This window comes from Lepidochelys kempii, chromosome 23 (genome assembly GCF_965140265.1).
Source record: "Lepidochelys kempii isolate rLepKem1 chromosome 23, rLepKem1.hap2, whole genome shotgun sequence".
Lineage (NCBI taxonomy): Eukaryota > Metazoa > Chordata > Testudines > Cheloniidae > Lepidochelys > Lepidochelys kempii.
Window position 1 is genome coordinate 745641 of NC_133278.1, and position 138391 is coordinate 884031.

General features: G+C 61.7%; 7 protein-coding genes across 8 annotated transcripts in view; 1 reads left to right on the forward strand and 6 right to left on the reverse strand.

Annotated features, from left to right (window-relative positions):
• Nucleotides 1-38539: 38539 nt before the first annotated feature.
• DHX34 (DExH-box helicase 34) lies at nucleotides 38540-71093 on the reverse strand. The gene is given in 18 exon segments (XM_073321891.1): nucleotides 38540-42839; nucleotides 43106-43235; nucleotides 43534-43710; nucleotides 45118-45375; nucleotides 45603-45709; nucleotides 46064-46178; nucleotides 46454-46621; nucleotides 47220-47444; nucleotides 47547-47648; nucleotides 48160-48353; nucleotides 48525-48699; nucleotides 49772-49989; nucleotides 50186-50276; nucleotides 50278-50289; nucleotides 50615-50878; nucleotides 51323-51634; nucleotides 52169-53127; nucleotides 70828-71093. Coding segments are annotated over 17 exon segments (3417 nt in total). The 5' UTR covers nucleotides 52904-53127; nucleotides 70828-71093; the 3' UTR covers nucleotides 38540-42705.
• On the reverse strand, nucleotides 63577-72179 carry LOC140902361 (C5a anaphylatoxin chemotactic receptor 1-like). Its single transcript, XM_073322378.1, is given in 6 exon segments — nucleotides 63577-63885; nucleotides 63887-64173; nucleotides 64176-64886; nucleotides 66969-67149; nucleotides 67242-67483; nucleotides 72041-72179. Coding segments are annotated over 6 exon segments (1683 nt in total). The 3' UTR covers nucleotides 63577-63762.
• C5AR1 (complement C5a receptor 1) lies at nucleotides 68450-76641 on the reverse strand. Its single transcript, XM_073321893.1, is given in 3 exon segments — nucleotides 68450-73796; nucleotides 75902-75977; nucleotides 75979-76641. Coding segments are annotated over 3 exon segments (1197 nt in total). The 5' UTR covers nucleotides 76003-76641; the 3' UTR covers nucleotides 68450-72699.
• Nucleotides 76642-82616: 5975 nt separating this feature from the next.
• On the reverse strand, nucleotides 82617-83709 carry INAFM1 (InaF motif containing 1). The gene has a single exon (XM_073321367.1). It carries the CDS (start codon nucleotides 83567-83569, stop codon nucleotides 83165-83167), a length of 405 nt encoding a protein of 134 aa, XP_073177468.1. The 5' UTR covers nucleotides 83570-83709; the 3' UTR covers nucleotides 82617-83164.
• Nucleotides 83710-87937: 4228 nt separating this feature from the next.
• Nucleotides 87938-96793, reverse strand: CCDC9 (coiled-coil domain containing 9). The gene is given in 16 exon segments (XM_073321585.1): nucleotides 87938-88731; nucleotides 89308-89387; nucleotides 89673-89861; nucleotides 90101-90506; nucleotides 90762-90840; nucleotides 91291-91402; nucleotides 91865-91917; nucleotides 92094-92281; nucleotides 92523-92585; nucleotides 92587-92700; nucleotides 92920-93003; nucleotides 94018-94284; nucleotides 94667-94813; nucleotides 95432-95536; nucleotides 95951-95981; nucleotides 96758-96793. Coding segments are annotated over 15 exon segments (1908 nt in total). The 5' UTR covers nucleotides 95954-95981; nucleotides 96758-96793; the 3' UTR covers nucleotides 87938-88713.
• A 19766-nt stretch (nucleotides 96794-116559) lies between these two features.
• BBC3 (BCL2 binding component 3) lies at nucleotides 116560-122113 on the forward strand. Of its 2 annotated transcripts, none has more exons than XM_073321895.1 (4): nucleotides 116560-117275; nucleotides 117872-118175; nucleotides 120031-120209; nucleotides 121065-122113. In XM_073321895.1, exons 2-4 carry the CDS (start codon nucleotides 117887-117889, stop codon nucleotides 121182-121184), a joined length of 588 nt encoding a protein of 195 aa, XP_073177996.1. In that variant the 5' UTR covers nucleotides 116560-117275; nucleotides 117872-117886; the 3' UTR covers nucleotides 121185-122113. The 2 variants fall into 2 exon arrangements, with proteins under 2 accessions (XP_073177996.1, XP_073177995.1); XM_073321894.1 differs by lacking the exon at nucleotides 116560-117275 and adding an exon at nucleotides 117529-117710.
• Nucleotides 122114-123052: 939 nt separating this feature from the next.
• Nucleotides 123053-138391, reverse strand: part of SAE1 (SUMO1 activating enzyme subunit 1) — a 26753-nt gene continuing 11414 nt past the window's right edge. The window contains exons 3-9 of the mRNA XM_073321817.1: nucleotides 135971-136144; nucleotides 134469-134611; nucleotides 133720-133819; nucleotides 130176-130281; nucleotides 126925-127069; nucleotides 124724-124793; nucleotides 123053-123404 (exon numbers count right to left, since the gene is read on the reverse strand). Coding sequence (XP_073177918.1) covers nucleotides 123312-123404; nucleotides 124724-124793; nucleotides 126925-127069; nucleotides 130176-130281; nucleotides 133720-133819; nucleotides 134469-134611; nucleotides 135971-136144 — 831 coding nt within the window. The 3' untranslated portion in view covers nucleotides 123053-123311. The remainder of the gene's footprint in view (nucleotides 123405-124723; nucleotides 124794-126924; nucleotides 127070-130175; nucleotides 130282-133719; nucleotides 133820-134468; nucleotides 134612-135970; nucleotides 136145-138391) is intronic.

Here is a 138391-nt window from a genome sequence, read left to right on the forward strand (position 1 = left end):
TATCTATCCTGTTCCACCAGGGCTGAGCTGGTGAGAAGGGAGTGGGATCTCAGCCCTGGCCATCCCAACCAATCCCATCCTACTATCCAACCTGTTCATTTCCGTTCACGGTTTGGCCTGTTCCCCACTTGGCTGCCAAATTGCACCACGTCGGGTGACGAGCCCGGGCCCATCGGCAGCTTTGCAGGCCAGTGCCAAGCTAGTTCATCACCGCAGTTCCCAACCCAAGGGGGCAGACGATGTGGGGGAGCCTCTGCCAAGCCCACGGCTGATGGAGTCTGTAGAGCACCCCTGGGCCGCCCCTCCGTCCCTTCCAGCGCTGGGGTTCCTCTGAGTTCACTCGGGGACGGGGACGGCACAACCTCGGCCAGGTGCTGGGGATGAAAGTGTGTCTGCAGCAGGGGCTGGTGTGTAGCGCAGCACCGTACGTGCCGTGCCCTGTGTACGTCACTGGCCGGGTTAGGCATTGGCTAGAATTGTGTCCTGCATTTTGTGATGCTGCATGCAGCATTGTGTCACACGGCTGCCTTCATCTCCCTGTAAGCCCCCAACCCCGAGGTAAGCCCCCAACCCCGAGCACCAACCCTCAGCCCTGAGCCCCTCCAAACCCGGAGCCCCCTCCTGCCCCCCAAACCCCTCATCCCCAGAGCCCGCACCCCCAGCCCAGAGCCTGTACCCCCTCCTGCACCCCAACCCCATCCTGAGCCCCCCAAACCCAGAGTTCCCTCCTGCACCCCAGAGCCTGAACCCCCAGCCCAGAGCCCCCTCCCACACTCTGAACCCCTCATCCCCAGCCCCACCCCAGAGCCCTCACCCCTTCTGCACCCCAACCCCCGACTCAACCCACAGCCCCTTCCCACAACCCAAACCCCTCATCTCCAGCCCCACCCCAGAGCCAGCACCCCCAACCAGAGCCCTCACCCCCTCCCACACCCCAGCTCCCTGCCCCAGCCTGGAGCCCCCTCCCACACCCTGAACCCCTCATTTCTGGCCCCACCCCAGAGCCCACACCCCCATATAGAGCCCTCACTCCCTCCCACATCCCAACTCCCTGCCCCAGTGAAAGTGAGTGAGGATGGGAAAGACGAGCCACAGAGGGAGGGGGAATGTAGTGAGTGGGGAGCGGGACCTTGGGGAAGGGGAGGGGAAGGGGTCGTGGCTTCAGGGATGGGGCAGGGCTAGGGTGTTCAGTTTTGTGCAGTTGGAAAGTTGGCAGCCCTACGCTAGTACCCAAGCTAGCTAGATGCAGGCAGCTGTAGTCCCGGGATTGCAGTACAGACCTACCCTTAGTATGCTGCTCCCCATCTGGGGACAGAGCGAAGACAGACAGAAGGCCTGGCTCCCCCTTGCACTGCCCTGTGTATGGCCACTTACACCAGTGGAAAGGGCTCAGTGACTTGCCAAAGACCTGTGGCAGAGCAGGGAATTGAACCCGTGTCCTACACACCGGATCATCCTTCCCCTCCTGTGAATAAAACATGCTACGTAACTGACGTGGTTCTGCAATACGGACAGGGCCCGTTTTGTTCTTGTGTAGCCAGATCTTCCCGCCCACTGCTAAGGAACCACTTCTCCCTGAGCAAACAGCCGCCGAGTGGGGATGGAGGCCTGGCAGCAGCAGGAATTAGCTGAATGTTTGAATTTAAAATCCATCACCAGCTGCTGAAGGATTTGCAATTTGCTTCATGCAAACCCCGACTGCTTCTCGCCATCGTCTCATCTCCTGCCAGCTCAGCTAATTTGGGGCTGTTGAAATATAGAGGCAGACGCCTGCCTAAATAATTCTCAGCAGCCCCAACTCCGAGCACTGCTCTCTTCTTTATGTTCCACTCCCATCTGAGACCGCGGTACCCAGCCTGACAGGGGCGGTGGCACCTGGCTGCGGTACCTGGTGGCACTCAGAGCAAACAAACCGAATTCTGCCCAGTTAGCGAATGGAAATTGTGGACGGTTTAACGAGAGCAATGATAGCAATACGAAGGCCCCAGTGAGTCACAAGGGAGCAGGGTCGGGGGCCACGAGGCGGCACTCTCCCTTTATATAATTCTGACTATTCCTGCTATCCACAGAAACATCCAGTCCCTCTGAATCTTGCTAAGTTTTTGGCCTCAGCAAGATCCTGTGGCAATGAGTTCCACAGTCCTTTCCTTCCCACGTTGCACAGAGGAAAAAGGAAAGAGACCAAGAGGCAGGGAAGCGACTTGCAGAAATACAAACGTTTCTCCTTCCGGTGTGACCTTAGCAGGTTGATTGAGATGTCAGGCAAAGTCTTGAGGGCATACGGGATTTTTGCACCAATTTGGCTACACCAATGCAATTGCCGTGCTGCTGGACCCTAGTGCGTGGACATGCTCCACCAGTGTGAAAAGTGAACTTGGACCTGCACAGCTCACCCTTTCCAACCAGGGAACGCTGCAGTGGAGCGAGACCCCTTTGGCACCCGTGAACCACAGTTACACTAGAGCTTTTGCACCAATATTGGGGGGGAACCCCCCATACCTTCCTAAAGCTTCAGTTACTGGAGAGAGACATCTCATGGGGAGCTGCCTTGCTGCAATCCAAACATTTCTGCCTCGTGGGGTGACCTGAGCACACTGATTGAGGAGGCTGGCCTCCTGCTGTGGGTGAGCGAGGGGGGCCAAGGGGCTGTCACAGCCTCTCATTCAAATGGCAGGCACCAGGCGGGTGCTGCGGCAGCCCCCTCATTAGGGAGCTGAGTTTTGCCCAGGCAGGATGAGATTCAGGCCACGTCGGAGCAGGCTGTGATGAATTCTCCTCTGTGATACATGAATATTTCTCCAAGTTTAATTACTTATAGATTCATAGATTCATAGATATTTAGGTCAGAAGGGACGATTATGATCATCTAGTCTGACCTCCTGCACAACACAGGCCACAGAATTTCACCCACCACGCCTGCAAAAAACCTCACTCCTATATCTGTGCTATGGAAGTACTCAAATCGTAGTTTAAAGACTTCAAGGAGCAGAGAATCCTCCAGCAAGTGACCCATGCCCCATGCTACAGAGGAAGGCGAAAAACCTCCAGGGCCTTCCAATCTGCCCTGGAGGAAAATTCCTTCCCAACCCCAAATATGGCGATCAGCTAAACCCTGGGCATATGGGAAAGATTCATCAGCCAGATACTACAGAAAATTCTTTCCTGGGTAACTCGGATCCCACCCCATCTAATATCCCATCACAGGCCATTGGGCCTATTTACCATGAATATTTAATTACCAAAACCATGTTATCCCATCATACCATCTACTTTACCAAAGAAGTTCACGAACCATCTCGCAGATGCCTGATGAAACCCGGTGGCCGGCTTCGCCGGCTGGCACCGAGCAAGAGCAGCGGGAGGCCGGCAACACTGCTTGCAGCAGCGGGCAACGCGTGGAGCCCGGCGGCGCAAGGAGGAGACGGGCACATGCCCGTCCCTCCCATTAACGAGCCACAGGCTGGCGCCTCGCTGCCCGGAGAGGCCGTGACAGGCTGGGGCCTCATGGCTGGGGGTGGAGGTGTGGGGGCAGGCATGCATCCTGACCCACCTGAGCGTGTGAAATGGGGCTGGTGGGGCCGAGCATGTCTAGAGCGGCCTGAGAGGGGGCGGCAGGCGCAATGTTTCAGACTTGGTGCAATGACGCTGAAAGAGCCCCGTGGCCCCCGTGGTCCGCAGGAGCCTTCCTGGCGGTTCTCTGGCCATTTCTCCTGTGGTTTCCCATGGGTGGCAGGAGCTGCTGACAGGTCAGATTAATTGGCCAGACACAGCTGTGCCCCGCAGGAGGTCTGTGAATCCCTCCAACTCCCCTTGCTCAAGGAGAGCCCACCCCAGGCATGCACAGCTGATGAGGAAGGACCAAGCGGTGCCGCTGATTTATCTTCTCCCGCCCGTTCTGTATCAGCGTGTCGCTCTGATTCATCTTCTCTCTCCGCGAGAGCACCGGGGCTGTGACACGGTCTGCCTGGCCTCCCCGGCTAGCAGCAGAGCGCCCCGGTTCTGCGGCCAGCCCATTGGGGGGCAGGGTGTCGCGGTGTCAGCACGATGGGGTGGCTGGCAGGGCCTCTGATCTGCAGCCAGGCCCCCCTCCCCGCCGCCCCGTGGGGACAGCCCCTCCTGCGATGGATCCAGGGGGCTCAATCATGGGCTGCGCGGCTTTAGAGCTCATTTCAGGCTCGGTTTTAGACATTACATCCCGGCCTGGAAGCTTGCGCCAGCCTCGGGCTCCACCCAGCTCCTGTCGTCACGTCTCTGCCTCTCCGCAAGGTCTGTAGAGTGGCAAGGGCATCGGGTTGGGCGTGATTTCTGAGCCCCTTCCAGCGGCTGCCGCCGGGGAGGGTGAGTTCCTCGTGCCCACGCTTTGCAGGGAAGGAGCTGAGGCCATCCTGTGCTGAGGCTAAGGAGCCATTGGCCGGTTGCAAATTACATTAACCTACTGGTCTGTGTCTCTCCCCGTCAAGAGCTATAAATCCCGGTCCTGCGGGGCCTCCTGCGACCTTGCGGCAGGCCTCCAGCTTGCGTGTGTGTGCGTGTGCCCATGCACGGCCGGGGAGGGGGTGGGGACACAGCTGTGGGATACAGTAAATAAAGAAAGAGCTGGAGCAGGTGTGCAAGCTTCCAGAGCGCCACTGACCTGACAGCAGCCACAGGCACCATGCAGAACCGGAGTCAAAGCAAATGCGGTGGAATGAAGGAACAGGAGAGAGACTGGGCACCTGGCTGAGGTCTGGACAGCCCTCCCCCCCACCAGCCTCTTGAGAGATTCATTGGCCCCGAGCCCCAGGGCTTTGCCCCCCGTGCTGTCATTTACACGAGTGCAAGGTGAAGAGCAGAATGGCAGTGTGTCACACTCACTTTTGCACTTGTGTAAACGACAGCAAAGGCGCAGAGAATTGGGCCCACAGGCCTTTCCTGCAAAAACCATGCCTTGAGGGAAAGCCGGGCTTGGCTACACTTCACAGGAGAGGCAGATCCAGGGGCGAGCCCCCCCGAGCTGTGCGGGGAAGAGACCCGCCTAAATATTTGCTGGGCTCACGCCCGTTCCCAGGCAACAGCGAAACTGACTCGAATCGGGATTTGGAGTGTGGCTGGGGAAGGGCATGTCCAGATGCCGGGGATCTGCACAACGCACGTTCCCCCCAGTCTCAGACCCGTGCAGTGGACCAGCACCAGGGATCTGTACCTGTAACTACATGAGTGCACAGAGACGCCCGTACAGACCATGCTATGCCAGGCAATGGGGTGGGGGGTAGCCAGGGTCCCCACTCCTGGCCCCAGCTCCAGCCAGGGAATGATTCTCATGCACAACCTAGCCCCTCGTGCCTGTGTGGCATTTCCCCGAGGACATGGAGCTCAGTGCCAGCTGCCCTGTGAGCCGCGCCAAAGCCTCCCTGTGCAGCCCCCTGAGAGGAGGAGAAGGGAAGAGGATGGAGAAGCAAAAGAAAACGTCAAGCCCAGACTGCGGTGGCACTGGGGGTTGCTCGTCTGTGGCTGTCATGGTGACAGAGCTGAGACGTGCTGAGTGCAATAGAGGGGGAGCACGGGTGAGGGATTAGCTGCTTTGCATCTGTGCAGGGCTCCCATGGAGCCGAGCAGCAGCTCAGCATGGAAGAGGCAGGGCTCCACCCACAGTCCCGTCTGCATCAGATACACACTCAGGACCGAGACCCCTTTGGTGGCTTTTGCTCACTGACACTGGCTGAGGGCCTGATCCTGGGCTACGCTCAGGCCCCGCTCTGTGCTGCTCCGGCAGCGTAAAGGGGGGTACACCTCCTCGAGAATCACCTGCACTCCTCTCTTGCACAAGGGCCTCCCTGCCCACTGGGGAGCCCTGCAGGTAGGCGGTGTGGTGCATTGCACTGTGGCTATTCTCCACTCCCAAGGGGCCACAGTGTGAGTTAGAGCAGCCCTGAGGCTGCTGTAACTGACCCCGGGGCTAGTTAAAGCCCTGCACAGAATGCAAAGGGCTGGGTTCTGTGCTGTCCTGGACCCGCTGCAGCCATTCACCCCAATGAAAAGTGCGTGCAAAGCACAACTAGGCTGACCTGGCAGCAGTTTGCACCCACTCTGCCCTCCCTGGTGTAAACAGTGAGCCAGGACTCCCAGGTTCTAGCCACAGCTCTCGGACCTGAGTGGGGTCAAGTCTCCTGGGTTCGAGTCCCTGCTCTGGGAGGTGAGTGGGGCCTAGGGCAGGGGTGAATTAGGAGTGAGAACGCTTGGGTTCCTGTTCCCAGCTCTACCACGTCCCACTGTGGCCTTGACCAAGTCACTTCCCCTCTCTGTGCCTCAGTTTCCCCATCTGCAAAGCAGGAGCAGTGATATTTCCATCCCAGGGCTGCTGTGAGGCTAAAGTGTGACGTCTCAGACAAGGGCGGCAGGGGCTTGTACATAACCTGCCATGGGGACGTTCTCCAGCTCTGCTCTGCAGAACCCCACCCCACCCCCCAGTATGACTCTGCCCCACCGTGCACCAACACACCGGCTTTGCTGCTCCTGCCAGCTCCTGTCTGTGTGGCTAGTCGACGTCCCACCCCGTGTCTGCGAGAGGGGGTAACATGACAATGATAATTAGAGACTTTTATAAACTCCCATTGCGGCACAGAAGCCATCAAGCCTGGCTGCGCTTTTTATGGAGCCTCGAACCTTGTATCTTTTATCCTCAGCTTCCTGGCAGCTAGCAGAGGCGGGGGAGACACCCCCACATTTTAACGGGACACATCTGGGATGGTTACAGAAAACTTTGAGCACTCTAATCAGCTGCCCCTGCACCTCCTAATCCCCGGGGTCAGGAGAAGTCAGCACCAAGGTGATCTCTCCTGTCATCATCCATGGTACTTGGATGGGACCCTGTAATCATAGAATATCAGGGCTGGAAGGGACCTCAGGAGATCATCTAGTCCAACCCCCTGCTCAAAGCAGGGCCTAATCCCCCATTAAACCATCCCAGCAAATGACCTAGTGAAGAATCGGGCTGACTGCTCAGTATGTGCAGATCAAAGCGGGACCTTGGGCTGTGTCCCGGGTGCACAAGTAACTTGGCCTGGGAGTCCCCCTGCCAGAAGCCATGTTTTGTCCGGTGTGACAGTGTTTCAGGAGGGAACTGTGCCCCTCTCCCACCCCTAAGAAGCCAGCTCCCCCAGGACCCTTTAATAGGAACGCTGGAATGGCCAGACTGGCAGAGGGGTTTAATCCAGCCCACTGGACCGACACCAATGCTTCGGAGGAAGCCACATGAAACTTTGAGGAGATGGGATACGCCACCCCCAGGAAAAGTCCCCTCCTGCCTCCAAAATAGCTAGGGATGGACTCATGCTCTGAAGTGGGGGGGGGCCCCACGGGGGAAGACTCTTTCTCGTGATAACCCTGGATGCTCCGCCTCAGCGTATCAATGCTCAGGCCTTTTCTGAACCCCTGCTAAGCCCAGGGCCTCTGTGAGAGCCTGCCATGGATTTCCACCAGCCAGCTGTGCTCTGGGTGGGAAAAAAACTTATTCCCCTGCATCAGTTTTGAATGTGCTGCCTTCCACTTCCACTGCTCTGGTCCCTGGGCTTGTGAGAGAAGGCGGAGGGAAGTGCCCCGACCTCCCTCCGCTCGCCTGTCCCGCCCATCCCCCTTCTGCTTTAAAACCCCATTAACGCTCAGCACAGACAGTGGGCGCGGGGTCTGAAACGAAACTGTTCTCTACATCAGCAGCTACAGGAGCCAGGGCGGGCGCCAAAAACCAGGACGCAGCTGCAATCGCCCACCATGTGAGCACTCCATTATTGATGAATTAAAGGCCACTACTGCAGCTAACAGAGCCCACTCCTTCTGATGCCAACACGCCTCCGCGAGCAGCCTGCTCCTTGGGTGCGATGGATTTCATACAGAGCGTTCCCCTGGGAGCGGCACGTAGAGCCGCCAGGCCCATGGAGGGCGTGGCGGAGGGGCCCTGCTCACTGCGCGGCATCAGAGACGTTTTGCTCCGACCCTCTTCCTAAGGAGACATCTGCTGGAATAGCTGAGTCAGGTGTCTCTCTAGTGAATGTATCCGTCATCCTACTCATCCCTCTAGCCATCTACCCGACCCATAATCCATCCATAGCCATATCCTTCTACCCGTCATACGCATCCCTCTATCTATCCATAAATCCCTCCCCATACCCACCTGTCTATCTATCCATCCATCCCCATACACACCCCCTCTATCCATCCATCCCTGTATCCACCCCTCTAGCCATCCATCCCCATACACATACACCCCCTATCCATCCATCCATCCCCATACCCACCTATCTATTCATCCATCCCTATATCCACCCATCTATCATAGAATCATAGAATCATAGAATATCAGGGTTGGAAGGGACCCCAGAAGGTCATCTAGTCCAACCCCCTGCTCGAAGCAGGACCAATTCCCAGTTAAATCATCCCAGCCAGGGCTTTGTCAAGCCTGACCTTAAAAACCTCTAAGGAAGGAGATTCTACCACCTCCCTAGGTAACGCATTCCAGTGTTTCACCACCCTCATAGTGAAAAAGTTTTTCCTAATATCCAATCTAAACCTCCCCCACTGCAACTTGAGACCATTACTCCTCGTTCTGTCATCTGCTACCACTAAGAATAGTCTAGAATCATCCACTTTGGAACCACCTCTCAGGTAGTTGAAAGCAGCTATCAAATCCCCCCTCATTCTTCTCTTCTGCAGACTAAACAATCCCAGCTCCCTCAGCCTCTCCTCATAAGTCATGTGTTCTAGACCCCTAATCATTTTTGTTGCCCTTCGCTGGACTCTCTCCAATTTATCCACATCCTTCTTGTAGTGTGGGGCCCAAAACTGGACACAGTACTCCAGATGAGGCCTCACCAATGTCTAATAGAGGGGAACGATCACGTCCCTCGATCTGCTCGCTATGCCCCTTCTTATACATCCCAAAATGCCATTGGCCTTCTTGGCAACAAGGGCACACTGCTGACTCATATCCAGCTTCTCGTCCACTGTCACCCCTAGGTCCTTTTCCGCAGAACTGCTGCCGAGTCATTCAGTCCCGAGTCTGTAGCGGTGCATTGGATTCTTCCATCCTAAGTGCAGGACCCTGCACTTATCCTTATTGAACCTCATCAGATTTCTTTTGGCCCAATCCTCCAATTTGTCTAGGTCCCTCTGTATCCTATCCCTCCTCTCCAGCGTATCTACCACTCCTCCTAGTTTAGTATCATCCGCAAATTTGCTGAGAGTGCAATCCACACCATCCTCCAGATCATTTATGAAGATATTGAACAAAACCGGCCCCTGGGGCACTCCACTTGACACCGGCTGCCAACTAGACATGGAGCCATTGATCACTACCCGTTGAGCCCGACAATCTAGCCAGCTTTCTACCCACCTTATAGTGCATTCATCCAGCCCATACTTCTTTAACTTGCTGACAAGAATACTGTGGGAGACCGTGTCAAAAGCTTTGCTAAAGTCAAGAAACAATACATCCACTGCTTTCCCTTCATCCACAGAACCAGTAATCTCGTCATAGAAGGCGATTAGATTAGTCAGGCATGACCTTCCCTTGGTGAATCCATGCTGGCTGTTCCTGATCACTTTCCTCTCCTCTAAGTGCTTCAGGACTGATTCTTTGAGGACCTGCTCCATGATTTTTCCTGGGACTGAGGTGAGGCTGACTGGCCTGTAGTTCCCAGGATCCTCCTTCTTCCCTTTTTTAAAGATGGGCCCTACATTACCCAGGTTCCAGATGGCCTCGTACAACCTGCACTGGCTCAGACGCTGGTCTGGCCTCACCACTCTGGTATCTGAGCGAGCTAGATTGAAGCAGTGCTTAATTTCTGCCAGGGCTGAGCCCCGGCACCTCCAGGCCTGGCAGGTCAGAGCCCCGGCTCCTCCGGGCCTGGCAGGTCAGAGCCCCGGCGCCTCCGGGCCTGGCAGGTCAGAGCCCCGGCGCCTCCGGGCCTGGCAGGTCAGAGCCCCGGCGCCTCCGGGCCTGGCAGGTCAGAGCCCCGGCTCCCCTGGGCCTGGCAGGTCAGAGCCCCGGCGCCCCTGGGCCTGGCAGTTCAGAGCTCCGGCGCCCCTGGGCCTGGCAGGTCAGAGCCCCGGCGCCCCCGGGCCTGGCAGGTCAGAGCCCCGGCGCCCCTGGGCCTGGCAGGTCAGAGCCCCGGCGCCTCCGGGCCTGGCAGGTCAGAGCCCCGGCGCCCCCGGGCCTAGCAGGTCAGAGCCCCGGCGCCCCCGGGCCTGGCAGGTCAGAGCCCCGGCGCCTCTGGGCCTGGCAGGTCAGAGCCCTGGCGCCCCTGGGCCTGGCAGGTCAGAGCCCCGGCTCCTCTGGGCCTGGCAGGTCAGAGCCCCGGCGCCCCGGGCCTGGCAGGTCAGAGCCCCGGCGCCTCCGGGCCTGGCAGGTCAGAGCCCCGGCGCCTCCGGGCCTGGCAGGTCAGAGCCCCGGCGCCCCTGGGCCTGGCAGGTCAGAGCCCCGGCGCCCCTGGGCCTGGCAGGTCAGAACCCCGGCGCCTCTGGGCCTGGCAGGTCAGAGCCCCGGCGCCCCCGGGCCTGGCAGGTCAGAGCCCCGGCGCCCCTGGGCCTGGCAGGTCAGAGCCCCGGCGCCTCTGGGCTTGCTGCATCCATTGTGAATGTAAAAACATTGCTTGAGCTGCGGCACCTCTTTGATTACAAATTAAGCACTGGATTGAAGCCAGCTCCGGTACAGCTCTACCAGCGGCTCTCACACCCCCGACTGCACGGGGGACGTGCCACAGGAAACTTAGCGTATTTCCCAGCCCTAAGGGAACACCAGACCCTGCCACCTGCCAGGCTAATACTGGTCCTCAGCTGGCTGGCTTTGGCCTAGGCTTTGCCGGGCACGGCCATTGCCTTGCTGACGTGTCCTTACGTAGATTCGCTTGGTGATGCTTCCAGCCGCTGTGCAGGGCAAAGGTGATGTTTGGCCCACAGAGGATGTTCCCGAGAGACGTGGAGGCTGTCGGTACAACAGTCATATGCCAAAAGGCGACTCAGGAAAACCAGGAAAGTCCCTACAGTGCCTAAGAGGTAGATCACGCTCAGTGGAAATGAACCAATCAGCAAAGCGACAGACTAAGATGGAAGGAGAGTCGACAGGAACAGTTGTGTAAACTGAGTCATGCACAGACCCACCGTGTGAGCGATATAGGATACATGATGCTTGTTGCCAACTGGAGGCACGTTATGATTATATCATTTGGATGGGTCGGTGCTAGGCATTGTGCTAGACTGTAAGGGGGCAGCTGGAGCATTGTAGGAGGAATTCATTGTGATCTGTTCATGTAACACTGACAGACCCTGGTTGTCCTCGAACCTGGGACCTCTGGAGCTTAGTGCATGAGCCTCCACTGCACGAGCTAAAAGCCACATGGCCCTTAGCTAAGGCTGTGGAGCAGAGACATTAATCTGTCTCTCTAAGTCAGGGGTTCTCAAACGGGGGGTCAGGACCCCCCAGGGGGTTGTGAGGTTATTACCTGGGGGGTCGTGAGCTGTCAGCCTCCACCCCAAGCCCCGCTTTGCCTCCAGCATTTATAATGATGTTAAATACATTAAAAAGTGTTTTTCATTCATAAGGGGGGGTGCACTCAGAGGCTTGCCATGTGAAAGGGGTCACCAGTACAAAAGTTAGAGAACCACTGCTCTAAGCGGTCTCGGTGCCACTCAGTGGGACAGAACACCACACCCAGGAGGTGTGAGGGTTACACTCATGCCCCAGGAGACGGTAACCGGCCATCGTTTTTTTCTGCCTACCTGTCATTTGTTGCTTGTACAGTAGTCGTAGCTGCAAGCTATGCTTTTGGCTCAAATAAAGGGTTGAATTAATAACTCTAAGTGTCTTGACCAGAGCCCGTCAGCTGCAGGAGAGCTGCAGTGCAGCCGGTCCTGGCTATAGGCAAACTAGGCAGCTGTCCAGGGTGGCAGATCCCTGGGCAGATACCTAGGGCAGCATATTTGGCCCTGATGCCCCTTCGTCATGACAGAGAGGCAGCCAGGCCAAGTTTGAGAGGCCCTGAAGCCCTGTGCACCAGGTCACTATGCCACTCAGACTTGGTCCAAGCCCGCAGCTGGGCTAAATCTGCTTCCCTAAACCTGGGGGGGGGGCAGCGCACTGCAGCTTTCTTAGGGCAGCAGCTTGTCTTGAGCTCGCTTTCCTCTGAGCTCACACAGCTGGAGTGTGTGCAAATGCGGCATGGTACAAAACTGAAGCAAAGGGATCTGGGTGGATTTGTGTCTTGGGAGTTGCTTCAACTGAAGTGGCGAGGGGTGCACCTGAGGCTTGGCTTCTGCTTCTCTGTGGGAGGCGGGGACGTGGGGTGCATGTGGGCAACTAGTGAACATCTGTGTGTGTGTGTGTGTGAACATCTGTGTGTGTGTGTGTGTGTGTGAACATCTGTGCATGCTTGTGCGCAGATACCATTTTGTGTGTGTGCATCTCTGTGCTCATCCACTGGTGTGTGGGTGCGCGTGCACACACACTCGTGCATGCTCCTCGTGTGGGCAGCCATGTATGCACACCCATGTTCATTCAGTGTGCACGCATTCGCACCGGCAGGTGTAGCTGGAATTGTGCATGTTTCGGCAGAGCCCTCGTGGTGTTGCTACCTATCGGCATATCACAGCACCAGCCAGCAGGCTGTGTGGGGGAAGGGGTGTGTGTGTGTGTGTGGGTGTTTGTGGGTGTGCGCGTGCGTTCACACACGCTTGCACATGTCCCAGCACATATTTAATCATTCCATTGATTGCTCAGGCCTGGCCAGTCTCTGCTCTGCAATCAATGCAAGCCATTCTTTGGAAATAAAACACTCTCGAATGGAGCAATTCCATGCCACCTCTGGGGGTGGGGCAGAGGTTGCTAATCAGCGCCAACAAGGGGTGACCAGGCCTTTCATCTCCTCTGTACCTGGCCTCCCACCTACTGCCAATCCCAAATGAATCCACTTCATAATAAAAAGAACAGGAGGACTTGTGGCACCTTAGAGACTAACAAATTTATTTGACATAAGCTTTCATGAGCTACAGCTCACTTCATCGGATGCATTCAGTGGAAAATACAGTGGGGAGATTTATATACACAGAGAACATGAAACAATGGATGTTACCATACACACTGTAATGAGAGTGATCAGGTAAGGTGAGCTATTACCAGCAGGAGAGAAAAAAAAAAACTTTTGTAGTGATAATCAAGGTGGGCAATTTCCAGCAGTTGACAAGAACGTGTGAGGAACAGTAGCGGGGGAAAATAAACATGGGGAAATAGTTTTACTTTGTGTAATGACCCATCCACTCCCAGTCTTTATTCAAGCCTAATTTAATGGTGTCCAGTTTGTAAATGAATTTTTTCTGTTTTTGAAGATTTTTTGTTGAAGAATTGCAACTTTTAGGTCTGTAACTGAGTGACCAGAGATTGAAGTGTTCTCCGACTGGTTTATGAATGTTATAATTCCTGACGTTTGATTTGTGTCCATTTATTCTTTTACGTAGAGACTGTACAGTTTGGCCAATGTACATGGCAGAGGGGCATTGCTGGCACATGATGGCATATATCACATTGGTAGATGCGCAGGTGAAAGAGCCTCTGATAGCGTGGCTGATGTGATCAGGCCCTGTGATGGTGTCCCCTGAATAGATATGTGGACACAGCTGGCAACGGGCTTTGTTGCAAGGATAGTTTCCTGGGTTAGTGTTTTTGTTGTGTGGTGTGTGGTTGCTGGTGAGTATTTGCTTCGGGTTGGGGGGCTGTCTGTAAGCAAGGACTGGCCTGTCTCCCAAGCTCTGTGAGAGTGATGGGTCGTCCTTCAGGATAGGTTGTAGATCCTTGACGATGCGTTGGAGGGGTTTTAGTTGGGGGCTGAAGGTGACGGCTAGTGGTGTTCTGTTATTATCTTTGTTGGGCCTGTCCTGGAGTAGGTGACTTCTGGGTACTCTTCTGGTTCTGTCAATCTGTTTCTTCACTTCAGCAGGTGGGTATTGTAGTTGTAAGAATGCTTGATAGAGATCTTGTAGGTGTTTGTCTCTGTCTGAGGGGTTGGAGCAAATGCGGTTGTATCGTAGAGCTTGGCTGTAGACAATGGATCGTGTGGGGTGTGGTCTGGATGAAAACTGGAGGACTCACACCTGCAATGGGGACATAAGAATGTCCATACTGGGCCAGAGCAAAGGTCCATCTAGGCCAGTATCCTGTCTTTCGACAGTGGCCAATTCCCAGCTTCTGGCAAAAATGAAATAAAAAAACAGACGGAGTTTGCATTGTGTGGCTAAGCACAGAATTCAGCCCCGTATGTCAGTGAATTCCACAAGCACATGCCAAATCCCCATCTGGTGTAAATCCAAATCAGCAGTAGCTCCATTGAAGTCAATGGGTCCAGATCCCCATCTGGTGTAAATTGACACCGCTCCATCAACATTAACAGGGCCCTGTCAATTTATACCAGCGAGAGATCTGGTTCTTTAAAGTAGTAGTCTAATCCAGGCTCACTTGCCAAAGAGCATTAGTTTAAATGAACAGGCCTAGATCGTTATTAATTCCTTATGTTGCCCTTAGTTTCTTAAAGCTGCCACGGACAGATGTTGATATTAGTTTAAAAGCAAGTTAAATCCCCAGCCCTGACTTTCAGCCGCTCTCATTAGAGGAACAGGCCTGCAGAAAAACACACCACAGGGATCAGAGAGGACTGCTTGAGAAAAGAAACTGCATTTTTTCACTGGCCCATTGCTAGTTCTATTCCTCAGAAGGATAAATCCAAAGTGCCGGAGCCAGACGAGCTGAAAACAGCACCAGATTGAAATTCATGGGATTCAAGCTCATAAAAATTTGATTACTTCAAATTCCCTGCTCGTGGCTGATTTTAATGTTCTCTTACTGATCCATATTTAAGAAACGGTTTATTTTACCTAACCCTCTTCAGACTCAGCCCTTCTCCAGCCCCTCTTCTCTCTCTCAGTCCCTCTTGTATAAAGCGAGAAGATAATTGCAAAGAAATAAATTATGTGGCCGAATCACTGTGCCAAGTATGAATGGCTGCCAGGCTCTGCGGATTCATCCCAGAGCAGCAACAAGGGCTTTTTGTGCATTTCCTTAGGCCTGGGTGCTCAACTGCAGTCTGGAACCGTATGTCCCTTCTCCATCTCCTGCATACAATACCTGGGGTTTCCAAAGCGGGTCCTAGGTAAAGCCTCCTCAAAGCTCACCTCCTGCTTTGGGTGATCCAGTCATTGCTGTAGGAGATGCAGAATGGAGAGCGCCTTTTGCACAGCGGCACCGCTGAGTCTAAGCCCCCTGTGTGTCTCTAGACCTCAGGGTAAAATTGTCAAAAGCTCCTAAGGCCACAAAGGCCACTTTTGAAAATGGGATCTTGGCTCCTAAGTCACGTAGGCGCTTTGGAAAAGGTTGGCCTTTGTGTCTCTCTTTGCCTCAGTTCCCCCTCTGGGCTCTGGAACTATTCGCATGGCCCTGACTTTGATGGGTGCCATGAGGCTCAATAAATTAACAGAGTGTAAGACTCTTAGGTAATGAGAGCTGGAAGCTAGCGAGGCCATTCTGTGCAATGAACAAGGCTATTTCTTATTCCTGAGCGCCTCTCTCTCCCGGGTGAGCGCACGGCAGAGCCCTCACCGCCAGTAGCAGAATTCTCCCGCTGCGTGGAACAATGCAGGCAGGATGTTTATGGCCAAATATGCAAATCAAGGCTACTCCCAAGTTATTTAAAAATAATAATAATGCAGCTAAACTGCTGTGTCTTGTTTTCAGCACCACAATAGACTGTATTTAATTGATATAATTAAATTCTACTCTGTTCCTCTCATTTACGACTTATTTGTAGCGTAGAATAATTATTTAAAGTGCTGGCCCGCGGGAACAAGCTGGGGCACTATCCGAGATATTGAAGAAGTCAGTCACCAGTTGGTCTGCTTTGCTACAAAAATAACCTCGGCATGTCCCCCGGCACCCTCCAGCCCATCCCCACCCCCAGACTTGCCACCCCTTCATTCATCAGCAGCCACTAGCATTAATGGCAATTGTAGTGGAGCAAAACCCAATTCCTCTGACGTGTGCTGAAGGCTGCCCTGGAATGCGAGAAACCCCATGGAGCAGGAGGCAGGACACCTGGGGGCTGTTCCCAGCTCTGACTCTGCACCCTCGGGACCCAATGCTGGGCGCTGCCCAGACCCTGACCTAGATCAGGGCCCCGTCGCGCCAGGCGCTGCCCAGACCCCAACCAAGACCAGAGCCCCATCGTGCCAGGCGCTGCCCAGACCCCGACCGAGATCAGGGCCCCATTGTGCCGAGTTAGTGTTGCCAGGCGTCTGGTTTTCAGCCAGAATGCCTGGTCAAAAAGGGACTCTGGCGGCTCCAATCAGCACCGCTGACTGAGCCATTAAAAGTCCGGTCAGCGGCATGACAGGGCTAAGGCAGGCTCTCATCCCTACCCGGCTCCGTATGGCTCCCAAAGTGGTGACATGTCCCTGTGGCTGGGGGGTGGCCACGGGTTTCCGCATGCTGCTCCCACTCCAAGTGCCAGCTCTGCAGCTCCCATTGGCCGGGAACCATGGCCAATGGGAGCTGCGGGGGCGGCACCTGCGGACGGGGGCAGCATGCAGAGGACCCTGTGGCCGCGCTTCTGCCTAGGAGCCAGCCAGAGGGATATGCTGGCTGCTTCCGGGAGCCGCCTGAGGTAAGTGCTGCCTGGAGCCCACACCCCGAAACCCCTCCCGTGCGAGGCAAGGGTGTTCAGTTTTCGACAATCAGAAAGTTGCCAACCCTATGCCGGGTGCTGCACACATCCTGATCCAGATCAGGGTCCCCTCATGCCGTCTGCTGCATGGACACAGAGCAAGAGCCAGTCTCTGCCCAAAAGGATCATTCTCCCCAAGTTACAGGTGGGAACTGGGACCCAAAGAACTCCAGGGACTTGCCCAAGGTCACACAAGGAGTTTGTGGCCAAGCAGAGCAGTGAACCCACAGCTTTCGGGACACAATCCCAGGAGCTTATTCCTTAGGCCCTTTGGTGCCGGGGTTCTTATAGCTTCACTTTACAAAATCTTCCTTTCCACTTGTTTGTGAAGTATCTCATTTTGTGCCCTAGGACTGTGGGTTCTGGCAGAAGTTGCAGGGTTCAGTTTGGGGTCTTTGGTAGGAGAAGATAAACACACGTTAGTTTGCACCAAAACTCTGCCTGACACCCCCCCTGCACCCTCCCTCTGCTCCGTTTTGGAAGTGGGGTGTCCTGATTTACCCAAGAGCAGGTTTTCACACATTTTAAAAAAATATATCCATTGGAGACCTTCACAATCCAGAATTTAAAGTGACTTGCCATAAGGCTCACAGCCAAAGGCATTTGGGGAATATTTTACTCTAAGGGAACATGCATGCATATTTAATTAGTGCTCAGTAAATAATTCACCAGAATTGATTTTTTATTAATAAACTAATGTGAGATAGATTATCATGCCAGGATTCGGAGACAGGTACACGAGCGTGTGAGCTTTATAAATGGGGCTGTGCAACTGGATTATTTTAAAAGCTCTCATTTCCCAGCTCTACCTTGTGTTGTAACAGGCTGCACCGTTTCTTTTTAAAAAACAATTTCCACAAATCACTTAGCACCTGTTATTCATAGCATTTCTAAGCATTACGTGGAGTTCTGTCGTGTCACTGAGGTTTTCACAGAAACGGTCTAGGAATTCTCACAGACCAGAGAAACCCCATTAGCCACAGCAATCCTCAACCAACCCCACTGTCTGCATTTCCTCTGGGACACAGCAAGAAAATGGGATTTTAAGAGCTGAAAAAACTCTTGACTAAACAGCACTTAAAGTCCAGGTTTTCAGTCCCACCGCTGGATGCAGCCATGAACAATGAAGCCCAGTCACCTCAAAGTATTAAAGAATTTATTTCTTCAGGTACCACGGAAAAAAAAAGAAGTTAACAGCCCTGAAAAATATTCTGCTAAATTTCCACCCCAGCAGGAGCCACTTTGTCTGGGGGCCATTCAAAGGGTGGGAAAGTGACAGGCACAGGCAGGCACATAAGTAACAATTATTATGAGTGGCAAATCGTTACGACCAGCTATGATCTGCATTACCCAGAGTACGGCTCCTAAAGGGCTCTGCTTGGTTGCAATTGGGATAACGAATACACCACTGGGTTCCTGGTGGCATGGATGACTGGGCTCGGGATGGTTGGTGCTCAGCGCTGATGCTGAAGGTGGTGGGGGTGTGGATGAAAGGGGTGTAAATTTTGCATTTATTTAGCACCCTTCAGCCAAGGTCTCAAACCACTTTACAAAAGGGGCATTCGATGCTGCCAAATGCTATCCAGGAACCAAGAATGTCAGCCATACGAGATGAAGGATGAAGACTCTATCCAGGAAAGTCATGATCCTGTAAAGGATTTAGGGGCCATGGGTGGAAAGCAGCCGAACATGAGCTTCCCGTACACTGTAGCTAAGAGAGTGAACTCAGTGTATAAACAGGCCATATGGAGCAGGAGCAGAGAGATAGCTTTACCTCTAATGGAAAAGGTTCAGGAAGGCTACAAGGATAATTCGTGATCTGGAAAATCTACCTTGTGGTGAGAGACTGAAAAAGCTCAATCTATTTAGTTTATCAGGGAGGGTTAAGAAGCAACTTGAGCATGGTCTGTAAGTATCTACATGGTGAGAAGACAGGAGATGGCTCTTTAGTTTTCCAGACAAAGAGAGAACAAGATGCAATGGGTGGACGCTGAAGCCAGACCTGCTCAGACTGGCAATAAGGGGCAGCTTTTTAACGGTGAGGGGAAGTAACCATTGGAACACGTTACCAAGGGTCACAGCGGATTCTCCATCGCCAGAAGTTCTGAAATTGAAGCATCTTTGTAAAAGCTCCTCATTCGCTCAATCCATAATTACAGGATCAACGTGGGAATCGCGGAATGGAATTATCTGGCCCGTGTCAGGCAGGAGGTCAGACCAGATGGTCAGAATTGTCCCTTCTGACCTTAACATTGAAAGGTGGATCAGTTCCACTATCTTCATCTCACAGGCAAGGTTCAGACAGGAAAGGTGACTTAACCATGTTCACACACAGCAAATCAGCAGCAGTTCTGTGACTAGAACCCAGGAGTCCTGATTTTCAGCCCCAGGTTCTAACAACTAGACCTCACCCTAAGAGGTAACATTCTTCAGAGGAACTGTTAAACTGAGGTCAAGGCATCTCAATAAAAGCTATCCATCTTATTCCAGAATGCGGGGGGGGGAGGGTTGTTTTTTAATTTTACAGAGGGCTTCAGAATGAAACTTATAATGAAGATGCAACATCAGTGCCAGAGATTTTACTGTCAAGCTGTCAAAATAATATCCTTAATTCAGTTCCCACTGTCATCAAGAATGTCTGCGTATAACTGACAAGCGTTAACCTCTGCATCGTCAAGGCGGGATAATTCACAGCACAGGGAAACATGCAGTTTATGTCTAACACGTTCGTTCACGGTTTCTGAATTAAATCAGAGAAGTGCAATGCTAATGAGTTTATCAGGTCTGAATGCTCCTGGAAGAGTTGACGGGATGAAAAATACTATACATGATAAAACATCAGCATCTCTTCTAAGGTTTTCTTTTCTAAGGTAAAGAAATTACCTGAAATGCAAAACCTCCTGACGCTACGCAGACCTTATCTAATGACAGACTCCTAAATATTTAAAGGAAGAGCACAACTCCATTAAGTAACTCAACAATCAAAACCAATTACAACCAATTTCACCTCAACAAACATTTTCTTCTCCTTTACCGTTTTCACTACAAAATTAGCAAAGCACCCAGGGGGCCAATGAACCTTCCCTAACTCATTTTGTTCTAACACACCTCACTGCAACATGGAGTCCTGTTATTATTTCTGGTCTGCCTGACGGAGAGACGCCCCAGCAACAGACAGTCAATTTAACTTGCCTGAGACGTGCAGCCGGGAAGTGAGGTTAGCAGCGAGGGGTTTGGTTCGTTTGCATCCCCATCGTGATCTGTGACCTTAAAAGAATCGTCTGCTCATGAGAACTATCCATCTCTCTTGGCAGCAGGGTGCAAAGATTTCCCTAGAAGTCACAAGCCATGGCCCCACTCTGTGATCACAGCATTTCCCTAGCGGCACCCGTCGAGCCTGCAGTAAGTTGTGCCAGGTGCTGTACAGACAATCCTTACCCTGAACGCTCACAATTTAGACACAGGAAGAATCAATTCCCCATTTCACAGATGGGAACTATGGTCTGGAGAGTGTCTCTGGGAGAGCTGGGAACTGATCCAGCTCTTCAAAGTCCCACGACAGCCCATTCCGCTTCCTCTGTCCATAACACCCACCAGGGCCCTGATCCTGACGGGGGGCAAGGAACCTTCTGTAAGGCCAATGGCATAACACATGGGCTTGCCTTTCAGTCACTAGCGAGCGGGGACTCGGTTTGAACCAGGCCCCCAGCACTCTGGCGCATAGTGACAGCCAGTTCTGACAACAGGCAGATTTCTGGAGAACTGGCTGCTCCCAGGGTTACTCACCTGCCAGCAGAGCGCATGGAAATCTTGCCATGTGCAATGGCGGGGAAGCAAAACACTCTGCCTGCAAAAAAACCAAAAACTCGTTATGCACATCAGCCTAAGACTCCCATGATACAGTGCGGCGGCTCTCCAAGAGGTGCATCGTGGTGCATCCTGGGAGATCTAGGCCAACCACTTCAGCTGCCATTTTTCACCGGTGCACCTTTCTCATGTAGAAAAGCTCTTTGGAACAGGTTTAAACTAAAAATGAAATAAACCACCCTTAATCTGAAATCAGACCATTCACACAGGGGCTTGCCTAGGCTTAACTAAGCCAGTTTGAGTGGAGTGCACTCTAAACTCCTGAAGTGGAGTGGCTGGTGTTACATTTGTTTCCCTTTGGTATGGGTTGAAAGTTGGTCACTGCCTCATTTTGCAATCCCCACCCCTCTCTATGCCTCCTTGCTGCATCTATGGGGCAGGACGTGTGGAATTCAAGCACCGTAAACGGGACTGACGTGACACGGGGGAGGCGTATCACATCATCACTATTGGCTGAGCTTAACAGGCTAATGATTTCGGTTTATGACACGCAGCTGCCATAGCTTTTCCAATTACAAAGAAAGAGCCATTCACAGGGAAAGGTGCCTCCATTTATTTCCCTGACAATCGCATTTTCCTCTAATTGCTTTTCTTCAGTTAGCTGATTAGGGAAATGGGAAGCGGCAGAGAGCGAGAGACGGGGGTTTTATCCTGGGACAGCTCCCGCTGGGGTCCTTGCTATAGCGCACAGGGTTGTAAATTCCTCGGTGGCGTTGCTCTGAGAGGCGAGGCGTCAGGTGAGAGGCACTGGAGTGGCATCATGGATAGGGCAGAGGTGGGCAAACTGCGGCCCGCGGGACCGTCTGGCCCGGCCCCTGAGCTCCTGGCCGGGGAGGCGAGCCCCCAGCCCCTCCCCCTCTGTCCCCCTCCCCCACAGCCATGCCGCATGGCATGAGCGGCATGGTAAGGGGGTGGCAGCGGCATGGTTAGGGGGTGGCAGCAGCACGTGCGCAGTGGTGAGGGATTGGGTGGGGGGTCCCGGGGGGCAGTCAGGGGATAGGGAACAGTTGGATGGGGCAGAGGTTCTGGGGCAGTTGGGGACAGGGAACGGGGGAGTTGGATGGGAGTCCAGTGGGCCTGTCAGAGGGTGGGGGGGATAGGGGCCGGGGGACAGTCAGGGGGCAGGGAGCAGGGGGGGTTGGATAGGGGATGGGATCCCGGGGGGGGCGGTTAGGGGCGGGGGGTCCCGGGAGGGGGCGGTCAGGGAACAAGGAGCAGGGGGGGTTGGATGGGTCGGGGGCTCTGAGGGGGGCAGTCAGGGGGCCAGGATGTTTGGGGGGCACAGCCTTCCCTACCCTGCCCTCCATATTGTTTCGCACCCAGATGTGGCCCTCGGGCCAAAAAGTTTGCCCACCCCTGGGATGGAGCGTTGGCCTGGGAGTCAGGCGAGCTGAGGTCTATTTCTGGCTCTGCTGCAGACCTGCTGAGGGACCTGAGGCAAGTTCCAACTTCCGTCTCCTCCCACCCTGCGTCTGTTTCAGTCTGTGAGCTCTCTGGGGCAGGGCCCAGCCTAGGGACTGGAATAATCAGTTGCATAAATACAATCTGGGAAATGACGGCCAAGGAAGGAGCACTGCAGTAACGGGTCTGGGGGTCAGAGTGGATCACAAACTAAATGAGTTAACAAGGTAACACTGTTGCAAAAAAAAAAAAAAAGTGAACATCATTCTGGGGTGTATTAGCCTGAGTGTTGTAAGCAAGAGATGAGAAGTAATTCTTCTTTACTCAGCGCTGATAAGGCCTCAGCTGGAGTACTGTGTCCAGTTCTGGGCAACACCCTTTGGGAAGGATGTGGACAAACTGGAGAAAGTCCAGAGAAGAGCAACACAAATGACTGGCGGTCGAGAAAACTTGCCCTACGAGGGAAGATTGAAAAAATTGGGTTTGTTTAGCCTGGAGACGAGAAGACTGTGGGGGGATGAGGACATGATAACAGTCTTCGAGTACGTAAAAGGACGCCATGAAGAGGAGGATGATAAATGGTTCTCATTATCCACTGCGGACAAGCCATGAAGCAATGGACTTAATTTGCAGCAAGGGAAGTTTAGGTTGGGCATTAGGAAAAATGTCCTAACTCTCCGGGTAGCTAAACACTGGAACAAATTCCCCAGGGAGGCTGTAGACCGCTGGCACCACAGGGTTTTAAGAACAGGTTAGACACACACCTCTCAGGGGTGGGCTAGCTAATATGTCACCCTGCCTCGGGACAGGAAACTAGCAAGGTCCATTCCAGTCCTACATGTTGATGATTCTGTAATGGGGGGTCCCTGATTTCAGAGGGCCCCTTAACGTGCTACCATAATGCAAATAATAAATACTCCGCCCGTGCAAACAGCTCCTTTGCCTTGTCAGCACTGGGGTTTGCATTGGTGCACTACCCCGGGTGCTGGGCTGTAGCCAAGGTCCCCCTAGTCGGACAGACAATGGTGCGTGAACGCTCTTAAAACCCCCTCTTGGGGCTGACAGTTGCCAAAGGGGTTTTCTGAAGGCTGTGTCATCCTCCAAGGCTATTTAAGGAGTTTGCAGGCAAAGGGGGCTCTGTGTCTAGGGGAGGGGGGTAATTGGGGTCTGTGGCTTTAAGGGCTGAGCGTCTGTGACGCTCTTGTTACACACAGCCGACCCAGAGCAAACCGCACTGTACAAGCCCCTTGAACTCCGAAGCCCAGCCCCACAAGCCCAGCCCCACAAGCCCAGCCCCACGCAGTCGGCGACATGTGCTGCAGTCACACCTAGCTCCGACGGCAGCGTGGACGTACCCCTCGTCTGACGTCTCCGCGCTTTTCTACTTCCCAAAGCGTTGCCCTTGACGCACCCCCAGGAACGTAAATCCCACCCCAGGGCGCCACGGCACATGGACAGATTTTCCCCTTCTGGTGGGATGGCTGGCTGCAGCCTGGGGCCAGCCCTGGAGGCAGGAGGAATCCCTGGTTAACTCAGGAACATGAAGCCTTCAAACCAGGGCTTTAGAAGAGAACCCCACGCTGCTCTGAGAGCTCAGCTCCAGGCCTGGTCAGATCTAATACCGAGAGGGGAACCGCGGTGTTAGAGCTGCAGGTCTCCCGCTGCAGGAGCAAGGCAGCTGTAGCGTCCCTCAAATCTGGCTAGCCGTGCCCCATTGTTTTGGAGCCTGGTGGGGCCTTTAAGCAGAGACAAGAAGCTCGAGCTGAGTGCACGATTCACACTAGAGCCCATTTTTGCGGCCCAGAGCTGCCTGCAGACCCGCCACGAGCAGATCCCAACTTCCGACCTTATTCCAGTTGGAGAAAATCTTCTCCAACTTTTTACGCTCCAGCCTGAGCACTAAGGTGGGTGATTGGACTGTTAAGTCACATGGTATTAGTTCTGTTTCCTGATTGGATGAAGTTGCAAGCACTTCCAGCACAAATGCTTGCAGGTGTGAATTTAAATTCCTGCCTGGGGCTGTCAAATCCTCTTCTGCAGGTAAAACACGCTGCTGGCTGATGAGGGGCGTGATAATCGCTCTGCATGTTCATTTCGTTCAAATGAATATTTGCAGGGACTGGTTGCATTATTTGCCCAGGTCTTAAACAGCTGCACAGAGTATAAAGCCAGACAGGGCTGTTATGATCTCATCTGCCTTCCTGTATAACACGGGCCATAGGACTTCCCTGCATTAATTCCTGGGTGAAGTAGAGCACAGCTTTAGAAAAACATTCAAGCTTGATTTTAAAGTTGCCAACGATGGAGAGAAATGAACTGCACAAGGCGCCCACCTGCAGTTGTGAATGGTGCTAAGTTCACACGACACTGCGTGCACTGTGTTTGCATGCTCTCAATTCCACCGGACTAAATCCAGAGTAATTCTCAAATCCGTGGAGTAACCCTGGATTTACACCAGAGCAAATGAGCAGAATTTGTTCCCTTGTGTTTACAGCTCAGCTAGGGTCTAGGTTGTCTGCATTGTGTAAGCAGTGTGGAGGCTTGATTTTTACAGTGTGCAGTTTTGTGTATAAATTACAGACACCCCTATGCATAGAGTTTAAGGCCAGATGATCATCCGCTCTGCTCTCCTGCGTAACCCAGGCCAGAGAATTTCATCCAGTATAGGAGTAAAGGGCTTGATTCCCTGCTGCCCTGGGCAGACATTTCCACTAGTGCAAAGTGGGTGCTAGCCACAAGAGATCCTAGTGGAAGCCTTGTGCACTTAGGGGCCCTGGGTGCTTTGTGATCAGCGCAGTAGGACGGAGCAGCACACTGGAATTGGCACCTGTCACTCAAGGTGCGGTGTTGGAACAACCTGGGCCCCCTGCGTGACCTTTGGTTTATCTGCAGACTGACACTTATTTTATTTGTGATTTGATTTCAACGCAGCAGTTGCATATCTCCTGAGCAGGCCATTATGGCATGTTTCTACAGAGCAAACAGGTAATTAAACCCAGAGAGTTTGCTAACAGCTGCTGCGTAATCAGGAGCTCTTTGCTAATAAGCGGTCCCTTTTCTTTTTATCCAAACACCACGGACGTTTCCTCCAGGCGCTGGGCTGTGTGTAATGGACACGTCCCCACACTCTGGGCTGCAGCTTCAAAAATTAATTATTCCACTTGAACTAAACAACTATTTTGATCGTCAATTGCTCCCAGCTGCTACTGTGTCCTAGGAACAGCACTGCCCGGATCCATCGTGTGGCCAGATACAGAGATGTGACCATGGGGCTGCTCAAAGACCTTTCAAAACCCAGCGCTGCAGGTCAGGTGGTGCTCATGTGCAAGCTGATACCCAGAATACTCAACTAGTTCATGGAGCTGCTGGGTGGGTCTGAGGCACGGGAACATACTAAGAAACCTGGATCTTCTTTCAGGAGACACTGGGTACAATTTTGCATTGCCCTCCACCTTGTGAAGTCATTTATACCAGTGCACAATGCTCCCATTCTGCTTTGGTAAAATCAGGATCGGGGCCGCATCACACTGGGCGCTGCACAGACCTTGACCGAGATCAGGCCCCGTTGTGTCAGGCGCTGCACAGACCCTGTCCCAAACAGCATTTAGACAAGCCAAACAAAAGGTCAGGGACAGAGCCAGGGACAGAACCCAGGTATCCTGAGTCCAGAGCCTTCGCCACTGGCCCTTGCTGCCGCTCTGTAACAGCGTGGTGCAGGGGACCATGGGCCATGGGAGGGAGAGAGGTTTCTGAAATCAGGAGAGAGGGAGATGCCTTCTCTCTCCCTGCCGTGCTCCCTGACGTCTGTTCAGAGGGTGCAGCAGGAGCTCTCTGCCCAGCACCCCAAGGGGCCAGCAATGCTGCCAGCATGAGAGCGCTGGCCAAGACGGCATCTAGGGATAAAACCAGGGCCTGCCAGAGCTCAGAGGACGAGTCGCTCCAGCCTGAGCTCGAGAGCCAGGCTCCCTTGCTGGAGCTGTAACAGACTCACCTCCTCTGTGGATTGCACCGTGCACTGAGCTGCATGGTCCCTCCAGCTCGGACGGAGCCACAGGGTGCTGTCCTGGGAGGGGGCTTTAAGGCCTGCGGGGGAGAGCAGTCCCGCCCGGGAACCTTCAGCTCCTGTTTGCCTCTCGTACATGTGCTTTGCTGCTGTTGTCGTGCACGGGCGAGCCCTCTGGGAGGCCCTGTTTGCACAGAGGGGGGCACAGATCATGCATTGAGCGCGGCTCGGGGGTGGCTTTTTGCCCCCATTGTGGCCGAGCTGCAGCGCCTCGGGCTCCCTGCAGCCACTGAAGTGCCATTTCCAGGCCGGTGTCTCTGCACCAGGGAGCCAGCCCTTGTAACGTCCATCGAGAACCCACCACGCTTCGCACCAGCCTCTCTCCCGCAGGAATCAAGCCAGCACTGGGCCCATAACAAGCCGAGTGGCTCCGTCAGCCGAGCCTATTTCTCCCACCTCCGGGGCTAAGTGCTTCCTACTGCCCGGGCTCAGCCCCAGAGAGCTGATAAATAGCAACCACGGATGAGATGGAGCAAAAGGGAAATTTTCATGCACAGGAGGCTGGGGGGTGGGGAGAGAAGTGAAATGGGTGAGGGAGCCGGCTGGCTGTGATTCACTAGATGTCATGATGTTTACTGCAGGTTGTCAGCAAGGCTCCAAGTGATGAAATGTGGATAATATTCCAATTTGGTGCCACTTACCCTCGTGGTCCGTCTCTCCCTGGGCCCTGGCTCGCTCTGTCTGAATCCGCTGCGGCTTCACAGGCTGTGGCTGAACATAATTACGGGCGTTTTACTAGATTAAATGGGGTAATGTTCGCAAAGGGCTTTGAAGATGAAAAGTTCTGCACAAGTGCTAATTGGGGGAAGAATTTATTAATTAGCACTTCTCGCGGCATCTTTCCTACCAGAATCTCACCGCATGTTAACTAAGGTATCCTCAAGGATTTTCAGGACACCTGGGTTCTATTCCCAGCTCTGCCACTGACCTCCTGTGACCTTGGGCAAATCACTTCCCCACTCCGTGCCTCAGTTTCCCTTCCCAGCCTGTGGCTGTTTGGCCTATGAACTCTTTGGGGCAAGGAGTGTCTCTCGCTCTGTGTCTGCAGGACCCAGCATGGCAGGGCCCTGAGGTTTACCTATCACCTTACATAGCATCTGTCTCTTATTACTCATTATTTACAGTAATACCTGGAAGCCCTGGCAGACCCCATTGTGCCAGGTGCTGTACAGACTCAGAACAAAAAGTTTATCTCTTGCCCCTATACAGCCATTTGTGACTTGCTCCATATTTATTTCTCTTTCTCTCTCAGGCCCTTATCTACTGCATTTGGCCAGTTCATATCATTTCCTGAACCTCACAATATTTTGTATACATGCAACAGGATGGGGTCGAAACTAGCTGTGATCACTCTAGACAGAGATCTGGGAGTCACTGTGGATAGTTCTCTGAAAACATTCACTCAGCGTGCAGCCACAGTCAAAAAAGCTAAAAGACTGTTAGGAACCATTAGGAAAGGGATATAAAAAGACAGAAAATATCATAATGCCATAGTATAATTCCATGGTATGCCCACACCTTGAATACTGCATGTAATTTGGGTGCCCCATCTCAAAAAAGATACATTAGAATTGGAAAAGGTGCTGAGAAGGGCAGCAAAAACGATTAGGGGGATGGAACAGCTTCCATATGAGGAGAGATTAAAAAGACCGGGACTGATCATTTTAGTCATCTCTTTTCTAAGAGGGGAGAGGATGGAGTCTATAAAACCAGGAATGGTGTGGAGAAAAAGTGTTATTTACCCCTTCACATAACACAAGAACCAGAGATCACTCAACGAAATTAACAGGCAGCAGGTTTAAAACGAACATAAGGAAGTAATTCTTCACCCAACGCACAGACAACCTGTGGAACTCATTGCCAGGGGATGCTGTGAAGGCCAAAAGTATAACTGGCTTAAAAAAAGAATTAGGTGAGATCATGGAGGATAGGTCCATCAATGGCTCTTAGCCAAGGTGGTCAGGGATGAACCCCATGCACTGGGTGTCCTTAAATCTCTGGCTGCCAGAAGCTGGGACTGGACAACAGGGGATGGATCACGATTCCCCGTTGCCCTCAGCCTTCTGCAGTCATTCACAGCAGCGCCAAGTGGGCATGAAACGCAGCCATCAGCGCTCGCCAAAAAAAAGGGGGGAGTTAGACAAAAACAAAAGTTCTTGCTGAACACTTCCTGACAATGTTTTTCTTGTGGTTTTTCATCAAAAAGTTAGGAAAGGAAAACTTTCGGGTAAAACTTTCATCAATACTTGGGGGTTATTTGTAAACTGGCAACAGGTTTCGGAATCTGATCCTTTTCCAGCTGTCAAGCCGGGGCTCTGGAGAGTTGCCCCCACCTTGCACTGGGGCAGACAGCTGCAGAGGATGCTGCTAAAGCAACGTGCCCGTGGCACCTCAGGCCAACAGCCCCTGGAAAGGAAAGGGGGGGTTGTGGAACACCAGGAAGCCGAGACTCCTGCCCTCTCCAGCTCGAAATATACGAGCGGCCGTAAAACTGCTCCAGAGTCTCATATGAGTTGACAAACCTTGGCCATGGAAAATCATCCATCAACTATGTTTACATGTGAAACTTTAACAGAGGCACGGCAGCTCCCCGCACTCCGGGCTGCCTGGGGGTTATTTATTCCCGGCTCCCCGTCGGCTGAAGTCACAGCTGCCTTTGAAGGAGCAGAGGTAACTTCCCTGGCATCAGTGAGGTGCCCGGGGATCTGGTGAGGCAGGAAGTGACATCGATCTAACGCTCTCAGGGGCTGGGAGCAGCCAAGATGGTCGAATGCCTGGAGCCCCGGGCTGGCCAATGTATTTGGTGTCAAAGGTGACGGCCCTGGAATTAGCAAAGCTGGAACTGTCTGTGAAATAGCAGCACCAGGAGATGGGAAAGAATCTTGGCCTACTGGGTACAGCAGAGGGTCAAAGAAAGAGAATGCCTCTCCCAGCTGTGAGAGAGGTGTGGGGTCCAGTGGTTAGAGCAAAGTGGGGCTTGCAGCCAGGACGCCTGGGTTCTCTGCCAGCTCTGGGAGGGGCGTGGGGAAAAAGGTGCAAACGGCTCCCTGGAGACTGCCAGCTTGGTTAAAATGTCCGTGCGGCCTCTGCAAGAGACTCCTACCTTAAACCCAGGAGGGCTGCGCTGGGGACTGCTTTGGGAGCTGAGACTAGCGGCAGAGCGAGACCGGGACCACATGTCTCTCCTTGCATTTAAATGAACAGCGAGGGGGTAATTCCTCCCCGTTTAATTAAGTGATTGCAGGCAGGAGAGGAGATTCCCATGCTGGCTGCCCGTAATGTCAAATAAATTAATTGTTAAAATGATCCTGGGAAATTTCAGGATTTACTTTCGCAAGTGTCATAATCTAGGAGATTTAAATGCAAACTCAGCACCTTCCGTGCTCCGGAGCAGAACAGGGTGGGGGAAAATGGCTCTGCGGCTGCTGGGAATAAAACCACCTCAGCGGGGATCTGGGACAAGGAGAGCCAGCTGCATGGTCAGAGAGGGCAGCAGCTGCTCCCGAGAGGCCGTATGGGCTAGTGGGTAAGGCCCTGGACTTCGGAGTCAGGACACCTGGGTGCTAGCCTCTGACATGCAAGAGTTAGCAAGTCACTGCCCCTCTCTGTGTGTCTAGCTCCTCTCCCACACCTCTATTTACAGTGTGAGTCCTTTGGGGAGGGGCTGTCTCTAACTGTGTGTCCCCCTGCAGCACCCAGCACGGTGGGGGGCCCCAATCTCAGCGGGGGCCTCCAGGTGCTATTGGAATAATAACAGTTATGTTCTGGGTCACGGCTGAAGCATCCATGCTACCGCTGTTGTTAGCGTTACCAACTGATTTCTTCATTTATTTTCCTCCTCAAAATTGTCTTGACCGAGCCACACAGGAAAACAGGGAAAGCAATTCACATTGAAACAATGCCAAGGGCCTTAAGCCAGCGGCCTCGGGGCCAGGAGAAAAACTGGACTGCAAACGGTTCTCCAGTCCAGGGAACATTTTCAGGATACTGAATTTTTCCTGCCCCAAATTGAGACAAAAAGTCAAAATCTTAAATTTTCACAAACCAAAAAAATCTGGAAAAAATGCCAGTTCGGGTTAATCAGAACATTTGGTTTTGTTTCAATTTTAAATGTTTTTTAATGTTTCTTTGCTGGGAATAGTAGGAATTTCCAAGTGAGAAGTCCCAGGGAACCGGAACACAGAATTTGTCATTTAGAAAAGTTGCAATGTCAGGGGGAATCAAAAATTTTCGGAGTTTAAAAATTCTTTTTCTGCAGTTTCAGTTTCAACCAATTGGCGTTTTCTGACACATACACACACACACACACACACACACACGCCCCCGAAGATTCCTCTCCCGCTGGCGTTGGGGCCTACGCTGGGCCGGTTTGCTGCCCAAGACCCCGCTCCCAGGTTCTGTGCATGGCAACACCTTAGCGCTGCAGCACACGCCCCGCTCCCAGTGCATCCCTTACTGGGCTGAGACCCAGTCTGGAGGGTGGGGGCTCATTCTGTTCCCTGTATTCTTTGTGGAAAGCCATCGACGCCTGGTCTCTTGTGGAGCAGAGAAGACAGGGACGAGGGCTCGGGTTCCCTCCAGGGCGTGTACTTCAGAGGCAGGGGGTGGAAGTCAGAACACAATTGTGAATACACATTCTGCCAGCTCAGGAGCCCCAGACAGGTCAATCAGTCAGTCCACATGTCCACGTGCCCCTCGCTCCAGAGCGGACAGTGCTGGGCACCCTAGAATGTTTGGTATCTGCCTATTTCCAGGTTTCAGAGTAACAGCCGTGTTAGTCTGTATTCGCAAAGAGAAAAGGAGGACTTGTGGCACCTTAGAGACTAACCAATTTATTTGAGCATAAGCTTTCGTGAGCTACAGCCCCCTTCATCGGATGCATACCGTGGAAACTGCAGCAGACTTTATATACACACAGAGAATATGAAACAATACCTCCTCCCACCCCACTGTCCTGCTGGTAATAGCTTATCTAAAGTGATCATCAAGTTGGGCCATTTCCAGCACAAATTATTACCAGCAGGAGAGTGAGTTTGTGTGTGTATGGGGGTGGGGGGGGGGGTGAGAAAACCTGGATTTGTGCTGGAAATGGCCCACCTTGATTATCATGCACATTGTAGGGAGGGTGGTCACTTTGGATAAGCTATTACCAGCAGGAGAGTGAGTTTGTGTGTGTGGTTTTTGGAGGGGGGTGAGGGAGTGAGAGAACCTGGATTTGTGCAGGAAATGGCCCACCTTGATTATCATACACACTGATGAAGTGAGCTGTAGCTCACGAAAGCTCATGCTCAAATAAATTGGTTAGTCTCTAAGGTGCCACAAGTACTCCTTTTCTTTTTACTGTGAAGAGAGTTATCACTTTGGATGGGCTATTACCAGCAGGAGAGTGAGTTGGGGGGGGGGGGCGGAGGGTGAGAAAACCTGGATTTGTGCTGGAAATGGCCCAACTTGATGATCACTTTAGACAAGCTATTACCAGCAGGAGAGTGGGGTGGGAGGGGGTATTGTTTCATGGTCTCTGTGTGTATATAATGTCTTCTGCAGTTTCCACGGTATGCATCCGATGAAGTGAGCTGTAGCTCACGAAAGCTTATGCTCAAATAAATTGGTTAGTCTCTAAGGTGCCACAAGTACTCCTTTTCTTTTTGCTTATTTCCAGTTTGCCTGCCTGTGCTGGGAACTGAACCCAGGAGTCCCGACTCCCAGCCACCAGGACCACCCCTGCTGTAACCACTAGACCTCACTCCCCTCCCAGAGCTGGGGGGATAGAACCCAGGAGTCCTGGCTCCCAGCCCCCTGCTCTAACCACTAGACCCACTCCCCTCCCAGAGCCAGAGATAGAACCCAGGAGTTCTGACTCCCAGCATCCCCTTGCTTTAATCCATTAGGCCCCCTCCCCTCCCCTCCCCTGCCAGTGGGAGAGTTTAGCTGCGTGCTCCGTTTCCAACTTGCTGATGAGCAGAGAGCCTGAAATAATGGCTCGGAGAGCAGTGAACTCCCCGCACATTCAGCTTACCGGGGGTTCACTCTGAAACATAACAATGGCGGTTTAAAACTGCATTCCCAAACTTTTGCCCAGCCTCTCAGGAAAATGAAACCACTCATGGCCCTCCTCCTCCCCCCCCCCATGGGTTATTAAAGGTGACAACTACATTTTCCATGCTCCCTCTCCCCACACCAGCCAGCCCTACATGCCCTGCCCTGGGGAGCTCACTCCCTAGTTTGGGCAAGGCTGCTTTAAATGCGAGCCTTGGCTGTTTCACTGCTGACCCTCCTAGCAAACAGCATGGGAAAGGGGGAGCCGCTCAGGGTGACCAGACAGCAAGTGTGAAAAATCAGAACAGGGGGTGGGGGGTAATAGGGGCTTACATAAGACAAAGCCCCAAATATTGGGACTGTCCCTATAAAATCGGGACATCTGGTCACCCTAGAGCTGCTGCGAGGCAGGAAAATACAGAGGAGGGAAAAAACGGGGAGACAGAGAGGAGCAAAACAGAGATAGGAAGGTGGGAGACAGAAACAAAGGCCAGCAACGGCGGGTGGGGGTCGGGGGGGGTTAAAGGCAGCAGATTCCACACACACACACCCCAAGTGACCCGCCTGCAGAAAAAAGGGCGCTGAACCAACAGCAGCTAGCTCCGTGTTCAGATACTTCCCTGCACCCCCATCCAGGCCTCCCCACATCCGTGGGTCTCCGTGACAGCCTGAGGGGAGATCGGCCTCCTACCTTCCTGCCCTGCTCCACGGCCTACGGTTACGACTGGAACTCAGCGCTCAGCCGCCGGCTCTGGTACAGCACCCGGCACGGCGGGAGCCATGGCGCGAGCCCCTCTGCCTCTGACGATGGCAGCCGCTCAGGCCGGTGACGATGGACCCGTCGGGCCTTGGAAACCCCGGATGTGCCCTGCACAGAACACGTCCGCTGGACGTGGCCGGAGCAGCTATCTGCTGAGGCAGCCCCGTAGCTTCCTCGTGTTGGGGCACAAAGCGTCTCCGGAACGCGGGAACGATCGTCCCCCCTGTTCAAAACCCGGTGGCTTGCCGACGTGACTTGCCCAGAGCGCGACTGGGATGCGGGGCGTCTCTGAGCGACAAGACAGGAACCTTCAGGGAGGGGTTCCCAACAGGCCAAGACCTGCCGCTGCTCCCATCAAGGCGGGGACTCCTAGCCCATTTGAGAATCCGGCCTTTAAAGCCTGAACAATGTGGGAGAGAGATTTCCCAGCTGGCTCAGAGCTCAGTAGTCCTGATGGCAGCGAGCCCGTGCCCGACCTTGCCTCACCCCACGGGCTCCCCAGAGCAGGCGCTTCTGGCCACACGCAGCCACAGAGAGACGGCGGCAGCAGGAAACGCCTCGCGCTCCCAGGCAGGGCTGGTCGGAATGTTTTTCATCTGAACTTTTTAATGAAACGTTTATGGTTTTTTTCTTTGTTGGTTTGATCAAAACAACGATTTTCATGAAAAATTTCCACTTGGGGTGAAATTTTCTTTTTTTTTCCCCCTTTTTGGATGCAAACATGGAACCTTCCCCCGTTTTGAGGTGTTTGAAAACAACAGTTTGAGGGGGCATCGATGAAAAAAAAACCCAAAACTTTCTGTGGGCAATTAAAAGAAAAAAAGGGAGGTGGGGGGAATTTCCAACCAAGTCCAATTGCCATTTTTCACCCTCCCTGGCTGCTGTGCATTAGCTTGGGAGCCCATCGGCTGGAGAGCCCAGGCTGCGTTCTCAGATTGGTGTGGTGCCAACAGCCGACTCTCTCTGCCGCTTCTTTCTATAAACTTGCTAAGGAGAAGTTTACTTGCTTCCCTGACTTCTCATCCACGGACTGAGCTGAAAAATAGCAGGCCGAACCCAGGTGTCCTTCTTCGGGTCGCTGATTGATTGATTTCTCTCTTGGCATTTCAATGTTCTCTCACCAAGCTTTATCCTGGCGCATATTTAAATCCATCAGCTACAATCTATAAGGAGGTTGAGTTATGTCAATGCCCTTAATATCTGCTGCCATCCGTTATCTTTTATCCTCACATATTTTAACTTTTATCCTCACATATTACTCAGGGCGGTCTCTATCCATTACCAGACCCTGGAGGGCTCCCTCCCTCTGCCCGCATCCTAGACCATTCGCCAGGATTCCTGTAGAGGAGTTTGGAAGACAGCAGCAGGGAGACCAGCAGGGGAGCTGCTCGGAGCTCCTGGTCATGGCATCGCCTTGGAGATTCGTGCCCAAACAGCCTGTTGGATCGGTAATCAAGAGAGGCCCCCGCAATGGGAGGCCAGACCAGGGCTCTGCCCTGCCTGTGTTTGCCCCGACCCCCTGGGAGAACAGCAGCAAAGCCCGTACACGAAGGAATATTCCCAGGCATGAACGTGCTCCCCGGTAGGCCGGGTCATCCTCTAACACACCCTCCAGGTCAGCATCCCGTGGCGCCGTCTCAGCTGGCGGGATCATGCAGCCCATGGGTCACCGTCTGGGTCAGTAGGAGGCGAGTCTGTTATCGCCCCAGGCAGGAGCTCTAGAAAAAGTCAGGGCCCTGCTGCGGCTGGTTCCGTGGGGAGGATTTCAGCCGCGGACACAGAGGCCAGCAGACTCAAGCTGCGAACTCCAGCCGAGTCCACCCAACTGCTCCCAAGTCGCTGCTCTCGGGCTGGAAGCTGGGTGCCCCTGCTGCTCTGCAGCACCCACTGCCAGGACCGTGGCTGAAACGGCAGCAAGGCTCTGTCCCCCCGACCCCGTCGGCTCCTCGCTCTCACCCGCAGCGAGCCCCTCAGTCACCCACGGGGCTCACGCAAGGAACGGGCAAAGTCCTGCTTCTCCAAACGCAGGAGGAACCAAGGCCAAAGGGGGCAGGTTTTTAGCCGGCACTAGCGTGTTCCAGGGTCCCCCTGTGCTCACTGGCTACCCCCTGGATTTCTTGCTTTTCTTCTCTGCCCTCTGTCTGTCTGTTCTCCCCCCTCACACCGACACAAACACCATACCCAGCAAAAGCCCCTCCATCCACCCAGTCTGAAACTCCTGAGCGGGCTCCCGTAACCCTTCTCCCTTTGGTCGGGGCTTGTGATGAATGCACCCGTACGGCTGTGTTAATGGAACGTGAGTTCACACCCATCACGAGGGTTGCCAACTTTCTACGGCCGAACACACTTGCCGCGCCCCCTGCCCTGCCCCTCCTCCGAGGCCCCACCCCTTGCTCACTCCACCCCCCCCATCGCTCGCTCTCCCCACCCTCACTCACACACTCATTTTCATCAGGCTGGCTCAGGGCTTGGGGTGCCAGAGCGGGTGAGGGCTCCAACTGGAGGTGCAGACTCCGGGGTGGAGCCAGGGATGAGGGGTTTAGGGTGCAGGAGGCTGCTCTGGGCCGGGGGGTGGAGCCAAGGGGTTCAGAGTATGGAAGGGAGCTCCGGTCTGAGGCAGGGGGTTGGGGTATGGGAGAGGATATGAGCTCTGGGCTGGGGGGTGCGAGTTCCAGGGTGGGGCCAGAAATGAGGGGTTCAGGGTGCAGGAGAGGGCTCCAGACTGGGGCAGGGGGTTGGGGTGCCAGAGGGGGTGAGGGCTTCGGCTGGGGGTGCAGAGTCTGGGGTGGAGCTAGGGATGAGTGGTTTGGGGTGTAGGAGGGGGCTCTGGGCTGGGACCGAGAGGTTCAGAGGGTGGGAAGGAGATCAGGACTGGGGCAGGGGATTGGGGCACGGATGGGTGAGGGCTCCTGCTGGGGATGCGGACTCTGCGGTGGGTCTGGGGATGATGGATTTGGGGTGCAGGAGGCTGCTCTGGGCTGGGATCGAGGGGTTTGGAGAGGGGGATGAGGTCTGGGGCAGGGGCACTGGGAGGACGCGGGGCAGGCTCCGGGCAGCACTTACCTGAGGCAGCTCCCAAAAGCAGTGGCATGTGCCCCCTCTGGCTCCCACGCAGAGGCATGGCCAGGCGCCTCTGCGTGCTGCCCCATCCGCAGCTGCCGCCCCCACAGCTTCCATTGGCCACGGTTCCTGGCCCATGGAAGCTGTGGAGCTGGCACTGGGGGCAGGGTCAGTGCGTGGAGCCCCCTGGCTGCCCCTACGCCTAGCAGCCAGAGTGCGGGCATGCTGATGCTTCCGGGAGCCGTGCGGAGCCAAGGCAGGCAGGGAGCCTGCCTTTGCCCCACTGCGCCGCCGACCAGAGCCGCCAGGGTCCCTTTTCGACTGGGCGTTCTGGTCGAAAACCGGATACCAGGCAACCATACCCACCATACCCACCATGCTCAGCAAGGCTTTAATTCTGCCCGGGACAAGGTTCCGCCCGGCTCACAACAGCACAGGGAGGGGCTTTCTCCACCCCACGCACGTTAATAGGAGTAGCGTGCAGGCCGAGAGCCACAGGGGCTCTCCTGGTTTGCATGCCCACAGCCCGCCAACCCGAAGAACTCACGAATCCCGCGTCAGCCCCTCCCCCCAAACATCGTGCGCTTGGCCCAAAGTCTCATGAGAGTTTTTTATATATATATCGAGTATGTTGCGCTTTTTGGTCCATCTTTTGGCGGCTGACCTGCCCCTCCCGCGCATGCAGGTGACAATTAGGATGACCCACTCACCCACGTTCGTTGGGAAGGTGAGTCTGGCCCCTGCTCCAGGAGCTCTCACCCCTCATCTGCCCTGCCCAGCCCAGCAATTAATCCCCACCCCACCCCCATCAGTTCAGTCCCCTCCGGCTCACCTCTGCTTCTCCTGGGGTTCTTCACCCCCACCCAGAGGGGAAGTGGGGCTGCAGCAGGGTCCCCAGGCTGGGAGGGGAAGCTCCAGGGGCTGCTCCCCACCCAGGCCTGTCCCTTCCCAGACAGCTGCTGCCGGGAGGGTGGCAGGAGAACACAAGAGTTGCCCTGCTTTGGTTGCTGGGGGGTGCCAGGGAGAGAATTGCCTCCACCCTGCAGCGGTCCCTGGAGACAGGCAGCCAGTCCAAGGGCTCAAATTCACGAGAGGGCTGGAGCCTCCCACATCCTCGGCAGCCTGGCTGCACCCGCCAACGAAAATCACACGTCCCCGGTGAAAAGAACTGCAGGAGCTGGCAACAGGGTGCATCTGTTGTGCCCGGGCCTACAGCCTGGGCCAGATATTGCCCAGAGCCCAGCTCCTGTTTGGCACCGAAAGACGTGGCTGCATTTCCAGCACCTGGGGGAAACCTGGCCCTGATTTTGTGCATGCGTTCTACATGTATGCCCCCGACATTCACAGGACCATGTGCCCCCCACCCCCCTCTCCACCAGGCCTAAGCCCCACTCAGACCCCACATACACCAAGGTCTAGACCCCCTGAGACCCCCCCCACGCACCGGGCCTAAGCCCCGCTCAGACCCCCACCCCACCCCATGCACTGGGCCTAGGCCTCACTCACCCCCACCCCCCCCCCACGCACCGGGCCTAGGCCCCACTTACACCCCCACACACACACACGCCCTGGGCCTAGGCCCCACTGAAGTCTCCCATCCGGCCTCCGGGCTGCACCCTGCCTTTGATGAAGCCTGTGCGCGTGTGCAAGGATCGGGCCCAGCTCAGCAGCCTCGCGAAGCGTCGTCTCCGGGTCACACATGGGGAAAACAAGGCAGAGGGAGGGCAAGGGACTTGCTCACGGCGTGTGGTTGGCAAAGCCAGGAGGAGGAGAAGCCCGTCTCCCGCCTCGCCCCCGCCTCCCCAAGCTGTAGATAGAACCCAGGAGTCCTGACACCCAGACACGCCCCCCCACACACACACACACCCCTCAGCTCAAACCACTAGACACTGCTGCCCTCCAAAGCCTGGCTTACCGGAGAGGGGCCGCCCGGGGCAGGGCATTCACACGGAGGGGCAGCCCGGTCAGATATCCCCCCCCAACACACACACACACACTCGCCACCATGCCGGGCTCTTTGCAGCTTAGCGCCCTGCTCTGGGAGAGAATTCAGCAGCCCTTCCCTCTCTCCATGCACCGCCGTGCAGGAGCGATTCATTCCCCTGCCCAGCCCTGCCAGCGGCTTTGCATTCCCCGCACGTCCCTCACCCGGTGTGACAAAGAGCGGCCATAACTCTCTGCCTACAATAACAGCATCTGTGCTCGGCCTCCGGCGCGTGGCGGGCTCCGAGGCGTAACGTAAATGTGTCCCCTGTGGTCCTTGGCGCGGCTGAGCTGCGGGCGAGGGGGCTCTGCTGCGGTGAGTGGAGGGACGGGGCCTTGAGCGGAGTGGCAGGGACGTGACGATACAGGGCCTCTGCCCGGCTGCTTTAAACTCGGGAACAGGGGCCAAATTCACCCCATTCAGAGGGGCCAGCACGAGGCCTAGGTACAAGGCCTAGCATCTCCCTACCGCCCAGACTCAGAGGCGGACGGATTTCTCCCCCCGCCAGCCCAGTGATCCCCATTCTCGGCCCCGTGCCCGCACGCTGGACGAGTCACGCATCGGGCGGAGAACACCACTCGCAGACGCAGCTTCCCTAAGCTGTAATTCTGATCGATCTCCCTCCATCGCCCCGATGATGAACGACAATATCCTTTTATTATCTCAAGCCTCAGTTCATGAAGCTGGTGACATTTCTGCTTATGAGTTATAAATACAATTTATACCCTAATTACCAGCTGGGAACAGAGCTTCCATCATTTAAACACTTAGCGCAAGAGGGTTTGTAAATCTCATGCTACGGCACCCCCGTCCCCCCCATCCCGTCTTGGGGACTTTTACTGTCACATCATCATTAAAAATCCCTCGTTAAAGAGCAGTTCCAAATGCGCTCTCAGCTCTCCCCATCCCAGCCCAAGCTGCCTGGTTCCCAAACGCTCGCCCCTTGTAAATCGCAGCAGAGTTTGGCCGTGAGGCTGCGCGCAGCACATTAAGCAGCAGGGGCTGGCTGGTTTTACAACGGCGAAGGATTTATCGCAGCTCAGCCACAGCGTGGATGTCCCCTCTGGCTGTGAGACAACCAACCCACCCCTGCATGGCTGCCTGTCCTGCCCCCTCCCAGGCCGGCCGTCTGCACGGAACCCCTCGCTTCCCCCCGGGGACAGAACGATTGCAGCGGGGTAGGGCAGCTGTCGGGGGGGGGGGGGGTGCTCCTGTCCATATGGCCATGGCGTGCCCCCCGGCTTCAGCAGCCTCACGCCGGATTTACACCCGTCCGAGAGCAGCCTGGGAGGCCTGCGTCTGGCTCCAGCCTCAATTTGTAGATACCCAGTTATGTAGATACCCAGTTATGAGGAGCCCAGCCCCGCTTTACAGCCCTCCAATGCTACCTGCCCCGCCTGGCGCAGAGGAGCTGCTGGCTTTGCAAACCAGGAGCTGCCATCCCAGAGGGAGTGAGCCATGTCGGATCTGACATCCTGTCTCCGCAGACAGGCAGCTGGCTGCCCAAGCTGTCGCTGTATTTATAACGCACCCAGAGGCAGGATGGGGGGGTGGCTGGGCACACAACACTGGATGGCATCTCAGGAGACCCAGCTTCAAATCCCTGCTTGGCAACTACCCTGCTGTGTGACCCAGGGCAGCCACTTTGGGGCAGCTGGTCAGAAGAGCCCCTCTCCCCTTCAGGTACTGAACCATGGGCCCGTTTCCCCCAAAAGCAGCAGCATGCTGAGACCTCTGGACAACATGGGCACTTGAAAGGGCACTGCACTCATTGGAAAATGCTGCACCAGTCTCTCGGGCCTCGGCTGTGGAAGAGACACGGGTTCTGTCTTGTGGTTTTGGTGGGGCGCTCTCCGGGGCAGAGACTGTCTGTCTGTGCACCACACTTTGAAACGCCTGTAGATGCCACTTATGCACTCGGGGGCACCGACGCCAGCCAGTATTTGCTCCTCCAATTCCTCCTCCATGTCATTGTGGCATTGACGCCACCCGGACTGGCCTGTGCTCAGTTTATCTTTAATCGTCTCGAAATCAATAAGCGTTTACCAGGCAGCTCTGGCAGCCCTGCGCTAAGGAATTAACTGACATTCCATTAACCTCGACAGTCCAATTAATTCCCCAGCACAGGCCAGGATGTGACACAATTACAGATCGATCACCGGATTCATTTGATCTCTGTTCTTATGCGGCAGCTTCACTCACAAGAAGAGAGACACGCCCCCAGTAAGTTTGGGACCCGGCTCTGACCAGGGGAATCCTCTGCATTTAAAGAGGGCCATTTTTCTTGAAGTGGGGTGTGCTTGTTACATGGGTTGCCTTGTTTACGTGATTGTTTATGGTAGGGTCTCTTGCTGCCCATGGGGGGATAGGCTGTTTCAAACAGCTTCAGCAATTCAATAACACTTGAATGCCTAAAAGTTTGGCTGAATTTGGCACTGGGGAGAGGAAGCAAGATGGAGGGTGTGAGAGATCATCTCCCCATTGTGACCCTGAGGCATTGGGGCCGGCTGCCCCCTAACACACACCTCCCCTGGCAGGCATCTCCCCGGAGACCTGTGAGGCACAGGGACATCCAGCAGCCCCAACCACAGGAGCTGAAGGACTAGCCCCAGTCTCCCCAGCCAGCAGAGGGATATAAACCTCCAGTGTGAACCCGCCATGACACAGGGCTGCAGACCAACACCTGCTAGGGCGGGTTACAGAAAGGGGCACATTAATTCCGATTAGCTTTGGGAGCAAGGTCTAGCCCCTGTTCTAACCACTACACCCCATGCCCTGCCCAGAGCTGGGGACAGAACCCAGGAGTCCTGGCTCCCACCCCCCCTGCTCTAATCCAAAGACCCCACTCCCCTCCCAGGGCCAGGGATAGAATCCAGGAGTCCTGGCTCCCAGCCCCGCCCCGCAAACCACTAGGTACCACTCCCCTCCCAGAGTAGGGACAGAACCCAGGAATCCTGGCTCCCAGCCCCCCTGACCCAATAGACCCTGCTTGTGTTCTCTGCCCAAGGGTACCAGTGTGAAATGTGGCCCTAGATCTGAGGTGTCCTTTATGACACCCTTTTGCCCTGCCCACCTTGGGGCGCTCTGTGCTCTCTGCCCCAGTGCTATACAATGCAACACTCTCAACCCGCAATGGACAGGGCAAGCGAGACAGGGCTGAGGGGAGAGCAGGGAAAGGGGGGGGGGCTGCTTAGACTCAAGGCCATCCCAGCAATTGGTGGGGTTGTTTTCATGGCTGGAGGTGCGGGAGGGGATCTGCCTCTCAGACCCCAATTCCTAGGAACCACAGCCTCCCTGGCGAGCCGGCCAGCCCGAGAAGCTCCTGAGCAGCCGGCTTGGGAGTGATGTAGAGGAGAGCAGGGTAGCCCCAAGCCCCGGAGCCCAGGCCTCCAGAGCCAACAGGACAGGATTCGCCGGGCGCCATGTGTCCTCCGGGCTGGTGCATTCTGCAGGGCTGTTGGGACTGTGGGCTCTTCAGGGGAGGGGCTGTCTCTTGCTCTACGTCTGCGCGGCCCTGATCGCGGTCAGGGTCTGGGAGGCACCCGGCACGATGGGGCCTCTATGTAATAAATAACAGGTGACCCATTGCTAATGAGGAGCCTGACAAACACAGGAGGTCCCCGTCTCTCCACCCTGCGTGGACAGCTCAGAGCAGGAGCTGGGAGCACGCCAGCAAATCCTGCAAACACAGAGCGAGGCTGCCACCCCATGGCCACGCAAAGTCCAGGCAGCATCTCTAGCAGAGCTGAGCCCAGAGAAGCCAGCCCTCCCAGCCCGCGACTCGCTGGGCTGCACCTCCGTCTCCTGGCACGTCCACACTCCAATCTCAGATGGACAGTGTGCACGCACGCTGCCCATGTGGACACGCCTATCCCACGGAGATACCCGCATGCACACGCCCTCACTCTCATTGCTCAGCCTGTCACCGGGGCACCATCTCGGCCTCTCCCAGCGCCCAACCCCCAAGCTCCGGCTAAGCCTTGCTGACTTCCTGCCACGCATCCCATCGCACCACCCGGCCCCAGCTCACGCCCAGGCCCTCGCCCGCTGCCACTCCCGCTCCCAGCCGGGCAGACGCAGGCTTGCCCTGCGTGGATCTATTCCAATGCTGCTTCAGAGACCAGGCGCAGAACGGGGGTGTCCCGGGGGGCTGCAGGGCGCTGAGCTGCACTGAGCCACCAGGGCTCAGGTATGGGCTGCCCCATCGCCCACGCGAGGGTGCCAGCCCCCGCCGCACAGGGCAAAGCAGCTGTTAGCACTGGTGAGTTTCCCCATCCGGGGCCATCAGACCCAGAGATGCTGGGAGCCATTGTGCCACCCCTCCAGCCCACTGTGTACCAGAGAGCCTCCCCTGGACAGCCTGGGCCCCCCATTCGCGGGCTGCGCTCCTCAACCAAGGGACATTTATTCACATGTACAAACACCCGACACGTGTCCCCGCCAGGGGGAGCAGTGCCTCTGGCCCCACCAGACCGGCCCAGTCCGACCGGCACCGGAGCAATGCCCTGACAGACCCACAGGCAGGGGGTCTCTGCCTGCCCCGTAACGAACCCGCCAACCCGACTCGTAACGAACTAACCTGGGAGTCAGCGAGGGAGCGACCGCTGCAGGACTCAGCTCCCACCCCGACCCCGCACCGCGAGTCCGGCCAGCACGGCCAGGATGCGCTGCCATGCGCTTTGTAGGAGCAGGACCATGTGCCCTCCCAGAGCTGGGGAGAGAACCCAGGAGTCCTGACACCCAGCTCCCTGCTCTGACCACTAGGCCCCCGTCAGGGCTAGGCCCAGACACACAACCCTGGCCGTCACTGGTGTTGCTTTCTGTGCCGCAGGATCTCCGTGGACGTGAACAAGAAGTCCCGCTCGCAGGCATCGCAGTGATAAGGTCTCTGCAGAGCAGTTGCTTTGGCTGAACTCTCAGCGGCCTCTTCCAGGGGAGCTGCAAGAGCAGACAAAACGGCGTCACCTGATGGGTCGAGCAGCCGGCCTGGCAGCTAGGACCCCCCTGGGTGGCTTGGCTGGGACGCCCCGTCCCCGTGGAGGGACATGGCTGGTGGCCCCCAGCCAGCGCAGTGCCTGGGGCAGAGACCGGCTGGGCTGGGACCCACCCCAGAACCCCCAGGCCTGCGCGGTGACCGGACGGGGGACGCCAGCCCTGGAACCCAGGCCATGCCCCCGCCCGGCACGACCCCAGCAGAGACTCACCCTCCTCGGGCCGGGGCCGACAGCTGCTCTCGTGGCTCATGCGCTCCATGGGGGTGAAGGGCATGTAGAGGGCGCAGTGCGGGCAGGTCCAGAAGCTGCGCAGGCAGTCGCTGTACAGGTCGGTCTCGCTCTGCAAGGGACAAAGTCGGAGGGGCACAGGGTGGGACCCGGAGCCTTCGCCTCAGGGGCTGCCGGCCCCGATCCAGGGAGCGGGCTGGGACCCAGAACCTCTGCCGGGGGAATGCCGGCCCCAGTTCGGGAACGGGGAGGGGAGCCGGGGGGCGAAGGGGAGGGAAGCTGAGGGGCCCACAGCCGCTGCCTTGGGGCCCCCTGATCTGGGCCAGAGGAGCTGTGGGGGTAAATGGAGCCCCTGCCTTGGAGGCCGCTAGTCCCCATCCAGGGGGGAGCCCCGGGCTCCCAGCACTCACCGCGAGGCAGTTGTAGGTCAGGAACTCAGCCACCCTGTAGCCGCCCTTCTCCTCGTCGGGCGTCATCTCTGCCCCCTTGAAGAGCCCCGGGAGCCCCGGTGCAGCCGCCACCGTCTGGGGCCCCACGTAGCAGTTCTGCTTCTCCAGCGCCGTCAGCCGGCGCAGGCTGTACTGCACCTGCAGGGGGCGCCGGGGGTGAGGCCGGGGGGCGAGGGCGTGTCACCCGGCTGCCTGCCCGGCTGCTCCCGCCCTGCCCAGAGAGAGCTGCATTCCCCGGCACAGGGTCTGCACAACGCACCGGGCAACACCCGCCCCGCTACCTGCGCCCCCCACCGGCGCCGGGGGGGGGCCGCCCGGGGGCGCCCCGCTACCTGCGCCCCCCACCCCCACCGGCGCCAGGGGGAGCCGCCCGGGGGCGCCCCGCTACCTGCGCCCCCCACCCCCACCGGCGCCAGGGGGAGCCGCCCGGGGGCGCCCCGCTACCTGCGCCCCCCACCCCCACCGGCGCCAGGGGGGGGCCGCCCGGGGGCGCCCCGCTACCTGCGCCCCCCTCCCCCACCGGCGCCAGGGGGAGCCGCCCGGGGGCGCCCCGCTACCTGCGCCCCCCACCCCCACCGGCGCCGGGGGAGCCGCCCGGGGGCGCCCCGCTACCTGCGCCCCCCACCCCCACCGGCGCCGGGGGGAGCCGCCCGGGGGCGCCCCGCTACCTGCGCCCCCCACCCCCACCGGCGCCGGGGGGAGCCGCCCGGGGGCGCCCCGCTACCTGCGCCCCCCACCCCCACCGGCGCCGGGGGGAGCCGCCCGGGGGCGCCCCGCTACCTACGCCCCCCACCCCCACCGGCGCCGGGGGGAGCCGCCCGGGGGCGCCCCGCTACCTACGCCCCCCACCCCCACCGGCGCCGGGGGGAGCCGCCCGGGGGCGCCCCGCTACCTACGCCCCCCACCCCCACCGGCGCGGGGGGAGCCGCCCGGGGACGCCCCGCTACCTGCGCCCCCCACCCCCACCGGCGCCGGGGGGAGCCGCCCGGGGGCGCCCCGCTACCTGCGCCCCCCACCCCCACCGGCGCCGGGGGGAGCCGCCCGGGGGCGCCCCGCTACCTGCGCCCCCCACCCCCACCGGCGCCGGGGGGAGCCGCCCGGGGGCGCCCCGCTACCTGCGCCCCCCACCCCCACCGGCGCGGGGGGAGCAGCTCGCGGAGGAGCTCGGATCCTGCAAACACACCATGTGCAGACTGGTAGTGGTGGGGATCGCGGCCAGTGTTCAGGCTGCCCCCCAGCCCTTCCAATTGACGTGTGGGTGACAGCTGTCCCAGACAGCACACACCCAGCGAGGGGAGGCAATGTACCGGCGCGTTGCACAGGCAGCTACCAGCCGTGCACCCACTGGTGGCATGAGCCTGCACAGGCCCTGCCCCATGCCTCAGTTTCCCCATCCGTAGGGTGGGGAGGATGTTCCCTCGCTGCCTGCGGAGCAGGCAGAGGGTGCAAAGCTCGGTGGAAAGGTTTCCCTGGGGGGCTGCAGGGCCTGAGCTGCCCGGGGCGGACCCTGGCTCGGCCCGGCTGCACTGGGGAAGCTGCAGATACCTTCTGCTGCAGGAACTCCAGCAGCCCCTGCCTCAGCGTCGCCACCTCCCGAGGGTCCGGCCTGTGCCCTGGCTCCCCGCGCCTCCCCTCCAGCTGCCGGTTCAGGAGCCCCTCCCAGGCGGCACGGAGCTGCAGGGCTGCGGAGAGCAGCCGCAGGGCCGCCGCGCTGTCCGGCACGCACAGCTCCAGCCAGGAGTCTGCCACCAGCCGCGTGCAGTCAGCACTGGTGTCCAGGGCACGGGAGAACAGTAGGAGAGCCTGGGGGAGAGAGCAATGGTCAGGTCGGGGGCAGAGCCATGGTCAGCTATGGGGATACCTGGGGGGCAGAGCCATGGTCGGCTATGCGGGGGTCTGGGTCACAGAGGGTGAGAGTAGGGGCACAGAAAGGGAGGACCGACAGTGCAGGGGTGACATCGGGAAGCGCGGGGGCAGGGAGAGGGTAGGGGAGCCAGGGTGCAGGGTGTGGGGCAGGGCCAGGCACCCACCTGCAGGGCTGGCGCCCGCAGGCAATTCACCAAGTAGGGCTTGTTGGTCTCCAGCAGCGAGACGAAGGCCAGGAGCTGGTGCTGGCTGCTCAGCCCCTCCTGGGAACCTGCAAAGCCACAAGAGGGGGGCTCAGCTCAGCCCTGCCGTGGGGGCTGGGGCAACCATAGGGTGGGCAGGGCCCACAGCCCCCTCAGCCCCACTGCTCTGAGCGGGGCCAGAAGAACACGTGGAGGGGCACAGCAGGCTTGGGGGCTGGGCTTCAGGGGCCCTGGCTTCCAGCCCTGGCTCCCCAACAGACACCCTGTGTGACCCCAGGCTAGTCCCTGCATCCCTCTGGGACTCAGTCACCCTGTGCCACGGGGAGAAGGGTCCTTGCTGGGTCTGGTTGGACTGGGAGCTCTCTCCGCGTCGGGGCACCAAGGGGCTGGGGCCAGGCCACCCTCCGTCCCTCTCTCCCTACCTCTGCTCCTCCCGGGCTCTGCCTTCTCCTCTGTGGCCTGCAGCAGCTCTGGGCTGCTGGCAAAGACGCAGGTCGGGTGCAGGACAATCCCCTGCTTGTTCTTGGTGTGAAAAATCTGCAAGGAGACCGGATGAGGCATCAGGGCCGGGGCCAGTGGCCATGCTGGGTGACTGCAACCGGTGCTGGAGACCCCAGCCTGGGGCACAGCTCTCACGGGCTTCCTCCTTTGCAGACTCCCAAACCTCTAGCCCAGACCCCGTTCCCTTTCCAGAGCTGGGAAAGAACCCAGGAGTCCTGGCTCCCACCCCGCAGCGCTAACCACCAGACTCCCACCCCCTCCCAGAGCTGAGACAGGCCCCAGGAGCTGGAGGGGGGTCGCGAGAGGCGCACCTGGTCGGAGTCCTTGCGGCAGCTGTTGTACTGATCGGGCACGGCCAGCTGGGGGTAGAGACCCCTGCACAGCACCAGCTTGAGCAGGGCAAGCTGGTGAGAGGACAGGGCCGCGCCGGACGCAGCCTGGAGCTCGTCCACGTTGTGCCGTAGCTTGAACTTGACGTCCTGCCGAGGGAAGGGGCGATGGGGGGCAGAGCTGAGAGGAGCTCAGGGCGCCCCCGGCAGACCCTAGGAGCACCCCACTGCAAGCGACAGCACTGCCTAGCCTGGGCTCCGGCAGGCAGAGCCCGGCACTGCCCCCGTCCCGGCAAACCCTGCGGGCAGATGCTCCCGGGCTCCCGGCAGGGAGGGGCCAGCCTGCCACAGCCACGGGGTCCTGGCCCCCTTCCACCAGCCGGGCTCGGTGCCCACAGCCCCTCGGCCTCGCAGGGGCATGGCCCCGGCTTACACCCAGGGGACGTATCCAATGTCACAGAGACGGGGCCAGGAACTGAACCCAGGAGTGGTGGGGGCCACGGCCAGTCCCAAGCCCCACCCACCGCTCTAACCCACTGGACCCCACTCCCCTCCCAGAGCAGGGTCAGAACCCAGGAGTCCTGGCTCCCTCCTGCTGGTGGGGGGAGGGCACGGCAGGAAGCCAGCAGGTGACGCAGAGAAAGCTCTTGGTGCCGGCTTGGCCCCAGTGAGGGGTAGGATGGGGGAGCCCAGCAGGGCGGTGCCCTCTGCCCCACTCTCCCCCCACTGGGACCTCCCTCCCATGCACCTGGATATCGACGCCTGACGGCCCGGTCCCGCTGGCTCCCTCGTCGCTGGAGGAGCCGGCCTCCCCTTCCTGCAGCCTCAGCACCTTGCGCGTCCGCCCCTCCGTCTCCTCATGCCGCTGCCGCAGCCGGTGCAGCTCCCGGCGCTCCCGGTGTCGGCTCTGCCGGGCGTAGCTGTCCCTGGGCCCCTGCACAGGCTCCAGCAGACCGTGGTCCCGGAGCAGCGCCTGGGGGTGGGGGGCAGGAGGTTAGGCGGGGAAGGGGCTAGGGTGGGGGCCGTGCTGGGTTCTGAGGGGGACACCCAGACCCTTCTCCCGCCGCACACCCACCTGGAACTGGTGCCGCAGGTTGGCCGCCTCGTAGAGCCGATGCTCCTCCAGCCCCCGGAGCCGGCACCATTTCCGGGAGCTGCCAGCCCGCTCCGACTTCACCTGCCGGCCACACCGAAGCCTCAGCTTATTCAGGGAGGGGCAGGGAGCCATCCTGCTGCACCCCACAGCCCCCACCACGGGGCATCTCCTCCCGCAGACCCCACCCACAGCCCCCGCCACGGGGCATTTCCTCCCCCAGAGCACCCCGCATGGCGCATCTCCTCCCCCAGACCCCCCCACAGCTCCTGCCACGGGGCATCTCCTCCCGCAGACCCCCCCCACAGCCCCTGCCACGGGGCATCTCCTCCCCCAGACCCCCCCACAGCTCCCGCCACAGGGCATCTGCTCCCCCAGAGCCCCCCCACAGCTCCCGCCACAGGGCATCTGCTCCCCCAGAGCCCCCCCACAGCCCCCGCCACGGGGCATCTCCTCCCCCAGACCCTCCCCACAGCTCCCGCCATGGGGCATCTCCTCCCCCAGACCCTTAACAGCTCCCCCACAGGATGTAACCCCCCCCAAGGGGTCTGCCCCCACAAGCCCTCCTGCAGAGCAGATGGCCAGCCAGTCCCACCTGCACCCACTCGTTGAAGGTATTGAGCAGTGTCAGCGGGTCGCCGTGGGGGCTCTCGAGGGGCCGGCGGGCCGTGGCACAGTCCGGGTTGGTGCGTGTGGGGCGCAGGAATGGGGACTGCACGCTCAGCGCTGCCGCCACGGTGAGCACCGGCTCAGCCAGCCCGAAGAGCGCACCCAGAACCAGCATCTTCCCTGCAGCAGGATGGAGGGAGGAGAGCGTTACGGGGGGGAGGGGGGGGCAGCGAACCGCCTCCTATCCCCATCCCAAGGCTTAAAGTCCCTCTCCATGCCCCTGGCACCCACCCCACCCCGATTTACCCCCGCACTCAGCCAGGGCCTCCCCAGCCCCCCGCGGCACCTCACCGATCACCACGTCCACGGGCAGCTGGGCCAGCAGGCTCCCGATGGGCGTCAAGCTCTCGGCCCTGTCCAGCGCCCCCTGCTCCCTCAAGTAGCGCACGGCTGTCTCCAGGCTGGACTGGGGGGGTGGCTCCAGGAAGGGGAAGGTCCGGGGGTCACCCAGCCCCATGCTCTTCATCTGGGGGGTGGAGAAATGAAAGATTAGCCCTTTGCCTGGACATCATCACCGCTGCAGAACAGACATGCGGGTCACATGTGAGGAGCTGTGTATCTGCCCTGAAAAGTGTGTTCGGAAGGTGTGTGAGACAAGCAGGCCAGAAGGCGCCCCAGGTGCTCCTGCCAGGCAGGAGAGAAGAGACGCTTACCTCACCCGGGCTGAGTATCGGGGGGTCACAAGCACCCACTTACTCTGAGCAAAAGATGGATCGATAGACTGCAGGAACACCCACAAACAGCAGGGTGACCCTGCTTGGACTTTTGGGGTGTAACTGGGATACAGAGAGACACCCGGGATCCTTCACCGAGGGGCAAGCAGCCAGCTGGCACATTGTATGACTGGAGGATCACAGCTGTTCTGGCTGGTCCTTGCTGGGAGATACAGACCGGCTGTTCGTTCAGCTCAGGCTCGCATAGCACGCCAAGGTTTTATTTTATAAGTGACCCCAAACATCCATTAATTCGACCTGCTGCTTCTCGAACCTCCGCTCTCCGCTAAATCCCTGTCTTGTTCTCACGCTGAACGGATCCACCGGCTGTGTGCTAAGCAGAGCTGTGCGCCGGGGGTGACGGCGAGCTGGGGCGCGCTGCTCCTTGGGGAGCGGCGGAAGGGGGCTGGATGCCGTAGGGTGGCGCTTGGAGGGCTCTGGCGTTGGAGGGTGCTGCCCTGCAGGACCGCGGAGCCGGCGCAAGCCGAGAGGGGAGGGCTCGCGTGGCCTGTAGCCGGTGGAGTCAGAGCGGACCCCCGGCAGGGACAGCCTCACAGCCCCGGAAGCGTCACGCAGAGGCTGGGAGGCTGCAGGGGCTGGGCCCAGCGCTTCCTCCCGTGATGCTGGAGACCTGGGAGCGAGTTCCAGCTCCAAGGATGCTGCACGAGCCAGCACTCGGCACGGCCACACATTGGGCAGGCTAGGGGCTCAGCCTTCCAGAGCAGAGCAACTACCCAGGTTCCCCCCTTTCGAAGGACAGCTCCCCCCAGCAGTGACAGACCCGCCTGGGGATGGGGGAGATCCCCCCTCCCCGGCTCTGCCTACCTGCAGCACCAGGGCGTCGAGCGCCACGCGCTGGATCTCCGGCACCGGGTAGGGGGCGAAGGCGTCGTAGTCAGATTCAGCGTAGAGCCGGTAGCAGACCCCGGGGCCCGTCCGGCCCGCGCGCCCCTTCCGCTGCTCGGCGCTGGCCCGGCTGATCCAGAACTCCTGCAGCCGCTGCAGCTTGGCCTGGGGGTCGTAGCTGAGTTCCTTCACCTTCCCTGGGGGGCAGGACAGGCAGACACTCTCGGGACAATCTCCACACGCCTCACCCAGCACCCGGCCGCCCCCATCCTGCCGCGCTCAGAGCCACAGCCAAAGGGGAGTCCCAGGCCGGCCCGGAGAGTGGAGCCCCCACCCCACCAGCTGGTGCTGGCCCACGCCTCCCAGCCCCGAAGCGAGGGGAGGGCGTCTCACCAGAGTCCAGCACAAAGCGCACCCCATCGATGGTGACCGAGGTCTCGGCGATGTTGGTGGAGACGATGCATTTCCGGACTCCTGGGGGGGGGCATGTCAAACACCTGGGGGGTGGGGGGAAGAGATGGGGAGTCACAGCTCCTGACACACCCCGCCACCCCTGCTGGTCCCCTCTGCACCCCCACACACGGCTACTCTCCACCCCCTCCCCCTCCCTTCGCCCAACACAGTTGTTCCCCCGCCCACCCCACAGCACCGCTCCCCCCAGCCACCCCACGCACCCCCCTTCCTAGCCCCCACAGCCACTCCCCAGCTACGTTCCCCTCCTAGCCCCATCGCTGATGCCAGCTCCCCACAGCACGCTCCCCCACCGGGGGGCACAGCCCAGTCCAGCGGAGGCCTTGGCCCCTGCCCCGCGCCCAGACCCACCTTGTCCTGCTCAGCAATGGAGAGGGTGCTGTGCAAGGGCAGCACCACCCAGCGCTGGGTGTGGGTGGCATAGGCCTGGACCACCTCCAGCACGGCGCTGATCTCCGCCACCCCGCTCAGGAAGACGAGCAGGTCGCCCCGCTCCTCGGGCGGGTACTTGTGGTCGATGGCCTGCAGCACCCGCAGGTAGGGCCGGGGGTCCAGCCGCTCCGGCTTCCCGCTCGCTGCCAGAGCCTCCTCCTGGGGGATGGGCTGGTAGACGACCTGGCAAGCAGAGACGCCATGGCCACAGGGCAGGGAGAGAGAGCGCCCGACGCTGGGCAGCCCGAGGGCCGGCCCCGCAGGGACACCGCCCTCATCGGCCCAGCAGGCTGGAGGTGCAGGGAGAGGGAGGGCAGTGGCGTGGCTTAGCCGGCTCAGCACTGGGAGCCGGGACTCCTGGGTTCTGCCCGCACTACGGGCGGGGAGTAAGGCCCAGTGGGTTAGAACCGGGGGGCTGGGAAGCCAGGACTCCTGGGTTCTAATCCGCCTGCGTACAGACACAGCTGCATCTCAGCACCGGGTGAGGGATCCCTGTACACACAGCCCCCGTGCCCCACCCCAGAGGTGGCCACGTCTCAGCACCGGAGGGGGACCCCCAAGGATGCGGCAGGGGTACAGCAAGGGGCTCCCCAAGTTCCCAGCCACGCCCACCCCCCATGCTCTCACCGTGATGGGGAAGAGCCGGCCAGGCACCTGCACCACGGGGGCACCCCCGAAGTACCCCGCGAAGAGGCGGATGTTGATGGTGGCCGACATGAGCACCAGCTTGAGGTCGGGGCGGGCGGGCAGCAGGCAGCGCAGCACGCCCAGAAGGAAGTCGCTATGCAGATGCCGCTCGTGCACCTCGTCGGCAATCAGCACCTGGTACCCGGGCAGCGCCGGCTCGCGCTGCACCTGCCGCAGCAGCAGCCCCTCCGTCAGGAAGACGATCTTGGTGGCCGGGGAGCGGGTGCTCTCGAAGCGGATCTGGTATCCCACCTGGGGAGGAGCAGGGGCGGGCGGGCGGGCAGGCGGTCAGCAGGAGGGGAGCCCAGCACCTGCCAGCCAGGGCAGAGGGCCAGCACGGAGGGACCATGGTGCTCGCCCCAGACAGCTGGTGCTGAAATGCATGGAGCTGCCCTAAGAGAGGCCCCTGATCACCGGCACAGAGCCCTAGGGGCTCGGCCCAGACCCCCAGGCACTGCCTGCTCCCAGGGCACGGCCCAGACCCCCATGGGGGTGGTTGGGAGGGCACAACCTAGATCTCAGGGCTCTCTGCATCCCCAAGGCATGGCCCAGCCCCCATTCTCTGCATACAATCTCACCCACTGCCCCCACGCAGCAGGGCTATGGGACAACAGCGAGAGGCCACATGGGGTCGGGCATCTGGGACCCCCGCTGGGTTTAGCTGGGATTCCTGGCCAGGAGGAGCGGGGGGCACAGCAGGTCTCACGTCCTCCCTGTCCGAATTCCCTCAGCCTGGCACAGACCCTGCCTGAGCCCTGGGGCACCCCTGGTCTCAGCCCCACTCACCTCAGCCCCATACTGGTGCAGGCTCTCAAAGCCCACCCGCTTGGCCAGCGAGATGCAGGCGATGCGACGTGGCTGGGTGCAGGCCACGTGACTGTACCCAGCCGCTAGCAGGTACTGGGGGACCTGTGTGGACTTGCCACAGCCCGTGTCGCCGGCTACCACCACCACCTGGTTCTGGGCCACAGCCCGCAGCAGCCGGTCGCGGTACTGAGCAATGGGCAGGGCCGCCCGCTCCCGCTGCAGCTTGGCCAGCTTGGCAAAGCTCTGCTTCTGGGCGAAGTCCAGGTAATGCAGCAGGGCGGCGCGGAACTGGGAGTGCTGCTCGGCCGGCACCCCTGGGCCCTGCCGCGGACCCCCCCTCCTGCCCCGCGCCAGCCCCTCCACGTCCCCGCTCAGCACCGACAGATTGATCCGGTAGCACGGGTCGTACTCCCGTGGGAGGCCAGCCAGCCCAGGGGCGGCAGAGGGGTCAGCTCGGGCCGGGGGAGCCCACACCGCCGGCTCCCCCTTCGCCTTCAGGGTCTGGAAGCGCTGGAGCCGGCCGAAGAAGGCCCAGAACTGGCGGCTGTCTTCAGAGCCCGCCCGGATGTAATCCTGCTCCCGGAAATACAGCTCCTCCAGCCGGCGCCGCATCTCGGGGCAGCTCCAGTCCCAGCAGCCGCCCTGCTGCCCCCGGGACGGGGAGGGGTCTCTGCTTCGCCTCTTGGCCCTGCGCTCCTTCTCCGACGATGGCATCTCTGCCCCCTTGGGTCACCCCCGGCGAAGACCTCCCACTTCTCGGCAGAGGCAGGGGATGGGAATCTGGATCTGGGCAACCCACGGGGGTCAGGGGGTTGGAAATCCGGACAGGGCTGCAGGCAGGAAACAGCTGAATCTCTGCGGGGGCCTCACCCCAACTGGCCACTCCGTGGTGGGTGAATGGGTTCGGGGGTCCCACTCAAGGCTGATCTCTCCAGTGCCTGGGGGTTGGGGGACAGAAGGCAATGTGTAAGGACAAGAACTCGTTCTGGAAGAGCATGAGCCCCGGGCCTGCCGGGCGACGGGCCGGGAACCCTGTGCTAGGCAGGGGGGATTAAACCCAAACAGCTCTCTGGGCTTGATCCATCCCCGGGCACCAGAGGGCACCTGCCCTCTCCCACCCACCAAGGAGCTAACGCCCCAACAAAGCATCCCCCATGGCCCCTCTCTGTGCTCTCGTGTGCCCCCCTCCAGAACCCTCTGCTATCCCTCCCACAGACCCCCCTCCAAACCTCTATGGGCTACCCTGCACCCCTGCTATCCCTCCCACAGAACCCCCATTCCCCTATGGGCCCCCCGAACCCTCTGCTATCCCTCCCACAGACCCCCCTCCAAACCTCTATGGGCTCCCCCGCACCCCCTGCTATCCCTCCCACAGCCCCCCCTCCATTCCCTATGGGCCCCCCTGAACCCTCTGCTATCCCTCCCACAGACCCCCCCTCCATTCCCCTATCGGCCCCCACGCACCCCCTGCTATCCCTCCCACAGACCCCCCCTCCATTCCCCTATCGGCCCCCACGCACCCCCTGCTATCCCTCCCACAGACCCCCCCATTCCCCTATGGCCCCCACGCACCCCCTGCTATCCCTCCCACAGACCCCCCCCATTCCCCTATGGCCCCCCGCACCCCCTGCTATCCCTCCCACAGACCCCCCCCATTCCCCTATGGCCCCCCGCACCCCCTGCTATCCCTCCCACAGACCCCCCCCATTCCCCTATGGCCCCCCGCACCCCTGCTATCCCTCCCACAGACCCCCCCTCCATTCCCCTATGGCCCCCCGCACCCCCTGCTATCCCTCCCACAGACCCCCCCATTCCCCTATCGGCCCCCACGCACCCCCTGCTATCCCTCCCACAGACCCCCCCATTCCCTATGGGCCACCCCAAACCCTCTGCTATCCCTCCCACAGACCCCCCCATTCCCCTATCGGCCCCCCGCACCCCCTGCTATCCCTCCCACAGACCCCCCCATTCCTCTATGGCCCCCCCGCACCCCCTGCTATCCCTCCCACAGACCCCCCTCCAAACCTCTATGGGATCCCCCGCACCCCCTGCTATCCCTCCCACAGACCCCCCCATTCCCCTATGGCCCCCCTGAACCCTCTGCTATCCCTCCCACAGCCCCCCCTCCATTCCCCTATGGGCCCCCCCGCACCCCTGCTATCCCTCCCACAGACCCCCCCCTCCATTCCCCTATCGGCCCCCCCGCACCCGCTGCTATCCCTCCCACAGACCCCCCCTCCATTCCCCTATCGGCCCCCCCGCACCCCCTGCTATCCCTCCACAGACCCCCCCTCCATTCCCCTATCGGCCCCCACGCACCCCCTGCTATCCTCCCACAGACCCCCCCCATTCCCCTATGGCCCCCGCACCCCCTGCTATCCCTCCCACAGACCCCCCCATTCCCCTATCGGCCCCCACGCACCCCCTGCTATCCCTCCCACAGACCCCCCCATTCCCCTATGGGCCCCCCTGCACCCCCTGCTATCCCTCCCACAGACCCCCCCATTCCCCTATCGGCCCCCACGCACCCCCTGCTATCCCTCCCACAGACCCCCCCCATTCCCCTATGGGCCCCCACGCACCCCCTGCTATCCCTCCCACAGACCCCCCCATTCCCCTATCGGCCCCCACGCACCCCCTGCTATCCCTCCCACAGACCCCCCCATTCCCCTATGGGCCCCCCTGCACCCCCTGCTATCCCTCCCACAGACCCCCCCATTCCCTATCGGCCCCCACGCACCCCCTGCTATCCCTCCCACAGACCCCCCCCATTCCCCTATGGCCCCCCGCACCCCCTGCTATCCCTCCCACAGACCCCCCCATTCCTCTATCGGCCCCCCCGCACCCTCTGCTATCCCTCCCACAGACCCCCCCATTCCCCTATCGGCCCCCCCGCACCCCCTGCTATCCCTCCCACAGACCCCCCCATTCCCCTATCGGCCCCCCGCACCCCCTGCTATCCCTCCCACAGACACCCCCATTCCTCTATGGCCCCCCCGCACCCCCTGCTATCCCTCCCACAGACCCCCCCCCATTCCCCTATGGGCCCCCCGCACCCCCTGCTATCCCTCCCACAGACCCCCGCTCCATTCCCCTATCGGCCCCCCCGCAGCCCCTGCTATCCCTCCCACAGACCCCCCCCATTCCACTATGGCCCCCCGCACCCCCTGCTATCCCTCCCACAGACCCCCCCCATTCCCCTATGGGCCCCCCGCACCCCCTGCTATCCCTCCCACAGACCCCCCCATTCCCCTATGGCCCCCCGCACCCCCTGCTATCCCTCCCACAGACCCCCCCATTCCCCTATCGGCCCCCCCGCACCCCCTGCTATCCCTCCCACAGACCCCCCCATTCCCCTATGGCCCCCCCGCACCCCCTGCTATCCCTCCCACAGACCCCCCCATTCCCCTATCGGCCCCCCCGCACCCCCTGCTATCCCTCCCACAGACCCCCCCATTCCCCTATCGGCCCCCCGCACCCCTGCTATCCCTCCCACAGACCCCCCCCATTCCCCTATCGGCCCCCACGCACCCCCTGCTATCCCTCCCACAGACCCCCCCATTCCCTATCGGCCCCCACGCACCCCCTGCTATCCCTCCCACAGACCCCCCCATTCCCCTATCGGCCCCCCGCACCCCCTGCTATCCCTCCCACAGACCCCCCCCATTCCCCTATGGCCCCCCGCACCCCCTGCTATCCCTCCCACAGACCCCCCCATTCCCTATCGGCCCCCCGCACCCCCTGCTATCCCTCCCACAGACACCCCCATTCCTCTATGGCCCCCCGCACCCCCTGCTATCCCTCCCACAGACCCCCCCATTCCCCTATCAGCCCCCCGCACCCCTGCTATCCCTCCCACAGACCCCCCCATTCCCCTATCGGCCCCCCCGCACCCCCTGCTATCCCTCCCACAGACCCCCCCCATTCCCCTATGGCCCCCCGCACCCCCTGCTATCCCTCCCACAGACCCCCCCATTCCCCTATGGCCCCCACGCACCCCCTGCTATCCCTCCCACAGACCCCCCCCATTCCCCTATCGGCCCCCCGCACCCCCTGCTATCCCTCCCACAGACCCCCCCATTCCCCTATCGGCCCCCCCGCAGCCCCTGCTATCCCTCCCACAGACCCCCCCCATTCCCCTATCGGCCCCCACGCACCCCCTGCTATCCCTCCCACAGACCCCCCCATTCCCCTATGGCCCCCACGCACCCCCTGCTATCCCTCCCACAGACCCCCCCATTCCCTATGGCCCCCCCGCACCCCCTGCTATCCCTCCCACAGACCCCCCCTCCATTCCCCTATGGCCCCCCGCACCCCCTGCTATCCCTCCCACAGACCCCCCCATTCCCCTATCGGCCCCCACGCACCCCCTGCTATCCCTCCCACAGACCCCCCCATTCCCCTATGGCCACCCCAAACCCTCTGCTATCCCTCCCACAGACCCCCCCATTCCCCTATCGGCCCCCCGCACCCCCTGCTATCCCTCCCACAGACCCCCCATTCCTCTATGGCCCCCCCGCACCCCCTGCTATCCCTCCCACAGACCCCCCTCCAAACCTCTATGGGATCCCCGCACCCCTGCTATCCCTCCCACAGACCCCCCCATTCCCCTATGGCCCCCTGAACCCTCTGCTATCCCTCCCACAGCCCCCCCTCCATTCCCCTATGGGCCCCCCGCACCCCCTGCTATCCCTCCCACAGACCCCCCCTCCATTCCCCTATCGGCCCCCCCGCACCCGCTGCTATCCCTCCCACAGACCCCCCTCCATTCCCCTATCGGCCCCCCCGCACCCCCTGCTATCCCTCCCACAGACCCCCCCTCCATTCCCCTATCGGCCCCCACGCACCCCCTGCTATCCCTCCCACAGACCCCCCCCATTCCCCTATGGCCCCCCGCACCCCCTGCTATCCCTCCCACAGACCCCCCCATTCCCCTATCGGCCCCCACGCACCCCCTGCTATCCCTCCCACAGACCCCCCCATTCCCCTATGGGCCCCCTGCACCCCCTGCTATCCCTCCCACAGACCCCCCCATTCCCCTATCGGCCCCCACGCACCCCCTGCTATCCCTCCCACAGACCCCCCCCCATTCCCCTATGGGCCCCCACGCACCCCCTGCTATCCCTCCCACAGACCCCCCCATTCCCCTATCGGCCCCCACGCACCCCCTGCTATCCCTCCCACAGACCCCCCCATTCCCCTATGGGCCCCCCTGCACCCCCTGCTATCCCTCCCACAGACCCCCCCATTCCCCTATCGGCCCCCACGCACCCCCTGCTATCCCTCCCACAGACCCCCCCCATTCCCCTATGGCCCCCCGCACCCCCTGCTATCCCTCCCACAGACCCCCCCATTCCTCTATCGGCCCCCCGCACCCTCTGCTATCCCTCCCACAGACCCCCCCATTCCCCTATCGGCCCCCCCGCACCCCCTGCTATCCCTCCCACAGACCCCCCCATTCCCCTATCGGCCCCCCGCACCCCTGCTATCCCTCCCACAGACACCCCCATTCCTCTATGGCCCCCCCGCACCCCCTGCTATCCCTCCCACAGACCCCCCCCCCATTCCCCTATGGGCCCCCCCGCACCCCCTGCTATCCCTCCCACAGACCCCCGCTCCATTCCCCTATCGGCCCCCCCGCAGCCCCTGCTATCCCTCCCACAGACCCCCCCCATTCCACTATGGCCCCCCGCACCCCCTGCTATCCCTCCCACAGACCCCCCCCCATTCCCCTATGGGCCCCCCGCACCCCCTGCTATCCCTCCCACAGACCCCCCCATTCCCCTATCGGCCCCCACGCACCCCCTGCTATCCCTCCCACAGACCCCCCCATTCCCCTATCGGCCCCCACGCACCCCCTGCTATCCCTCCCACAGACCCCCCCATTCCCCTATGGCCCCCCCGCACCCCTGCTATCCCTCCCACAGACCCCCCCATTCCCCTATCGGCCCCCACGCACCCCCTGCTATCCCTCCCACAGACCCCCCCATTCCCCTATCGGCCCCCCGCACCCCCTGCTATCCCTCCCACAGACCCCCCCCATTCCCCTATGGCCCCCCGCACCCCCTGCTATCCCTCCCACAGACCCCCCCATTCCCCTATCGGCCCCCCGCACCCCCTGCTATCCCTCCCACAGACCCCCCCCATTCCCCTATGGCCCCCCCGCACCCCCTGCTATCCCTCCCACAGACCCCCCCCATTCCCCTATGGCCCCCCGCACCCCTGCTATCCCTCCCACAGACCCCCCCATTCCCCTATCGGCCCCCCCGCACCCCCTGCTATCCCTCCCACAGACCCCCCCATTCCCCTATCGGCCCCCCGCACCCCCTGCTATCCCTCCCACAGACCCCCCCCATTCCCCTATGGCCCCCACGCACCCCCTGCTATCCCTCCCACAGACCCCCCCATTCCCCTATGGGCCCCCCGCACCCCCTGCTATCCCTCCCACAGACCCCCCCATTCCTCTATGGCCCCCCGCACCCCCTGCTATCCCTCCCACAGACCCCCCCATTCCCCTATGGGCCCCCCCGCACCCCCTGCTATCCCTCCCACAGACCCCCCCTCCATTCCCCTATCGGCCCCCCCGCACCCTCTGCTATCCCTCCCACAGACCCCCCCATTCCCCTATGGCCCCCACGCACCCCCTGCTATCCCTCCCACAGACCCCCCCATTCCTCTATGGCCCCCACGCACCCCCTGCTATCCCTCCCACAGACCCCCCCATTCCCCTATGGCCCCCACGCACCCCCTGCTATCCCTCCCACAGACCCCCCATTCCCCTATGGGCCCCCCGCACCCCCTGCTATCCCTCCCACAGACCCCCCCATTCCTCTATGGCCCCCCGCACCCCCTGCTATCCCTCCACAGACCCCCCCATTCCCCTATGGCCCCCACGCACCCCCTGCTATCCCTCCCACAGACCCCCCCATTCCTCTATGGCCCCCCGCACCCCCTGCTATCCCTCCCACAGACCCCCCCCATTCCCCTATGGCCCCCCGCACCCCCTGCTATCCCTCCCACAGACCCCCCCATTCCCCTATCGGCCCCCCGCACCCCCTGCTATCCCTCCCACAGACACCCCCATTCCTCTATGGCCCCCCCGCACCCCCTGCTATCCCTCCCACAGACCCCCCCATTCCCTATCAGCCCCCCGCACCCCTGCTATCCCTCCCACAGACCCCCCCATTCCCCTATCGGCCCCCCCGCACCCCCTGCTATCCCTCCCACAGACCCCCCCCATTCCCTATGGCCCCCCGCACCCCCTGCTATCCCTCCCACAGACCCCCCCATTCCCCTATGGGCCCCCACGCACCCCCTGCTATCCCTCCCACAGACCCCCCCATTCCCCTATCGGCCCCCCGCACCCCCTGCTATCCCTCCCACAGACCCCCCCATTCCCCTATCGGCCCCCCCGCAGCCCCTGCTATCCCTCCCACAGACCCCCCCCATTCCCCTATCGGCCCCCACGCACCCCCTGCTATCCCTCCCACAGACCCCCCCATTCCCCTATGGCCCCCACGCACCCCCTGCTATCCCTCCCACAGACCCCCCCATTCCCCTATGGCCCCCCCGCACCCCCTGCTATCCCTCCCACAGACCCCCCCATTCCCCTATCGGCCCCCCGCACCCCCTGCTATCCCTCCCACAGACCCCCCCCATTCCCCTATGGCCCCCCGCACCCCCTGCTATCCTCCCACAGACCCCCCCCATTCCCCTATGGCCCCCCGCACCCCCTGCTATCCCTCCCACAGACCCCCCCCCATTCCCCTATGGCCCCCCGCACCCCCTGCTATCCCTCCCACAGACCCCCCCATTCCCCTATCGGCCCCCCGCACCCCCTGCTATCCCTCCCACAGACCCCCCCATTCCTCTATGGCCCCCCGCACCCCCTGCTATCCCTCCCACAGACCCCCCCATTCCCTATGGGCCCCCCCGCACCCCCTGCTATCCCTCCCACAGACCCCCCTCCATTCCCCTATCGGCCCCCCGCACCCTCTGCTATCCCTCCCACAGACCCCCCCATTCCCCTATGGCCCCCACGCACCCCTGCTATCCCTCCCACAGACCCCCCCATTCCCCTATGGGCCCCCCGCACCCCCTGCTATCCCTCCCACAGACCCCCCCATTCCTCTATGGCCCCCGCACCCCCTGCTATCCCTCCACAGACCCCCCCATTCCCCTATCGGCCCCCCCGCACCCTCTGCTATCCCTCCCACAGACCCCCCCATTCCCCTATCGGCCCCCCCGCACCCCCTGCTATCCCTCCCACAGACCCCCCCCATTCCCCTATGGGCCCCGCACCCCGGCCCCGCTCTCACCGCTCGGGCCTCGCAGGCCGCAGCCGCCGGGAAGCGCCGCCTCCCGCAGCCGGGCCCGCCCCGCCCCGCCCCGCGTCCCTCCGCGCCGCGCCTGGGGGATCTGCTCCCGGGGGGCTCGGGGTCCCCCCTGCTGGGGCCGGTGCCCCCCCCCGCTGCATTGGGGGGCTGGGATCTGCTCCCGGGGGGCTCGGGGTCCCCCCTGCTGGGGCCGGTGCCCCCCCCCGCTGCATTGGGGGGCTGGGATCTGCTCCGGGGGGCCTCGGGGTCCCCCCTGCTGGGGCCGGTGCCCCCCCCCCGCTGCATTGGGGGGCTGGGATCTGCTCCGGGGGGCCTCGGGGTCCCCCCTGCTGGGGCCGGTGCCCCCCCCCGCTGCATTGGGGGGCTGGGATCTGCTCCCGGGGGCCTCGGGGTCCCCCCTGCTGGGGCCGGTGCCCCCCCCCCGCTGCATTGGGGGGCTGGGATCTGCTCCCGGGGGCCTCGGGGTCCCCCCTGCTGGGGCCGGTGCCCCCCCCCCGCTGCATTGGGGGGCTGGGATCTGCTCCCGGGGGCCTCGGGGTCCCCCCTGCTGGGGCCGGTGCCCCCCCCCGCTGCATTGGGGGGCTGGGATCTGCTCCGGGGGGCCTCGGGGTCCCCCCTGCTGGGGCCGGTGCCCCCCCCCGCTGCATTGGGGGGCTGGGATCTGCTCCCGGGGGCCTCGGGGTCCCCCCTGCTGGGGCCGGTGCCCCCCCCCCGCTGCATTGGGGGGCTGGGATCTGCTCCCGGGGGCCTCGGGGTCCCCCCTGCTGGGGCCGGTGCCCCCCCCCGCTGCATTGGGGGGCTGGGATCTGCTCCCGGGGGCCTCGGGGTCCCCCCTGCTGGGGCCGGTGCCCCCCCCCCGCTGCATTGGGGGGCTGGGATCTGCTCCCGGGGGCCTCGGGGTCCCCCCTGCTGGGGCCGGTGCCCCCCCCCCGCTGCATTGGGGGCTGGGATCTGCTCCCGGGGGCCTCGGGGTCCCCCCTGCTGGGGCCGGTGCCCCCCCCCCGCTGCATTGGGGGGCTGGGATCTGCTCCCGGGGGCCTCGGGGTCCCCCCTGCTGGGGCCGGTGCCCCCCCCCCGCTGCATTGGGGGGCTGGGATCTGCTCCCGGGGGCCTCGGGGTCCCCCCTGCTGGGGCCGGTGCCCCCCCCCCCGCTGCATTGGGGGGCTGGGATCTGCTCCCGGGGGCCTCGGGGTCCCCCCTGCTGGGGCCGGTGCCCCCCCCCGCTGCATTGGGGGGCTGGGATCTGCTCCCGGGGGCCTCGGGGTCCCCCCTGCTGGGGCCGGTGCCCCCCCCCGCTGCATTGGGGGGGCTGGGATCTGCTCCCGGGGGCCTCGGGGTCCCCCCTGCTGGGGCCGGTGCCCCCCCCCCGCTGCATTGGGGGGCTGGGATCTGCTCCGGGGGGCCTCGGGGTCCCCCCTGCTGGGGCCGGTGCCCCCCCCCCGCTGCATTGGGGGGCTGGGATCTGCTCCCGGGGGCCTCGGGGTCCCCCCTGCTGGGGCCGGTGCCCCCCCCCCCGCTGCATTGGGGGGCTGGGATCTGCTCCCGGGGGCCTCGGGGTCCCCCCTGCTGGGGCCGGTGCCCCCCCCCCGCTGCATTGGGGGGCTGGGATCTGCTCCCGGGGGCCTCGGGGTCCCCCCTGCTGGGGCCGGTGCCCCCCCCCGCTGCATTGGGGGGCTGGGATCTGCTCCCGGGGGCCTCGGGGTCCCCCCTGCTGGGGCCGGTGCCCCCCCCCGCTGCATTGGGGGGCTGGGATCTGCTCCCGGGGGCCTCGGGGTCCCCCCTGCTGGGGCCGGTGCCCCCCCCCCCGCTGCATTGGGGGGCTGGGATCTGCTCCCGGGGGCCTCGGGGTCCCCCCTGCTGGGGCCGGTGCCCCCCCCCGCTGCATTGGGGGGCTGGGATCTGCTCCCGGGGGCCTCGGGGTCCCCCCTGCTGGGGCCGGTGCCCCCCCCCCGCTGCATTGGGGGGCTGGGATCTGCTCCGGGGGGCCTCGGGGTCCCCCCTGCTGGGGCCGGTGCCCCCCCCGCTGCATTGGGGGGCTGGGATCTGCTCCCGGGGGCCTCGGGTCCCCCCTGCTGGGGCCGGTGCCCCCCCCCGCTGCATTGGGGGGCTGGGATCTGCTCCCGGGGGCCTCGGGGTCCCCCCTGCTGGGGCCGGTGCCCCCCCCCGCTGCATTGGGGGGCTGGGATCTGCTCCCGGGGCCTCGGGGTCCCCCCTGCTGGGGCCGGTGCCCCCCCCCGCTGCATTGGGGGGCTGGGATCTGCTCCGGGGGGGCTCGGGGTCCCCCCTGCTGGGGCCGGTGCCCCCCCCCGCTGCATTGGGGGGCTGGGATCTGCTCCCGCGGGGCTCGGGGTTCCCCATGCTGGGGCCGGTGCCCCCCCCGCTGCATTGGGGGTCTGGGATCTGCTCCTGGGGGGCTCGGGTTCCCCCTGCTGGGGCCGGTGCCCCCCCTGCTGCGTTGGGGGGCTGGGATCTGCTCCCGGGGGGCTCGGGGCCCCCCCCTGCTGGGGCCGGTGCCCCCCCCGCTGCATTGGGGGGCTGGGATCTGCTCCCGGGGGTGCGGCTCGTACATGCTCCCCTGCACTGGGGGCCTGAGGGGCTCCGAGCAGGGGTTGGGACACGCTCCCCCTGTTACATTGGTGGGGAGGAATTCCCACCCCTCCCTGCAGGGGACCTGCGCGTCATCCCCCCGCCCATCAAGGCTGCAGGGCACAGAGCTGGGGGGAGGGGGCTGTAGGGTTCTGGGGGTCCCACTGCCCCCGGGCAGCTGGGTCTGGGACAGGGGCACCCTTCATCCGCCCTGCAGCTGAGCCCCCGGCTTTGCTTCCAGTCAGTCACACTCCCGCTGCGAGGCAAGGCTTGAGTTAGTGCTCTGCGGTGGCAGGGATCGGGCTGCAGGCTCCCACAAGCCAGCCAAAGAAGGGGGCAGGAGAGGGATCCCCACAAGGCTGTGATTTATGGGTGATCTCCATTGCAGTGGCACCCTACAGATGCAGAACAGAGAGACGGTCCCTGCCCCCAGAGCTTCCAGACGCGCTTATCTCAGAGTACGGAGCTAGCCCCTTTGCTGAGGGGCTGCAGGATGTTCGGGGGGCAGCAGATCTTACTGCTTCCTCCAGCCGATTCTTCAGAGACTCAGCTCCCCACAGCACCAGCCAGGCTAAGCGACCACGCAAGGCACAGATGAGGTACCCGCAAGGCACAGATGGACAGCAGCCAGGCTGCGAGCTTCTCTCCTCGTCAGTCCAGTCCCCTGCTCTCCTGGTCCCGCCCGAGCTGGGGGACCCCCCATGGACCTAAACCAATTGTCTCAGTGGCCTGCCCACTGCTCGTGGACGTGAACTGAGCCTGGACCTCACACTCTTAGGTCTGCCCCCTCCTCCTGGAGGACGTCAGCCAGGAGGCTTTGCACCAGGCCCCGGAAGCCCTGGCCCATCCCCACATAGATGATGGGGTTGAGGCAGCTGTTGACGTAGGCCAGGCTGACGACGAGGGGCTGGGTGGCGTCTGCCAGCTTGTACAGACGGGCGTTGGGGGCGTGGGCGGCCAGGATCAGCCCCACCACGTGGTAGGGGAGCCAGCAGGCAAAGAAGCCGACAATCACAACCAGCACAACGACCGTGGGCCTGTGGCATTGGACCACACAGCTATGCGGGCCAGGACTAGGCCGTAGCAGGTGGCGATCACCACTAAGGGGACCAGGAAGCCGGCGGCGAAGCGGAAGGTAGCGACGGACACCTCGACGGCGGTCTGGTAACCAGACACGCGAGTGTACTCCAAGACACACATCTCTTTATCTGAGAACGCCTTGGGGTGCGTCGTCCGGAAGATGAAGGTTGGGAGGGTCATGAGCAGAGCCAGGAGCCAGGCTGTCCCGCTCAGGCCCCAGGCCAGTCGGGTCGTGCGGTGGTTCTGGCACCAGACAGGCCTGGTCACCAGGGCGCAGCGGTCCAGGCTGATGGCCGTCAGGAGCAGGACGCTGGCAAACATGTTCAGGATGGCAAGGGATGGGAGCAGCTTGCAGGCGAAGTCACCCAGCTCCCAGCGGTTGTCGCGGGCCACGGGCACGGCCAGGAAGGGCAGCGCCAGGCAGCAGAGGAGGTCGGCCACCGCCAGGTTGAGGAACCAGACGGTGTTCACCGTGCGTTTCATCCCGAAGCCCGTCACCCAGATGACAGCCGCGTTCCCCGGCACGCCCAGCAGGAAGACGAGGGAGTAGAGAACCAGAGAGGCCCACAGGACGGGGGTCAGCTGGAAAGGCAGCGGAGTCGGCAGGTCGAAGTCGGGCGCAGTGAAGTTACTGTACCAGTCAGAATAGTCACCATACAGCTCGGTGGCATTCATTCTGCACCAGGATCCGCGCCCTAAAAACCAAATTCGAGTTGAGTAAAATTCTCTCCCTTTTCTGCACTGAAATGGCACCGTCCCCCAGAGGCCTGGTGCTCGCTGCAGGAGCCAGCCAGACCTGGATGTATCGTCACATAGATCTGGAGGTCCCCTGTAGGCCCCGCAGCCCCTTCCCTTGCTGGTGTCCTGCTGCCAGCAGCTGAGCCAGAGGCTGGTCCCAAGCTTCGAGGAGCCATGAGAGCCCCACAAGGCCAAGTGCCTGATTTCACCAACAAGCCCCCAGCTCAGCAGTTCCAGGCCCCATGATTTCTCTGTGGGTTAGACAGACCCAGAGTTGCAGCCGGGACTCCTGCCCGCTGGATAACAGCCCCCCATGTACATGCCACAGCCACAAACCAGCCAGGGGGACCCTGCTGCAGAAGTCTCTGCCCACGGCCCAGTGGGTGACGCTATCTCAGAGTCTTTCTGTGGCGCTCCAAGGGCTAATTCCTGCCACCATAGAATCATAGAATATCAGGGTTGGACGGGACCTCAGGAGGACATCTAGTCCAACCCCTGCTCAAAGCAGGACCAATCCCCAACTAAACCATCCCAGCCAGGACTTTGTCAAGCCTGACCTTAAAAACCTCTAAAGAAGGAGATTCCACCCCCTCCCTAGGTAACCCATTCCAGTGCTTCACCACCCTCCTAGTGAAAAAGTTTTTCCTAATATCCAACCTAAACCTCCCCCACTGCAACTTGAGACCATTGCCCCTCGTTCTGTCATATGCTACCACTGAGAACAGTCTAGATCCATCTTCTTTGGAACCCCCTTTCAGGTAGTTGAAATCAGCTATCAAATCCCCCCTCATTCTTCTCTTCTGCAGACTAAACAATCCCAGTTCCCTCAACCTCCCCTCGTAAGTCATGTGTTCCAGTCCCCTAATCATTTTTGTTGCCCTCCGCTGGACTCTTTCCAATTTTTCCACATCCTTCTTGTAGTGTGGGGCCCAAACTGGACACAGTACTCCAGATGAGGCCTCACCAATGTCGAATAGAGGGGAACGATCACGTCCCTCGATCTGCTCGCTATGCCCCTACTTATACATCCCAAAATGCCATTGGCCTTCTTGGCAACAAGGGCACACTGTTGACTCATATCCAGCTTCTCGTCCACTGTAACCCCTGGGTCCTTTTATGCAGAACTGCTGCCTAGCCATTCGGTCCCTAGTCTGTAGCGGTGCATGGGATTCTTCTGTCCTAAGTGCAGGACCCTGCACTTATCCTTGTTGAACCTCATCAGATTTCTTTTGGCCCAATCCTTTAATTTGTCTAGGGCCCTCTGTATCCTATCCCTGCCCTCCAGCATATCTACCTCTCCTCCCAGTTTAGTGTCATCTGCAAAGTTGCTGAGGGTGTGATCCACACCATCCTCCAGATCATTAATGAAGATATTGAACGTAACCGGCCCTGTTGAGCCCGACAATCTAGCCAGCTTTCTATCCACCTTATAGTCCATTCATCCAGCCCATACTTCTTTAACTTGCTGGCAAGAATACTGTGGGAGACCGCGTCAAAAGCTTTGCTAAAGTCAAGGAACAACACGTCCACTGCTTTCCCCACATCCACAGAGCCAGTTATCTCATCATAGAAGGCAATTAGATTAGTCAGGCATGACTTGCCCTTGGTGAATCCATGCTGACTCTTCCTGATCACTTTCCTCTCCTCTAAGTGCTTCAGAATTGATTCCTTGAGGACCTGCTCCATGATTTTTCCAGGGACTGAGGTGAGGCTGACTGGCCTGTAGTTCCCAGGATCCTCCTTCTTCCCTTTTTTAAAGATGGGCACCATGACCTCCTTGGGAGCTGCCTTGGCATGGGACAGGGTCCTGCTCTGACGTAACCCTGGCCTGCAGCTGTGGGGGAGTGACACCCCCCCATGACCGAGACAGTCACACTCCGTGCGCCCAGCTGAGACTGGGGCCCCATTGTGCCGAGGGCTGCACAGCGTGAGAGACAGGCTCTGCCCCAAAGAGCTGACAATGCAAACAGACGGAAGAGGGCTCGTTCTCCCCACATGGCAGCGGGGGGGCTGAGGACCGGAGAGATGGAGTTACTCACCCCAGGGCTCAGCGGGCGTCTGTGGCAGAGCTGTGAGTTGGAGGCAGATCTCCTGAGTCCCAGCCCAGTGCCTTCCCCAATGGCTCACCCTCCTCTGCTGAGGCTTCAGTGCCAAGCTGTCCCCACCCAGGTGTGGGCCGGCCGCTGCTGCGCTCCGTGGGTGGGAGTCGTCTCTGCTTCCCTGGCGCATAAGGGAAAACTCAGCCCAGGCCACCGAAGGGTTAATAGGACACACACACACAAGCTGGCTCTGCGGTTGCGTTTGCATCTCACCAGAGTGTTGGGCAATGAGGCCTGGCTGCCGTGAGGAGGAAGCTCAGCAAAGCTGCAGAAGATGGGGAAGTTGGGAATTCTGCAGCGGCAGCAGAATCGGCTGGAGCCATGAGTGCGAGGGGGCTGCGGGGGGCTCTGGCCAGAGCCAGGGGTGAGGGTGGCGTGATGGGAAATTCCAGCATCGGGGCTCTTCCCCTGTATTTGCCAACGCAGTCTCGGCCCGGGGCTCCCTCTGTCAACGCCTCAGCCCCAGCAGGGAGGACGCGAGCACAGGCTGTCGGGGCTGGTGTAGAGAAGGTTACTCACTCAGCTGTCACACGTGTGAACAATGCATGTCGCACACACAGCCGCAGAAGGTGCCGTGGAGGATGCCAAGCTGCCAGCCGGACTCCGGCAGTGAATCCTTTATTAGCCCTTTCTATTCAGATTCTGTTTATGAAGCAGGGCCTACTGCGTGGACCCACACCGTCCCCAGCGGATGGCACAGAGGGAAGCAAACAAACTAGCGCCAGCCTTGGAGTCCCTCCCCCAGGGGAGCAGGGTGTGGGTCACTGCCGGCTGCTCCTCAGAGCAGGGCTGGCCAGGGGCCCTGTCAAAATGCACTGGTGAGAGACTCCCCACTCAGCGCCTGGCTGCTTTGCAGCGTCATAGCCGGGGCTGGAGTAGGAACTTCCCAGCATCCCACAGGGGAGCTGGGGCAGCTCCCACTCACGCCGACCAAGAGCCCAGGTCCTCCAGAGAGAGGAGGGGGCATTAGCAGTGCTCACAAAGACCTGGCAAACTCACAACGCCCAGCATTGTGTGCATGGCCAGACTGGACCAGCCATGGGGTCCCTCTAGCCCAGTCTTCAATAGAGGCTATCGCCCACTGTTGCAGAGACGGTGATGGGATAACCTGCCCCTGGAGAATGTGCCCTCCAACCCGCCCCTGCCCAGTGAGGGGTCAGCTCCAGCCCCAAAGCAGGGGGACTGATAGCCCTCGACAGAGCGGAGATGGGGGCTGTCATAAATATAAAGGGAAGGGTAAGCACCTTTAAAATCCCTCCTGGCCAGAGGAAAAACCCTTTCACCTGTAAAGGGTTAAGAAGCTAGGATGACCTTGCTGGCACCTGACCACAATGACCAATGAGGAGACAAGATACTTTCAAAAGCTGGGGGGGGGGAACAAAGGGTCTGGGTCTGTCTGTGTGATGCTTTTGCCAGGGACAGAACAGGAATGGTGTCTTAGAACTGAGTAAGTAATCTAGCTAGAGATGTGAGAGATTCTGATTTCTTTAAATGGCTGAGGAAATAAGCTGTGCTGAATGGAATGGATATTCCATCTGTGTGTCTTTTTGTAACTTAAGGTTTTGCCTAGAGGGATTCTCTGTGTTTTGAATCTGATTACCCTGTAAGGTATTTACCATCCTGATTTTACAGAGGTGATTCTTTTTACTTCTATTAAAATTCTTCTTTTCAGAACCTGATTGCTTTTTCATTGTTCTTAAGATCCAAGGGTTTGGGTCTGTGTTCACCTATGCAGGTTGGTGAGGATTTTTACCAAACCTTCCCCAGGAAGTGGGGTGCAAGGGTTGGGAGGATTTGGGGGGAAAGGCGTTTCCAAACAACTCTTTCCCTGTAACCAGTTAAATGTTTGGTGGTGGCAGCGAAAGTCCAAGGGCAAAGGGTAAAATAGTTTGTACCCTGGGGAAGTTTTAACCTAAGCTGGTAAGAATAAGCTTAGGAGGTTTTCATGCAGGTCCCCACATCTGTACCCTAGAGTTCAGAGTGGGGAAGGAACCTTGACAGGGGCCACTTCCCGAGAGGCTGGTGTGCTAAGAACTCCACCCAGAACCTCTGCAACAGCCCGCAGCTGCTTGCATAAGCCCCGGCATTTCTACATTTTTACAGCTCCTCCCACCCTCCCCACAGCTGGGATGGCTGGCTCCCTGGGCAGGGGGGCAGGGGCCAATTGCTTCATCAGCTGCCAGTTTGCTTAGGGCAGCAAGAACATTCCCCAGCTGTCCTGTGACCAGCCTCCAAATAAACACCGGAAACGAGAACTGCAGTCAGCGCCTTGCTACTGCCCTGCGGGGTGGGAGAGAGGCCTGGACTCAACTGCCAAACTGCGTCCCCCCCATAGGATCCTGCTGGCCCCAGGGTCACGTGTGTAACCAAACCCGCCACCTTTCAGCTGGGCTCTGGATTTGTTAGCGGTGTGGGCAGGGGCTCTCCTTTGCAGCCCCTAAAACAAGGAGGGGCCCAGGCTGGGATTGGGGCCTTTAGGTGCAACCATAACACACAGACTCACGGGGGATGTTTCTGCTTGCACCCTGCCGGCCAGCGTGTGCTGTCCCTGAGAACAGCGAGGTCTTTGTGCTGGTGCGGCCCCTGCCGCTCCCCGCTACCTTCGCTTGTGGCACATCCAAAAGCAGGCCCCTAGCGCCCAGCGGCTGGGCTCCTTGGGTCGTGGCCCCCCTGCACCGGCCCAGATCTGACCGCAGGCTCGGAGTCCTGGGGCCAGGGAATGCCATGCTCTGTGCCCACTGGGAAGCGCCTGGCTCAGTGCGAGACGCTGTGAAAATAGCAGTCATCAAAGTTTCACCCCCAGCCGTTTGCGCTTTAGGGCCACAGATTGAGGCAGAGGGGGCCTTTAGGGCCACCCCCAGCTCATCGGACCATTGACCCCACCAGGCAACCAGCCTGCGGCTCCTTTCAGACACCTGCTTTCATGGCCATGCCCCCGCCCCATGGCACCGCACGCAGCTGTCCCTAGCTACGTCCCACCGCAGCTGCCCAGAGCTGCTGAGCTCAGCTATGAACAGGGTTCTGCTTCTCAGTTTTTAACCCATAAGCAGCTGTCCAACATCCCAATGCCAACTCAAACGCAGTGACAAAGAGGCACATTTATTCATCGCACAGGGGAGTGGTTCCTCGGGTCTCCTGGGAGCAGCACCGCGTGCTGGGAGGGCGGGATTCCTAAGGTGTATGCACGGGTCTGCGTAGGCCCTGCTGGCGGGGACCCTGGCAAAGAGAGAACCCCGGACAGTGTGCGTGGAACCAGCGCCCTGAAACGCCCAGCCTTGTGGACAGCTCCATGAACCGCTAACCCCCCCCCCCCGCCAACGCTCCCTTCAGGGTGTGGCAGCCCCATTCTCAGCCCCTCGGGTGCCTTGCCCCTGGGCCGAGGTCCCCCTGCCCCGGCAGATAAACAGGTGGCTTCATGCCCACCCCACCCCCAGGCCCCGCACACTCATCGTCAAGGAGAGACCCGGCAGCAGCCACGTCTGTGTTTATGGCAAACCTGGACATACGCCCAGGAACACATTGGTGCCGAGCCAGCAGGCAGTGCAGGGGCCTCGCCCGGGTAACTGGCAGCACAGCCCCGTACAGTCTCACGGAGGAAGGCGTAGAGCCAAGGATCAAGCCACAGAGCCACCTGTTGATCGGCCGGGGCAGGGGGACCTCAGCCCAGGGGCGAGGGGGAGCCACTGGGCCGGGGCTGCCAAGCCCTGACGGAGCAATGCACAATCACACGGGGCCGGAGGGAGCGTCACGGTGAGGCCTCCTGGGGGGTTCTGGGCCCACGGATCAGGGCAGGACTCACTCTGCCTCAGTCTCCCATCTCTGCCCAGCCAGTCCCAGCTGCTCCAGAGGCCGGTGTTCAGGAGGGACGAGAGTCGAGGGGTGGCGGAGCTGGAGCCATGCCCTGACAAGAAATGGCTGCTGTCCGTGGACGTTGCGGGATGAAGCTATTGGTTCAGCTCAGCCGGTGTCTGGCCACACAATAAAGCAGGAAGGAGGCAGGACAGCTCAAGATAAGCCACTGCTCAGCAAACGCCCGAGTGCTGGTAGGAGATAGCGCCAGGCCAGCCCAAGGCCTGGGCACACCGGCAAGCAAAGGGGCTCGAGCAGTTTGTAACTAGCATCTCCTTGGGGGGGGGCTGTTTGGGGGGCCAGGGTGACATGCAGGAGCCGCTGGGGCAACTGATGACGCCGGCCCTGTCTAGATCCCCATCACAGAGTGGATTTAGGTACGAAAAAAATGGTCGCAGACTGTGTTTTTAAAACCCTCCCCCCCCCATGCTTTGTTCCCATTGTTAAAACAAACAATACCTTGGCTTGCTGGGCACAGGCTCCCAAAGGGAAGCCCCAGAGGACTCTCTCAGACCCTCTGGGTCAGCACGGCTGCTACACAGGGTGCTGTGCCCCACGCCTGGCGTGGCAGAGGTGCACGCAGCCCTGTAACCTCAACAACTTGCCCCCTTGTCGGGGCTGGCTCGGGCCCTGTAGCAGGAGGGCAGTGAATTCCTGCCAGTCATCCTCCCCCACGACACAAAACCCAAACCACCACCATTTCCAGGACGGTGCCCCTGTGGGATGCTGGGCGGGGGGGGCAGCGGTTGGCTCCAAAAACCCAACCCCAAAATCCCAGCACTAAAACGGGGAAGTTACAGAAAATTCGGAGCCTCTGGCAACAGGGGTGGGAAGCTAGAAACTCTCCGGTAATCTTCCCCCAGTGGATGCTGCTTGCAGCAGCCTTGCACAGGGGCTGCTTGCATGGATGCACATGGGCACCTGGCTCTCAGGTGCTCAGTTGCACCCCTGCACCGTGCGTGCCCAGACGCTGCCCCATTCTGACCTGTGCGTCACACCCAGGGCTGGTGCCGACGCCTGCATGAGGGGCAGGGAGAGTCACGCCCTGCAGCTCTGGGTCTCTGTAAGCCCAGCGCTAGGGAGGGTGGGTCTCTGTCGCCCTCTCATGGTTGATTTGCATAAGAGGGTAACAGGCTACTACTGCTGCCCGGCAGAGGCGTTACCTCCGTAGCTTGGGAGAGGAGGGCCCAGGCTGAGGGCTCCTGCCTGGGACAGCCGCAGAGCTGAGGGTGAGGCTCCGTGCGCCACGTCTCTATAGTTAGCCTCCTGGAGGCAGGATCTCCCTCGGAGGACCCCAGCCATAGAGGAGACCCCACGGCATGGAGGTCTCCAACCACAGAGAGGACCCTAGCCAGAGAGGAGACCCACCCAGCATGTGGCCTGTAGCCATGGAGATCTGGTTGTAGAGCGCTCCAGCCACGTCTCTCTGGCAGAGGGATTGCTGGGGGTGGCGCCAGACTGGGGGGAAGGGATGGAGGAGAAATTTGGGGCAGGGGGACATGGGGCACTGCAGATTGGGGGGAATCAAGGCAGGAGCTGGAAGGAGTGTGAGGCTCCAAAGGGTTGGATGATGGGGAAATAGGAGAATGAGGGCATGAATATTCAGATATGCAAATATAGAGGAGGCACCATGCATTAAATCACCGTCTGCCCCGCCCCACAGCCTGCAGGGGCCTGGGGCACGCGAGGGGCGGTGGCCACACGGCTGTGTGCCCTACACGGACCCCCCAGGGTAACGACAGCGAGCAAAGGGGAGGCAGCTGTCGCCTGCCATGTCACAAGCCCGGCCTGCGGTGGGGCTGCTGAGGGCCCGTTCCCCAGCTCAAACCCCGATGCTCCGGTCCTCCATTGTGGACTTGGTCTCCAGCGTGGATCTGGTCTTCCTCCTGCTGTCAGCCACGGAGTGGAGTGAATCCTCGCTCAGCACGTTGCGGAGGATGGACTTCAGTGAGCGCTGGAACCGGTCTTTGAAGTCCTGGCCCATGATGACGTAGATGACGGGGTTGAGGCAGCTGTTGACGTAGGCCAGGCCCACAATCAGGGGGTCGGACTCAAAGGCGCCTTTGAACAGGCTCGTGCTGGGCTTGTGGGCGGCCAAGATCAGCCCCACCACGTGGTAGGGGAGCCAGCACACGAAGAAGCCGATGATCACCACAAGAACGACCTTAATGGTCTTGCGCGAGTGGGTGAAACGGCTCCTGTGGACACGGGCCAGGACCAGGCCGTAGCAGGTGGCGATCACCACGAAGGGGACCAGGAAGCCGGCGGCGAAGCGGAAGGTAGCGACGGTCACCTCGACGGCGGTCTGGTAACCGGACACGCGAGTGTACTCCAAGACACACATCACTTTGTCTGAGAACGCCTTGGCGTGCGTCGTCCGGAAGATGAAGGTTGGGAGGGTCATGAGCAGAGCCAGGAGCCAGGCTGCCCCGCTCAGGCCCCAGGCCAGTCGGGTCGTGCGGTGGTTCTGGCACCAGACAGGCCTGGTCACCAGGGCGCAGCGGTCCAGGCTGATGGCCGTCAGGAGCAGGACGCTGGCAAACATGTTCAGGATGGCGAGGGATGGGAGCAGCTTGCAGGCGAAGTCACCCAGCTCCCAGCGGTTGTCGCGGGCCACGGGCACGGCCAGGAAGGGCAGCGCCAGGCAGCAGAGGAGGTCGGCCACCGCCAGGTTGAGGAACCAGACGGTGTTCACCGTGCGTTTCATCCCGAAGCCCGTCACCCAGATGACAGCCGCGTTCCCCGGCACGCCCAGCAGGAAGACGAGGGAGTAGAGAACCAGAGAGGCCCACAGGACGGGGGTCAGCTGGAAAGGCAGCGGAGTCGGCAGGTCGAAGTCGGGCGCAGTGAAGTTACTGTTCCAGTCAGGATAGTCAACATACAGCTCGGTGGCATTCATTCTGCACCAGGCTCTGTATCCTGTAAACAAACAATAAAATACAAAGGCTAGTCACTTCCTGCTACTCTGCAGGAATGGCACTGTAACCACAGAGTTTTATGAAAACACAGATCCAGATTGGCCTGTGGAACTCACCGACATTTGATCTCTGTGAGGCCAGGAGCTTAGCAGGATTTTTAAAAAAGAATTGAACATTTGTACTCACGAGACCACCTGGCGTCCCGCTGGGAAGGACTCAGGAAGTGTGGCCAGGATCTATACTGACTGAGAGGTGTTGGGGGGGGACGACCTTTCCCTGCGGACAGGCTGCTCCAGAGCTACAAGGAGTTTTACACCTTTCTCTGAGTGAGATAGTGCTGGGCACTGTCACAGACGGGATACCATGCTAGGCAGGCCCTGGCCTCATCCACACTGGGAGGGAAAATCGATGTTTCCCACCAGTCTCATTGCAGGGGAGCATGCAGCCCAGCCCGCGGCTTAACGGCCATGAATTATTAGGGTTCATCCCCCATCCCTGTCCTTAACCCCTCCCCGAAAAAACCCTGCCCTTGAGAATGTTCCTGGTTTTAAACCAACCCCCACCCCCGCTAGCAGCCCCCTGGTCTTGGGAACGCCTCAAGCCCCCAAACTGCAGGGAAGCGGGTGGAAACGGGGCTCGGAGCAGCTGGAATCACTCACAGGTTTGTTTTTAATTTTAATCTGCAGGAATTAGCATGTGTGAATTTGGTGCTGGATAAAGTGAATCTGCTGCCTAGGTGCTACCAGGATGGCTTCCCCCAAGCACTGTCCCCGGGGCCCTGCCGGCTGCACCCCCTCCAGGATGAGATGGGATCCAAGCCCCACCACCCACCCAGGCATTGGTTGCGCTGGCAATGTGCCCCGATCCCAGTTCCTGCCCCGCTGCACACCCCTTGCCTAGACAGGCTACGCCATTGTTTGCACTGGTCCGGCTGAACGCTGCTTGGAAAGCAAATCACAGCATACAGCAGTGTTTGCACGGGGGTAGCTGGGACCCCCAGAGCAGACAAGACCTCAGTCCTTGGCCTCTCTGCTCTGCCTAGCCCCCAGGGGCCCAGGTGGCACCAATGGGTAGATGGGCGCCTGCCCTCTTGGGAGCTGGGCTGAGACCCCCAGTGCCTTTTGCACAGGCCAGCGAATGGCCATTGGAGGCTAATGACTCTTCAGTGAGGAGCCAGTTGCCCAATGTCACTTCCTTTCTGTGATGAAACAGCAAGGCCATGCCGTTGGGGCAGGTAGGAAAAAACAACCGTTATTTATAAAGCACTCTCTCTGGGTGCGGGCCCTGATCCGGGGGCTTGGGCAGCAATGCCTACAGGAGTGGGCCCTCAGTGAAAACCCCTGTCTGAGTGGTGCAGGTCACTGCGCTGCAGTCAGGAGACGGGCCCCACACGGGTAGCAGCAAGTGCCTGAGCTCGGCATCTCCCCTGCTTTAGGCTGGCGACAGGAATAATGTGATCGCGCAACAGCACAACCTCAGATTCACGGATTCGCTCCCCAGCTCTGGGAGGGGAGCGGGAGCTATTGGTTACCCAGGGGCTGATGGGAGCCAGGACTCCTGGGCTCTATTCCCAGCTCTGGAAGGGGCGTGGGGGCTAGTGGGTCAGAGCAGGGGGCTGGGAGCCAGGACTCCTGGGTTCTATCCCCCCCCAGCTCTGGGAGGGCAGTGGAGTCTAGTGGCCAGAGCAGGTGACTGCGTGTCAGCATGTACAGTTCTCACAGAGCTAAACGTGCAGAAATGGGGCTCTTTAGCCCAAGGCAGACAGCAGCTCCGATGCAGCAGAGTTTCAAGCCACAGAGCAATCCAGTTTCGCAAACACAGAAGCAGAACCAGAACCAAATCCCTGGTGCAGGGGAAAATCTCAAGCCTGGTCCACAAAGGGAAGTGTGACCAGTTCCACCAACTGTGTTAGGCTGGGGTAAGCCGCCAAGGGGGCACTGAGGTATCCAAGGGGCTTCTTCTGGTTAGCGCCAACTCCTCCCCAGGCAACCTCAACTACCCTGAAAAGTGGCTGCCCTGATGCGGAATACGTGTGTCTACACAGGAGTGACACCAGTATAACCGCACCACTTTACATTCATACCTCAGTCATACCAAAAACCTCACCTGTGCAGAGGCAGCTCAAGACTTGTTGTGCTGCAGCGACGAATAATGGTTGCCCATTAGAGAAGAGAAGACGTGGGTGCCAGGAATTGAGCTGCCAGCATCAAACCGAACAGGCTTGCCACACCATGGACAAACCCCGAGACCGTCCCAACAACTCACAGGCTGGCCCAGCCTATCGAAAGCTCCTACCCCAAATGCAGCCACCGGGACAGGCAAACCCTGACCTGGGACACGGCTGGTCCGGGAGCAAGCGCTGCTGCTGCGGGGCGATTTGCGGGCAGACTATCAGAGCAAGCCCAAGGGACCGGGGGGAAAAAGCAAATGATCTAGGAGTGCCAGCCCAGAGCCCGCACTTAAGGTGGGTGGCACTGCCTCACCTGGATTCTGATAGACACCCTCCTTTGATCAGGCCACTTTCAGCAACGCCCTGAGCGGCTTAACAAGCTTTGAGGCCCAAACCAGCCTAACCACAGCAACTTGTGCCTGTCTGAGATAATGACAATGCCAGAGCGGCTGGACAGAAGCCGCCCGCAAAGTGCAGGCTGGAAGACACCGACATTTGCCCCATGGGCTCGGCTGTTCCTGGCTGGAAAGCCCCCCATGCCCCTGAGAAGAGATGGCTCCGGGCCCGCGGCACAGAGCTAAGCAAGCACTCACCCCGTGTGCCCAGACCCCACGGGCTGCGTCCGGGCTGCAGGCGATTTTCCCAAGTGCCGACAGGCAGCGAACGCTGAGGTTTTATAATCGCAAACAGGAAGCTCCAGGGCTCTGCAGGCAAATTGCCTAGTTCAGCCCTTAGGAGCAGGGAGAGGGGTCAGAGATGGGGTGGCAGCCCAGAAAGGAACCTGGCTGTGGTGGAGGCTTCCACCCCCATTCCTGGAGCTCTGGGTTCGATTCCCGGTGCTGCCACCCACACCTAAACCATTCTGGGCCTCACTAGGGCCCTGTTCTCCATCCCCCACCATGTCATGCAGGTGTTTACACCCGTGAAACGCCCCCCGGGTCAGAACAGCTACACTCTGCCGTGGGGTAAATGACAGTGCAAGTTACACTCTCAGCTCCCCGCCTGACACACACCTGCTCAGGACGGGGGCGATGATGGCAGAGGGACCCTGCGCAGACAGACGAGTCGGACACAGGAGATCTCAAAGGGGCTGTCTGGAACCAAATTGCATCCTGGGGAGATTAACTCACCCAGCCAAGCGGGTAAGGTTTTGGCTCACATGAGCCTTCCGCCCCGGCGTCTCAGAGCCACTGAGGCATGGCGGGACACCTGTCTGCTGCCAGCAGCCATGTCGCTGCAGACAGTGTGGGCAGCTGGGGCCAGCCTGGGGCCGGAGAGAGTCTCCCCTTGCAAAAACCTCATCTCAACCTGCTTCCTGCTGCAGCGCTAGGGAGGGCATAGTGCCCCGCACTCTCGCCCAGCTGTGAGCTCCTTGCCATGGGGCCTCCCAGCTGTCTGCACCTTGGGCGCTATCCACAGAACCCAAGCCCCACTGATGCATTTCGGCCCTGCCCTGAGGGACCCTCTGGGGGGGACTCCAGCCCAGGCCCATTCAGATGTCTCCTCTGCTGAGGCTGCCGCAATGGGGGGTAGCTACAGGAGGGTGGGTAGGAACCAGCCCTACCTCCATCTCCTTCTACCCAGGAGAGAAGGAAGCAGAGGGACCCCTCAGACTGTAGCCCCCTCCCAGAGCTGGGGCAGGAACACAGGACTCCTCTGGGGTAGCTACCTGCAGCCCTCCCAGCTGAGAGGCCTTTGCTAGCTGCAGGGGGCGGGGCAGGGGCCCACTTCAGGCCTAATTCTGCCTCTGCGTTCCTACCTCAGAAACTCCACAATTGCACCTGTGTGAGTGAAAACGGGCACCTGGGCCGTCTCTTCATTAGCCACCGGGGGTCCCACCTCCCCTCCCCCACACTGGGACCCAGGACTCCAGGGTCCTAGCCCCAGAGCTAGGCAGAGGAGCTAATGGTTTAGAGCGGCAGGGGCTAGTGGTCAGAGCAACAGGGCTCCTGGGTTCTGTTCTCTGCGGCTCTGCACCCTGATGGAGCCCCATTTTCCGCCGGCTGGGTTGTCCTAGCTGGCCGTGCCCCCGGATGGCCATGCCACTCTCCAGCTCAGCACAGTGGCTGTGGGAAATGCTGCATGGGGGACACACCCCAGCTGTGGCACGAGGATGCAGGGGGGAGCAGACAGAATCTCACCCCTAAACCCTTTGAATATGTCCTGTGGAGGAGCTGCTGCCCACGAAGTGCAGGCTGGAAGACACCAGCATTTGCCCCATGGGCTCGGCTGTTCCCCGCTGGAAGGCCCCACCACGCCCCCGAGAAGAGATGGCTCCGGGCCCGCAGTGGAGAGCTAAAGAATGAAGTTGTTTTTTCCATATTGTAACTAAAACTCCATTTTGAAATGCTTAGTCCATTTTGCAAAACCTGCTGTAACCTTATTAGCTTAGTTCAGATGTGTGACTGAGGGATGCATGGATAATGGAATCAACCTCCAGCCACAGCCTGTCCTGATCAGGTGAAGTGCAAACACCAACGGCTGAAGATGCAGACAACAGCCCTTACAAAGTGAGAAGAGCATCAGAGGGGTAGCATGTTAGTCTGGATCTGTAAAAGCAGCAAAGAGTCTTTTTTCAGAGTAGCAGCCGTGTTAGTCTGTATCCGCAAAAAGAAAAGGAGGACTTGTGGCACCTTAGAGACTAACCCATTTATTTGAGCATGAGCTTTCGTGAGCTACAGCTCACTTCATCGCATACATTCATTGGAAAATACAGTGGGGAGATTTATATACACAGAGAACATGAAACAATGGGTGTTACCATACAGACTGTAAGGAGAGTGATCAGGTAAGGTGAGCTATTACCAGCAGGAGAGTGGGGGGTGGGGAACGGACCTTTTGTAGTGATAATCAAGGTGGGCCATTTCCAGCAGTTGATAAGAACGTCTGAGGAACAGCAGGGCGGGGGGAATAAACATGGGGAAATAGTTTTACTTTGTGTAATGACCCATCCACTCCCAGTCTTTATTCAAGCCTAAGTTAATTGTATCCAATTTGCAAATTAATTCCAATTCAGCAGTCTCTCCTTGGAGTCTGTTTCTGAAGTCTTTTTGTGGTAATATTGCGACTTTTAGGTCTGTAATCGAGTGACCAAAGAGATTGAAGTGTTCTCCGACTGGTTTTTGAATGTTATAATTCTTGACGTCTGATTTGTGTCCATTTATTCTTTTACGTAGAGACTGTCCAGTTTGACCAATGTACATGGCAGAGGAGCATTGCTGGCACATGATGGCATATATCACAGTGGTAGATGTGCAGGTGAACGAGCCTCTGATAGTGTGGCTGATGTTATTAGGCCCTGTGATGGTGTCCCCTGAATAGATATGTGGGCACAGTTGGCAATGGGCTTTGTTGCAAGGATAGGTGCAGAACGCCACTAACCATCACCTTCAGCCCCCAACTAAAACCCCTCCAATGCACAATCAAGGATCTACAACCCATCCTGAAGGACGACCCATCACTCTCACAGATCTTGGGAGACAGGCCAGTCCTTGCTTACAGACAGCCCCCTAACCTGAAGCAAATACTCACCAACAACCACACACCACACAACAGAACCACTAACCCAGGAACCTATCCTTGCAACAAAGCCCATCGCCAACTGTGTCCACATATCTATTCAGGGGACACCATCATAGGGCCTAATCACATCAGCCACACTATCAGAGGCTCGTTCACCTGCGCATCCACCACTGTGATCTATGCCATCATGTGCCAGCAATGCCCCTCTGCCATGTACACTGGTCAAACTGGACAGTAAAAGAATAAATGGACAACGAGAGACTGCTGAATTGGAATTAATTTGCAAACTGGATACAATTAACTTAGGCTTGAATAAAGACTGGGAGTGGATGGGTCATTACACAAAGTAAAACTATTTCCCCATGTTTATTTCCCCACCCCCCACCGTTCCTCAGATGTTCTTGTCAAATGCTGGAAATGGCCCACCTTGATTATCACTACAAAAGGTCCGTGCCCCCCCCACCCCACCCCACCCCACTCTCCTGCTGGTAATAGCTCACCTTAAGCAATCACTCTCATTACGGTGTGTACGGTAACACCCATTGTTTCATGTTCTTTGTGTACATAAATCTCCCCACTATATTTTCCACTGCAAGCATCCGATGAAGTGAGCTGTAGCTCACGAAAGCTCATGCTCAAATAAATTTGTTCGTCTCTAAGGAGCCACAAGTCCTCCTGTTCTTTTTAAAGGGTCTTGTGGCACCTTATAGACTAACAGACGTATTGGAGCATAAGCTTTCGTGGGTGAATACCCACTTTGTCGGATGCATGAGAAGAGTGAGAAGAGTCCACCCTCAAAGAACAGAACAAAGTTGCAATGGAAACAAGATCAAAGCCAGGTCCAAGGCTGAAAGTCACGTCTGCAATTGATGGGTGATCAACCACACAGGACCCAGAGGCAGCATGACACAGCAAGGCCCACAGACGCTTGTTCAAACTGAAGCCTACAAAAAGGATGGGGGAGATGGAAGACTTTGGGTAACGTTCTGCTGCCAACATGGAAGGGCATCGGTGCGCGATCGACAGAGACCTGGCTCTTCCTCGTGCCCAGCTTTCCTGGACAGTTAGCCGCCACGAGCTACAATCCCAAGCTGCGAAATCAAGCTACGGACTCAAGCTACGTTCAGAACAGGTGACTGTACAGCATCTGCAGAACACTGGGTGGGGGTGCGACTGGGTATGGGTATACAGGTATTAGATATTAGCTATTGGTTATAAATCAAATTGTGTTATCATAATAATCATGGCATATTGCCTTGTCCCCTAAAAAGATCCGGTGTCAGCATAACAGCGGCACAGAGCTAAGCAAGCACTCGCCCCGTGTGCCCAGACCCCGCGGGCTGCGTCCGGGCTGCAGGCGATTTTCCCAAGCGCTGACGGGCAACGAACGCTGAGGTTTTATAATGCCGCGAACAGGAAGCTCCAGGGCTCTGCGGGCAAATTGCCTAGTTCAGCCCTTAGGAGCAGGGAGAGGGGCCAGAGGTGGGCTCGGGCCCGTCTGCTCCGATGTGGAACCAAGAGTGGGGAGTGGAGAGCAAGCAGAATTCTGATTCTGACTTGTTGGTAGGGATTGATTGATTATGTCCCTGTAAACAGAGTCCAGTCTCTAAGCTGGCGGGGGTGGTAGATCTGAAAGCAAGAATGCAGGAGAGCATCTGTGTAGATGCTTGGAGCCCAGAGGGGCTGCAGTTGGTGGACACACCTAGCCAGCCAAAGGGTTCTTGTAAGCAGGGAGGTTCAGCTCTCAACTCTCTAGGAGAAAGGTGAGGGGGAAAGGACCCGATCCTGCTGACGGGAAGGATGAGTCAACTCTAAGAAAGGGAAAGAAATTTTGCGGCATGCACAATGATGAGAATTTGAAAACTAGTGTCACTTGATGCAAATTACCTGGCTGACAAGGGAGGGGGGAAGATTTGCCTAGTCGTTGGCACAGAAGATACACCAGGTCGTAGCTTACAGGGATAAACTAGCTATTTTCTAGAACTCCTGGCGAGATCACGAAAGGCCCAAGCCACTATTGACCCAATCAAATATTACCACGAGTTTGTAAAGGGATTCAGTAACATTGTTATTTCCATGATAAACCTTACCAAAAAAAGTCTGTTTGAGTCAAAGCTGATTGTGATAAACCATTTCTGTTACATATGGATAAAGTTGATGTTAAACTGCCATCTGAGCTGGAACAAGGGCTGTACCAGGGGAAAGGGTTGGGCCCTGACTAGGAAGGCGTCCAGTCTGTGATAGAAGCATATTGCAACACCTCTGAGGGTGGCATTTTTATCTGTATTCAGTTTTCTTACTGTATTGCATGTTTTGTTTTATTTTGCTTGGTAATTCACTTTGTACTGTCTGTTATTACTTGGAACTACTTAAATCCCACTTCTTGTATTTAATAAAATCACTTTTTACTTTTTTAATTAACCCAGAGTATGTATTAATACCGGGGGAGGGGGGGTGCAAACAGCTGTGCATATCTCTCTCTCAGTGTTATAGAGGGCAAACAATTTAAGCTTTATACAGGGTAAAACGGATGTATTTGGGGTTTGGACCCCATTGGGAGCTGGGTACCTGAGTGCTGGAGACAGGAGTACTTCTTAAGCTGTTTTCAGTTAAGCTTGCAGGGGACGTAGTTCAGGCCTGGGTCTGGGTTGCAGCAGGCTAGCGTGTCTGGCTCAAACCAGGCAGGGCACTGAGGTCCCAAGCTGGCAGGGAAAACAGGCTCAGACATAGTCTAGGCACACCAGGTGGCAGCCCCAAAGGGGTTTCTGTGACCCAACCCGTCACAATACTGAATGAAAATTCCTGTGAAGCCTTCAGCAGTGCCCAGGGACACCCCTTTCTGCATCAATTTTGCATGGGGGGTGCGATGCTGTATGGAATATGGGAGACTGGAGGGTATCTGCTGACTGCCAGTCTGGATGCGACGACTCCCACAGATGGGAATGGGCTAAAGTGACACGGTCTCTCCCTCCCCCTGCAACTCCCACCCCTCCCCCTGTTTCCTGCAACCCCCCCTGCAATTCCCACCCCTCACCCTGCTCCCTGCAATTCCACCCCCACCCCGCCCCCTGCTCCCATGCCCCCTACCCATGGGTAAGTTTAATGGCACGGCGCAGGACACAGGCTGGGCAGGAGCAGCGAGTGGTTTATTAGACAGACAGACAGACAGAGAGGAGGATACAGGATTTGCTGAGCCCAAGGCCCGCAGTCCAGGCCCCACAGACCGGTGGCCCTGGGAGTCTGAGTCCATTATGGCCTTGACACCCAAAGCACCCCAGGCTGCCGGCGCCAGCACACGGTGCCTTGGGGGCGGGGGGGCTATGCTGCTAGGTTAGCCTCCTGCCCCCCCGGGAGCCTCCAGGCCCTTCTCCCGGCTCAGCCAGTCCACACGCGGCCCCGCCCCAGCTGCGCCTCTCCCGGGCCTGACCTTGGCCGCCCCCTGAGGCTGTTTGGACTTTTCTGGGCGCCTCTCCCGGAAGTGGGGGGACACCTGCCCCCCGCCGTCTCTGCGCTTTGGGGCTTCCACCGTCCGGCTCCTGCGGCCGCCGATGCGTGGGGAGCCCTTTGCGCCCAGGCCGCGGGCCCCGGCTCCGTCCTGGTCTCATCCCGCCGGGGGGGCTGCTGCCTCCTGCCCCGGCTCGGTCCCACGGCTAGGGGCGGCTCCATCCTCCGGCGCCTCAGTGGGTCCAGTCGCGGCCTCTCCAGCCCGTGCGCCCCGCGGGGCCCTGCTGCCCTCGCCTCTCCCCCTGCGCGGGCCGCGGGCCGCCCCCCGGGGCCGCCGCCGCCGCCTGCAGCCGCTGCCCGGGCCCGCTGAGGTTGCAGAGCCGCGGGGCCTGCGGGCCGGGCGCGGTGCCGTTCTCCGCGCCGGGGCCCCGCGGCGCCCACACCAGCCCGTAGTAAATCACCAGGAGCAGCGCGGCCAGCGAGACGCAGAGGAAATAGGCGCAGACGGTGGCGACGCGCAGCCAGCGCGGGGGGGCCCGGCCCCCCCCCAGCAGCAGCTTCCCGCCCCCCCGCGGCCGATCCCCGGCGTAGCTGGGGGGCACCGGCTGCCCGGGCCCGTCTCCCTCCCGCTGCTTCATGCCGGCTGCGCCCAGGGCGCACGGGGGAGGCTGGCGCGGCCCGGGGCGCCCGCGAAACTCCTGTCCTGCCGGCCCCGTCCGAGCCCTGCCCGCTTTGGGCAGCCTCGCCTCTCCCCCGCCCCCACTCCCGTGCCGGACCCGGACCCGCCCCGTGCCAGACCCGCCCCCCGCGCTGGGCCGGCCCCGGCCCCCCTGCGCCATGCCAGCCTCTCCCACCCAGACTGCCCCCACGGCGGCAGGGCCCAGACCAGCCCCCTCCCCTCGGCGCCCTGCCGGCTCACCACCCCATCCGGTCCCCAGGAGACAGAGCTCTGCCCCCCTTAATGCTGTGGGAGTGGGGGTATCTCTTTGACTGCAGAGCCTGCACCTAGTCTCAGAGAATTTCCCATTCTCAGCCTCCAAGGAATCTGCCCGCGCCTGGCTGCAGAGCAAAGAAGGGAGGGACACCTATGCAGCCCCCAGGAATAGGAAGCACCCCCTGAGCTCTGGGGGCTCCAAGGACCCTCTTCCCCACCCCCCTCCCGGCACAGGTGCCTCTCCACCCCACCCCAGGGCAGGGGGCTTGGGCTGGAGAAGAGAGCGCGGCTCTGGGGCACCTGGGGACCCTCGCCCGCACCCCCATCCCTGACCAGTCAGCACCTGCCACCTGCAGCAACATCCCTGTCACCCTTCTGGCCCCGAATCCCACGCTGGGCAGGCTCCACACGGGTGCGCCATCCCCTTGGCAGGGGAGCTCCACACGCCTGGCTCCAGGGACCCCAATGACGCGGCCAATCCTCCCTGGAGAATCCCAGCAGCAGCAGGGGGGCTGCATGGCAGGGGACAGGGAGTGACTCTGGGCCTAGTGTAGGCGCAGTGCCTGGCCCCACTGCACCTTCCAGGGGCTACCACGGCACAGCAGGGGCCTCCCCCCTTCCGGGCATCACCCGCTGGCAGTGGCTGGGAGCTCCAGGGCTCTGCCTGACCGGTGTCCCTCACCGCAGTTGATCCCTTTCACAGCTGGGGAGCTAAGGCACAGGGAGAAGGGATTTGCCTAAGGTCCTCCAGCAGCGCTGTGGCAGAGGTGGGAACAGAACCCAGCTCCGTGCCGTAACCCAGTCAGCGCAGGGAGCTCCATGCATTAGTGCTAAGGCTAAGATGTAGTCACGGGCATTTGGGGTAAAAGTCCTGGACAGGTCACAGATAGTGAATTTTTATTTATTGCTTGTGACCTGTCCAGGAGTTTTACCAAAGATACCCATCTAAACCTCTACTTCTGGGGCCCCACTGCTCCAGTGCTGGGGGTTGACTGCCCCACAGCTGCTGCTCCCGGGACTGCTCTCCGGGCACCCCTGGTGCCACTGCTCCAGCTGCCCCAGGACCCCTGCTGCTCGGACGGTCCCCAGGGCACCCCTAGGACCACTGTTCTGGCGCTCCCCGAGGCTGCCCCCAGGACTGCTGCTTGGGCAGTCCCCAGAGCCAGTTGCCCAGAGTGTCCCGAGCAGTGGCTGGTGCAGCTGGCCCCAGGGACCACTGGAGCAGCTGGCTCCAGGTCATTCCAGTAGTGGCTGGTGTTGCTGACTGTGGCCCGTGGGTCGCCTGAGTAGCTGGCCCTGAAGTCAGCTGCACCAGCCACTGCGGAAGTCACCAAAAGTCACGGAATCCGTGACTTCCACGACCTCCATGAAAGAATCACAGCCTTAATCGTTGCAATGAACGCTCCAGCCTGCACCCGTTTGAGAGACATGTCTGGGGCCTGAACGGCTGCTCGCAGAGAGGCATCTGTACCTGCCCTGTCCTTGTGGTCTTAAGGAAGCCAGCTTTCCTGGATTTCTAACACCTCCCTGTCCCCACTACAGCTAAGAAACACGCTGGCTCCAGAGGGGCAGGGCGGGGCCATGTGGTGCCCGCAGCCTGGGCAGGGATCGCATTAGCCTCCGAGAGCTGTGCTGTGTCCATGGCCAAGGGCTCATGGCAGGTGTGCTCTGTACATGGAAAGCCAGGGCCTGCAGCAGACCGGCTCCGACCAAAGGTCCGTCTAGCCCAGTGTCCTGTCTGCCAACAGCAGCCAGTGCCAGGTGCCCGAGAGGCAATGAAGAGAACAGGGAATCACCCAGTGATCCATCCCGTCGCCCATTCCCAGCTTCTGGCAAACAGAGGCTAGGGACACCATCCCTGCCCAGCCTGGCTAATAGCCATTGATGGACCTATCCTCCATGAACTTATCTAGTTCTTTTTTGAACCCTGTTGATAGTCTTGGCCTTCACAACATCCTCTGGCAAGGAGTTCCACAGGTTGACTGTGCGTTGTGTGAAGAAATGCTTCCTTTGGTTTGTTTTAAACCCGCTGCCCATTAATTTCATTTGGTGACCCCTAGTTCTTGTGTTACGAGGCGTAAACAACACTTCCTGATTGACTTTCTCCACACCGGTCATGATTTTACAGACCTCGACCCTATCCCCACCCCCGGTCGTCTCTTTTCCAAGCTGAGAAGTCCCCGTCTTATTCATCTCTCCTCATGCAGCAGCCATTCCAGCCCCCGATCGTTGTTGTTGCCCTTTTCTGAACCTTTTCCAATTCTAATCTACCTTTTTTGAGATGGGGCGTAGCAGATTCAGCACTCACCACCATGGCACCTCCTGCTAGTCAGTCTGGGAATTAGCTCTTCTCAGCCTTGGAGCACCCCCTGCTGACCAGCATCTCACCTGCCTCAGGCCTCTGTGTCCCTCCCAGACCCTGGCACCCCCTTTCCCTTGGGGTCCTGCTCACAGCAGCACCCTACACTCTGGGTCTCCCTTCTCCAGGGAACCCCCTCCCCCATGCCCACCTTGCCTCAGTGGCTACTGCCAGTCATCCTCTAGTCCTCTTTCTCTGGGGCAAACTGCCCTTCATGAGGGCCACTCGTCATTGGCAAGGGGGGTTTGGGCCTGCTGCCCCAGACCCTCCCTAGGCCTTCCTGTCAGGCTGCAGCCTGAGAGGCCGCCAGGCTGAGCTCCCCAGCTCAGCCTGCCCCTTCTCCAGCACTGTTCTGTCCCCGCCCCCGCTTCTGGCAGCCAGGTCCATCTCTCTCCAAAGCCAGAGAGAGACTGACTGCCTTCTGGCCCTGCCGCTCTTTTATAGGGCCCACTCTTTTATAGGGCCCAGACCCCGATTGGCTCCAAGGGCTGGCTTTTAACCTCTTCAGGGCCAGAACAGGGTGACCGCCCGCTACATGGGGTGACCACATCCACACGCAGTATTCAAGACACTGCCGTACTATGGATTGATACAGAGGCAACATGATATTTTCTGCCTTATCTCCCCCTTTCTTAATGATGCCTAATACTCTGTTCGCTTTTTTGGCCGCCGCCGCACATTGACCGGGTGTGTTCAGAGAACCGTGACTCTGAGTGACTCCGAGATCTCTCTGGAATGGTAACAGCTAATTCAGACCCCGTCCTGTAAGTAGAGGTGGGATGATGTTTTCCAAGGTGCATCACTTTTCATTTAGCAACATTAAATTTCATCTGCTATTTTGTTGCCTGGTCACCCAGTTTTGTGAGGTCCCTTTGTAGCTTCCAGGGAACCACAATCCTCCCCTTGGACGAAGAGCGACTGCTCCCGCCTCACCAGGAGCTGAGCGATCTGAGCACCCAGACCGGCTGCAGTGCCTCCCGAGCACCCGTGAGCCGAACTGTGCTGGGGAGAGAGGCTTGGCTGTGTTAGACGGGAGCGAGGGCCAGCTCTGCACCCAGCCGGCTGAGCTCCTCTGGTCCCCACTGTAGGGGCGGACGTCCAGGAGATTAAACCTATTAACGGATTTGAAACCAGGTTTAGCAGGGGGGTCTGGCAGGTGGCAGCCGCCCACACACGTTACTCCAGTGCTCCTGCTGGTTCCACCAATCCAGCTACATTTACCCAGCGCCCGTCGCCCCAGGGAGCCTCCGGGGCTTTACCCAGAGATCACCCACGGTACTGCAGCTTTCTCTGGGGTGGAAGCCGTAACGGCTGCACCCTTCCCTGAGATGGAGCCACAGCCCCTTTAAACGTTCTGCAGGAGGGTGGCTTAGGATAGGGGGTTAATTAGCAATGCTGGAATCTGGCCAGGGCCCCGCGTTTAACAGGTACAGAAAGCACCAGCTGCCCAGATTTCTGTCTCAAAAGGACAGCCCTGCTGGCTACGCCCAGACGGATTCCACAGGGAGCATGTGCCCAAGTGAAGGGCCACCTCCAAGGCTGCCCATGCCCACGGCCGTGCCCAGGAGCGCAGGCTGCCCCATTAAGAGATTTGTCAAGTCACACGCCCCCACCCCTTCAAGCTGCATTCTCAGAGCTGTGCTGGGCACACATCACCCGAGCTGCCACCCCAACCCCTTCCCCCAGGAAGGACCTGACGCAGCCAGGCCCAGCGGCTTGGTGAAGGTTTTATTGTAAGAAAGTCCAGTACATTGGCATTGCTTTTACATGATCGAAAGCGGCCGGACACCGCGGGAGACCTGGGCAGGACAACCAAGCATCCCAGGGCAGCACCGGGGAGTGAAGACACCTCTCGCCCGAGGCTCCTGCCCCCAGCGAGCAGGGTGGGGGAGTTCTACCCCCTGTGGAAAGGGTTCACGGTCTGCACAGCAGTGGGTGGAACCGGCTCCTCAGGAGCGCAGACCAGAAAGATGGGGACACATTCAGCCAGCCCAAGAACAGCCCCTTGCAATGGTTACAGCTGAGAAGGGGCAAAGCGCGGCTGGCTCCAGCCCTCCCAGCACAGGAGACATTGGCTAGTTGTGCTTGGACAGGGCTAGCCATGGCTGGGGACCACACACATGCCCCCGGTTAAAACACAACCCTCATTTGGACTTCGGAGCTAGGGGGGCAGGGTGAGCCAGGGGCAGCCGTCCCAGACACCAGCAGGGGAGGTTCATTGCGGACAGATGCACGTCGGATCCCAGACGTTTAGTGCCGGTTACTGGAACAACCTCCTCACCCACCATGCAATTCCCACCAGAATAAACCCTCCAGGCCACCCACACACCCACCCAGCCCTGTATCCCCAGGGAGGTTAACCCAGACAGCTGAGCCTCAAAGCACATCCTGCCCGCACGGCTCTGGAAAGAGGCTCTACCGCTCTGTGGAAGTCATAGAGGGAGCCGCCTGGCCTCATGTCGGGGGGGTGGGAGGGTGGCTCTGGGGCATCAGGGCTCTCCATTATCCTGTCAAATGGGGAGAGAGAGAGAGACAGAGACAGACAGTGCTGTGAGTTCAAATCCTGGCCATGGATTCGGTCAGTGCGGCTGACAGACATATCACCCCACACCCCAGCAGATGCTGCAGTACGGACCGCAGTGGAGAGCTCCCAGGTGGGAGGCCCAGCGGCTAAAGTTGCTCGCCCCTTGGTGGCCCAGCGGCAGCTGCTGCTTTGCCATGTCCTCAGACCAGACCCCAGCCTGCTCCCCCGAAGTCAATCTCCCACCACCCCGCTGCCAGCAGACTCAGGGCCCGGGTTAGCTGCCCCGTCAGAGGCACGAAGGGGCCTGGCACAGCCACCAGCCCCAGGACAGGAACGCGCAGCAGCCCCGGGACAGGCTGCGGCCGGTTTCCCTGTTGGGGATCTGCCTATCCCCGTGACAGAGCGAGCCGTTCCCTGTCTGGGCCCAGCACGGCAGGCGGGTCAATCCGCAGCGGGAGCACCCCGGCCAGCGGGGGCCGCGAAGAAGCAGAGGGACAGAGAGAAGGGGCGAGTCCCGCTAGCGGCCAGTGGGCAAGGACGAGGTCTTACGGAAACACACCGGCTCCACGCCTGGGATTTGCACCACACCCAGTGCTGGCTCCGGCTCCGGCTCCGGCTGGCTCAGGGTCTCCGCGGCTCCTGGGGACGGGAGGGAGAGAGCGTCAGCAGCCGGGGCCGCGGGCAAACCCACCCCCACCCCATCACCCCAGCCCAGGAGCACATGGTTCCCTCCTGGCTGGGGGTGAGCCCCGCGCCCCGGGGGGTCAGCCCAGCGCCCCGGGGGGTGAGCCCAGCGCCCAGCCCAGCCCGCCCACTCTGCCACCAGCCCAGCCATGGTTCCCCGGAGGCCAAAGGGGAGACTCCCCTCCCCCCTGCCAGCTCTTGCCCCGAGCCCCCATCTCCAGACCCTGCCCCCCCCAGCACCTTGCATCGCAGGAACCCCCAGCTCCTCAGGGCTCCCAGCTGCGGGGGTGGCCAGCTCCCGCCTCTCCGTGCTGCCAGGGGCTGCTAGCATCATCGATCCCCCTGCCCGAGCCGGCTCCTCCTGCCGTCCAGTCTCCACGGGCTCAGCCGTGCCCCACGCACCCGGCTCCGCAGCTGGGGGGCTCGGCCCTGCGGGGAGATGGGAGCCATTATTTCCTGGGGTGATGCCCCCCCAGTACTCCCGCCCTGTGACCCCTTCCCACTGTTAACTCCTGCTCCCCCATCCCACTGGGACTGCACCCCAAGTCCCACACCACCACATTGCCCCTACAGGGCAAACGCCCCAAGCCAGACCAGGCCGATACGTGCCCCCCAATACACAGGCTCTCCTCCCCTCCCACCAGCAGGGCCCAGCCAGCGCCTCTTACCTGCAGCCTCTCCAGGGGGCCCTGCCCCCTGTGCCTGGGGGGCGGGGCCGGGGCCCTGCGGGGTGCTGTCCCCCACACTGCCCCGGGGCGAGTTCAGCTCCATCTCCTCGCCCCAGTCTGAGACAGGCTGGTAGCCCTCAGCTGGGGAGAAGGGGCTGAGGGCTTTGCCCTGTCCTCCATGGGCTCCAGGTGGTGGCATGTCCAACTTGGGGGCTGGGCCCCGCCCAACCTTCGGAGCCCGCGGGGCTTTCGGGGCTCCCACGGGGGGCACCTCCTCCTCCTCGCCCAACGAGCTGAGATGGCCTTCATCGTCATCCTCCTCACTGACATCCTCCCACTGATCCTCATCCTCATCGGGGGGCTGCTGGGGCTCAGGGGGCAGCTGGGGGGCCAGTCCCTCCGTCTGCTGGCACAAGGCAGGGCAGAGACGTTCAGACAGCGAGGGGCAGCGGGACCCAGAGGGCTGGGGGCAGGGGACGGGGCCTGATCCCGTGAGGGTGAGAGTCTCCATGACAGGACTGGGGGAAGTGGGGCCTGTAGGAGACAAGGGGCTGTAGGGAGACATGGGGAACAGCTGCAGACCAAGCCACCTATGAAGAGGACCAGGGGAAGGGTGGGGTCTCCCCGAATGGCCATGGCTGGACCCCCCGCCCCCACTTACCTGCGGCTCCTCGCGGCGGGGGTCGAGCTCCTTGGCCACCGGCCCCTCGTCCTTCTCCTCCCACCGGTTGTCATGCATGCTGGGCGGGGGAGGAACAGGCATCAGGAGGGCCCAACCCAGCCAGTCCCCATTCAGCACCTGCCCCACCTTGCACTGCAGAGCCTGGCCCCCAGGGGGCTGTTCCCTGGCTGGGGGAGGCGCAGCCAGGGCTCCCACTGCCCCACAAGCTGGGGGGGGGGTGAGAGGGGGGACACGGACGGACAGGACAGGACACACCAACGAACAGGGCCAACTAGCCCAGGAGGGGTTCACACCAGCCCCAGGGAAACTGGGGTGCAGTGAGAGCCCCCCTCCCCCTTGGTCACACAGGGAGTTAGTGGCTTAAATAGGGACAGAACCCAGGAGTCCCAGCCCCCCGGCACCTCCAGCGCTCTAACTTACCCGACCCCACTCCCTCCGCCCAGAGCCAGGAATGGAACCCAGGAGTCCGGCCCTTGTCCCTCACACAGCAGGGCAAAGGCGGACTCACCTGTAGGGCTTGGTGGGCGCGGGTCGGCCCCGGCCCTTCCTCCTGCGCTCGGCCCGGTGCTCGGACAGGAACTCCCCGAAGGTGGGCGGCCTGGGGGGGCGCTTGTTCTCGTCTGAGAGGAGAGGGCAGCAGGAGTTAACAGTCCGGGGGCAGGGGAGCTCACAGCAGGGATGCCCCTGGACCAGCCCCCGTGGCTGGGGTGGGGAAGCAGGCAAGGGCTGGACAATGCTTCCCAGGAGCAGAGGCCTCAGGATCACCCCAGGGTCTGTCCTTGCCGGGGCCACAATGCCAGTCCAACCCGTGGAGAACCAGTGGGTCCGCCCCAGGGCATAGGAACGGACCTCCCCCCCACAGGGGTCCTGCCCCCAGGGCACAGTGTCCCCCACCCACCCACTACCGCTATGCTGTCCAGCAGGGGACCCCCCCATCCCCGCTTCCTCGCCTCGCACCTGGGCCCAGGGAGGTCCCACAGGGACCAAACACCCTCCAAGACAGACATCCTCCCCTATATACCCCCACCATGGGGAGGCCCCCCCAGTCTCCACCGGGCCCTGGTGCTGCTGGGGTCACTTACCACGCCTGGCGCCTGGGTCCGGTTCTGGTGCTATGCCACAACCCTCCTTAAACCTGAAAGACGCGTGCCAGGTTAGTGCAGCCACGGCCGACCCCTCTCCCCACCCCACGCCCCCCCGCTCCTCAGACCGGGCCCGATTTGCCCCCCGCGACACCCTCCCCAAGCGACCCAGCGCAGCCCCGGGGCCTTCCCCACCCGCCCCAGGAATCCCGCTGCGCCGCCCTCCTACATGGTGTCCGTCTTCTCGGCGTCCCACTCCCGGCACCACTGGCCCGTGGGCTTGCGATGCCGGGCCAGCCGCTCCTGGTCTATCTGCTCCCGCTCCTTCTTCCAGCGCACGTACTCAGCCCGCTCCCGGCCCGTCATGGACAGCGTCATGTCCAGCGGCCCCCCGCTCTTGGGGCCTGGCCGGCGGCCCTGCAGGCAGGGGGAGAGAGACACGCGGCTCACAGGGCCGTGGGGCAGGACCCCCGCCCCACACACTCCCACCCAGGCAAAGCCCCTGCCCTGCGGGGCTCCAGCTGGCCCTGGTCAGAGGGGCAGGTGGCTGGGATACACCCCCACCCCCCACATGCCATCTATCCCTCCCACAGACCTCCACCCCAAGGCCCTCCCCCATGCAGGGCCCCCCTCGGCTCCCCTCCCCCCAGGTACTTACCGGGGTGTGCCACTCCTTCTCCCGCTCCATGCCAGTCTTGACCTTGTCAAAGTCGGCCCCCCCCCCAGTTGCGGACGTGCCGCCGGCTCCCCTCCTTGCGGTCGGCCTCCTGGAAGGAGCCGCTGCGCCGTGGGTCATCCAGGAAATTTCGCACCGGGTTCTTCTCCTGCAGCCCGTCCTGCAGAGGGGCAAGGTCAGCCCGGAGCCACGGCTCCCCCACCATCTCGCCCAGCCCCACGGCAAGGAGGGCGCTGTGGTGCAGACGGCCCAGCACAGGGGGCCTGGAGGCCCGGGGGGAATCCACCACCCCCCTGCACCTCCCAGCAATGCTAGCCAAACGGGGCGGGGGGGAAAGAGAGGTTTCTGACCTGGCCACCCCTCCCTGCCCTCCACTCACCCGCTGGTTCCGCTCATACTCCGCAATCTTCTCCATCTCCTCGTTCATCTTCTCGATATTCTGCCGCCTTCGCTCCTCCCACTCCTGGCGTGGGGAGGGGAGCGAGACCGCGGCAGGCCCAGGGGACACCGGCAGAGAGAGCGAGAGCGTGAGTTGTCTCAAGCGAATTTCTTTCTACGGCAGAGCGTTACTGACCGCGCGGGCGAGGGGGAAGCAGTAGACGAGACATGCTGGGATTTCAGGAAGGTTTCTGGCACTGTCCCACATGGCGGTTTCATAACAAACCAGGGAAACGCGGCCTAGATAGAGTTACTCTAAGGTGGGTGCCTGGCTGGTTGGAGACAGCACCCTACGAGGACTTATCCATGGTTTGCTCTCAAACCAGGAGGGCGGATCCAGTGGGGTCCCGCCGGGGCCAGTCAATATTTTCCTTAGTGACATGGATAACAGAGTGCACACTTATCAAGTCTGCGTATGAGGCCCAGGAGGCTGGAGGGGAGGGGCTGCCAGCACTTTGGAGGGTAGGGTTAGGGTTCAAAACGACCTTGACCAATTGGAGAACTGGTCTGAATTCACCCAGGTGAAGTATTCGCACTTCTCTTGGGAAGGGGGGGCTGGGCGGAAACAAACGCCCAGCTACAAAACAGGGAATAACTGTACATCCGGAAAAGCTTTCGAACTCTCGGGGGAGTTCAGCTCTGGAACAGGCTTCCCCGGGCGGCTGAGAGACTGGGTCAGACAAACCCTGCCAGGGCTGGTCTAGGTTTCCTTGGCCCTGGCTCAGCACCGGGGGCTGGACGCGATGACCTCTCGATGGCCCTCCCAGCCCGGCATTGCTACGATTCTGTGTCCCATTCCCCAACGGCTCAGAGCTGGTGCCCCCCAGAGAGACCCCATGTCCCACTCTGCAACCCACCCCCTGGGGGAGAGTCCTGCTACGAGCCCTTCACCCCCTCATCCCTCTCTGCTCCACAGCACCTGCCCCAGCAGAAAGCAACACACACCACCAGCACTAGTGCAGCAAGAGTGAATGCACGTGCAACGCACTATTGCTGAACTAGGCCCAGCCTGGCAAACTGTCCGCAAGACACGACGCACCTTGGATTTCCTGTCAGGGCCTCCTTCTCCTGCCGCCGTGACCGCGCCGGCCGCTCCTCGGCCCCGCGGCCTGCGCCCTCGCCCGCCCAGAGATGGCCCATCCCCTCCGCCGCCTCCTGCCCCTTCCCAGACGGACAGGTCAGGCTGCTCCGCCCGCGGCGACCGGCTGGAGGGGTACGGGCCGACCCGCCCCACACCCCGGGGACCGGGGCCACGGCTGGCCTTGGGCGCGCCGGGGGACTTCCTGTCGCTGACCACACGCTTCTCCTGGGGCGAGGGAGAGACGCAGAGGGTGAGATGCCAGGGCTGGGCGTGCAACACCAGGGCTCGACCACAGCTGCTCCCCACCCTCCTCCCCTGCAGCACCCCGACTTAGTGTTCTCCTCACCCCCCACACTAATCACCATACCCCTCAGCTCCCCAGCAGCCATGCCCCCTGCCCCTCCCTGCTGGCTCCCCCACCCCTCTCCCCCACCACAGCAGCTGTGCCCCCCCCCCGCTGGTTTACCCACCCCCCACTCTTGATCAGTGGCTACCTTCCCCCCCCAGCAGCCCTGCCTCCCCACCTCACTGATCAGTGCTACTCTACCTTGCCCCCCCCCATGCATTGGCGGCTGTCCCGTCCCCCTCGGCCAGCCCCAGTGCTCACCCCAGGGGACAGCAAGACCTGGACAGTGATGGAGAGGTCCTTGTCCGCCCGCTTCCTCTCGGGCTCCCCCTCGGAGTGGCGCGGCCGGCGCAAGCCCGTCACCGCGATGCCTTCCTGCTCGGCCTTCTTCCGATCCTCTTCGATCTCCTGCGGGGAGCGGCAGGGACGTGACGGGGCTCCCGGGCCGAGTGCGGGGTGAGGGGCCCACCTGGGCTGGTACCTCCCCGCCCCCCCCACCTCGATCCCCAGAGCAAAAAGCCAGGACTCCCCAGTGTATGCATCCCATCTTGCCCCTGGAGCCTGGTATCCCCACTCCAGTGCACCCATCTGGACTGGTACCGACCCCCTTCCCTGCTGCCCGAGATCTGGACATCAGGCCAGGACCCCCCACACACACACCCCCCCCCCCCACACAACCACCAGCACCAGATGCCTTCGCTTCACAAAAAATAACCCCCTCCCCCCATGTCCTTGTTTAGGGGGCCCCCAGGGATTCTAGGACCAGCCCCCCCCCCCCAGCCTGGTGTTACATAAACCGTCCCCGGGGCTAAGCTGCTGCTGGGCCTGTGTGTCCCATGAGCCAGATTACAGGGCTCCCCAGGGCCCATCGGACACCCCGGGGCTGGCCCCAGGATGGGGGGGGCTGGCACCGCAGGGGAGGGGGAGCTGGGAACTCACTGGGGCTTTCCTACCTCTAACGCCTCTGCCCAGCCCTCCCCGGGGCACCAGCCCGGCCCCCCGCAGGCCCCCCGGGCCAGCTCTCACCTGGTAGCGCTTGATGAGCGCCTCGTTCTTCTTGCGCAGCGCCTCGATGCGCTTGTCCAGCTCCGCGTCCTTCTCCTCCTTCGACTTCAGGTCCAGCGTGGCCGACTAGGGAGAGAGCGGGGAGAGCTGGGGGGGGCCCACAGGGGCAGGACCCCCCCAAACTCGGAAGGGGGGCAGGTGGACTGCACATCCCTCCCCACCCCCCCAGAGGGGCGCGGCTTGAGCGCGATACCTGGCACCTTGGGGAGGTGAGGGGATGGGGCCACTGGGGGCTGTAAGGGGGCTGACACGGGCTGGGGAGGGTCCCCCCAACTCTGGGCTGGGTCAGAGCAACCGGGGCGACCCAACTGTGAGTAACCCCTGGAGCTGCCAACAGCACCGTGACCCCCAGGACAGGACTCCTGCTCCACCCCCACACTCTGCTGGGGTACCCCAGACCGAGGGGGTGCAGGGTGGAGCCAGAGCTGTGAATTCAACACCCCCCCGCCCTGCCGGTTCTCCCCCCGCCCCCGGACTCACCATCTCCTGGGCCGGGCCGGGCGGCTCTGCTCTGAAAGACACCGGGGTCAGTCCTGGGCCTGGCCCCTCCCGTGTGGGGCAGGGCCAGGCCGTGACCCCCACTGCACAGAGCCGGGGGGCGCCCCGGGGCACGCCAAGAGAGACCGACGGGGAGAGACCCCCAGCCTCCCCCTCACCTCCCAAACCTTCCACCAGCCCCACTCCCCAAATCCTCCCCCACCCCCCTACCCCAGACCCCTCCACCAGCCCCACTTACCCTCCCGCCCCCCGAATCCCCCCCAGCCCCCTACCCCGGACCCCCTCAACAGCCCCGCTTATCCCCTGCCCCCAAATCCCCCCCAGCCCCCCTACCCCGGACCCCCTCACCAGACCCGCACCCCAACCCTCCACCAAGCCCCCCAGCCCCCACTCACTTCCCAAACCCTCCACGAACCCTGCCCCCCAAATCCTCCCCCACCCCCCACCCCGGACCCCCTCCACCAGCCCCGCTTATCCCCGCCCCCCAAATCCCCCCCAGCCCCCTACCCCGGACCCCCTCACCAGACCCGCACCCCAACCCTCCACCAAGCCCCCCAGCCCCCACTCACTTCCCAAACCCTCCACGAACCCTGCCCCCCAAATCCTCCCCCACCCCCCACCCCGGACCCCTCCACCAGCCCCACTTACCCCCCCCCAAATCCCCCCCACCCCCCACCCCGGACCCCCTCACCAGACCCGCTTATCCCCCCCCAAATCCCCCCCAGCCCCCCACCCCGGACCCCCTCACCAGCCCCGCCCCCCAACCCCGGAGCCCCCCGCCCGCCCCACCTGTCCCCGCCGCTCCCGCCACCGCGCTCCTCCCACTCCCCCACGTGGCTGGCCCCACATCCGCTTCCTTGGGCGTGGGGGGGGCCTTAAAAGGGCCACGACAGCCCGTCAGGGTGTGGGCCCGCCGCAATTGGCGGGTCTGAGCCACGCCCCCAATCCCCGCCCGCGGCCCGGCTCGGTCAGGGGGGCTGGACCCGACAGCAGCCGGGGGTTACCCAGCCCCCCAGCCAGAGACAGGGGCCTCTCCGCCCCGTCTGTCCCTGAGTCCCTCCGTCCTTCCCTCCGCCTGCCCTTCCGTCCGCCCGTCTGTCCCTCCCTCGTCCGCCCCCATCCATCCGTCTGTCCACCTGTCCCTCCGTCTGTCTCTCCCTCCGTCTGTCCACCTGTCCCTCCATCTGTCCACCTGTCCCTCCGTCTGTCTGTCTCTCTGTCCCTCCACCCATCCATCCGTCCATCCTTCCATCCATCTGTCCACCTGTCCCTCCGTCTGTCCACCTGTCCCTCAGTCTGTCCATCTGTCCCTCCGTCTGTCTCTCCCTCCGTCTGTCCACCTGTCCCTCCGTCTGTCTGTCTCTCTGTCCCTCCACCCATCCATCCGTCCATCCATCTGTCCACCTGTCCCTCCGTCTGTCCATCTGTCCCTCCGTCTGTCTCTCCCTCCGTCTGTCCACCTGTCCCTCCGTCTGTCTGTCTCTCTGTCCCTCCACCCATCCATCCGTCCATCCATCTGTCCACCTGTCCCTCCGTCTGTCCATCTGTCCCTCCGTCTGTCTCTCCCTCCGTCTGTCCACCTGTCCCTCTGTCTGTCTGTCTCTCTGTCCCTCCACCCATCCATCCGTCCATCCTTCCATCCATCTGTCCATCTGTCCCTCCGTCTGTCTCTCCCTCCGTCTGTCCACCTGTCCCTCCGTCTGTCTGTCTCTCTGTCCCTCCACCCATCCATCCGTCCATCCTTCCATCCATCTGTCCACCTGTCCCTCCGTCTGTCCATCTGTCCCTCCGTCTGTCTCTCCCTCCGTCTGTCCATCTGTCCCTCTGTCTGTCTGTCTCTCTGTCCCTCCACCCATCCATCCGTCCATCCTTCCATCCATCTGTCCACCTGTCCCTCCGTCTGTCCACCTGTCCCTCAGTCTGTCCATCTGTCCCTCTGTCTGTCTGTCAGTCTCTCTGTCCCTCCATCCATCCATCCGTCCATCCTTCCATTCCTCCGTCCGTCCCTCTATCTGTCCATCTGTCCCTCCGTCCATCCGTCCCTTCATCCATCCAGCTGTCTGTCCAACCATCCATCCATCCCTCCATCCGTCCCTCCCTCCATCCAGCCGTCCATCCTTCCATTCCTCTGTCTGTCCATCTATCTGTCCATCTGTCTGTCTGTCCCTCCATCCATCCGTCTGTCCATCTGTCCCTCCTTCCATCCATTCATTCCTCAATCTGTCTGTCCAGCCATCCCTCCATCTGTCTGTCCCTCTGTCCTCCATCCCTCCATTTGTCCCTCCATGCTTCCATCCATCCCTCTGTCTGTCCCTCCATCTATCCATTTGTCCCTCCATCTGTCTGTCCAACCATCCATCAATCCCTCTGTCCGTCCCTTCATCTGTCCATCTGTCTCTCCGTCTGTCTGTCCCTCCATCCACCTTTCCCTCCATCTGTCCCTCTGTCTGTCCCTCCATCAATCCATCCATCCTTCCATCTGTCCCTCCACCTGTCTCTCCGTCCATCCCTCCATCCCTCCATCCATTCATCCATCTGCCTGTTTGTCTCTCCATCTATCCTTCCCTCCATCCATCTGTCCATCCATCATCCATCCATCCCTCCGTCCGTCCCTCTATCTGTCCATCTGTCCCTCCATCCATCTGTCCCTTCATTCATCCAGCTGTCTGTCCAACCATCCATCCATCCCTCCATCCGTCCCTCCCTCCATCCAGCCGTCCGTCCATCTGTCCATCCCTCCATCTGTCCGTCCATCCATCTGTCCATCCCTCCATAGAACCATAGGACTGGAAGAGCCCTTGAGAGGTCGTCTAGTCCAGTCCCCTGCACTCATGGCAGGACTAAGTATTATCTAGACCATCCCTGACAGGGGTTTCTCTCCCGAGGCAATTTATCCCAGGGCTTCGCCACCCAAACAGGTCGGAAGTTTTTCCTCATGTCCAACCTAAACTGCCCCGGCTACAATTTAAGCCCGTTGCTTCTTGGCCTGTCCTCAGAGCCTTACGGAGAACAATTTTTCTCCCTCCTCCTTGTAACAAACTTTTATGTCCTTGAAAACTGTTCTCATGTCCCCTCTCAGTCTTCTTCAGACTAAACAAACCCAGTTTTTTCAGTTTTCAGAGTAACAACCGTGTTAGTCTGTATTCGCAAAAAGAAAAGGAGTCCTTGTGGCACCTTAGAGACTAACCAATTTATTTGAGCATGAGCTTTCGTGAGCTACAGCTCACTTCATCAGATGCATATCATGGAAACTGCAGCAGGCTTTATATATACACAGAGAATATGAAACAATACCTACTCCCACCCCACTGTCCTGCTGGTAATAGCTTATCTAAAGTGATCATCAGGTTGGGCCATTTCCAGCACAAATCCAGGTTTTCTTCCCTCCCAGGTCAGGTTTTCTAGACCTATCATCATGTTTGTTGCTCTTCTCTGGACTTTCTCCAGTTTGTCCACATCTTTCCTGCCATGCAGCGCCCACAACTGGACACCGTCCTCCAGCTGAGGCCGAATCGGCGCGGAGTAGAGTGGAAGAATTACTTCTCGTGTCTGGCTTGCAACACTCCTGCTAATACAGCCCAGAATGATGGCCGCGGCCCTGCGACCCTGCCGGCTCCTACAGAGCCCGCTAGATGGAGCCCGTGGGCCGGTGCTGAGAGCCAGCAAAGGCAGCCAGGGAGCTGCCCTAGCAGGGAGCCAGGCGGGGAGGGACGCAGGATGCTCCAGCTGGGAGCAGGTCTGAGCTGGGGCCCTGAGCAGTGTCCTGCAGAAGCGCCAGGGCCCTCAGGCCCAGCTCAGCGCTTGGGTGGGAGCCCGGGAGCCGCGCGCTCTGCCCTAAAGGGGCATCTGGGTTAAATAGTGAAAAGGGCCCCCCAAAAGGAACAAGTGCTGGGCTTTAGCCCAACCCCACCAGCTCTGCCGGTGCCCCTTAATCCTGACCTGCAGCCCCTGCTGCCCCAGCCCTGAGCTCCTGACTCCACACAGCTCTGCCGGCGCCCCTCACTCCCAACCTGCTGCCCCCGGCTATCAGGGCTGGATTAACTCTCCTGTGGGCCTTGGGGCTATTAGATTTTGTGGGGCCTCTGGGGGCTTGGGTGCAGGAATGGGCTCTGGGCTGGAGTAGGGGGTTGGGGTGCAGGAGGGGGTTGGAGTGCAGCTCCGGCTGGGAGGCGCTTACCTTGGGCAGCTCCCGGTCAGCAGCGCGGCAGGGCTAAGGCAGGATCCCTGCCGGCCCTGGCCCCACACCGCTCAGCTCCCCGAGGTAGCCGGCAAGTCCGGGTCCTAGGCAGAGGGGCCAGGTGGCTCTGCCCGTGCACACAGGCAGTAGCCGGCCAATGGGAGCTGCGGAGCTGGTGCTGGGGGCGGGCACAGCACACAGAGATACCCTGGATGCCCCTCGCCGGGGGCTGCAGGGGCACATCAGCGAGCTGGCGCTTGCAGCTCCAGGCCCGGGGGGGGCACTGAGGCTCGGGGACCGGTGTCTGGCCCGCGGCGCGGAGACTTGCTGCGGGCTGCGTGAAAAGAAGCAGCGGGCCACATCCGGCCCATGGGGCCCCCTTAGCCCGAGGCCCTGGGCTGCAGCCCCTGAAGCCCCTGTGTTAATCGGGCCCTGCCTAATATCCCAGCCCTGAGCTCCGCACCCCACATAGCTCTGCCGGTGCCCCTCACCCCGACCTGCAGCCCCTGCTGTCCCAGCCCCCGGCTTCCCCCCCAACTCTGCCGGTGCCCCTCACCCCCGACCTGCAGCCCCTGCTGTCCCAGCCCCCGGCTCCCCCCCAGCTCTGCCGGTGCCCCTCACCCCCGACCTGCAGCCCCTGCTGTCCCAGCCCCCGGCTCCCCCCCCAACTCTGCTGGTGTCCCTCACCCCCGACCTGCAGCCCCTGCTGTCCCAGCCCCCGGCTCCCCCCCCAGCTCTGCCGGTGCCCCTCACCCCAACCTGCAGCCCCTGCTGTCCCAGCCCTGCACCCCCCCCCAGCTCTGCCGGTGCCCCTCACCCCAACCTGCAGCCCCTGCTGTCCCAGCCCTGCACCCCCCCCAGCTCTGCCGGTGCCCCTCACCCCGACCTGCAGCCCCTGCTGTCCCAGCCCCCGGCTCCCCCCCCAGCTCTGCCGGTGCCCCTCACCCCAACCTGCAGCCCCTGCTGTCCCAGCCCTGCACCCCCCCCAGCTCTGCCGGTGCCCCTCACCCCGACCTGCAGCCCCTGCTGTCCCAGCCCCCGGCTTCCCCCCCAACTCTGCCGGTGCCCCTCACCCCCGACCTGCAGCCCCTGCTGTCCCAGCCCCCGGCTCCCCCCCCAGCTCTGCCGGTGCCCCTCACCCCAACCTGCAGCCCCTGCTGTCCCAGCCCTGCACCCCCCCCCAGCTCTGCCGGTGCCCCTCACCCCCGACCTGCAGCCCCTGCTGTCCCAGCCCCCGGCTCCCCCCCCAGCTCTGCCGGTGCCCCTCACCCCGACCTGCAGCCCCTGCTGTCCCAGCCCTGCACCCCCCCCAGCTCTGCCGGTGCCCCTCACCCCGACCTGCAGCCCCTGCTGTCCCAGCCCCCGGCTCCCCCCCCAACTCTGCCGGTGCCCCTCACCCCGACCTGCAGCCCCTGCTGTCCCAGCCCCCGGCTCCCCCCCAGCTCTGCCGGTGCCCCTCACCCCCGACCTGCAGCCCGTGCTGTCCCAGCCCCCGGCTCCCCCCCAGCTCTGCCGGTGCCCCTCACCCCCGACCTGCAGCCCCTGCTGTCCGAGCCCCCAGCTCCCCCCCCAGCTCTGCCGGTGCCCCTCACCCCGACCTGCAGCCCCTGCTGTCCCAGCCCCCGGCTCCCCCCCCAACTCTGCTGGTGCCCCTCACCCCCGACCTGCAGCCCCTGCTGTCCCAGCCCCCGGCTCCCCCCCCAACTCTGCTGGTGCCCCTCACCCCCGACCTGCAGCCCCTGCTGTCCCAGCCCTGCACCCCCCCCCCAGCTCTGCCGGTGCCCCTCACCCCAACCTGCAGCCCCTGCTGTCCCAGCCCCCGGCTCCCCCCCCAACTCTGCTGGTGCCCCTCACCCCCGACCTGCAGCCCCTGCTGTCCGAGCCCCCAGCTCCCCCCCCAGCTCTGCCGGTGCCCCTCACCCCGACCTGCAGCCCCTGCTGTCCCAGCCCTGCACCCCCCCCAGCTCTGCCGGTGCCCCTCACCCCCGACCTGCAGCCCCTGCTGTCCCAGCCCTGCACCCCCCCCAGCTCTGCCGGTGCCCCTCACCCCCGACCTGCAGCCCCTGCTGTCCCAGCCCCCGGCTCCCCCCCCAGCTCTGCCGGTGCCCCTCACCCCCGACCTGCAGCCCCTGCATGGAGCCCCCCTGTGTATCGCTCCCTATGTGAGGGGTTCGGGTCTCCCCAAGAGGGAGTTTGTTTCTTGGGGACCTTTCTGTCCCTGCTGGTGGCCCGGGATGCCGGAGCGATGTGGAGCCGAGCAGCCCCAGGGGCCCCGCTGCAGTGAGCTGCACGCCCCTGCCAGCCCCGTGAGGGTGTTGCCAGCTTCACCCTGCGCAGCATCCAGCCCTTGTTTCCACGGCAGCTGCTCTTCCTGCTGGGCTCGTGGGCACCGATTGGCTGCCGCTGCCTGGGCAACACAGATGGAGAAGAGGGCTGGACCAGTTGTGGGGGGGGGGTGCCACGGGGGAGGGATAGTCACTGATTTATAGGGGGAAGAACTCACCCAGGGTGGAAGGTCAGGAGTGTGGCCCCAGAGCAGGGTGGGGTGGGGTGGGGTGGGGGGTGAAGCCAGGCCCCCCCCGCAGCAAGCCCCCAAAGGGAGGGCTGGGTGCACCCCACCCAAGCACGGGAACCCCCCAGGTGCCCTGGTGCCCGAGGCCAGCACCTCTCCCCCTGCGCCCTGCCCAGGGCACCCACCGGCCCCTCCTGCCACCGCAGCGCGTAGGAGCTGCCGGGGCAGGGGGCTCAGTGTCCAGCCTGAGACCCCCCTGCCCAGCCGCAGGAATGGGGTGGTAGACCTCGGCAGACCTCTGAGACCTTGGCAGCGGCTCACCTGGGCACCAGAACCTTTCCTTTCCCCCCGCCAGCCGTTTTCTCCATGCCCCGTGCACAGGCCCAGAGGGAGAGGGGGGCCCTGCCCCACAACCCAAACTGACGGGGGAGGCTCATCAGCCCCATTACGGGGGGGCTCTGAGGCCCAGAGACGAGCTCACCCGGCGAGAGCCGGGAACGGAACCCAGGTGTCCTGCGAATACGAGCCCAGGCTCCCATCTGCCACCGTTGCCAGGTGGCGCGTTCAGAGCCCGCCCTGCGAGAACCCAGATTCACTCCCTTTGGCAGCCACTGGTTGGGCCCGGGCTGGCTTCCAAACGGGGGCACTGAGTGGGGCTGCCCGGGGCAGGGTCAGAGGCAGCCACATCTCAGCACCGGGCGAGGGGTCCCTGTATAAACAGCCCCTGTGCCCCACCCCAGAGGTGGCTGCATCTCAGCACGAGCTGAGGGGTCCTTGTGCAGCTGTTAAGCAGCGGGGGCGCTTCACCCCAGAGGAGGCTGCATGTCGGCGGCGGGGGGGGCTATGCGTGTGGTGCTTGGTTGCATCAGTGCTGGGAGCCTTGGCCATGCCACGGTGGTGCCAGACTGACCCCGGTGGGGCCCCTACAGGCCTGGGGGGAAAGGCCCCGAGGAAGCAATAGAGCATCCCCCAGCACCGGGCTCGGCTGCTCTAACTCCCCCCACCCCATAGACCCCGAGATGGGACAGCAGGGAGCAGGGGCTTTCCCTGATAAACTCACCCCCCTCCCTCGCTCCCCACCCCAACCTGGGGGGACACACCCCAGGCCCCCCAGGGAGCTCTGGCTGCTGGCTCAGTGGGCTGAGGCTTCCTCTGCCCTGCTCTGCAGAGCCAGGGGATTAGCCACAGCCGCCCGTGACCTGGCCTTGTCCTGCCGCCAGGTGGGCTTGGCTCCCGAACACCAGGGCTGCCAGATGTGTGGGACAAACAGCTGCTGCCCCCCCGCTGGGCCAGGCGCTGGAGGGAGGCGGGATAATCTGGGATACCAGGCTCAGCCCTGCCTGCCCCCGCCCTAAGCCTGGGGGGCTCTGGTGGAGGGGGAGGGATGCAGCCCCCCCTCTAAGGCTGGGGGGCTCTGGGGGTGCAATGGGGGAGGGGGAGGGATGCAGTCCCCGCTCTAAGGCTGGGGGGCTCTGGGGGTGCAATGGGGGAGGGATGCACCCCCCGCTCTAAGGCTGGGAGGCTCTGGGGGTGCAGTGGGGGAGGGGGAGGGATGCAGCCCCCCCTCTAAGGCTGGGGGGCTCTGAGGGTGCAGTGGGGGAGGGGGAGGGATGCACCCTCCGCTCCAAGGCTGGGGGGCTCTGGGGGTGCAGTGGGGGAGGGGGAGGGATGCAGCCCCCGCTCCAAGGCTGGGGGGCTCTGGGGGTGCAGTGGGGGAGGGGGAGGGATGCAGCCCCCGCTCCAAGGCTGGGGGGCTCTGGGGGTGCAGTGGGGGAGGGGGAGGGATGCAGCCCCCGCTCCAAGGCTGGGCGCGGGGGAATTGGGAGCAGACGCCCCGCAGCCGCACGTGGCCCTTGTTCCTTTGGTGACAGGCTCCCTGCTGCTCGCTTATTGGCTGCGCCGGGAGCAGCTCGCACCAATGAGAGCCCGGCTGGGGGGGGGGAGTCTCAGCTGCTGGGGGGGAGCGCAGCCAAGTGGAACCGGCGGCGTTAATCAGAGAGCTGGGGGGGGTCAGAGGTCAGAGTGGGGGAGGGAGACAGGGTCAGGGCACAGAACAGGGACAAGGGGGGCAGAGCGGGGGTCGGGGCACAGAACAGGGACAAGGGGGGCAGAGCGGGGGTCAGGGCACAGAACAGGGACAAGGGGGGCAGAGCGGGGGTCGGGGCACAGAACAGGGACAAGGGGGGCAGAGCGGGGTTCGGGGCACAGCAGGGGCACGGGGCGGGGCAGAGTGGGGTTCGGGGCACAGAGCAGGGGCACGGGGCGGGGCAGAGCGGGGTTCGGGGCACAGAACAGGGGCAGAGCGGGGGTCGGGGCACAGAACAGGGGCAGAGTGGGGTTCGGGGCACAGAACAGGGGCAGAGCGGGGGTCGGGGCACAGAACAGGGACAAGGGGGACAGAGCGGGGTTCGGGGCACAGAACAGGGGCAGAGCGGGGGTCGGGGCACAGAACAGGGGCCCGGGGTGGGGCAGAGTGGGGTTCGGGGCACAGAACAGGGGCAGAGCGGGGGTCGGGGCACAGAACAGGGGCCCGGGGTGGGGCAGAGTGGGGTTCGGGGCACAGAACAGGGGCAGAGCGGGGGTCGGGGCACAGAACAGGGGCCCGGGGTGGGGCAGAGTGGGGTTCGGGGCACAGAACAGGGGCAGAGCGGGGGTCGGGGCACAGAACAGGGGCCCGGGGTGGGGCAGAGTGGGGTTCGGGGCACAGAACAGGGACAAGGGGGGCAGAGCGGGGGTCGGGGCACAGAACAGGGGCACGGGGTGGGGCAGAGCGGGGTTCAGAGCACAGAACAGGGACAAGGGGCAGGGCAGAGCGGGGGTCGGGGCACAGAGCAGGGGCACAGGGCGGGGCAGAGTGGGGTTCAGGGCACAGAACAGAGGCTGAGCAGGGTTCGGGGCACAGAAGAAGGACAAGGGGGGCAGAGCAGGGTTCGGGGCACAGAACAGGGACAAGGGGGGCAGAGCGGGGTTCGGGGCACAGAACAGGGACAAGGGGGGCAGAGCGGGGTTCGGGGCACAGAACAGGGACAAGGGGGGCAGAGCGGGGTTCGGGGCACAGGACAGGGGCAGAGCGGGGGTCGGGGCACAGAACAGGGGCACGGGGTGGGGCAGAGTGGGGTTCAGAGCACAGAACAGGGACAAGGGGCAGGGCAGAGTGGGGTTCGGGGCACAGAGCAGGGGCACAGGGCGGGGCAGAGTGGGGTTCAGGGCACAGAACAGAGGCTGAGCAGGGTTCGGGGCACAGAAGAAGGACAAGGGGGGCAGAGCAGGGTTCAGGGCACAGGACAGGGGCAGGGCAGACCAGGGTGTGGAGACCCAGGGACATGGGGGTCTGTGCAGGGTCAGCGAGGGAGATGGAGATGGGGCACGCAGCAGGGTTGGGGGTCCACGTGGGGCTGGGCCGGCGGGTTCGGGGAGACAACACGACACGACAGCCAAAGTGACTCCTTGCGCCCCAGCCCGCAAGGGGTCTGCAGGAGGAATGGGCCGGGGGGCCGGGGGCGTAAAGGTCTGTCCACCCGACCCCCCCTTCCTGCCCTGGGTCAGAGCGACGGGTCCGTCCACGGGCGGCTGCCAGCCTCTAGTGCGAGGGACGTCTCCTCGGCAGCCCTGGCCCCCCGGCACCCCACCAGGACGTGCCGCACCCCCTGGCCTCTTCTGGGCGCCGGGTCCCAGCTGCCTTGCCCCTCGGGCAGCTGTTTGCACCAGTGTAAAGTGGGTGTGAAAGGAGGGGAGTGGGGGCCGGTGGGTTAGAGCTGGGGGGTCGTGGGGTGGGGCCGGGAGCCAGGACTCCTGGGTTCTATCCCAGGCTCTAGGATAGGAGTGGGGTTTAGTGGGTTAGAGCTGGGGGGGTCACAGGGTGGGATCAGGGGCCAGGACTCCTGGGTTCTATCCCAGGCTCTAGGATAGGAGTGGGGTTTAGTGGGTTAGAGCTGGGGGGGTCACAGGGTGGGATCAGGGGCCAGGACTCCTGGGTTCTATCCCTGGCTCTGGGAGGGGAGTGGAGGCTAGTGGGTAAATTAGGGGCCTGGTGTCAGTGAGGAAGCAGGGTGCAGAGCCCTTGGACTCTGGGCAGGGCTGGGGCTAAGGGGAGGGTCAGCACGGGAGGGGCCCCCTGTACCTCTTGGGCAGTCTCAGTTATAAACTGCGTCTCCTGTTCCCTCCCCGCAAGGACCCCACCCCATGGGGCTGGTGCCCCCAAACTCCCGGTCTGACACTGGTCACGTTCGCTCCAGGCTGCTGCCGCGTTCTGCTTTCAGCCACGCCTGCGAACGGGGCGTCCTGCCCTCGTGGGCCAGCAGCCCCCAGCCACAGCCGCCACCTGGATGGAAGTTGAATCAGCGGGTGGTTTCCGGCGTGTTGATCTCACGCTCCCGGTGAGCTCATTTTCAGGGGCTTTTTGGAGGGCTGCGGGTGGCTCGGGTGACAGCAGTTGGCGGGAGGCGGGTGTCATCGCCGTGGCAATGACATGAGGGCCCCGCTCTGCAGCAGAGGTGAATGCCGCCCGGCCGGCCCGAAGGACCTGGCCAAAGGGGCAGTTACAGGCTCCAGGATGGGAGCCGAGAGGGCACCGTAGTGGCTCGGGCAGAGAGTTGGGAGTCTTGCCTTTGACCAGCTGGGAGACCTTCCGCAAGCCACGTCGCTGCTCTGTGCCTCGGTTTCCCCACCGACCCTTTGTCCATTTAGACTGGGCCCTGTTCTTGGTCGGGGTCTGGGCAGTGCCCGGCGCAACAGGGCCCTGATCTTGGCTGGGGTCTGGGCAGCGACCGGCGCGACGGGGCCCTGATCTCGGTCGGGGTCTGGGCAGCGCCCGGCACGACGGGGCCCTGTTCTCGGTCGGGGTCTGGGCAGCGCCCGGCGCGATGGGGTCCTGATCTTGGCTGGGGTCTGGGCAGCGCCCAGCGCGACGGGGCCCTGATCTCGGTTGGGGTCTGGGCAGCGCCCGGCGCGACGGGGCCTGATCTTGGCTGGGGTCTGGGCAGCGCCCAGCGTGACGGGGCCCTGATCTCGGTCGGGGTCTGGGTAGCGCCCGGCGCGATGGGGCCCTGTTCTTGGTCGGGGTCTGGGTAGTGCCCGGCACGACGGGGCCCTGATCTCGGTTGAAGACCCCCAGTTGGAGCAGGGAATTGTTCCTTCTCACAGGCACCTGACTCTGGCTACTTTCTGCCTGGCACCTCGTGTGCAGGATTCTCTGCTGGCCCAGAGAATTTCATACCCATTGTGCCCAGGTCTGGGGCCAGCACGAACCGGGTGTAAAACGTTCCCACTCTGGGCAGGGCAGAATTGGGCCCAGGCTGCGGTGCTGGGGAGAAGCGGGCCCCACTGAGGGTAGGAGTCAGACTCGGCCAGGGGTCCCGGCTACCCTGACACAGGCCAGGGCCGTTTGCAGTCACTGGTGCGTTTTAAAACGAGCCCTTTGCGGGGGGGGGGGGGGGAAGGAGGGGCTGCCCAGGATGATTTGGGGAAGGGGGGAGCGGAGCCTGCGCCAGCTGGGAATGCAGCTCCCCTATCCCATCAGCCGAGCGGGACCTCGTCCATCCAAAGGAGCTGTCCGTCCGACCGTCCGTCCGGGAGCACAAGCCCCCGCCCCCCGGCTGAGCCGGGCCGGTCCCAGTTGAGCCAGCAGCTCCAGCCGCCGTCTGAGTGACCGTGGGCCCGTGGGGTGGGCGTGCTGGTAGCACACACACGCTCGCACACACGCTCGCACACGCACGTGCATCGCGTCACGTGAGCCGGGAAGCTGCTGAATGGCCGGCGCTGTCGCTGGGTAAACTCACCTTGGCAGCAGCCTGACGCACTGGGGGGCGCCGGGCGCACGTGTGGCCACCGGGGAACCGGCTCGTGGGGAGGAATAAACAGGCCATGATGTCAGCATCCTCCTTCGGGCGAGTGACTAACGCGGGCTCCCCGGGGGCCCGGCTGGCACGGGAGGCGGCGATTGGCCAGGCCGGACGCCCAGGGGGCCTGCTGCCTGCCCAGCCTGCCTGTTGGCTCGGGCGCCCGAGCCGGGGCCTCCCCTCCGCGGCACGGGATCCCGCAGCCCCCGGGGCCACGGGCCGGCTGGTCCAGGCGCGTGCTGCCACAACGCAGGCCCCGGCTCGGCTCCGTGTCCCGCCTCTCCGGTCGCATCAGGAGAGCAATGAATCATCCCACCCGCCGGGGCTCAGCGAGCGCGGTGACCTCGCCCGCCCGCCCGAGCTCACACCCCCAGATCTAGGTCACCGTCACAACGATTTGGCTGGGGCTCAGCAGATTCGTGGCACCAGATCGTTTCCCCGAGCTGGGATGATTAGCCACGGGAATCATGGGGGGTGGGCAGGGGCTGCAGGGCACCATCAGAGCTGGGTACGGGGCTCCCCGCCAGCTCCTGGGGCGGGTACATCCGAGGCTTCAAGCGAGGCAACCGGAGGAGACCTGGGATGGGGAGCTGCATTCCCAGCTGCCGGGATGAGCTGCTCCGGGGGCGCCCCCGTCCCCCATGTCCGGCCACTATTCCTCCTGGGCCCCTGGGTGCAACCAGAGAACTCTGCGAAGGAGCTGCACGCAGGGTCTCTCCCCACGGGCCCCATAGCTGATGCAACCAGCAGGCTGCCCCAGGGGCATAAGGGGGAGGATGCGCCTGCCCCCCACAGCTCTCCAGGGGGCAGCGGGCCACACCATCTGACCAGAAGGAGCATGCAATATGAGTGTGTGCAATGCAGTGAGTGAATGCAAGGAGCATGCAAAGCGGTGAACATGCTATGAGTTTGCTGGGTCTCCGTTCCCAGGGGACCCCAATTCCACAGCACTAACCATCCCTGTTATTGCAGCTGCAGACCTGGGGCCAGGGAGACCAAGCTCCCCATTCAGAGGGGTCCCCGCGGGGCGGGGGGGGCACATTGGGGAGCGCTCCCCAACTCTGAGCCTGTTCTAGGCACATGGCGGGGGGGAGGGGATTCAGCCTCCAGCAGCTGCGAGGCAGCCCCTCCCCTCCCCACCAAAGCAGGAATTTCCTTCCCTTAGCCCCATGGTGGGAAATCCCCGCAGCCCGGACAATCCCCAGGCTGCAGCCCCCGACAAAGTAGAGGCCCCACGTCCAGACTGAGGGGCACCAGCAGAGCTGTGGGGGGAGGGGAAGCCCAGGTCTGGGCTAGCAGGGGGCTGCGTGTCGGGAGTTAGGGGCACGGCAGAGCTTGGAGGAGCCCAGGACTGGCGGGGGGGGGGGGGCGGCTGGGCAGATGAAGGTGGCTCCTGGAGGCAGCTCGGTGCCAGGAGGGAGGGGGGCGGCTCGGGGAGCCCAGCTGGGTGGGGGATTCAAGCCAGCACAATCCCCCTCTGTTCCAGGGTCTGAGAGTGTCTGTGCCGGACCCGGGTGCGTGTGTGTCCCGTGTGCACCGCGTGGGCAGCAGGTCAGGCGCTGCAAGGGGGGGTGCTGGGAGCCCGGGGCCGGCTGGGCCCCGCCTGCCAGGCCGGGGGAGAGCTGGAGAGCCGGAGCCAGGCTCGGTGTGGGCGTGAGCAGTCGTGTTTGTTTTCCTGCGTGTGCCTATCTGTCCCAGTGCACTAGTGTGTGTTCCCCTTGGGTGTGCGAGCACTAACGTGCGTTCCTGCATGTGCCTGTGGGAACATCCGTGTTTGTGCGCTCGCACGCCTGTCTGGGCGTGTCTGCGCATGAGGGTCTGTGCACGTGGTCACCTGTATGCCTGTCCGTGCTTGTGCCGTAGTGCGTGTGCGCTCACCTGTGTGCGCTTACATTCGTGTGTTGTACGCCGGTCTGCCCGTTGGTGTGTGTGTTCACCTGTACGGCTGTGTCACTTACATTTGTGTGTTGTACGCCTGTCTGCCCGTTGGTGTGTGTGTTCACCTGTACGGCTGTGTCACTTACATTTGTGTGTTGTACGCCTGTCTGCCCGTTGGTGTGTGTGTTCACCTGTATGGCTGTGTGCGCTTACATTCGTGTGTTGTACGCCTGTCTGCCCGTTGGTGTGTGTGTTCACCTGTATGGCTGTGTGCGCTTACATTCGTGTGTTGTACGCCGGTCTGCCCGTTGGTGTGTGTGTTCACCTGTATGGCTGTGTCACTTACATTCGTGTGTTGTATGCCTGTCTGCCCGTTGGTGTGTGTGTTCACCTGTACGGCTGTGTCACTTACATTCGTGTGTTGTACGCCTGTCTGCCCGTTCGTGTGTGTGTTCACCTGTATGGCTGTGTGCGCTTACATTCGTGTGTTGTACGCCTGTCTGCCCGTTCGTGTGTGTGTTCACCTGTATGGCTGTGTGCGCTTACATTCGTGTGTTGTACGCCTGTCTGCCCGTTCGTGTGTGTGTTCACCTGTATGGCTGTGTGCGCTTACATTCGTGTGTTGTACGCCTGTCTGCCCGTTGGTGTGTGTGTTCACCTGTATGGCTGTGTGCGCTTACATTCGTGTGTTGTACGCCTGTCTGCCCGTTCGTGTGTGTGTTCACCTGTATGGCTGTGTGCGCTTACATTCGTGTGTTGTACGCCTGTCTGCCCGTTCGTGTGTGTGTTCACCTGTACACCTGTCTGCGTGTGAGTTCACGTGCAGACCTGTGTCTGTGCATTGGTGGGTGTGAGAGACACACACACTCAGAGGGGGATGCTCTCTCTGCTCCCTGCCCTCCAGGCAGGAGTCCGAGGGGCGCATGGACCCCCCTTCCCCACGGTGCCTGGCCACAGACATGAGACCCGGCCCCAGCCCGGCATCCCTTCCACTCTTCACAACACAATTGTGGCCTCATGGGAGGCCATGTGTCCTTCCCAGAGACACAGTCGGGGGGCGGGCGGGGGACACGGACATACAGATGGGGGGGCCGGCAGACAGACTGGGGGGGCGGGCGAAGGCTGCAGCGGGGGCGGAAGACAGAAAGACGGGGTGGGCGGGCGGAGGCTGCAGCGGGGGGGACGGACAGACAGATGGGGGCTGGCGGGGGGGTGGGCGGAGGCTGTAGTGGGGGGGACGGACAGACAGACGGGGGGCAGGCAGAGGCTGCACGGGGGGGACAGACAGACGGCGGGGGGGCGGACAGACAGACGGGGGGTGGGCGGAGGCTGCACCAGGGGTGGACATGGGGGCGGGACAGACAGACAGGGGCGGGTGGAGGCTGCACGGGGGACGGACGGACAGACGGGGAGTTGGGCGGAGGCTGCACGGGGGAGGGGACGGACAGACAGACAGACAGATGGGGGGCAGGCGGGCGGAGGCAGAACGGGGGGGAACGGACAGACAGACAGACATGGGGGGACACACAGACAGACGGGGGGCAGGCGGGTGGAGGCTGAACGGGGGGGCAGGCGGAGGCTGCACAGGGGACGGACAGACAGACAGACGGGCGGGCAGGCGGAGGCTGCACCGGGGAGGGGACGGACGGACAGACGGGGGGGGCAGCTGGGCGGAGGCTGAATGGGGGGGACGGACAGACAGACAGACACGGGGGGGACACACAGACAGACGGGGCAGGCGGGCGGAGGCTGAACGGGGGGTGGGCAGAGGCTGCACGGGGGGACAGACAGACGGGGGCAGGCAGGGGGACAGACAGACAGAGGGGGGTCAGGCGGAGGCTGCACGAGGGGGGACTGACAGACATGGGAGGGGCGGGAGGAGGCTGAACGGAGGGGGACGGAAAAACAGATGGGGGGTGGGCGGAGGCTGCATGGGGGTGACAGCCACGGGGGGTGGGCAGAGGCTGCACAGGGGGGACAGACAGACAGACATGGGGGGCGGGTGGAGGCTGCACGGGGGGCGGACAGACAGACGGGGGGTACGCGGAGGCTGCACGGGGGCACGGACAGACAGACGGGGGCGGGCGGAGGCTGCATGGGGGGGCGGACGGACAGACGCGGGGGGGCGGGCGGAGGCTGCACGGGGGGGACGGACAGACAGACGGGGGGCGGGCGGAGGCTGCACAGGGGGGACGGACAGACAGACGGGGGGGCGGGCGGAGGCTGCACGGGGAGGGCGGACAGACAGACGGGGGGCAGGCAGAGGCTGCACGGGGGGGACAGAGAGACTGGGGAGCGGGCGGTGGCTGCATGGGGGGACAGACAGACAGACACAGGGGGGTGGACAGACAGACGGGGGGGCAGGCGGAGGCTGCACGGGGGGGATGGACAGACGCGGGGGGGCGGGCGGAGGCTACACAGGGGGATCGGACGGACAGACAGATGGGGGGTGGGGCGGAAGCTGCACGGGGAGGGCGGACAGACAGACGGGGAGTCGGGCGGAGGCTGCACGGGGTGGGCAGACAGACAGACGGGGGGCGGGCAGACAGACAGACATGGGGGGGGTGGGCGGAGGCTGCATGGGGCGGGGGGGAGGCTGCTGGGGGGCGGGGGGGGGCTGAAGCGGGGGGGCGGGCGGAGGCTGCTGGGGGGGGCGGGCGGAGGCTGCACGGGGCGGGGGGGAGGCTGCTGGGGGGGGCGGGGGGAGGGTGCAGCGGGGGGGCGGACAGACAGACAGACACGGGGGGGGAGGGTGCAGCGGGGGGGCGGACAGACAGACGGGGGGGCCGGGCGGAGGCTGCACGGGGCGGGGGGGAGGCTGCTGGGGGGCGGGGGGGGCCTGAAGCGGGGGGGCGGGCGGAGGCTGCTGGGGGGGCCGGGCGGAGGCTGCTGGGGGGGCTGAAGCGGGGGGGGCTGAAGCGGGGGGGCGGACAGACAGACGGGGGGGGCGGGGGGCTGAAGCGGGGGGGCGGGCGGAGGCTGCTGGGGGGGGCTGAAGCGGGGGGGGGCGGACAGACAGACGAGGGGGCGGGGGGCTGAAGCGGGGGGCCGGGCGGAGGCTGCACGGGGCGGGGGGAGGCTGCAGCGGGCGGTCCCAGCCATCGCCGCCCGCGGGCGGGCCGCACGGATTCGCCGCCCGGCGCCGCTCCCTGGTTGGCCCGGCCGCTGTTACCGGGGGACGCGGCTTCTGCCGCCGCAACTTCGCCTGGAAACCGGCCGCACTGCTGCGCCTGCTCCGAGCCGCCGCGCTGAGTGGCTGGGCCCCGGCCCCTCGCATCCCGGCGCTGGGGAGAACCCAGGCGTCCTGGCTCCCAGCCCCCCCCCCCCCCCACCGTGACCATCCGACCCCGCTCCCCTCCCAGAGCCAGGGAGAGAACCCAGGCGTCCTGGCTCCCAGCCCCCCCCACCGTGACCACCACACCCCGCTCCCCTCCCAGAGCCAGGGAGAGAACCCAGGCGTCCTGGCTCCCAGCCCCCCCCCACCGTGACCACCACACCCCGCTCCCCTCCCAGAGCCAGGGAGAGAACCCAGGCGTCCTGACTCCAAGCCCCCCCCACCGTGACCACCACACCCCGCTCCCCTCCCAGAGCCAGGGAGAGAACCCAGGCGTCCTGGCTCCCAGCTCCCCCCAACGTGACCACCAGACCGCACTCCCCTCCCAGAGCTGGGGAGAGAACCCAGGCATCCTGGCTCCCAGCCTCCCGTTCTGGCCACTGGACCCCCTCCCACACACCTCAGAAATGGTGCCCCTGACCCTGGCAGTTGGTGTTAGGCCACCGCTGCTGCCCCCCAGGAGTCCTGCGGGCCCCGCACTGGTGTGAGCTTGTCTGTGTCGGCCCCGGGGATGTGGGTTTTTAACAGCAGGGCAAATCCAGAGTCGCCCCATTGAACTCGGAGCCCAGGGGGAGTCGCTGCCCTGGGCGTGCTGGAGTCCTCCCGTGTGGCCCCTGGTGTGGCGCATGGCCCCTGGTGCGGCGCACGGCCCCTGGTGCAGCGCACAGCCCCTGGTGCGGCGCACGGCGGGCATAACACCAAAGCCCTGGCGCATTCTCCCCACGGCGGCGATGGGAGCTGAGGGCCTGGGAGAGGCAGCGACTTGCTCCTAGTCACTGGGGGAGCCCCTGGGAGAGCCAGGGTCTGAACCCAGCTCTCCTCAGCCGTGAGCTCCTTCCCCAGGAGCCCCTGCTGCCTCCGTCCCGGCCCCCCGGCCACTCCTGCGTACCGCAGGCCGGCTGGTACATCCTGGGCCATGTCGCTACAGGACGGCTCTTCCCCCCCGCAGCCTTCAGACGGAAACACAAAGCTGACACAAGTCACCGCGGAGTCACACGCCCCGAGCGGCTTTGGGAACCGGTGCTTCCTGCTGAACCCTGGGCTGGCCACCGCAGCCTGGAGCCTGCTGCTCCCCGGAGAGAGCGTGTGTGCGCACGCAGCTGGGTAGAGACGTCTCAGGGTCTGTATCCGTCCAGCTTCCCACCTGCTGGCACCTGTAATGCCCAGCGCAGGTGCCCAAGGTGCCCCAAATGCCTGAAATTGGTGCCTGAACTCATGCAAGATTCATGTGTATTTGTAAGGTCTTTGAGGCAGGGACTGTGCTGTTCTGGGTCCGACGGGGCCCTGATCTCGGTCGGGGTCTGGGCAGCGCCCGGCGTGACAGGGCCGCAATCTCAGTTGGGGTCTGGGCAGCACCCGGCGCAATGGGGCCCCGATCTCGGTTGGGGTTTGGGCAGCGCCCAGCGTGACGGGGCCCTGATCTCGGTCGGGGTCTGGGCAGCGCCCGGCACGACGGGGCCCTGATCTCGGTTGGGGTCTAGGTAGTGCCCAGCACCTACAGGGCCCTGATCTCAGTTGGGGTTTGGGCAGCGCCCAGCGTGACGGGGCCCTGATCTCGGTCGGGGTCTGGGCAGCGCCCGGCCCGACGGGGCCCTGATCTCGGTTGGGGTCTAGGTAGTGCCCAGCACCTACAGGGCCCTGATCTCGGTCGGGGTCTGGGCAGCGCCTGGCCCGCCGGGGCCCCGATCTCGGTTGGGGTCTGGGCAGCGCCCGGCGTGACGGGGCCCTGATCTCAGTCGGGGTCTGGGCAGCGCCCGGCATGACGGGGCCCTGATCTCGGTGGGGGTCCGGGCAGCGCCCGGCATGACGGGGCCCCGATCTCAGTCGGGGTCTGGGCAGCGCCCGGCATGACGGGGCCCTGATCTCAGTCGGGGTCTGGGCAGCGCCCGGCCCGACGGGGCCCTGATCTCGGTCGGGGTCTGGGCAGCGCCCGGCATGACGGGGCCCTGATCTCGGTCGGGGTCTGGGCAGCGCCTGGCCCGACGGGGCCCTGATCTCGGTCGGGGTCTGGGCAGCGCCCGGAGTGACGGGGCCCCGATCTTGGTCGGGGTCTGGGCAGCGCCTGGCCCGACGGGGCCCTGATCTCAGTCGGGGTCTGGGCAGCGCCCGGCATGACGGGGCCCTGATCTCAGTCGGGGTCTGGGCAGCGCCCGGCGTGACGGGGCCCCGATCTCGGTTGGGGTCTGGGCAGCGCCTGGCCCGACGGGGCCCCGATCTCGGTCGGCGTCTGGGCAGCGCCTGGCCCGACGGGGCCCCGATCTCGGTCGGGGTCTGGGCAGCGCCCGGCACAGCGGGGACTCTGTTCTTTAGGCACTGTTGCAGCAGAGATGACAAACAGCAGTCGTCCTAACGGTGCAAGCCACAGGACTGTGGTCTCAGAGGACAGGGACACAGTTCAGGTTTGTGAGGCAGTGGGACGTGTTATTTGCCTCTGGGGGAAGCCTGGGGTCAGAGCTAAGGTTATTCTCACCGAAGGGACAAGGAGAAGGGGCGTCTGGAACCAGCATGGTCCCCTCAGTGTCATGTTTCATCCGCCCCGGGAGGCGTGCGGCGACGCAGCCTGCGTGAGGCCTGGGCCCCGGAGCCACCGGCAGCTCAGCCATCGGGCCGGGCGGCTTTAGGGGATTCGCCCTGCTGGAGTGACGCTGCTCTGTGCCATCCACCCGCCTTGCCCATGGCGTGGGGGCAAGACCTGCCGTATCCAGTGCGGGGAGGGGGAGGGTCACGTGGCGGAAGGGGGGTGCACATGGTAGGGCTGCACTGGGGGGCGGCAGGTTCTAAATGTCCCCTCGGGGGGGCCAGGGACTGACTTGAGCGGAGTGTTTTCTTCTGCCCAGCAGGGCTCCGACTAACTTCATCGCGCGTCCCAACCAACCGCCCTCCGCCCCAGTTCTGCGGGGTCCCGGCTCCCGTGCACCCCGCTCCCCACATTCCCACGCAGCACTATGCCCCGGGCAGCCCAGGCCCCCTTTCCCTCTCACGGATCCAGCAGGCCCCCCACTCTCTCCCTGCCCTAAGCCCCCAGCCCTCACCCCATGTAGCCCCATGCCCCACTGTGCGCCCCCACGATCCATGCATGCACCAACCCCTCCCTCCCTCTCTCAAGACCCTAGCGCACCCGCGGCACCCCCGGCCCTATGCGTGCACCCCCACAGCCCCGGGCATGCAGCCTGCACCTCCACCCTGCTCCCCAGGTACGCACCCCCCATTCCCTGGCACCCCCGGGGCCTGGCGCCCCCATTTCCCTGCACCCCCATGCACCCCTCCACCTCTAGAGCCCGGACACCCCCGGACGCGCATCCGGCACCCCTCCCCCCGGGGGATCCCCGCTCGCCCCAGACGCCTGCACAAGCCCGAACTTGCCCGCGCGGGGGCGGGCCGGCGCTGACGTCACGGCCCGGGGGGCGGCGCCAGCCTCGAGCCCCGGGAGCGGCCGGGGTCCGCGCGCGACTTGCTGTGGCTTCGCTGGTCCCGGTGCAGCCGAGCTCCCCGCGCCCGCCGCGCACAGTCGGAGCCTCCGCGGGACCCAGCGACCCCCGAGCCGCCCCGGGAGGGTTCATGCAGCTGCAGTAAGCGAGGCCCGGGCGGTTGAGCAGGGTCCGGAGGCGGCGGGGCGCGGCGCGGGTGGCGGGGGCAGGCGCCCGCGGCACATGGAGATTGTTTTGGTGCCGGGCGGGGACGCAGCCGGGGCGGGGCCCGGGTGTCTTGGCTCGGTCCTGCGGAGGGGCAGCGCCCGGGGCGTGGGGCGGCGTTGGGGGGACGCAGGGCAGGGATTGCTAGGAGAGCTGGGGCTCGGGGGTGTCCGTGGCTTGGGGGGCGGTGTGTGGGGAGCTGGGGGGTCCGGTGCCTGTGGATGGGGGGGCAGATGCCCAGCCCCCCTCGCCACCCCCAGATCTCTCCTGAAAAGCCTCCGCCGGTTGCACCAAACCCCGTCCGGGCTGAGCCGGGCCGGGACCTGCTGGCACCCGGCGGGAGGGGGGTCGGGCACCGTCGGGGCTGCCTGGGTTTGTTTACAAACATTGGTGTCGCCCCCCCCCCGCCCGCTCTGCGGCGACCCCTGGCGGGGAGCGCGGGCCCCTGCGCCCCGGAGGCAGCCGGCCGCGGTCCCGGTCCCCCTGCCCGGGTCCTGCCCGGTCCCCTGACCGCCCCGTCCTTTGCCTTGCAGAGCTCACCGAGCGCCATGGCCAGACCACTGCAGGAGGGGAGCCGCTCTGAGCCGACAGCCGCCCTGCCAGGGGACCCAGCCTTCCTGCTGGGGGGGCCGGTGGCCGTGCCGCCCGCCGTCTGCCCGGGCAGCCTCGCCCTGCCACCCCGGCTGAACTGCGGCCTCTGCCCCGACGGCCCCACTCCCTGCTCGCTCTACCGCTGTGTCCGGGGGCCGGAGCCCCCCAGGAGCCGCAGCGCCGGCAGCGGTGCCCGGCGCTGGGACGCCCCCGAAGCTGGCAGGACCAGGAGCAGCAGGGCACATGGTGAGTCTCCCTGCGAGTGCCCCCCCTACCCGGCACGGCATCTCTCTCCCTGGGGACCGGCACGGCCAGAGGGGGTGGAGAAAGGGGCAGGAAACCCAGCATTGAGGGGATGCCCTGCCCTGGGCATGAGACCGCCTGGCCCTAGAGGTCAGCTCCTGCCCTGAGCGGCCCCTGCCTTTTATAGCCGGGGCATCTCTGGGTTCCCACTCCTCCCTGAGGGGCCGGGGCAGCTGCCCCCTGTGGCCACAGCTGCAGCCTAATTGTGCCCCCCGATTGCAGGTGCCAGTGGGTGCCGTAGGCAGCCTGTGGCCAGGGCAGGCTCGGTCCGGGCAGTGGTTCTGGGAGGGGTGGCATGTGCCGGGCACGGTGAGCTGGGCACATGGCTGCCCAGCCCCGTTGTGTCTGGCACCAGCTCTGGTTGTCTCCTCCCTAGACAGGGACCCTTCCTTTGGAGCCCTGTGGGGTCACAGGCAGGGCAAGTGCCAGGCCCTGATCCTCCGACCCCAGGACTAAGGCAGCCTGGGAGAATGAGCCAGGCCACGTTCTGACTCGCCCATGCAGCGCAGCTGAGCTCAGGGGAGTGGGGGCAACCCAGATACCCCCAGCTAGTCTCCACCCCCACCCTAGTGCGGTCGCACAAGCACCAAAGGGACAGGTCCAGTGTCACCTGTCGTGCAGGCTGATGCACCATCAGAGCCCGCGGGGCTCGGGGGTGGCCATGCTCCCTTGTGCTGCACTGGTCCCTGGGTTTTCCTGTGGGATGCCCCCCTCCCCCCCCCCGCGCCCCCAGCTGCCACACACCATTAGCCGTGGCCCTGCTAGCCCCTGCCGGAGACTTCCCGTGGTGGCTCGGAGTCGCCGTGCTGCCCCAGCCCGGCAGGATCTGTGTCACCATCCGGCTGGGGCTCCGGCAGCAAAGCCAGCGACGACAGGCTCCCTTGCCGCATGGAGCTGAGACACCTCGTGTCTGAGTAAACAGTGCACGGCCCCAGACCGCGCTGCTGACTCATGGCTCTCCTCCCCCAGGGCGCCGTCCGGCTCACTTGGCTAACGAGGGGCTGCTTGTTAGCCGGCGGGAGGCAAGGAGCCGGGCAGGCAGATGGCAGAGTGTGATTGTGGGGATGGGGAGGTCGACCCGGGCAGCTCAGTTGGGCTGACAAGCTCGGGCATGTCCCAGCCGGGCAGAGTTTACATCTCTGCAGGGCTCCCCCCGGGTGCCATGCCAGGGGGGCTGGGTGAGTCTCCACGGGCAGTGCAGCTCTAGGCTGGGCATGGGGCAGGTCTGTACCCCTTGCCCCCAAGCTTCGCACTGCCATGGTCACGAGGCTGCAGGTGCCAGGGCCCCGGGGCGGTGACCGAGGGCAGAAGACATGGCCAGAGCAGCCGCACGCGCCCGTTGCTGAGCTCAGGCCGGGGCGCTGCCAGAGGTCGGTTGAAACGGGCATCCCGCAGATCAGCTGGGAGATGGGGCTACTGATCCGCTGGCCTGGGGCCGCCCCCCCCCCCACCCCGTACACGGGAATTGTTCTGGGCTTTCCTGTTGACGAGCGCTGGGGCCTGTGTCTATCGGGAGCCGTATCCTGGCCCGACCCCTCTGGGCCCGACGCCAGCCCTGGGAGCGAGGCCTCAGCAACCATTCACCGGCCGCTGCTCCCCATGGGGTGAGGGTCAGAGCCCCCTGCCACCCCCGACCTGCTGGGGAAGGTCCTGCCCGGATTTGGGGTGTCAACCACTGGGGGGAGGGCGGGCGCTGGGCTCACCTCTTTCCTGGGAGGGGCCGTTGGGGCACCAGCCCTGCAGCCTGCCCCCCCCGTGGGTCCTGCTGCCCTGACCGCTTGGATCTGCCACCCCACAGGAGAGCTCCAGCCCATGCAGGATGAGGGGCCCAACAGAGAGCAGCCCCCCACAGAGCCAGCCCCAGAGGGCGCCGTGTCCAACGGCCGCCTCCCCAGGGAGCCCCTGGACCCGGAGCATGCGCTGGGGGCCCAGCTGCGGCGCATGGGTGACGCCTTCCACCAGGCCCACGAGAGGCAGGTGAGTCCCATCGGAGAGACCGGGGTGGTGGGGGAAGATCAGAGGGGGCAGGGGGCGGTGCCCAGGGAAGGGAGCCTGGGCTGTGGGTGGTGATCCTTGAAGGGAACCTGTCCAGCCTAGGGGGGACTCTGGTCTTGCTGCTGGGGTAGCGAGCTCAGGGCAGAGGGGCCCAGCTTCTGCTGGAGTCATGCTCCACGGGCTGGGGGCTGGAAAGGGTTAGTGGCCCTCCCAGGGAAAGAGAGGTGGTAATAGAACCCAGGAGTCCTGGCTGCCAACCCTCCTGCTCTCACCACTGCGCCCCACTTCCCTCCCAGAGCCAGGGGTAGGACCCCCCCCCCCCCCCGCACGCTTGTGCTGATCCAGCCCCCGGCTGGCCTGCAGGCACGGGAATCTCACACCACCCCTCCCCGTGCGGAAGGGGCGGTTGGGCAAGCGAGCCGCTGAGTCACCAGCTATAAATAGCACTGGGTATATAAGGCCAGGGAGCGAGCGGCAGGCAGCTTAGTGTGAGCATGGGAGAGGCAGCCCGGCTCCCCGACCAGGCCAGCGTAGCTGGTCAGCCCCATGCCACCCCCGCAGCAGGGCGCCCTGACCGCCCTCTGGGGCAGCCGCGGGACTGGGAGGCTGCCTGGGGCTACGGCCAGCCCTGGGCGCCCCAGGGATTTAGCAAACAGGCAGCCAGCCCCACTGGAGCCTGGTGGTTAGTGCAGGGAGTCCAGTGCCAGCCGTGCCCGGAGGCCTTTGCCAGAGGGCCAGCCCCATGGGGAGCGGGGGGTTCTGCCTGGCTGGGCCGGGGGGGGGGGGCGGCAGAGAGTCCTGCTGCAGGGCTAACTTGGCCTCTCTCTGTCCTCCCAGTGGCGGGAGCGGCAGCGACAAGGTGCCCTCTGGGCCCGTTTCTACCACTTCATCTCTCAGCTGCTGGGCGCCCTCTACAACATGCCCGTGGACGTGATGGCCGAGCTGCAGCCCAACTAGCCCGCCCAGGGGCCGGAGCCGTGGGGGGAGACCAGCCCCCAGCGCAGACTACGGAGCCTCTTGGCAAAATGTAGCAACTTCCAGAGCTCATAACTGGTTCTCGTAACCAAAAATCCCCCCCCCCACGCAAGCCATGGCTCCTGCGGGCTGGGCCCCAGGCTGCTGCCCCGACCGCGGGCACTGTATTTATTTATTTATTTCCAAGTACTGAGTGGGAGCCCCGCACGGCAGGGATGTGCCCGCAGGGCCCCATGATGGGGAGCGGCCGCAGCAGACGCAGCTCTCGGCTGGTGCTCCAGGGACTCAGCCCCCCCTCCCCCCCGCATTCCTCTCGGGGAGCGCCCTGTGTCTGTGGCGGGGGGGTGGCACATGACAGCCCCAGGCATTGCCTCTGCCTGCACCCCCAACTCCCCTCGGGGCAGCAGGAAGTGCTGGGGCTCCAGCAGCAGGGAAGGCAAACTATGAAGGGGGGGGGGGGGCTCAGCCAGCCGTCTCGCTGCTCCCTCCCTGCCTGCAGACCGCTGGGCGTCCTGAGAGATCTGGGGGAGAGGGACCTGTGACCGCCCCCTGCCCTTGCCACATTGGCTCTGGTGCCACCCCCTCCCCACGCACAGGTTGCTGGGGGGGGCAGGGGGGCGCTGCTGCCAGGGCTTCGGGCATGGGCAGCCCAGAGCTCTGCCTTGCCCTGGGGGTCAGGGCAGGTGAGGTGCTGGCCAAGGTTCACCGCAGGGGGAGCGGTGGGCGTGCTCAGGTGGGCGGGGGAGTGGCAGTCACACACTGTAAATACTGCACCGAGCGGCACACTGTACAGGGGGAGAGGTGCTGTACATATGGGGACACTGTACATAGGGGGACGCGCTTGCTGTACATGACCAGTGGCTTTTTTTTGTACGTTTCCTTTTCAATAAAACTGGATTTAAGCAAAGAGGCACCTGCATCTGTCATTCCCAGCGGTGGGGGATCCCCAGCGCCCTTGGCCCGGCCACTTTCAGGGGCTATTTCAGAGCTAGGTCAAGGCCAGTTTTAGAACAGGAAGCCACATGCCGACTTGGCCCAGCCAGGGCCCCTGCCCGCGGAGCCAGAGCTGGGTGTGGAAAGGGAATGGCTGCCAGGGGCCTCTAGCTTCACCCATCCCAGGGCACAGTCCCGCACCACCTGGGGTGCAGCATGGCCCAGACTTCTCACCCCAGGCCCCCTCTGCCTGACCCCACCTTCTTCCAGCGAGGGCCAGGGAGCAACCGACCCCCCACAGTGCCAGCTTTGGGGAAGGGGCAGCTGGCTCTGTCTGGAAGCACAATGGGGGTGGGGGCATGTGGAAAACAGCAGTGCCATCCCTGGCCTGGGCCCCCTGGCTGCTGGGCAGCCCAGGAGTTACAGGAGCCCTGCAGCACGGCCAGCCCTGGCACAGGGGGTGAGCCCAGACCCTGGACTCAAGCCATGGCTTCCCGGCCCCCTCCCAGCTAAGTGCCACTTAGCTGAGCTATTTTAGTCCTAAGTGCTTCCTAAAGCTCAAGATAGGCGCTGCGGGCCGCTCCCCTGCACCAGCCACCCCGCAGCTCTGCACAAGGAGGCTGGCCAGGGGTGAGGGGCCTGCCCTACACCGGCCTGGTTGTGCCCTTTCCCCTGAGCCATGGCTGACAGGAGATGCACAGAGGCAGTTTCCCCTGCAGCAGGGCAAAGCAGGGCCCCGGCCAGCAGTAGCTGGTGGGTCGGGAGCAAGACCAAGGGGGCCTGGGCCCAGCAGCACCGGACAGCTTGGGGTGCGTTTACAGCAGCGTAGCGAGGGGGGTGGCGGGCCCCAGCATTGCCAGCCCCACCAGCCTGGGCTCCCACCCTGGAGGGGGCTGCGCTGGAAGGAAAGAAGCCAGTTGGGAAGAAGAGAGTTTATTTGAGAGCCCAGGAGAATGCACAGGGCGAGCAAGTGGGGGATTGCCCCCCCTCCCCCCGGCACAGGCCTCAGCAGGGCTACGCCCCTCCGGCACCCGTGGGGGCCACGTCTGTGCTGGCCGCAGGGCTGCAGCTGGAGAGGACGGTGGTGCAAGTGGCACTCCAGGGCTATGCTGGGGGGGCTCCAGGTGCTGAACCGCAGCTGCAGGCAGACGCACTGGGAGGCCAGCGACTCCAGGCTCAGCAGGGACCCAGGCACTCAACGACCCCGTTCCCTTTGATGCCATCGAAGAAGAAGAAGTTGTTGTGGGGTGGATCCCGCTGGGACAGGGCCTGGGGGGGGGGGGGGGGGAAAGAGGGCGTTGTTACAGCCTGGCTGGAGCCGAAATCCCAGCTCCAGGAACCCACCCAGGGCAGGGAGGGGAAAGCCCCCCCCTTGCTAGAAGCTTCTATGGGCAACTCCTTCACCCCACATGGGCGGCTCCTGGGGGGTGGAGAAGCATCAGCCGGGGGGCACTTGCCACCCACTGTCCCCAACCTCAGGTGAAATGGGGGCACACGCCCGCTCACACTGCTTTACACCCGGCCCCAGGAGCAGAGGCTGCTCCAGCAGAGAGCACGGTAAGAGGGAAGCCGCAGCCGCCACCAAGGGGGATGTCGTGTCACCGCCCTGCAGAGAGCAATACCCATGCCAGGGCTGCCCAGCACCCGTGGGGGGCAGAGCACCCCGTGGGGGTAAGCACAGCCGGAAGCAGCTCCTGCACAGGGGGCAGGAGGTCGGGCAGGGGCCCAGCAGGGGAAGCAGCACTAATCCCACTGCAGAGCGGCTCTCGGCCAGGGGCGCCAGGGCCCAAACCCAGCACGGGGAGTTCGGAGACGGGGCCCAGCTTAGGGCCCCAGGAGAGGCGGGGAGCGGTCAGCCCTGGACACAGCAAGTCAGTGGCCGGCCTGGGACTCACCCAGCAGCCCCCACCCCCAGCCACACTGCACCCCTCCCGGGGCGCTCCACTGGTACCAGCCGACCGAGCGGGGGGCAGGGAGAGGACCCTCCCACCAGCTGCCAGCCAGGCCTCTGGGCCCAGCAGAGCAGCGCCGCCAAGGGGGCTGGGAGAAGGGAGGGCCGTGCCTGGCGCAGGGCACCGAGCTTCCCCACCAAGCCGGGCTGGGCGGGGATTCCAGACACACCCAGCCCCAGGAATGCTCAGGGCTCCCAGGCCGGAGGAGCAGCGACAGGCTGCTGCCCAGCAGCTGTGCCAGGCAGCTGGGAGGGGGCACAGCGCCTCCGCACGAACCCAGCACGGTCCACCTCCCTGCAAAAGCCTCGCCTGGTCCCCGCCCGTTCTGTCTGCACAGGCGGGGGAAATGAGGGAGCTGGGAGCCAGGACTCCTGGGTTCTATCCCCAGCTCTGGGAAGGGAGTGGGGTGTAGTGGTTAGAGAAGGGGGGGTGCTGGGAGACAGGACACCTGGGTTCTATTCCAGGCACTGGGAGGGGAGGGGGGGCCAGTGGTTAGAGATGGGGGGGCTGGGAACTCTGTCACCTGGGTTCTATCCTGGCTCTGCCACTGACTGTGTGATGGAGGGTAAATGTCTCCTCCCGGCCATGGTGTACTACCCTATCTCTGACAGCTGAGCCTAGCCCCACACCCGTTACCTTGACGACCTCCTGTCCCAGGACCCCTCCAAGCACTGCGCAGACGGGAGCCATTTCAGAGAAGCAATAGCTGAAAGGAACAAACACGCCAGGTCAGTGCCCGACTGGCTCAGCACCCCAAGTCCCAGTGCCAATGTGCTGCCGGCTGCCCCGTGCCCGGGGCATGACCAGACCAGCCACCCAGCCTTCCCACCCTAGTGAATGAGAGAGAAGCGACTAACAGCCCGGCCCAAGCCCAGTGGAAGGGATGAGACGGGTGACCCTTGCCAGGCAGGCCTGGCAGGAAAACTCCCGGGCAGGGGGAACGCTGGGGTCTGCAAAGAGCGTGACTGTTAGATCCATGGGCTGGGGCAGAGAACCAGAGCGAGGACTGAGCTAAGGGTGAAGTGTTTTGGGGGGCGTGGGGCACAGGGTTCCTCAGGGAAAGGGCTGCCTTGGCAGTCATTCCCAGCTGGGTACGTCAACTGGCCCGACCCCCGAGATGATCGGGAGGGGCCCCGAGAGACAGAAAAAGGTGGGCAGGGGTGCAGCGAGACAGGACAATTGGACAGGGGCAGGAGCCATGGCCAGAGGGGACGGGGTAGCGGGCCCAAGATAGACCCCAATGCGACGAGGCCCCGGGGGGTCCAAGGCCTTCAAGAGGTGAGCACTGAGCAGCCGTCACTGCTGGGAGCTCATTAGCCACACGGGTGTCTTGTCCCAGCCCCTCGCATGCTGCATGCGACCCTTCTAAAAATAGGGCCAGAAATATCTGCCGTGTGCCCGGGGCGCATTCCCGCCATTCCTGCTGGCGCACAGCGGCCTGCAGCTCCCTGGGCAGCGTGTGGCAACATGCAGGCGGGGTGGGATTTTCAGGCTGAAATGAATCCGGGGGCACAGGGAGGGTCCTTCCAGCCCACACACGAAGGCAGGGTCAGAGGGTGGGGAGTCATGCACCCCCCCACCCCCACGGAGCAGCTCCCATCCCGCAGCACCCCTCCCCCTTCACGGGGGAAAGGGGAACCTGCAGCATCTGCCCTGGCTCCCACATCCCCGCTGGTCCAGCCCATCACTGCCTCCACCTGGCCCAGGTACCCGGGTCTCTCCCATGTGCTCAGGGCTGATTGGAGCCATCTCTGCCCCAGGTCCACAGCTTCAGCTGGGCCTTCTCAGCCCAGGGCATCACTGCCCTAGGGCCCCTCTGCCCAATGGGGCAGTTCCCTGGGTCAGGGCAGCTGGGACTGCATCCAGCTCTCATCCGCCCGTTGAGCACCGGGACTTGCTGGATAGAGTGAGCCAGGGTCTCCCTGGAGCTGCAGGGACAGGATCGCCGCAGCCTGGGAGAGCAGGGAGGAGCCGGGCCTTCCCAGCAGCCCATCCATTCGCGTCAGGGTAGGATGCGCCGGCCCACACAGCCAAGCAGGGCAGAACAGCGCTCGAGACGACCCAGGCAAGGGAGCGGAGCCCAGCCAGGCGTGGCCGGGAGGCTCTGTGCTCACCCACGGGGCAGCGCAGCCAGACGGCTCAGGTCACTGGTGATGCAGAACCGCGGCTGCCCAGAAGGGATCAGAGCCAGATTAATGATCCTGCGATGCGCTCCTTGCTGTGGGGCTGGCTCAGCGCTGCAGGCAGCGGCATGGCCCCATGCTGGGCCCCAGGCAGTGGGGCCCGGACCCTGGGAGGGGCCAGTCTGGAGCAGGCATCCCCCTCACAGCGCAGGGAGGAGCTGCGCCTCACGAGGTGGGTGAGGAGGCTCTGAACCCCAGCAGAGCTGGTACAGGAAAGGCAATTCCACCCCCCAGAAATCCCTGCACCCACGGAAGAGAGACACCAAGACACCCTATGGAGCCAGGGGGCTATTCACAAGCCACGGACACATGCCCCAGGTGATTCACAAAGTCAAGTTTTCAGTCTAGTACCTGTGGGCACATGCAAGCTCCAGTACCCCATGATGGGCAGCCCCCAAGGGACGTAGCCGGGACACACGGGGGTGTGTGTGTGTGCGCGCGTGTCTGGCAGACAGGCCCATTGGACAGGCACTTCCTTTGGGACCCGCTTTGCTCCTGTTTACATGTGGGCAGTGAGGAGCACCCAGGGCGGACAATGGTACCTGGCCAAGGGAAGGTACTCTCCCGTGAGGATGTGACTGAACTGCATGCTTGGCACGAGGCCTAGAGTCCCGATCCCAGCCCCGACTCTGGACTGCAGCCAAACCAGCGCACCTGATGAAGTCGTCAGGCAGCAGGTCTGCACTGACGCCCAGAGAGTCCAGCACCTCATTTCGGATCTTCAGCAGCAGCTCCGAGTCTTCGGCACAGCTCTCCGGCAACGGGTCCCTCCCTTTATCCGTCCGGAATTTCAGCAGCACTGGAGGGGGGGAGGGGTGGGAAGAGGGGAAGGTCACAATCCCAATCCCTGAGCATGCTAGTTACCCTCTCCGATAACCAACGAGATTCCTCACTGGGCTTCTGCCTGGGGAGACCTTTACTGCGCCGTGGCCAAGAAAAGTGCTAATGGGAGAATCCAGAGAACACGGCTCCACTTGCAGGAAAATTCCCTGCTACAGACCCTGTGCGCGCCCGAGGGCATTGGCACAGCTGCCCCGTGCCTGGGTCAGAGATGCACATGCACACGGTTCATGCCAGGTGGAGGTAGCCTGGACCAGTGGACAGAGCACTGGCCTGGGGTTCAGGAGGGCTAGGATCTATTCCCATCAGACCTGCTTGGATGGCAAGAGAGGATGGTCTGCCTGTGTCATGCTGGGCACACGGTGCCCTGATCTCAGCTGGCACGGAGCACTGCCAATGTACCGACGGCAAAGAATAACTCGGGGTGACATGGCCAGAGGCCAGGCCTAGTGACCCAAGCACATCGCTGGACGCCCCGTCTGTAGAACAGGGACACGCTCGCTCTCAGGCCGGTGCCGGGGTCCCCCAAGCTACGCAGAGTGCTTTGGGGAGGCAGCGTTGCCGGCTGGACGGGTTCTGATTGAGCTGGGCAAAGCTGCGGCTCCAGCCCTGCCCTGGAACAAAACCCTTCAGCAGCCGAGCTCCCCGCCCAACCCCCTCCTAGCACAGCGGTGCCGGAACGCCCCGATTTCTGCCACCGCCAGGTCTGAAGGCTGGTTCTCTCCCCACCCAGACCCTGGCCTGGCTTGTTGCCTTCCAGCCACCCCACAGGCCAAAGCCCTTAGGTCTGCTCTTTTCTTTTGAGCTGCTGGCTCATCGGGCGATAGAGCCGAAGGGTCAGTCTAGGCCCCGCCATCCATCTTCCCGGAGCCAGGGGAGCGACTCCCAGCCCAGCACAGATCACGTCGGAAGATCCAGGAAGGGCAGAGAACACAGGCAGCAGCTGGGCCTGGTGTTTATCTGGGCTGCCTGCCTGCCATCCGTGCCGTCTGCCCAGGCGCTAACGAGGGGGCAGGCTGGCACCGGGCGGCTACCTCCCCTGCCACATCTGACAGGGTCCTGGGGGCTGCTGGGAAAGCAGCCAAGAGGCCCAGCGTGTCTGCAATGACTTACGGTAAAGCAAACAGGAGCAGCTATTTTAACTCATCTTTTGGGAGCGTCAGCACTTTGCAGCCCGCTACAGGTCAGCAGAGAAGGAAACCCCGACAGCGAGCCAGCGCCCAACCACCACCAACCCCTCACGAGTAGCCAGTGTCCCGGCACAACCGGGAACAGGGACCTCGGCCACCAACCCCTCATGAGGAGCCAGCGCCCCGGCAGAGCCGGGAACAGGGACCTCGGCCACCACTAACCCTCACTGGGAGCCAGCGCTCTGGCAGAGGCGGGAACAGCTCCAGTGACTGCTGAATACCTAGGCCAATACAGAGGCACCAACGCGTACCAGACAGTGTGACGGGACTGCAGCTCAGGGATCCAGGGGTCTATTCTCAGTTCTGCCACTGACCTGCTAGCTAACCTTAGTCACGGCCCCTCTCAGTGCCTCAGTCCCTCCAGTGTCTCCTTTGTGGGTTCAGATCAAACTCTCTGGGGCAGGGACTTTCGCTCACACTGTCTGTGCAGGCCCTGGCCCCACGGAGCCCCGCTCTCCATCCGGGCCCGGGCGCTGCCAGAACAAAGGAATACGAATACGGCGTTCATTTCAAAGGGGGGCTTTGAATCCATTTCCGTCCTACCCCTGCCTGCGAGCCCCGGGGACAATTTGCCAATTGACAGCCACGTTCTCCTATTGTTTAAGGTGTTTTGCCTCCAATGGCTGGGGAAAGCCCCGCACGGCTGGGGACTGAACACAGGCGAGCAGTGTCAGTCAGACGCCGAGTGCTGCCCGACAGCCAGCGGGAAAACAGTCTCCAGCGACGGGCAGGGTCAAGTCCCCTCCCAGACGCAGGGGCAGCCAGAGCCGATCGCCCAGCATCAGACAGGCAGGCAGGCAGTGCTGGCTCTTCGGCCACAGCAGCAGCCAATGCAGCTCTGGAGGGAACAGGCCAGCGAGCGGGACGGCACAAGGCTTGGAGCCCTGCAACTCCAACACCTCCTCCCCCAGAGCCTGACTCAGCAGGAGGAATCCTAGCCAGGCAGCGGGGAGGGGATGGGAGGCCTGGATACCTCCGAGGCAGCCAGGAGCGGCAGGCGTGTCCGATGCCTGTAGTGAGCCCCAGCGAGCGTTAGCCCTGTCTTTACCCTCTGGACCCCCTGCTGTGCGGGGAGGTGGGCGCTGCCAGGCGTGGGCAGGAGCTCACAGCCCCGGCTCTGGGACAGAAGTGGTGTAGGCTATTAATCTGGGAGCCAGCGCTGGCTCACGTCACTGGAAAACCCCGCCTGGGGCTGTGGCTTCACCGAGATTGCAGCCCGTGTGGGCACCGGCGCCTGAGCGCGGCGCGCTGGAGGGAGAGGGCAGCGGGCAAACCACACGCTGGGGCCGGGCCGGTCCCTCCTAGCTGGCAGGGCGCTTCCGCTCCAGGGAGCGCGGCTGTTTCCACGCTCGCCCGGGTATTTTTAGCTCACTGCTGTTATGGTAAACTTGCATTAACCTCAAAGCCAACAAATCAAAGCCAGCTCCTGCCACAGGAAGTGCCGCGTGCTTGCTCGGCTGAGCGGGGCCTGGCGCTTCCTCGGCAGAGTCTGGCGCTGACAGCGCGCTGGCCAGGCCTGCGCTGGGCAGAGACGAGCAGACCCCACTCCCAGCTGAGTGCAGAGGCCTGAGCAAGCCAAGAGCAGGACAGGAGCAGCTCTCTGGGGGAACAGCCGTCTCCCCAGGAGGAGAGCACAGCATTCAGAGAGCCAGGCACAGTGCGTGGCTCTCGCCAGCCCAGCCAACACTGGGGTGCATGTGTGGGAGGATAAAGCCTCAGAGCCTACCCCCACTACGCACCTCGTGGGAACTGTGCCTGTGGCCTCCTCCCGGCAAGGATGGGGAAGCTGAGTCACAGAGTGGGGAAGCAGCCTGCTCCCCAACCCCACCCCTCCTTGGGAGGGTGCGAGCACAAGGCCTCCCAGGCATCCCTTACCCTGGAGCAGGAAGTAGTCCGGGGCGGTGCGCTTCAGGGCTGCCTTCGCCTTCTCACTGCTCCAGTCGACTGCCAGCGCCTCCTTCAGCTGGCAGAAAACCACCCGCTGCAATGGGAAAGCCAGCGTGAGAGGGGCTGGGGGCGGGTCCTGCCTACGGAGAGCGGATCGATCAGGGAACAAACACTGGGCTCAGTGACCAGACTGCAGGCCGGCCCAGCAACGCCAGCCCTGGGCTCAGTGACCGGGCCACAGGCCGGCCCGCAAGACTAGCCACGGGCCCAGTGACGCCAGCCCTCGACTCAGTGTGAGGTGGCCAGGGACCGACACAAGATCAGGCTGTGGAGGCAGAAGTGAGCTAGCCACCCAGCGGACGGAGCCGAGTGCCTGGTCCAAAGCCTGCTGTAGGGGCAAGAGATGGGGAAGAGTTATGAAGGGGTTAAGTGGGGAAAGTCTGCAGGGGCCTCTGCTGATCACCATCACTCCCTGATTCCCAAACTCTGCACGCTCGTCCGGGATTCACCTGGGGCAGGGTATTCTAAGAGCCCTGCTCAGGGGCACTCTCTTGCCCTGGTTCCAGAGAGCAGGAACACAGCCGGACGGGAATCTGGCTAGAGACCTCTTGGGGTCTCAGAAATTCAAACATTTAACTCCTGCCAGCTGCAGAGCGCAATCTGCCCCAGCCAGAACAGCTCGCTGGTCTCATGCGGGCGCACATGCGATGCAGACAGCAGCCCGGCAAGGGAAGTGGTCCAGAGGAGCGCCGGGGGCTACATGCAGTGCTGAGTGCCGCAGGAACCACCACGGCTACCCACAGCTGGATTGAATACATGGCCTAGCCTGGAGGAGGGATGCTGTCAAGGAATTAGCTCTGACCCTGGGAACGCCATGAGTCACTTGCAGGGGAGCCTCCCGAGCAGTCTCTCCCTGCGGCTCTCAATCCTCAGCACAATGCTGCAATGTACCACCCCGCCCAGTAGCCCACAGAGCCCATGGACTGGGAAGTATGCAGAGTTGGGACAAGGGGGAGGTTTCAATCTGAGACTTGGAAGTAGAGTGTTAACAACACTCTGTGCTCAGAGCACTTTGCAGAGGGCTCTCCCGCTAGAATCACTGGACAAACTCCCTGTCCTCAGGGTTTGGCCAGTGCTAAGAGCTCCGGAAAATCCCACCCACTGCGCTCAGCTCCCGGGATGCAGAGTCTAAATGGGGAGCAGAGAACCAGGGCTCAGGCCACTAGTGTCCCAGAAAGCATCTGCCTCAGGCGGTCGGATTAATTGTCAGGAGAACAGCTCCTGCGTCCCACCCAGAACATCTGGCTGAGTTAGAGAGGATCTTCCAGGCAGAAGCCCAGTCTTAGTGTACGGGCTGAAAGGGCCACCACACCCACAGGATACTGGTTCCAACACTTGATTCCCCCCATCCCTGCTTTTGCCTAACTGCTAGAGAACACACGTACAAGCTGCCTTGAGCCTCCCTGTGCAGCACGTCTGGTTACACAAAGGAAAGGTGATGCCAAGAAGCTCCTGTTTCTCTGGCACCCCAGCGGCAGAGAGCGGCACTGCAGATTGCCACCCTCCCAGGCCCTGGCTGCATTCAGACTTGCAGCAGGGGAGAGAAACGGGCGGTGGAGTGACTGCGAAGTGACCCCAATTCTGCTCCACCGGAGGGCACATGACCCTCAAAGCAACCCCAGCCAGGTCACAAGAAACGCTGAGGACAGACGAGCCGCCAAACAAGAGTGGAGGCCTTGCCTCGACAAGCAGCGCTAAACATCGCTCGCTGCGTTCTGTCACTTGGGGAAGCTGCCCCCGCAGTAACCCACCAGGCTGCTGCCAGTGCACCACGGCGCCGCGGGCTCGGGAATTTGCAGTGAAGCCACCAGAGAAGGCACAGGAAGCACTGTGTTTGCCCCCAGGCCTTTAGATCCATATTCCCCGGAGGGGACTTGTCCCAGGCATCGGCATGCTGGAAACTCTCTATAGGAATCTGCTGCATACTAAACCTGAGCTGACACGGATCGGAATCCCAGCCCCGATAGGGGGAGGAGGACAGCTGGCTAGCAGCGGCATCTGGGGAATACTCCCATATCTTCCGATCTGGCCCAGCTTGGGGCAAAGTGCACTAAACGCCCCCTGATTGACAAGCCGAGAGAAAGGACACAAAAGGCCATTAAGCTGCTCGCATTCTCCTCATAGCCAGATAAAGCCGGGGGATTTCCACTTCCAGCTGCGAGACCCTAACAATGGCCAGGCCCGAGGCTTTTAAACGTGAAAGCCTCTGCCCTCTCCCATCTCCCTTCACCCCCAAGCCACCCTCCCGCTTACACAGGGGCTTAGCAATCAGCTGACAGCAGCAACGTGCTGCCCTGGCGTTTGGGGGGGGAGCGGAGGGCTTGGCTACACACCCAAGGTGAACCGATCTAGTTACAGCAGGGCACAGCGATACCAGGATAATGGTGCCTTCCACCTGCACAGCTGTTCCCAGACAGGAAGGGGAACGACCTATCACAGTACAGCGGTGTCCATGCTAGGGGCTGTTCCCGTGCAAGTATATTGGTAAAAACCCCTCCCCACCCGAAGCGGGGGCGAGTAGATGGAGCCTAACTCATCCAATAAGCTAGTCACAGAAGGCTGGGTCCAGAAGCTGAATTTTAGACAGAACCAGCTCAGGGACCCCTGCCATTCAATGTGCACAGCCGCTGACCCGAGCCAAGGCCAACGAGACTCATTTATTGCATACCGAGGCTGGCTTCTCAACAGCCCAGCCTGACAGAACGAACACCAACACACAGCTGGGAAATTCCACAGCAAGTTTCTGGCTCGGAGCCATTCAAGGAGATTCTCATAGGGATGAAAACTCTGCAGCCACCAGGGTAACGTGGCACCTTACACTTCCTTTACTCACTCAACACCTCCCAAGATCATCTGTACTGATATTACCCATGGCTTCCACCCTTGGCTCTGGCCAACTGGGGCTACCTTACGTTACCACGGGATAACTCTTAAGGCTCCATTCAGAACCCCCCAGAGGATCTAGGCTCTGGTTATAAAGAAAGGACCAGAGTTCTGAATGACCACAGAGACCTCAGGACAAAGAGATGTTCCTGCAAACAACAGGTTCATCATTCAAACCCCATTACAGACAACATGCTGTCAAGCTGGGATAGGTAACCAGCCATCACAGCCCCTCATTTCAAAGGGAGAGGAAAACACTTCTGTTCTCATGACATTGAGCTCACACAGCTAAATGAGGCAGGAGGTGCAGACCCAGGCCATATGGCTCACCAGCAACAGACAGAAGCAAAGCCAGGAACTCCATAACGTCTTCCCAATGCAGCAATCATCCCACCCATGGCTCACCATGCACACCCTGAAGCTGCTGTCTTAACAACTGCATCCTGTGTACCACAAGTCACCAGACAGACCCAGCGCCTCTGCTGGGGAGAGGGGGCGGGGGAGGGGGGGTAATCTACCTAGACGTAGACTTGACGTTTCCCCGTAACATGGGTGCTCTTTGGTGGCTGACAGGGGTGCTGTCACGCACCTTTTTCACCATGGTTGTCTCTGTTGAATCGAGCTTGACTTTTTTGGTGTCGGGCCCATCTTCCACTCCCTGGCTGGCTTTGGTGACCTTGGTCTTCTCTCTGCAGAGAGACAGGGAGAGATTTACTACCGCAGTCCCTAGCTGAGGGAGGCCAGAACTGGAACCCATCATATTTCACGTTCTCATGAGAAAGACGGCAGGCCCAGCACCTCCGAGCTCTGGACACAGTACACTAGGTCTCAGCTTTAACACAGGCCGAGCCTGTCGGCAGCGGGCTTCCACACACAGCTGTGTGCTGAGGGGAAGAAAGGCTGCTATGGGGCAAAACCCATCCGCCCTGAAGCAGATGATCTGTGCAAGAGAATCCCACTGGCTCACAGAAGAGCCTCCATGCCTGAACGGTCTCACAAAACATCATGGCCACAATTACACCCATTTACAGCGCATCTCCCCCCACCTCCCAGCACACAGACCGCCCCCTTTGGTAACTTAGCTTCCCCCGCCTGTTAGGCCTTCACGGTGACTTCCCAAAAATGGAACGATGGCCAACAAGGGTAAGAGCCCAACACGCAGAGCTGCCAGCTGTACGCCGCGGCCTGTGGTTTCGTGGGCTGCTCCGTTCCGCACATACCAGGTGCTGCCTGGGACTTTGCCAACATGCCTATGCTAGTACCACAGGTCTCAGTGCACCCCCCGAGCGTGGGGGTGTTCGGGGGATGGCCGCTCTCCTCCCGCAAAGCCAGACTTACTCCACGAACTCGTGCGCCCCCAGGTTGGCGAACATGTAGCCATAGTAGCCAAAGATGTCCCCGGTGAAGAACTTGATGCCACTTTTGTGGCAGATCTGATCGACCCTCACCAGGACGCAGCGGGAGCAGCAGGTCAGGCACACCTGGGAGGAGGCAGAAGCACCAGTCACTCCTCCCCACCCCGACAGGGACAGGAGCAGCAGAACCTACACATTTACAAATCTCCGCCCCCCCACCCCCCCTTCTGAGACCAGGGTTAGATAAACAGGCCCTGTTCCCTAGGAGGGAGTGAATCCCCGCCCCTCCTGGGCAATGGCAGGGGTCTTGGGCAGGGCAGCCCTCCACTCACAGCGAGACAAAGAACGGTGCTTTACATGCAGCTACTATCAATTATCCCTCCTGGCAGCAGAGCACTACATTGTGACGGCCGCTAATTCCAACAGGCTCCTCTCCAGGGAGGATAAGGAGTTGAGAGGTGGCAGAGCCCAGCTTGCTCCGGGCAACAAAGCCAAACACAGACACTTTTCATTTAATTTAAATGCAGGGCGTGTCCACACAGGGCAATGGACCAGCATGGCTACTCCAGAGTCACTCCCTGCATGGAGACACATCCCAGAGTAGCTAGCGTCCGGCGTGTGCCATAATAGCCACTCCGGTCAAGTCTCCTGGATAAGTAAGGCCTTATTCCCTCCTGCCCATCTTCCAGCTTTGCAGACTAGAGACAGGCCAGAACAGAAGCAGATGCTGTTTACAAACAGATACTCAGCTTGCCAAACCAGACGCATAGTGACAACCCTTCAGCAAAGCACCCACAGACCAACCCAGTCATTCTGTAGAAGCCAGGTGACACAGATTTAAAGGGACACTCTCCATTAGCTTATGCCCAAAAGTTAGGTCGGCCAGGAATGGATTTTACTGTTTTGGGGTGGTTTTTTGGAAGGAAATAATATAAAATCAGGAAAATGGACTAAAGCAACCCCAGTCATGATCCTTAACTATGTGATGGTAACAGGTTTGCATTTTCAGGATTTTTTTTCCCTGAAAATTTTCCTGCAGTGCTGGAAACTCAATGGCCCCACAAGATGCCAGCCCAGGGGAACCAGAAAATGAAGTAAACCCATCCAAAACAGAGTATATGCAAACAGGAAACAAATGGTATAAAGATCCTCCCCCATCCATGCCAACTCACAGCCGTGGCTACACACAAAGGTGCATCAGGTTAATTAAAGATAATGGTTTAAACCAGTTTAGCTAAACGGGTGTGAATCCCTGCAGGGTTGTGCTTAAATCGGTTTAAACCTGGTCTGTTGGTTTAGCTTCCGTCTGGAAACATACAGGTGCAAGCTAAACTGACATAACCAGCTTTAGAGCGAGTTAAAAGCATCTACACAGGGATTCATACTAGTTTAACTACATCTGTTTTTATACCAACTTCAATTAACCACCCAAGGACACCTCTGCCCAATGCCCCCCACCCCACATGCACCCCACCTTCCACTTACAGCATCAAACTGAGTAAAGAAATCTTCGGCTTTGTTTTCGATATTCTCCGGGTCAGCTTTCACGTCTACCATGGGGTTGAGGTTCTGAGCCCGTTCCAAAGAGGCTTCGGCTCTGTTGCGGCCCAGCGAGCCCACGGGAATCAGGAACTGAGCTCTCGTGTCTTCCTGCGATACCTGGGGCAGGGGGAAACAAAACCAACCCATCTCTGAATGGTTGGCGAGTGGCAGGACCCCGAGAAGCAGTATCACCACAGGCCATTTATCACAAGTGGGAACACAGGAGACATGGGCCTGCAAGGGGCCAGCTTCCCCACTAGCAGGGCGCAGTTCTTGTCACACAGGAACTAAAACACTCATCCAAAGCCACTAGGGAGAAGAGTGACAGTTATGAGGCATGAAGGAAGGGGCTGGTTTGGGGGTTAAATGGTACAATTCCAGCCAGTCTGAGCGGGAGCTGTCGAACAGCAAGAGCTGGGGGTGTCACATCCTACCAGTCAGAGCCCCCAGTCACACCACGGAACCCCGGCTGTGCTCACAGCGGCTCAGACCCACTGCAGTGCCCTCCAAGACAGCCCCCTAGGGCACATGCAGCAGGTACAAGGGGAAGCTTCCCTGATGCAGCTGCTCTCCCTCCACTTACCTTCCTCCTGCGCTCTGTGCCTTAGCCAGCGAGCGGCTTGAAAGCCAAGAGCTCCACCTGGTGCCCGACGTGAAGACACAGCCACACTGCACAGCCCAGCACCGCAGCCTAGCGCCTGCACTAGGAATTGCAAGCAAAGCGAGGCACAGCAAGGGAGGATGCCGGCTGCTATTCAGACCAGGGGAATGATCCTGCTCCACATGCCGGGGCAGAGAGAACTCAGCCTTGGCCTCACCGAACTCACAGACCGTGGTCTCCGCCTGCCCTGCAGGCACGTCTCGGTGCAGACTCCACCGCTGCGGGCGAGTGCTCCCTTAGCCACCAGGCCATGCTGCCCGTTTGTGTTCTCGACACACCGTGCAGGGGCGCCCTGGTCTCTGTTTGCCAGCCTGTCGTAGAGGGCAGGTGGCAGCATGGCAGCCACCTCTGTGAACCTGGGGTGCTTAAAGACGGGCACATCTTCTAAAGTGGGCAGCTCTAGGTGAGAACAACGGGGTCTGTCCCCTCAGCGAGCTCCAGCCTGTGACGAAGTGGGACTGTTCTTAATGTTTCCTCTGAATATTCTGGGGGTGCCTCAGTTTCCCCTAGGCAGTTTTTAACTGTTCTTAAGGCCAAGGTTTGAATTTGAATCCAGGGAACCAATTGGTGGAGAGAGAAATGGTCAGTGAAAATGCAGATGACCTGGCTGGCAGGGGGGAGGAGCGGCTAGGCTCAGGCTACCTGCCTGTCTGTAACCAGACCCCTGGGGCTCCCCCGCCCCCCCTGCACACCGGAGAGGGGGACTCAGGGGGCTCACCCTGGCTCTGATGCAGTGAGGAAAGCAGCGAGTTCGCTGCCTACCCCCACTGGGACAGCAAGGGCAGCGCTGAGCACAGTGGGAGCTGAGACCCCAGCTGAGTGGGGGGAGACACAGGCAGGGCAGGGGAGCTGTTGGGAGTGGCAAGATGCTGGGTAAGGAAAGTCTGGATGAGCCTAGACAGCCTTGTGAGCTGATGGCTGTGTCTAGTCAGCAGGGTGGGAAGGCGAGGAGAGTGGAAGATGAGTGTCCCTGGACCTTACCTGTTAGCTGGGTGGAGAAGTGTGACAGGGAAGGAAAGGGGTCAGGGGTATTAATTTGCCTGTGGAGGGAGCTACCCTGATCTCCAAGCAGTTGTCTGTGACCAGCCTTGTGTGCTGGGACCAGGGGAATGAGATCCCAAGCTGTGTGTCTGGGAAAGGAGAAAGTGTGTCGGGCTCTTCTTTGTCTATGGAGCAGAGAGAAGGGGCCTTTCAGCCTGTGATGGTTGAGGGGAGTGCAGTTGTCTCAGAGTTGGCTCTGGATTCAACTAAAGACCAGGAAGGGAAAAGGATCCTAAGTTTGTCTCTGCTCGGGAGAATGGCCCTGTAACAGGTCGCATCCAGTTAGTGTCTATGTAAAATCCCAGAGACCAGACAATTCGGGTGCTTGTATTTTGCCTGTTGCTAGTGTGTGGCTGGGAAAGGGTGGAGCAACTCTGTCTAATCAGGGTGAGATCCTAACCAGGGCACAAGGAGAGCATGAAGGTGATGTGATTGTGTTACCTACTGAGGGTGTGGAAACCTGTAGCAAGAAGGAAAAGATTCCTGAACTTGTGTGTAGCAAAGGGAAGGAGAATGCTTCTGACCGTTTATCTAGGAAGTCTGTCAGTTTGCCTGAAAGGGGATTGTGTAGGAATCCGCCGGATGGGCCAGAGGTAATTCTGGATGTAAGGGAGACCCAGAAAGAGTCTGTTGTTGCTCAGGAAAGCGTTCCTCTAGAGCAA

Coding starts and splice junctions, on each gene's coding strand:
- INAFM1 (XM_073321367.1), bottom strand. CDS start 83,569: ATGAAGCAGCGGGAGGGAGACGGGCCCGGGCAGCCGGTGCCCCCCAGC.
- BBC3 (XM_073321895.1), top strand. CDS start 117,887: ATGGCCAGACCACTGCAGGAGGGGAGCCGCTCTGAGCCGACAGCCGCC. Junction 118,176..120,030: donor CAGGAGCAGCAGGGCACATG/GTGAGTCTCCCT, acceptor GCCACCCCACAG/GAGAGCTCCAGCCCATGCAG. Junction 120,210..121,064: donor ACCAGGCCCACGAGAGGCAG/GTGAGTCCCATC, acceptor CTGTCCTCCCAG/TGGCGGGAGCGGCAGCGACA.